Source organism: Botrytis fragariae, assembly GCF_013461495.1.
Source record: "Botrytis fragariae strain BVB16 chromosome Unknown tig00000050, whole genome shotgun sequence".
NCBI classification, from domain to species: Eukaryota; Fungi; Ascomycota; class Leotiomycetes; order Helotiales; family Sclerotiniaceae; genus Botrytis; species Botrytis fragariae.
This window is the reverse complement of record NW_023500992.1, coordinates 1-124623: the sequence shown is the minus strand read 5'-3', so window position 1 is coordinate 124623 and position 124623 is coordinate 1. Positions and strand designations below refer to the sequence as shown.

General features: G+C 39.7%; 31 protein-coding genes across 31 annotated transcripts; 15 read left to right on the top strand and 16 right to left on the bottom strand.

Moving 5' to 3' along the window:
• Positions 1-3737: 3737 nt before the first annotated feature.
• Bfra_004061 (putative nuclear distribution protein) lies at positions 3738-5654 on the bottom strand (the record flags this gene model as incomplete). The annotated part of the gene is made up of 2 exons (XM_037334467.1): positions 3738-5366; positions 5436-5654. 2 exons carry the CDS (start codon positions 5652-5654, stop codon positions 3738-3740), a joined length of 1848 nt encoding a protein of 615 aa, XP_037193001.1.
• A 2687-nt stretch (positions 5655-8341) lies between these two features.
• Positions 8342-10680, bottom strand: Bfra_004060 (putative gaba permease protein; the record flags this gene model as incomplete). Its single annotated transcript, XM_037334466.1, has 6 exons — positions 8342-9198; positions 9308-9670; positions 9834-10008; positions 10253-10310; positions 10442-10502; positions 10596-10680. The coding sequence occupies 6 exons, from the start codon at positions 10678-10680 to the stop codon at positions 8342-8344; spliced, it is 1599 nt and encodes a 532-aa protein (XP_037193000.1).
• Positions 10681-11849: 1169 nt separating this feature from the next.
• On the bottom strand, positions 11850-12101 carry Bfra_004059 (uncharacterized protein; the record flags this gene model as incomplete). The annotated part of the gene is made up of 1 exon (XM_037334465.1): positions 11850-12101. One exon carries the CDS (start codon positions 12099-12101, stop codon positions 11850-11852), a length of 252 nt encoding a protein of 83 aa, XP_037192999.1.
• An 898-nt stretch (positions 12102-12999) lies between these two features.
• Bfra_004058 (putative isochorismatase family protein) lies at positions 13000-14725 on the top strand (the record flags this gene model as incomplete). Its single annotated transcript, XM_037334464.1, has 2 exons — positions 13000-13525; positions 13791-14725. The coding sequence occupies 2 exons, from the start codon at positions 13000-13002 to the stop codon at positions 14723-14725; spliced, it is 1461 nt and encodes a 486-aa protein (XP_037192998.1).
• A 1368-nt stretch (positions 14726-16093) lies between these two features.
• Positions 16094-17383, top strand: Bfra_004057 (putative kelch domain-containing protein; the record flags this gene model as incomplete). The annotated part of the gene is made up of 1 exon (XM_037334463.1): positions 16094-17383. The coding sequence occupies one exon, from the start codon at positions 16094-16096 to the stop codon at positions 17381-17383; it is 1290 nt and encodes a 429-aa protein (XP_037192997.1).
• Positions 17384-20869: 3486 nt separating this feature from the next.
• On the top strand, positions 20870-21486 carry Bfra_004056 (uncharacterized protein; the record flags this gene model as incomplete). The annotated part of the gene is made up of 2 exons (XM_037334462.1): positions 20870-21173; positions 21232-21486. Exons 1-2 carry the CDS (start codon positions 20952-20954, stop codon positions 21484-21486), a joined length of 477 nt encoding a protein of 158 aa, XP_037192996.1. The 5' UTR covers positions 20870-20951.
• Positions 21487-22674: 1188 nt separating this feature from the next.
• Positions 22675-23184, bottom strand: Bfra_004055 (uncharacterized protein; the record flags this gene model as incomplete). Its single annotated transcript, XM_037334461.1, has 2 exons — positions 22675-22846; positions 22907-23184. The coding sequence occupies 2 exons, from the start codon at positions 23182-23184 to the stop codon at positions 22675-22677; spliced, it is 450 nt and encodes a 149-aa protein (XP_037192995.1).
• Positions 23185-24190: 1006 nt separating this feature from the next.
• Positions 24191-24602, top strand: Bfra_004054 (uncharacterized protein; the record flags this gene model as incomplete). Its single annotated transcript, XM_037334460.1, has 2 exons — positions 24191-24435; positions 24521-24602. The coding sequence occupies 2 exons, from the start codon at positions 24191-24193 to the stop codon at positions 24600-24602; spliced, it is 327 nt and encodes a 108-aa protein (XP_037192994.1).
• A 431-nt stretch (positions 24603-25033) lies between these two features.
• On the bottom strand, positions 25034-26101 carry Bfra_004053 (putative stress response protein rds1p protein; the record flags this gene model as incomplete). The annotated part of the gene is made up of 1 exon (XM_037334459.1): positions 25034-26101. One exon carries the CDS (start codon positions 26099-26101, stop codon positions 25034-25036), a length of 1068 nt encoding a protein of 355 aa, XP_037192993.1.
• A 1046-nt stretch (positions 26102-27147) lies between these two features.
• Bfra_004052 (uncharacterized protein) lies at positions 27148-31655 on the bottom strand (the record flags this gene model as incomplete). Its single annotated transcript, XM_037334458.1, has 4 exons — positions 27148-28927; positions 28983-30707; positions 30741-31445; positions 31504-31655. The coding sequence occupies 4 exons, from the start codon at positions 31653-31655 to the stop codon at positions 27148-27150; spliced, it is 4362 nt and encodes a 1453-aa protein (XP_037192992.1).
• A 2194-nt stretch (positions 31656-33849) lies between these two features.
• On the top strand, positions 33850-39145 carry Bfra_004051 (putative ring finger membrane protein; the record flags this gene model as incomplete). The annotated part of the gene is made up of 2 exons (XM_037334457.1): positions 33850-37540; positions 37593-39145. The coding sequence occupies 2 exons, from the start codon at positions 33850-33852 to the stop codon at positions 39143-39145; spliced, it is 5244 nt and encodes a 1747-aa protein (XP_037192991.1).
• Positions 39146-39986: 841 nt separating this feature from the next.
• Positions 39987-41699, top strand: Bfra_004050 (putative histidine acid phosphatase protein; the record flags this gene model as incomplete). Its single annotated transcript, XM_037334456.1, has 3 exons — positions 39987-40152; positions 40249-40761; positions 40849-41699. 3 exons carry the CDS (start codon positions 39987-39989, stop codon positions 41697-41699), a joined length of 1530 nt encoding a protein of 509 aa, XP_037192990.1.
• A 551-nt stretch (positions 41700-42250) lies between these two features.
• Bfra_004049 (putative lipoxygenase-like protein) lies at positions 42251-44471 on the bottom strand (the record flags this gene model as incomplete). Its single annotated transcript, XM_037334455.1, has 3 exons — positions 42251-43157; positions 43243-44178; positions 44233-44471. 3 exons carry the CDS (start codon positions 44469-44471, stop codon positions 42251-42253), a joined length of 2082 nt encoding a protein of 693 aa, XP_037192989.1.
• Positions 44472-47926: 3455 nt separating this feature from the next.
• On the top strand, positions 47927-49077 carry Bfra_004048 (uncharacterized protein; the record flags this gene model as incomplete). The annotated part of the gene is made up of 7 exons (XM_037334454.1): positions 47927-47936; positions 48008-48092; positions 48134-48263; positions 48336-48397; positions 48452-48704; positions 48769-48876; positions 48937-49077. 7 exons carry the CDS (start codon positions 47927-47929, stop codon positions 49075-49077), a joined length of 789 nt encoding a protein of 262 aa, XP_037192988.1.
• A 40-nt stretch (positions 49078-49117) lies between these two features.
• On the top strand, positions 49118-49343 carry Bfra_004047 (uncharacterized protein; the record flags this gene model as incomplete). The annotated part of the gene is made up of 2 exons (XM_037334453.1): positions 49118-49142; positions 49174-49343. 2 exons carry the CDS (start codon positions 49118-49120, stop codon positions 49341-49343), a joined length of 195 nt encoding a protein of 64 aa, XP_037192987.1.
• A 1074-nt stretch (positions 49344-50417) lies between these two features.
• Bfra_004046 (uncharacterized protein) lies at positions 50418-50657 on the bottom strand (the record flags this gene model as incomplete). Its single annotated transcript, XM_037334452.1, has 1 exon — positions 50418-50657. The coding sequence occupies one exon, from the start codon at positions 50655-50657 to the stop codon at positions 50418-50420; it is 240 nt and encodes a 79-aa protein (XP_037192986.1).
• Positions 50658-54816: 4159 nt separating this feature from the next.
• Bfra_004045 (putative quinate permease protein) lies at positions 54817-56561 on the top strand (the record flags this gene model as incomplete). Its single annotated transcript, XM_037334451.1, has 3 exons — positions 54817-55242; positions 55292-55765; positions 55830-56561. 3 exons carry the CDS (start codon positions 54817-54819, stop codon positions 56559-56561), a joined length of 1632 nt encoding a protein of 543 aa, XP_037192985.1.
• A 2387-nt stretch (positions 56562-58948) lies between these two features.
• Positions 58949-60467, bottom strand: Bfra_004044 (putative amino acid protein; the record flags this gene model as incomplete). The annotated part of the gene is made up of 2 exons (XM_037334450.1): positions 58949-59008; positions 59121-60467. 2 exons carry the CDS (start codon positions 60465-60467, stop codon positions 58949-58951), a joined length of 1407 nt encoding a protein of 468 aa, XP_037192984.1.
• Positions 60468-64220: 3753 nt separating this feature from the next.
• On the bottom strand, positions 64221-65875 carry Bfra_004043ia (putative 13 protein; the record flags this gene model as incomplete). Its single annotated transcript, XM_037334449.1, has 2 exons — positions 64221-65730; positions 65799-65875. 2 exons carry the CDS (start codon positions 65873-65875, stop codon positions 64221-64223), a joined length of 1587 nt encoding a protein of 528 aa, XP_037192983.1.
• Positions 65876-68110: 2235 nt separating this feature from the next.
• Positions 68111-71005, bottom strand: Bfra_004042 (putative trichothecene 3-o-acetyltransferase protein; the record flags this gene model as incomplete). The annotated part of the gene is made up of 2 exons (XM_037334448.1): positions 68111-68798; positions 69567-71005. The coding sequence occupies 2 exons, from the start codon at positions 71003-71005 to the stop codon at positions 68111-68113; spliced, it is 2127 nt and encodes a 708-aa protein (XP_037192982.1).
• Positions 71006-71343: 338 nt separating this feature from the next.
• Positions 71344-72438, top strand: Bfra_004041 (putative polyketide synthase protein; the record flags this gene model as incomplete). The annotated part of the gene is made up of 4 exons (XM_037334447.1): positions 71344-71596; positions 71647-71911; positions 71977-72163; positions 72286-72438. The coding sequence occupies 4 exons, from the start codon at positions 71344-71346 to the stop codon at positions 72436-72438; spliced, it is 858 nt and encodes a 285-aa protein (XP_037192981.1).
• A 513-nt stretch (positions 72439-72951) lies between these two features.
• Bfra_004040 (putative polyketide synthase protein) lies at positions 72952-80355 on the top strand (the record flags this gene model as incomplete). Its single annotated transcript, XM_037334446.1, has 9 exons — positions 72952-72988; positions 73047-73515; positions 73569-74091; positions 74140-74263; positions 74313-78169; positions 78219-78913; positions 78962-79124; positions 79176-79484; positions 79540-80355. 9 exons carry the CDS (start codon positions 72952-72954, stop codon positions 80353-80355), a joined length of 6993 nt encoding a protein of 2330 aa, XP_037192980.1.
• A 721-nt stretch (positions 80356-81076) lies between these two features.
• Bfra_004039 (uncharacterized protein) lies at positions 81077-81289 on the bottom strand (the record flags this gene model as incomplete). Its single annotated transcript, XM_037334445.1, has 1 exon — positions 81077-81289. The coding sequence occupies one exon, from the start codon at positions 81287-81289 to the stop codon at positions 81077-81079; it is 213 nt and encodes a 70-aa protein (XP_037192979.1).
• A 158-nt stretch (positions 81290-81447) lies between these two features.
• Positions 81448-86161, top strand: Bfra_004038 (putative cytochrome p450 monooxygenase protein; the record flags this gene model as incomplete). The annotated part of the gene is made up of 8 exons (XM_037334444.1): positions 81448-81746; positions 81815-82466; positions 82523-83133; positions 83188-83916; positions 84354-84609; positions 84661-85594; positions 85656-85913; positions 85974-86161. 8 exons carry the CDS (start codon positions 81448-81450, stop codon positions 86159-86161), a joined length of 3927 nt encoding a protein of 1308 aa, XP_037192978.1.
• Positions 86162-94408: 8247 nt separating this feature from the next.
• Positions 94409-101974, bottom strand: Bfra_004037 (putative hybrid pks-nrps protein; the record flags this gene model as incomplete). Its single annotated transcript, XM_037334443.1, has 4 exons — positions 94409-95053; positions 95111-95462; positions 95531-101112; positions 101168-101974. The coding sequence occupies 4 exons, from the start codon at positions 101972-101974 to the stop codon at positions 94409-94411; spliced, it is 7386 nt and encodes a 2461-aa protein (XP_037192977.1).
• Positions 101975-102417: 443 nt separating this feature from the next.
• Positions 102418-103545, top strand: Bfra_004036 (putative alcohol dehydrogenase protein; the record flags this gene model as incomplete). Its single annotated transcript, XM_037334442.1, has 1 exon — positions 102418-103545. One exon carries the CDS (start codon positions 102418-102420, stop codon positions 103543-103545), a length of 1128 nt encoding a protein of 375 aa, XP_037192976.1.
• A 367-nt stretch (positions 103546-103912) lies between these two features.
• Bfra_004035 (putative cytochrome p450 protein) lies at positions 103913-105684 on the bottom strand (the record flags this gene model as incomplete). Its single annotated transcript, XM_037334441.1, has 6 exons — positions 103913-104328; positions 104388-104562; positions 104625-104675; positions 104775-104982; positions 105009-105445; positions 105499-105684. The coding sequence occupies 6 exons, from the start codon at positions 105682-105684 to the stop codon at positions 103913-103915; spliced, it is 1473 nt and encodes a 490-aa protein (XP_037192975.1).
• Positions 105685-106072: 388 nt separating this feature from the next.
• On the top strand, positions 106073-107883 carry Bfra_004034 (putative cytochrome p40 monooxygenase protein; the record flags this gene model as incomplete). Its single annotated transcript, XM_037334440.1, has 6 exons — positions 106073-106147; positions 106203-106315; positions 106380-106429; positions 106484-106824; positions 106886-106931; positions 106988-107883. The coding sequence occupies 6 exons, from the start codon at positions 106073-106075 to the stop codon at positions 107881-107883; spliced, it is 1521 nt and encodes a 506-aa protein (XP_037192974.1).
• A 1417-nt stretch (positions 107884-109300) lies between these two features.
• Positions 109301-111272, bottom strand: Bfra_004033 (putative flavin-containing monooxygenase protein; the record flags this gene model as incomplete). Its single annotated transcript, XM_037334439.1, has 7 exons — positions 109301-109441; positions 109500-109762; positions 109813-109911; positions 109968-110277; positions 110335-110661; positions 110715-110911; positions 111020-111272. 7 exons carry the CDS (start codon positions 111270-111272, stop codon positions 109301-109303), a joined length of 1590 nt encoding a protein of 529 aa, XP_037192973.1.
• Positions 111273-111645: 373 nt separating this feature from the next.
• Bfra_004032 (putative nmra-like family protein) lies at positions 111646-112821 on the bottom strand (the record flags this gene model as incomplete). Its single annotated transcript, XM_037334438.1, has 4 exons — positions 111646-111890; positions 111977-112323; positions 112415-112650; positions 112717-112821. The coding sequence occupies 4 exons, from the start codon at positions 112819-112821 to the stop codon at positions 111646-111648; spliced, it is 933 nt and encodes a 310-aa protein (XP_037192972.1).
• Positions 112822-114354: 1533 nt separating this feature from the next.
• Bfra_004031 (putative ubiquitin carboxyl-terminal hydrolase isozyme l3 protein) lies at positions 114355-115169 on the top strand (the record flags this gene model as incomplete). The annotated part of the gene is made up of 2 exons (XM_037334437.1): positions 114355-114406; positions 114466-115169. 2 exons carry the CDS (start codon positions 114355-114357, stop codon positions 115167-115169), a joined length of 756 nt encoding a protein of 251 aa, XP_037192971.1.
• Between the last annotated feature and the right edge of the window lie 9454 nt (positions 115170-124623).

The following is a 124623-nucleotide window of genomic DNA, read 5'->3' as shown; positions in this document are numbered from 1 at the left end:
CTTTGAGAGGTCCGTCAAAAGATCTGGCTGAAAGTGGAAGAAGGGCAACAACAGAGGACAATGTCATATTATATTAAATCACCACAAAACTACAAAATATTAGGACATGTCTGACAAGATAAACAATCAACACATCAATCCTCACACACAATCAAAACCCAAAAATTCATATCTCATTGATTTAATCTCGATTTATCAAATTCACCAAACAATCACAATCATCTAAGTACCTAGTGCCCTCTACCTTTTCCCAGGCTAGGGGTCGTGGCCATGCTTCTGGAATGAATATTACCCGGTCGATCAATTCCAACACTACTTAGCACCTGCGAGTACACACATACCCAAATCCATACCCAAATCCATACTTCCTACATACCTGAGTAACAGGGGTCAAGATTCCAAAGTATCAAGAATCCCATAGAACCTTTGGTTTGCTGTACCAATCCGAGCGAGATGAAAAAGACATCGAGAGGGAGAGTCATGAAAGACAAAATACTTCATTCCGTACATAATGCAATGTAATGTTGATATCGTCTCTTACTCGTCACTCTTACAACCAGAATGCATATACCTGGTCTGGGGATGCAGTTTCAAAACTACAGACATCCATACATGCATACATACATACATACATACATATCTATCTACAAAGTACATACATCGTACATATACCAAGAGAATATCTCCAGCTTTCCTAGCACCGGACTTTTACGTCGTATACTCACTCTATCTATACTCTCCAGCAGCACACACACACATACACACACGCGACTAACTCTCAGCTTTTCCAAAATATGGAACCCGTCGTTGATCCTTTTCCTATATAATCATTGACTCGGTATTGGTGGATGGGGGCAAGCCCCCAAACCCCCGTAGCTCGCTGCGCTCGATAATTCCCTTTCTGAGATAGTTCACGGCCAACAAAACATTATATCATCATGACCCTTGCTCTTCCCATCCGAAGCCATCAAACTAATCTTCCAAGCAAATATAAACATCCTCCGATAGCTTGGTCTCGCTCCAGCAAGCTATACGAGTGTGTACCTAGGTGGGTAGCTCCAACCCAAAATATTATTATCATCCACCTTTCACCCCCCTCCAATCAAATTCAATTCAATGGCAGCCCAAAATCCTGATATCTGCATCTGTCACCACGACAATAATTCCAGAACATCAGCAAAGTAGCTATCACCAAGCTGATCTAACCTATCAACCAAATATGCGTGCACATTCGAAGACTCTGAAACTTCAACACAGAAAATCACCCACCCATGTCGTATAGTATGCATTCTAGCTGACAACCAGCCATTAAATTATATAGTTTCGTTGATAACAATCGCGGTATGATTTTACAATTCTAGGCGTGTCTCACAAGTCCGCTTCTCTACTCTATAGCTGCGTGAGGCTGAACTACGGTAGCTACCAGATATTTCTCATCTCTCCCCCGATTCCCCACGGACATCCGATGAGCTAGCTACCTCCCCTCCCCTCACCTCCTCCGAGCTCCCCTCTCCTTTCTCTCGTCTCTCATGTACACATTTCCTCGCTAGACTGCCAGATAATAGATACTAGCCAATCTTCCCTCAGTACTTAATACTCAACAATAAATCAAGAATTAGATTTCCACCCACGAATTCAGATTCCAGATTCCATAGAATCCTGAATCATCATCGCCCCTCTCCCCCTACGCTTAGAACATCAAAGAAAAAAGATCCGTACACTCACAATCTCCCAACTCCAGCTCGAACTTCCACCCCAGCTACCGCAGTACCAATCCTGAACTGGGGTTTACGTATCGACGTGGATAATATATTCACACACCCGTCCATTTATTGCATCATTCATTGCATCATTCATTCCATTCTACTCACTCACCCGAAGTAGAAGAAGAAAGATTTAAAAAAGATTTACTTCTTTACTACCACTACCAGCATACCATCTCTCTTTCTCTCTCTACCTCTCTACCTCTTTACCTCTCTACCTCTCTACCTCTCTATCTCCCACCCAGTACTCAGTAAACCATTCAGTAACTCACCCCAAGAAATCCAAATTCTAAATTCCAAACTCCAAATTCTTATATAAATCTAATATTCTCAAATAAACTCTCCTTTTATATCTACATACAAATATACATACACATATACATACCTCATCATCTTCCCTATAAACTCCATCCATCCCTTCTAAGTTTTAAATACACATAAGTGCACCTACCTACCTTCCTCCCTTCCTCCCTCTTACCACCCCCAAACCAACCTCAAAAATCAAATCCTCAAAAATCACAAAATAAACCCTAATAACTACATCCTACCAATACCATACATCCATAAATCCGCACACACAATCTACTTTTTTCTCCCCAAACCCAAAGCCGAACCTCAACCCCTACCCGAATCCAAATCCAAAGCCAAATGAATAACCATTACAGATAGTTATACTGAACAACAACAAACAACGTAAAATAACCACATTTCTCTCCCTCCAGACTCAGACGACCTCTCACAGACTCACAAACTCATAACACCCACCTAATACCAACCAACCTACCTACCAATCAACCAACCAACCACCTAACACACACACAACCAAGCTAAATAAAATAAAAACAACACCAAAACTCCCACCCAAACCTACAAAGACCAACCAACCACCTATGAGTGATACAAGAAGCGTCAAGATAAAATCCTATAAATCATATAAATCCTATAAATGCTTCACAAATCACAAATCACAAATCACAAATAAATTTGATGAAAAATACTACATTGATTTCATTTCATTTCGCAATATCAAGTTACCTACCTAGTATTGTTAACTACTACTACTACTACTACTACTACTACTACTACTACTACCACTACTGACTCCTGGTGCTCTAAGAACGAGAGCCAAAGCTCAGGTCGCTGAGCAATGCCGGACCACGGAGGCCGAAAATTCTTCGGGGGTAAGGAACGTATGTGTTTATTGACCCGCAGGTACCTGTGTGGGTAGATGCTCCCGTTCTGATTTACCCCGTAGGTACCTACCTAGTTCGCTTTCCCGAGAGAGGGAGTATCTACCTACTAGGTAGGTAGGTAGTATTCCTTATCATCTACGATACTACCCTGCCGTAATTAGTGCATTCGTCTTATTTTATAGCAATTCTTTTCCAATTTCAAATCTCTCTCACATCATCACATATCAAAAAAACACCCAATTGAATCATAATCATTTCCTTCATTCTTATAGTTTGTCTGTGTCTGTAGCGCTCACTTCCAGCCATCTCATCCTATCCCATCACATTCCATCTCATCTATCCATTCATCCATCCATGCTCTTTCTCCATCCATATCTCCTTATCAGTCCAGTCCATTCCAATCTCTCCCGCACACCATCTCACCAACAAATGAAACCCCAAACCCGTCATCAACCATCCATCCCCTATGTACAAATGAAAACGAAAAACCCTCTCCTCTTGGAAAATAAAAAGGAACGAGCCAAGAGGAGCAGAGCAAATCAATAAAAAAGAGGTATAGCAGCAGTATCAATCCCAAACTGTTTCCCATACCATGTCCGCCTAGCTATGCACGCACGATGTTGAGAAAAACAAACAAACGCCTTAGCCAATGCACGCAACCCAAGTTAACACCCTTCTCCCACGTCCTTCCAAATATGATCCCAAATTCCCGGATTCTCCATAACGGTATACAGATGAAGTGAAGAGGATAAATTAGTTTCATCCCCCTCATCTAGTGAGCTTAATAACATTCCCCTACACCACTCAACTTCCTTTGTCTTCCTGTTGGTGCCGTTGGAGTTCTATTGAGTCCCGCAGGTTGTCTAGGATTAATAATCATCCTCTCTTCCTCCTCTCGAAATCCTTGACTTGTGCTTGTTCTCCTAGGCATAGGTAGGCCCGACATCGATAATGATTGTCCACCGCTTTTCCTTCGAGGGAGTGAAGATAGTGGTGTGCCACCCGAACTCTCATGTACAGTTCCTCTACGCACTGGTGTCTTATAGGTAGATTCCCGGTTCTCGTCCACGCCGTAGCCAATATATGAGACGCTCTGTGAATGCGCATGAGGTCTTCCATCTCCATGCCTATCCCCATAATTTCCACCCATACTACTTTTCGCCCTTCTCGAATCCACAATTTGCGACTGTGCGTAAGTTGATACTGGCGTCTTAGCGCCTGGGCGACTGAGGGTCGATCGACTTGGTGGGCGTTCATAGAGTGAACCACTGGCACGACTACCTGGTCGACTGGGTGGTCTACTACTATGTTGACTGCTATCGTTCCCATCTCTATTTGCAATTGGTCCAAAAGAAAGCCTGCTGATTCCAGATACAGAGACTCGAGGGAGGTGTTTTACTGGTTCATCTCCAGTCATGGATGATGTAGTGCTCGCGCTCGCAGTACTACCTGTAGTTCTCTTCCTACCTCTTATTGTACCACTTGGCGGCAAGTAATTTTGACCCATAGCTGATATTGTTCTCGGTGTAGTATGAGGTGGAGTAGTGACCGGCGCGGGTAGTTTTGATCTTGCAGACTGCACTCGTTGTTCTAATCTTTGCATTTGCGCCGTCAAACTTCTGATATGAGTTAGGGATGTTGAGTTCGGCAAACCGCGTGTAGGTGGAGCTTTTTGCCTTGTCTGGCGAATCACTGCTGGTGTCGCACTTCTTGCTTTTGAATTGCCGTTCGGTGTTGTGCCTCGTGAACTACGAACTGTGCCAGACACGTAACGAGATAGACCTTGTTTAGGCGTTGCGCTTGCATTCGCAGCTGGTAATTTTAGATTGCTTTGGGGTGGGTTCATTGATGTGTTCAGTCCGTGTCTTGCAGTCGCCGATGCTTCTGACATGGGCGGAGATGGAGGAGTAGGAGTTTCGGAAACGGTATCTGTCGTTGAGATGGACTTGGTATCTGGTGGAGTGTTGATGATCGGAGAAGAAGCTGTGGATCTTGGAGATGTTCCAAAGGGCTCAAATGAGGGAGTACTTGGCGCAGTATAATCTGTTGTGATTGATGGAAATTGTCGTTTTCGTAGCTTGTCTTGCATGATATCCGCCTCAACTTTCAGGTCCGACAACTCATCTCTCAAACGTTGTGTTTCGATCCGGAGCTGTTCTCTTTCCTTTTCGCCAATCTTGATTTCTTCTTCCATCATTACCCCTCGCTCAATAGACATGTTAAACTTTGATTCCATATCCTCTAAGGATGAGAAGGTATTTCGCGCTTGCCGCTCGATATCGTCATGTTGAACTTCAATGTCTCGAAGTTGGAGTTGCATAGTTCGATTCGCATCGCGGAGAGAAGTGATCTCCTTCTGTAAAGTGGTCTGCGCAGCATTCGCTTCATTCTTGGATTGTTTATATTTCTTCTACAAATAAATTCTGGTTAGCCAACTACGCTGCCAATCTACCACATTCACCTCTTCACGATGACATACCTTCCATTCTTCCACTTCGAATCCCAAACTCTCTACCTTTTCCTGCAATAACCTTTCCCTTCTTTCCGCAGCTTCAACATCCTTCTCCAACTCTGCTTCCAACTCCTGCGAACTCGCCTGAAATTCCGTCAATTCATTCTCCAATTGCTCGTACTGCAATTTGTAGTATGCGATCGCATCTACCGGATCCGAGGGTGGGGAGGATGGTAATTCCGACATCTGTGGTGATTATTACTCTTGTTGATTCTGTCCGGTCTTGAATTCGTATCGTTGTCGTATCTTCTCACTATCTTAAAGCCGTTCTGTTGCTTGGCGGTAACATCCGTTCCTTAGACTTGCGATCTTGCAAAACTAGTGACCAATCGCATATGCAGCTGTTGCGATTGTTGTTGTGGACCATAAACAAATAAAGAATGACCTCTTGCACACCCCTCACAATGATGTAAAACTTGTTTAGGCGTCCAAAGGTCAAGATGAAGATCTTATGATGTCGATGGTCGATAAATCAAAGTTGGTTATTTGGATGTTGATCGCAAAACAAATGATGAAGGCTGCAGGTTGTAAAGAAGACTAAAAGATTGGATTTCGTGTACAATAATGGTCGTTATAAGTCGTGAATCACCTTTATCCTTCCCGTCAAATAATATGAAACAATGATTAATGTAGTAGGAGTATTTGAAAAGGTGTATTGTAACACTGCTGAAGTTGTTGAGTTGAGAATGGAAATCCTTGGGTTCTCAATCTATGTATTCTCGTTGGGTATTCCTATGTCAAGTGGTGGTCGGGAGTTGATAATCGATAGTCCTGTGAATTGTTGAAGGTTGATGTCGAGTACGCTCAATCCATGGGTAGATATCGCGCAGTAGCCTTTGGCGGGTGGAATGCCAAGTCAAGTAGGAATCCTTAGGTCGATATCAAAATGTGAGTGAAAGTTTATGAAACGGAAGAAGTTGCGCTGGAGGTTGTTGTTGTCGTCGACGTTCGTTTGTCGTTCGTACGTCGCTAATGTTAGATTGAGTTCTGGACTCCCGGGAAAAAGAAAAAAAAGAAGGTATGTTGCGTCGGCAGATGTAGATTTGAAAATGAAATAAAATAACCAAATAGAGAAATAAGAAAAGAGACTTTTCTCGTATTGTCGATGATGATGTTGTCCCAGGATGTGCGATGTATGTTGGATGTGTAGTGCAAATGCTGGTCGGGCTGGACTGCACGACGGGAAACCTCCTGAAAGAGAGAAAGGTTCGAGAAAGAATCAGGAGTGAAGGGAAGAGACGTGAAGCCTGAGACTACCGAGAGAGAAAGAGAGAAGTCAGACACGAGAAGATCAGAATCTAAGGCATTTGATTGGTCAAAGTCTCAATATTGTTTGGTGTGAGAGGTGTACCTAGGTAGAATGGGAATTACAACCCTGTCCATAGAGATTAGTATGGTTTAAGTGGTGAAAGTGGTTAATGTGGTTAATGTGAAGTTTTGCTGATCCAGCAACCATGCTTTGAGCCATATACGATTGAATATTACCAGCCACATTTTTAAACAACTGGCAGTCACATGAACGGTGAGTCTTCAATTCATTCGACATCTTCTACACATTCTCCCCCCGAACATTCCATTCTTCTCTCTTTGATACGAAACACAGTCGACGTCTGTTTTCAAACGAGCTTCTATTGTGATGATGGGAATGATTACACATTTCCTTCCCCATGTGTGTGAATGCTTTCGGATGCTCATCAAGATCTATGTCTCTATCCCCAGCCCGCCGGTATCGATCCGTCTACCTGCCATCTAGTACGTCCGGTCCGTACCTTTCACCAAACCCCCTTGGTCATCACGCTCATGCAACTAAGTCGATAATTGTGGGAATATTCATCACTAGCATCAATGTATTGACGTGTTAAAACGATATCCCATGATAATTTTAGCTCCTCTCGCAGTTAAAGCTTCTCCTACTCCTGCACAATGTCATTCATGCCATTCATGTACGGTTATTCCTTGCATATCGTACACCTGATTGTCGACTTTACCATACGGGGTACAAGTAAGCTTGACTACCCAGATACACGAAAGCGAGGTGTCGTTCACGGTCATCCGGGATTCATCATATCGAGCTCCCTTTCTCAGTATGATGGAGCGGAAGGGTTTGATATGAAGGGTAATAGTATATACGAAATGCGCGGTTGAAAATATTGCTTCAACGAGTCTAATATCATTCGACAGCCAGGTGCGAGCCCGGCAAATTCTTCTTAGAAACATTGCACATATGTTTTGTTTGATATTCATTTCTTTTCCCTGCGTTTGTGTTTCCGTTTGCACTTCCGTTTGGCCATTTTTTGATCATTTCCATTTTACACGTGGATCGAGTCATGGGGGGGGGCATGTTAGGTGAGGCAAGGACCGCATCAAATTCCTCAAAATGCCTTCCAAAAATCACATCTCTACACTTCTTGTAGTTACCTAGGCTTGCTAGGTAGGTATATTACAAGATTGCGTCGATAACATTTGTTTTTCTCACAAAGAAATTTCCGATCTTTGATCCTATAATCTCAATCCCAGCCTTCACCCGGCAAATCCTCGCATTGACACGATATCCCACTTCTAAATTATCAGAGCCAATCATAATCTGGAGTTATATCTGATCGCATTAACGTTTCCAAATGTAAGATTTGTTTCTATTTTCAATGTACCCTGTGACAAGGTCACGAGTCAAGAGATGATGTAAATATTTTTGATGGCGCGAGGAGCCATCTCAAATGTTTAACTGTTGGGCATCAATAGCATTCAGGAATTAGTCTACGTCAATCAGACCTACAGGAAATCCTAAATGCGCCCAAAGGTGACTCGTGTATTTCCTATCATCTCCTCTCTGTGATCATCCATCAATATCATTACCGTATCTTTCCCCCTTCTACTCATCCACTCTTCTTCTCCTCCCTCTTTTCCCTTCTACTCATCTCATCCGAATCTGTCCTCTCCACTCCCGTCACCACATCTACAACCTCAATCTCTGGCCCGGAAAACCTCTTTCGAGCAGTCGTCCCCCAAGTTCCCGCCGCTACCATCATAATCACACCTATAGCCGCTGAAGTATAATTCATATTCTCGCTCGTAACCGGATACACCGATGGGAAATTAAAAGTAATACATGCGAAAAGCAAATACGCCAGGCCAACCCCATTAACCAGTAATGAGACGACTGGTCTCATTGCCCATGGACCTGTAAGTTGCCGATGCGATCCATTGATATGAGATATTATGCGCACGAGAAGAGGCATAGCGTATGAAAGATAAAACCCCTCTGTCGCAATGGCGATTACAGTATTAAACCCTGTTACTGTCCCAAAGTAAATGCTGTTAAATGCCATTTGCACTATGGTTCCAATAATGATAGCCACAACGGGAACTTGATGCTTGGCGCTCACTTTACTGATATGGCTCGAAAATGGAAGTCCATGATCTCTAGCGAATGCGTAAAGACTTCTACTTCCTTCCGCAAGCAGTGCGTTGGAAGATGCGACGTTGATGACTACGATCATGGATGCTAGGAAACATGCTGCGATGTGACTGTTGGTTGAATCGGCGTAGATTTGAATCAGAGGAACCAGAGTAGATGTGTTAGCAACAGCATCGATATCATCAACACAAAAACAAACAGCGATCAAGAAGATGAAACCTGTGATGGCTCCAATGTAGACGGAGAGAACCATCGCGCGAGGAGCTTCTTTGGAAGCATCTTTTAGTTCCTCGGTCATGTGAGATGGCGCATCATCTAGTTGGTCACCTCGTGTTAGCCTGGTGGTGAATCAAATGAAGTCGAAGCAATTTGCGGAGATAGTAGATGATGCCATGAGAAAGGCAGCGTGGTAAGAAACACTTACAACAACACATGCCGAACGCCGGCTGTAGTATTCCAATAATACCAGCCATAGCCGTTCCGAAGCCAGTAAAATTCTGAAAGTCTTGAAAGACAAAACTGGCACTTTGTTTATTGGTATTGCATGCCAAAATAGTGACAATCGTCACGATGAACGACGCAATGTTGAAGAAAAGCGCAACCGTAGATACTTTGTCAAGAATCTTCGATCCCCATAGATTGATGAACGTTGCAATGAGAGTCACTACCCAGGCTACCAAGACCGTGTGCCACCGCTCAATTACGTAGGATGGATTAACGAGATTCGCTTGGCCCAGGATAAAATTTGCGCCGATGAAACTGTTCGTTGCGCCCATGGCAAGAATACCTATACGTGTACCACAGAACGTCAGTCATGATCGTTGCCATGAATAACAGGGAACATGGGGTTAAGTTTCATGGAAGGTCATGAGATGCTTCTTTGGTATCACTTTTTATCTCAGGTACAACTAGGATTCAATGCTAATATGATGAGACAGAATATGACTGACCGATGATCATGAACCATCCCGTAAGATAGGAGAATTGTCTCCTCACCGATTTCGGTGAGAGAATGTAGACCCATGAGTATTGACCTCCGGCAACGGGGTACTCAGAGCACATTTCTGCCATGGAATAGACGACGCAGAGGGAGACAAGACTGATGCCTACCCAGCCCCAAATCATCTGCGTAAACAAATAATGTTAGTTCGAGTCGTATAGCAGATAAAATTTGTCATTCTTGACAACTTCACATGTCTCGGACGTCGTGGAACATGTTTGGGGCTATGTCGCAATACCAGCGCAGTGCAATGTATGAACATCCTCGAGAATCGACTAAGATTCTCAAAATCGACCCATAGATAGGAGAATTAAGCCTGGATTTGGAGGCATGGTAAGATCTGAATGAGAAATGTGAAAGGTTACTCACCACCGGTGGACCACCAGCATTGACACCTGTGACAAGCACACCACCGAGGGCACTCCAACTGCAAGAAGCCGTTAGCAAGCGTTAAGCGTCCCATCTTGCCACGTTTTTCTGCTCCAAGGTTGCAGCGCTGGTGCCGATCACCGGTGTTGGGATTTAGAGAATGCACAGCATAAGCAGAAGAACACTCACCTCGTAACAATGGAAAAGGAGAAGCCAATCATGCCCAAAAGACCGAATGATCGCTTGAGCTCTGAAATTATGCTTATCAGCAGATGATAAAAAATAACGCCATGTGTAGATAGTAGGCCAGCTAGATAATAAGGACATGAGGAAATCAACTTACCTGGACGATAACCCATATTTTCTAGGGCAGCATCTTCAGCTACACCAGGAGGGAAGACTTTTCCCACAACTCCTTCTTCTTTCATCTTGTTCCTCACAATGGAATGCAGATACTCGAGGTCAAGATATCCAATACCACAGCTTTGGAACAAGGCAGTGGCAATTTCCAAAATATGTTGTACTGTTGATTAAGGAGTGGAGAGACATATGTCCGAGGATACAACCCAAGGTATTTATAAACTCATCCAGAACATCTTGCAAGAAATCCATACCTTATCGGGATCATATTGACGGGTATGAGAAGCAGTTGGATGGGGGGGACGCAACTTTTGATGCAACATTACAACTGCCGGGGTGATTGCGAAATAGCCATGTTAGACTTTTCCCTCGTCGAATGATATTGACTTAGCTAACTAGGACTGTGGTGTGGGATGTCATTGAGATACAAAAGCTGAGAAAGATATGAATTTCTATCTTGTCATTTGTATCCGATAGCAATCTCTCTATCAATCTGCTATCAATATGTCATCTATCACGGTCACCTCCGGCAAACCCATGATGGTGCTTCGTTTATGCATGTTTGTATCTAGCACCTTGTCTTGAATCGCCGTATCGGAGAAAAGAATGAAGAATGAGGAATATTTTCCTCGATGAGCGTTGGATTATCTGGTTGATGGGGTCATGGTTGAGGAATGGATTGGTCCGGGGCAAACGATGCTAGGATAATTTTTTAGGCTTATCTGTGGCTTGCCCGCAATACTCTCCACAAGACGATCTTTTTCAAGCGTTTTATTCCGTTGTTCATCAACATAAACTTATTACGTTTCGTTATTTTCTCGTGATATAGTAATCTTACAAAAAAGACGGTACTACCACTGGCTTCGTCGGCCTCTAACCTGCTTGCTTTCTTGCATATAGATATATGAATGGAAATGTACTGCCCGGAATCTTGGTTATGATGTTACTCCTTTCGAATCGGAAAACCTCCTCGGTCGCCTCAATCTACAAGCAAGACACACCGCAGAAGCCATAACGTGGTTTAGCCTTGATGTACGACTTCAGGTCTATTCAATATCAATGAGAACTGCCTCCTTACCCTTGAAGTCCGACTTGCGAGGTTATTAGATACAAATTTGAAATGTGATAGAAATTCATCATCGTAACACGATTCAATTGCAGGGAAGTATTGATTGATTGTTTTCGAACAAATCGAGAGGGATGTTGCATACCTCTGACCGAAGATGGCCGAGTCTCATCATTTGCCCATCGGCATCAAGACAACGCGTTGTCTCTTGTGCTGAATATATTGAAAATGTACACGAAACATTCCTTTTGAGCCCGTCGCTCTTTGGGTTCGGGCGAGTGCCAACAATGTTGCCAGCGTCCAATATTGAGCTTCAATGTTGGAGCCTGTCCGCTCAAGCTGTTGAGCTGACCAATTCGTATGAAGAGCACCCTTCTCGACGCTCTGAATATTTGCTGTTCTTCTCGGCCCCACAAGATTCATCGCCGCGGGGAAAAAGGAAAAGGGAATTGCTTCAGCAGGCTTTTTCTTCCGTCGGATATCTACATGGGACCTACGCAAGGTCCAGCGCCATTCTTCTTTTCCATTATTCATTCTGGTGAAACGAGACGGCAACCTGCACACCGCCCAACAACTCATTCGATGATTATTTTTTCCCCCCCTTCTACACTAATCCGAAATTCTGGTTTGTACTACATGTACTGATCTACAATTTAGTAGGACCAAAGTATCGGCTGGGCTAGTACACCCATTCCAGAATCTGCAAGATTCCCGCATGTACTACCCCGGATTTTTGCACTGCAGGTAGGTAGCAGAGCAGGCTTGTGCAGAATCTGACCAAATAGACGACTGACTTGGATGAGTAAATGTCGTAATACAATTTCAAGGAAGGGAAGTTGGGACTCGTCAAATTCTTTTGATACTCCACGGAGATTCATTCTTAGTCAATTGAATCAATCAAAGCCAGCATGACTTTATGCCTGCAATGAGCCGTAAATGATGATTGCTTCACTTGAAGTTTTACGCCATGAACTTTGGTTATGTTCGTAGGTACCCGTGGCAGGAACAAGATCCAGCTGTACCTGCAGTCAGTGCATGATCGGACTTTTGACTTGGCCTATCAAATTGAAGAAGTTTGTCAGATCAAGATATGTATCAATCAATAAGTGAAATTGATATCGTATACATAACCCATCTCTTCTTCAACATCTTTATCCCCTACCATCTTTTTGTTTGTTGTTTTCAGCTTGATTATAAGATACTCTCTTGGTTCAGTCTGTGATTCCTTCCTCATCTGGCTGAATCCAACTTTGGTCGAATAAGCACCTATGCTTAGTAGGGCTTTGCTTAGTCGTTGACACCTACATAAGATATTTTCAAAATGGAAGGACCAAATGGACCAAATCTTTATCAACAAATCATCTCATCTTCACAAAACACTCCTTCGTCAATCAACATTCATACCAATTCTTCCGCCATTCTTCCAATTGTTGAACCTCCTCAAATTCTTTCCAAAGTATATACCAACGGTGATGCATCAGTAACCTCAGAGAAGATTTACGACGAAATCGATGAGTTAAAATTCGAAATCAAAACTCGAGCAGCGACAGCAGTATCTGCAGCAAATATCAAAGCTGTTAAATCCAAAAGATCTTCTTTCATATCAAAAATTCTCAATTTCCATCGAAACCCACCACATTCACTTTCAATACAAAATCACTGCCAAACTTTCAGAATGTCTCCCTCTGCATTACAAGAACGAGGAGCTACTGAAGGCGAACATCGTCCTGCTGTGGTGTGTCCGCAAAGACACACCAGGCTACAGGCCATACCTTACAAGTGGCCTCATGACGGTACACTTAAGAGATCCACCACGGCGCTAGTCATTATTGACATGCAGAAAGATTGTAAGTCTTGAATTCTTTTCTCTTCTTCTGTTGTTAGGCTTGCATGATCCATGTGAGGTATATCACAACACCCCCTTTACATACGCATGTACTACTTAGGGAGTATACCGATACCGAATCCTGCATAGTATTTGTTATTTGTGGAGGGGTTCGAAGAAAGAGCTCAAAGACTCCCAACTTCTCTCCTCAGATTTGACTCCAAATACTTTTACCATGGATACAAACTAAATTTACGTGTACTTACTAACTTTATTCCATTGTATAGTTGCTTCTGCTGAGGGATATCTGGCAAAGCAGAACATTGACAATAAACCAATCCTCGATATTGTTCCCAACATCCGAAAACTTCTCGACACTTGCAGAGCCAAAGGATATCCAATTTACCACACGCGTGAAGGCCATCGGCCTGATTTGTCCACCCTTTCCGAGCGTGAGAGGTACCGTTCAAAGAACAATTCATCTGGACTTGGTATCGGTGATCGCGGCCCACTGGGACGTCTTTTGATCCGTGGGGAGAAAGGTCATGAGATTATCGATGAATTGGCGCCTCGATCAAATGAGCCAATTATTGACAAGCCAGGTCGAAGCGCTTTCCAACACACAGAGTTCCGGCTTATGCTCAATATCAAAGGTATCAAGAATCTGATTATATGTGGTGTAACAACAGACGTTTGTGTAACGAGTACAATGAGGGATGCCAATGATAACAACTTTGATTGCGTCTTGGTGAAGGACGCATGTGCCGCCGGCGTCCTCGAAAATCATAAAAGTGCTGTCGCATCGATTACCGAAGAAGGAGGAATCTTTGGCGCTGTCACAACCGTAAGAGATGTTCTGAATGGCCTGGGGGCTGGGTCGGTTCTGAAGAAACACAAGGATGGATTCCAGGCTTCCAAACCAGAACCAAAATTGGCACAACACTTCAAAGCTGCCTCGAAGGATTTCATCAGTGACAATCCATCTTCCGATTTAGGAAGAGAAGACTCGGAAATGTCTGACTCTGAGTCAATCATGGAACATGGAAACGCGGTATCAGGGGAAGCTCATGTGCAGAATGAAAGGAATAAATATTCGCGACGTTCCACACGCACCCGTAACAAATCCAAGAAACGCAAAACTATTCTACTCGACTACGGAGACAACAGCAGTGAGGAAAGTGACGAGATGCCTAACTACTTAAGTGGCAAGCAAGTTACATGATATGACTTTCAGCGAAATCCTTTTCGAGTTACAGCGCTGATTATTGGTGTATTTCGATGTGCTTTGAGGTGTTTATTAATTTTGTAAGAAGGCCTTTAGAAGATCTTGTCAAACCAACGACTGGCGAGATGATTCGTACTAAGATATCGCAAATATAGACATGGAAATAAAGAAAACGAAGAAAGGAAGTGTCGGCAATGCAGCGGAAAGGGAATCGTTTTTGGAAACTGGGGCGTTGAGCTAGACCCGAGGTGAGGAAACTTTGCTTAACTTGGGGCTGCTAGCAATGGCATTTTGTAGGAGGCTCGAATTGTGGAGGTGGATGCTCTTTACCTTAGTTATTTTGCTTCTTTGACCCTCTTGTATAGCTTAGTGAGGTCGGTTTGGCCAGCGTTAGTATTGCTCGTGAAGGAGTGAAAGTTGGAATGTTCGTAGTAGTATAGCATTAAAATGAATCTCACACTACACAAAAATTTACCGGCCGCTTTTGAGATAGACACTCTGAATTTAAATTTGAAGAAATCTAGTCATTAGTATCGAGGAGTTACTATCATATTATCGTCAACTATTGAAATCATTCTCCAGGATAACCCGAAAGCCAGGGCAGTCCAGTCAGAAGTACTTTTACTTGCCAAACTATATATCTCAAGGAGGATCATATTTCAATCTCAACAACTCTCTTTTTGATTGAGTATTGGCAACGTAATAAATTAGCTTGTTGTAACATTATGACTATTTCATTCTTCTTTGGTGCTAGCACACGTTTTATCTTCCTTGAATTTTCGTCTAATCCTTCTCCATAATTGCCCAGTTGTCTAATTTTTCGAGCAGGGCGGAATAGTCAAAGGAGTTCAATATTGTTGGTACGATAGCACCGCGTACGATGACTGTTCATAGTTCTATCTGGCTACTCGTGTAATATAGTAAGTAAAGATCATGCCTTCATCTCTTTGTTCTTTGTCAAAACAAACTCTAGAAAGCTTGCCAAGAGATAGGACAATAGCTCGTGTTTATATTTCAAATTTCATCCGCTGTGTTTCTGTTTGGTCCACTTACACGCCAGAGTTCCATAAGCAAGGGATTCTCATATATGGTTGATTCTCATTCTTGATTTTTTCAAAGCCTAGATATATAGACCATATTCCTGAGGATATATAGGCACGTGATCAGCACTTTTGCCGCCTTGGCCATGAGGAAATGTGAGCCTAGGTAACGAAAGTGTGCTTTTAGCAAGTTAAGGGACGTTCCTGGCCCGCGACGATCATTACGTCATTTCCAGTGGCAAAACCTCCAACCACAACTTCAAGTCACAACACAACAAACTTTATTAATTCGAGTAGAACAAATATAATTTACTCTAAGATCATAATGGAACCAGCTATCGTAACTGCCGCCGCTTACGGTGTCGAAACAGCAGTTGAGGGAGGTGTCGCGGCATACTATCTGTCTAAATCAACACTACCCTTGAAAGGACATCTCGAACATGTGACGACCACCGATAGATTACCACGATATGGACATACATTGTCGGTGATTAGTGATAGAGCATATGTTTTTGGTGGTTCTGAGGATTCAAATTCCCAATCTTCGACTAATGATGTCCTTGAACTTCACGTCTCAACTGATGAGAATACCACGACTGCAGTTTTGCGATCCATACCAGCAGTCGGAGATGGAGAACAGAATACAGCACCTGTACCTTTAGCTCGCACATTTCATTCAGCAACCGTTGCTCGAAATCGTTTCTTCGTATTTGGCGGTAGTGAAAGTCCTTCTGATAATCTGAAGCCTTTGGAAGAAAATGGTCGATTGTGGGTATTCGACCCACTATCATCAAAATGGACATTTCTAGATCCTCCTCCGGACACCACATTTCCATTTGCGCGAACGAAACACGTCAGCACATCCAGTCCTGACGGGTCTGTCATTTTCATCTATGGAGGATTATCGTCTGATCAAGTGCGTCTGAATGATCTCTGGGCATTTTATTTGGATGAAGGGAAGTGGAGCAGACTACCAGATCCTCCAGGGTCACCAACATCTGGAATTAATCTCACATGCGGACAAGGAAAATTATGGAGATTGGGGTACAGTGGATATTCTGAAAAATCTACAGATGCGATGCCTCATGGACAAATCGACTTCCTGGAATACCCTACTGGTGGAACTCTGGATGACGTGAGTAAGGACTTGGCCCAAGGTCATATGAACGATCTCAAGAGTGATAGTCAATGGGAGACATTGGACTTCAGCACGAGCAATCCATCTGAAATTCCATCACCTCGCGATTCTGCAGTTTTGCATTTCATCACCACCGGAAATGGTAGGGATTATTTATTGTTGGCTTTGGGTTCTGATGACAAGGAACAATTCTCGGACATTTGGATCTATCAACTCCCGCCGGCGCAATACTCTGGCGCAAAGGTGAAAGACGTTGTACGAGAAAAGCTGCCTGGTGTGGATAGCCATAGAGGAGAATGGTCTCGTCTCCAAATCAGCGGAATAGAGGTGGGCGCAGATGAAGAGAAAGGTGGAGCTTGGACTAGTAGACGTTATTTTGGTAGCTCGATGACGGGCACGAAACAATTTATGATTTGGGGTGGACTTGGCCCTAGGAATGAGACGCTTGGTGATGGGTGGAGGATTATCATTGACTAGGTGTGAGGCTGAGATGGAAGATTTACGTGAAAAAATAGACGAGGACTGTCTTATCTTTACGCGGATTTTGTGCGAGAATCAGAGTAAGATGTGAGCTGGCTCTCAGGTCTGTATAATTTCTAAAGTTGTCATTGGGGAGCATTTGTAATACTTTCGCTTTATCACCACAGAATGCGATGCACGATTAGGGACAACAGAGACAACAAAGACAATCGAGATACAAATTGATACAACTTGGTACATCGGAGAGTGATATGGCTGTGATATATATTCGTGTGTTCGAAGTTTCGAGTACCACCGTGGCTACTATTTGCTTCTACATCGTGTATGTCCACTAATGCCATATCCTTTGAACTTACACTAGTATGCTGAGCTGGTCGAATATGAAATAGATGAACTTTCGTTACCTGGACAGCGTTTCAAAACTCCCACCCTATCCTATCATTGAATTAAGGATAGGTAGGATGGGGAAATTCTTTTGCCCAGAATATGGTGGGATTCTGGCGGCTCAGAATAGGATGGGAAGGATGAGAACAGTTGTAATATTCAATTAAAATTGCAATATAAAGCTATTCTTAATATTATTATAACCTTATTACTTGTTGGTTAAAATTGAAGCAAGAAAGACACTGCACAAGTACCCAATTTTATGAGGGATTTGTGTAGGGGAATAATATTTTTTATTTTGGAGTTTTGATTGGCTTCCAACCTTAAACAATCTGACTCGATTTAACAACTATTGGCTAACATATGTATTGAAGCGATATCTCTCATGTGGTATCATCTTTAAGAGTCTCCATCCTGGGGTTAGAATAGGATAGGAGAGGAGAAACATGGGAGTTTTGAAGCGCTGCTTTTGTAGATGCTGGTTAGCGTTGAAATGTTCATGATCATATAAGGGTTCGGAAGATGGCAGTCGCCAAATTGAAGGATATAGCATATAAAGATCGTAATAACATGGTTTTGAGAATTAGGCGTCTGGAAATATGATTGTTAATTGGAGTTTCACACGTAGGGCACGAGAGGGTCGGAAACGAAAAATGTTTAATTGAATAATGTGTGTAATGTTAAAATTGTAAGTAGGAAGAGTAGGAGAGGATTGACTTCTCTGGCTACTAGAGAGGAACTATGTCAAAAAAGTCTGGCGGGATGATGACGTTTCTTGAGGCCCTGCAAGCGGGGCATGAGACGGTATCCGGGTTTCCTTCTCGGAACCAGGGAAGGATGCAATCATGATGGAAAATATGAAGACCGCAGAAGACCCGACGAAGGCCTGTGAGCCCACCGACTCCCGGGACATGCAAGGATTGGCGACAGATTCCACAGATTTCGTCATCTGGGATATCCGCTGGGAGGACTGGTGCAAGAATTGCGGGGTTGGGATCCGTTTCATCGTACAAATGTTCAAGCTCAGCATCCGGGATGCCTCTTCTGATCTGTCCGAAGTGGTAAGTTTGTTGTGCGACGTACCAGCTTCGGGTTCTGTCAAGTCTGATGGAGTTCAAAGCCAATCTATCGAGTATCTCTTCGGTCAACTCATCTGCACCCTCGTTATGAAGCTGCAGTCCTACTTCGTAGGCTTCCTTGCCAGTCTCGGCATCGAGTTCGAAAATCTCCTGTCTTGCGAAAAGTGTTCTTTGCTCCTCAGTGTATCGTGCCCAAAACTCCCGACGAGATTGGATCTCGGCGGGTGTGATTGCTTCCGCGTCAGACCTCCATTCTTTAATAACAGCATCAGTCTCGGGATTCAAGCATGACTTACAGGATGAGTCGAGGACTGTGGCTTGATTGAAGTGATAGGCTCTACATTGGCAGTCAATATATTGACCTTCGACGTAAGGATTTCTATCGAAGTTTCGGCAATGTTCATGTTCATGCTTGATTCTGGTGATGACGTGGCCACATACTGTGTGGAATGTCTCGTCAATGACGCAGAGTTCTTGTGCAATGTCCATGTTTAGTTGTGTTATTGCAAGAGTCTGAGATTCTTGGGTTTTGAGACATGCAGATCACTGTACGATGATCCAGTATTTATAGTCAGGGCAAAAAGCATTGTTTCGAAGGGTAAGTTGAGTATATGGTCTATTTATACATCGTTCTCGACTTATTCTCAATTTGTTCCTGAACCGATGTGAACAGAGTCAAAACAACAACGAATTCAGATTCGTAGACTTGAGACTCCCGAAGTTTCTTTTTGACCTGACATTATCATAAGTCTCATCATGAGTCACTAGATGATCTTGAACATCTAGGGCTATGGTTTGGAGATCTGAATTAGGTAAATCGAGGAACGTTGTCCGCGTAATATGTCAGCGCAATTTGTTGGCTGCGACATCAAAAGCCAAAAACCACGAACATCGAGAACATCGTCTGAGTCCCATCGCATCTGAGGAAAAGCACCATTAAAATCGCGAGTTTCCGACACATGTTGACTCCAGCAAGAGTGTTTTGGTGGGTATGGTTGACTATACGCGTGTGGAGGAAGATTACAGCTTTGGGAAGCAATGCCACACTAATGACAATGCAAGATCTTTTTAACCTCATTGAGAAAATCAATTCTCAATCAATTATAATCTATACAATGCATAGAAGTGTAAGCACAACATGAGCTTTAAGGGACAGTCGTAACCCCGCCATCGTTGTTGAGAAGGAGAGAAAGGAAGTCGTCCAAAACTTATGTGGAGAATCTTTTACCCCGCCAAATACCCGCTCGCTAACCTAATGCGTCCAATCATCTCCTCGAAACAATTCTATTGAATCCAAACACATAAAAGTAACAATTGTGACGATATACGGATTGATTGTTCGATTGTTTCATTTCAACTGACAATTTAAGCTTTGATGTGTCCTGATATACCGATATCCTGACAGCCGCATGAGAAATTGACTTGCGAATGGTCAAACACTCCCAGCTCCGACGCCACGAATAACAGGTTGCTCACCCATCAAAGTGGCGTCGAAGTTCTCAACAATTCTGAAGTCACGATCGAATGCTCGATGAAAGTGTGCAGAATGAGTTGATCAGTGTCAATGTTCAATTTTTCAATCCCTTCCTCAGTGGCGTTGTTCAGTTTCTAGAACTGGCTATGTGACACAGCCGCGGCTACATACTTGATATGCATTGAAAAGCCCATTGGCTTCACATGATTTGATTTCACACTCACAGCACAATTATTGCAATCGGCGATGGGATCTGGAAAATCAGGTCATATACGCATGAAAACAGGTTGCTTTCAGCAGGTACAGCAAAAATTCACATGCTGTAAGCCCAGTGGTGTGATTTCCTTCAAACCCAGCCACGATGAAACTACCCGATAGGTCAATGAAACTATTCCGACCACGAATGTTGAAGTGGCTTCGCACTCTCGCGTCACATTGATAATAGCATCTAAGCATGACGCCTCACTCGATTTTCTAACTTGTTATATATATAAGTCTTTGATGCTAGGTGCAAAGATAATTTCATGCCCGCACCGAACAAGTATTATCGATTCACAAACTATCAAAACAATACAAACAATACACCTCAATACCACAATCTTCATATCGCATCGCAAATACAACCACAATGACACGCCCTGGACCTGGAATGCGAGGCTACTCGGATATTATGAATGCCAGTGATAAAGAGTTACATGGCAATGGACAAAAAGTCGACTTCCCCCATGAGAACATGGGAGCCCATACCCTCTGGAAGCAGAATTCCGAGGGAACAACTCCAATATGGCATCTAAGGGTAACAGTACTCAAGAATAGCGATGCTCGGGGCGATTGTCCAAATCGTATCTTTGTGAGTCTTCTCGTTGTCTCACTGATGAAGATATTCGTCTACTAATAGTTCTATTTAGGCATTCAAAACTTTAGAAGAAGTCACTCGTGCTATCAATCAAGTTGAAGCTGCTTTCGGAAATACGTTTGAGTTGAAGAAATGTGGAATCGATTCTCCAGATGCGATGGGTGGAAGAGTTAATGATGGGAGAAGTGAGAATATCACGATTGAATTCGACTCCAATGCGACAAGGGAATCATGGGCAGAGTTCTTAGCAAGGTTAAAGGAATTGGAGGATGAGTGGTCACATGCAACTGAAATTTCGAGTCTCTGAAGGGTGCTGTGGATGAAAGATACTTTAGAAAATAGAATGGTTGAAGGAGCGATGAGTTAGAGGAAGTGCTGGGAGGCAGTATCAATTTTGGAATAACGGGACAGTAGAATGTAATCGATCAACGAAAATTTCAGAAGTCGTAAGAATCAAACAAATTGAGAACAAAATCTGACCTGAGACACATGATGCATCAAAGATCAGTCAAGTCGCAACGCAAGAAATCTAATACCAACACTTCATCGTTGGGCTGGAACTATTCATACCCCAAAGCGACCTAGAAATTGCAATTGAATTATAGAAATGAGCTGACAATGCAAGAAGTGTATCTGACATCTAATCCTCAGCCGCCACCCCTCGTCTCTCGAGAGCCAAACCTCTCGACCTAATAACATTTCAAGGCGAAAGACAGAGGACATCATGTGTCGATATAGGTCTGTCTAATAAGCTCATCAACACCAGGGAACGACGAAAAAAAGGAATCACCAAGGGGGCAACCGAAAGGTCCAACAACACCATTTCTCGGCTCCTCACGGACCTCAACTGCCTTCAAAACAATGATAATAAACGAGAATCAAAGCAGATCAACTCAGAATGATCGGGGATTAGACGTGAAATTAGTGGAAAAGATGCGAGATCGATGAATATTTGAAACATAGAGGTTCACTTCTATCACTTTGCCTCGGCGAAGAGCATGAGAAACTCTGCTCTGCAACATCTGTCTAGTAGAAGTCTGTTCAGGGTAGTGATGGGAATCAGTGGGAAGTAAGTAGAAACGGCGAGGACCTAGGTAGTTTAAGACGATAATTTACTGGATGATTTCACATCTAGCTTTCGAAGAGTAGAGATCCCGAAGTGAGATTAAGAACGAATTCTTCAACGAAAGAGGAAACGTTGATAATAATGTGCTATTATTCATACGTTAAGTAAGAAATGAAGATTTTAGCAAGACCAAGCATTTTCTTATCCCAAGACAATTAGTGCTCCAAGCATATGCCCCCACCACAGACCCAACGCCGGAAAGTATATTTTACGCGGAAGACCCTGATTTCCGCCCTCATATCCCTGAAAAAGACCGTGTGCCCCGCTCTCCGAATTATGTACATCGACGTCTAGAAGATCTCTGGGTATCCAGTCGTGATTCCCACAGCACAACCACCATGCTATTCATGCAATGTTGATTGGACCTTTTCACAATCGTTTTTCCTTATCATCCCAGCTTTCTACCAGCACTACTTTCTCATCACTGAACGGGTTGTGGACATACACCTCTTTCTCGTCATAGTATATGGTATCGTTCCTAGGTTCCGACATTGCATTTCTCATGTTTTGATGGGATCTGCGACGAGACATATTGGGGGGTCTAATTGACATGAAATTAGCATGCTATTATCGAATCACTAATCCAAGTTGGTATACTTACAACGGAGGCAAAGGCTTCTGTTTCTGAACAAGAGCTTCCTGTGGCAGTGGTGGCAGTGGTTTATCGTAAATATAAAATACCGTCCCATCACATGGACCTGAATAGCTCAATCGCGATTCCCGGGCTCGAATTGTTGTGGGACATACTTCTGCAGCTAGAGTGGTGCCAGTGTAGGCGGAGAAAGTCGAATCACAAGAGTTGCGAGAATAAACTGAAGAGCTTCGGTTGTGTTTTGGGCCGGGTGAGTGAGGCACTTGTAGAAGTACTAAGTTCGACATTGCGATATATCATATGTTTCTCAGCCGTATTTTTAGGTCAGAAGAATTTCTTCACTTGGGTAGTTATTGAATGTGTGTTAAGTTATTGTGAACAATCGTCTACAACTCTGAGCTGGGAGGGCTTTCCATCTTATGTATATCCTGGAAGCTGAATACGTAATCTAACATGTCGTACGACGACGTTACAGTAGGATTCTCTCGCACGATCAAGCCGAAATTTGTATGATGTTTGGGGCGCAGAAACAGAATCCTTCATGATGAAATACTCACCATGAAATACTGAAATTCGCCTTGTGGATGAAGGGGTAGGATTTAAAGTTAAGCTTTGGCGAATGACCGATGACCCGACAACCCTGCATTCCGGGGCAGTCAAATCCTAAATCTCACCAAAACTTTTATATATAGAAAATGTTTAATTGTTTCTGTTATTTTGCAAGTTCATTCCATGAATTGAAACGTGGCGTAGATAATGAGTTTGTTTTGGAGAGGCAGATAAGACTGTTGACGAATAGGAATATCGTATTTAAGCCATTTCTTCTTGAATATCTTGAAATTGGTATTGCCACAGTATGAAGCCTAACACGGCTTGCAGTCAATGGCCATTTTTATCTACCTTCCAGAATCCGGGGTTCTACGACCATCCCCGAATTCGACTTATTATTAGCATGACAACAGCATAAAACGAGATTGGAAGTGATTCTCTCGTTGTTGCTGGGCTCTCGTCTCCTTTTATCCTCTCTTGCTGGCTCACATTTTACAATGGTAAAGAGTCGTAAGACCTCCGTGTGAAATTTCGCTCATCAAGTTAGTGGGTAGTAATCTGCTCTTGATGTCACCTCGTGGTTGATATTGTGTCCCGAAAATCTTTGTGTCTGTTCTTTGTGTACCAGATGGAGTTCCTCTGTATCTTCAGTTGTTGAGTTGATAACGACAACACATACTACCTATCGATGTGTCTTTCGACGATTATAGTCGTTGAATAAGGCTACTTCATTTTTCATTCACGATGGGTAATTGTCTCACTCGTCTGGAGGCCGAAATGGTTTCACCTCCTCCCATTCCTGGAAATTGGAAAGACCTTGGACCTCGAAAAGCTATTCTTCGCAGTCCACAGCATGCACAGGCTAGGAGAAGATTTAGGAGAGAGAGTGGAAGTGATAGATACGAAGAGGGGAGTAGACTGCTTTTAGCGAGAAGGGAAAAATCGAGTGGCATTGAGGGTCTAACTTTTGATTATGCGGGGAGACCTGTGTAAGTCTATAATGTTCCTGAAGATCTCATATCTACTAGTCAGTTGAATTTCTTGCGGTGGCTAATCATGACGCTTGCGTAATAGTTGGAGGGACCCAAGACTGCAGATGCACGACTCCGATGATAGTGAAGCTGCGAAGGCTGGGGATATTGAGGAGACACTATAGAGTTTCAAGACTTTAAACTAATCAACCAAGCCAGCAGAGACTTGCGACATGACTTCACAATTATGGTTCACCTCCCGCTGGGCATACAGCCTTATTTTGTTTCATCTATGTTATTTTGAACTTCGTTCTTATTGCTATTGCATATGTCGTCTTGATTTCTAACACCGCATAGAACTTTAATCTTAATTACATCTTTGTTTATCAATAGAGACAATAGAGTAGGCGATTTCAAATCACGTACAAACATCACTCCGATAGTGAGACCGCAGAAGCAGGCTGTATCATGAAATTATAATAGTTTACCAAGATATCGCTCTATTCTACAAAGCTCTATCGTCCAAAAGCGCCAAATGCTGCTTTAAATAGCATTCCATTCTAAAATTTGCCATCTTAACTCTAGCATTCAAACTTCGAGTATCATTGGCAAATTCCTATATCCCACTAGCAGCAAGTATCGCTGGTTGCTCCAAGATGAAAGCAGGCCCCGCAACAACAGATCCCTCCGTAGGTGCATCCAACTCATTCGCAATAACCGCTAAGATTATACCCTTAAGCTCTAGATCAGAAGGGAAAATCGTGCTATTAGTAGCAACATCATACGGAACCGATATTATCTCCAACCCGTGAAAGAAAACAGCATAATAATCTTTCCCCTCTTCAAAGACCGGCATCGCAGCCCCATTACTACCTTTCTCGTACACAAATGTTAAGTTCCCTCCAGCAGCAACATTCTCAGGGGTTTTCAATTGGGGCAAATGTTGACTGGGAGAGGGATACCCGGGATTTGCACTGGGACACGAACCATCGATAATAAATTGATTCGTCGAGTCTAGAATTTGATTCGCATACGGAAAACTCGTATCGATCGGTCCGGCAAACGGATCAGCTCCCCAAACAGAGATCAAAGCCCACGTAGTGTGCCGAGTCTCCGTCTCCCCAATTCCCATCAAGGCACCTTTCGTCACATTCAAGTTTGCTTGCTGCACGAGTCCAGCCGCAAAAGCCATACTCGAGACTTCAATCAATACTTGCAACTCTAAGAACTCGATGGCAGTGCTCCAGCCAAAATCGTATTTGCATGCGCCGGGTTTGATCGATGTGTTGGATATGGAGTTTTGGAATATTCGAAGATGACCAGCTTCGTTGTCGCGAATTTCTTGGATGCGATCGTAGGTGGTGTTTGGGAATCCGATGGATGTGAATGATGTAGTATTTAGAGCCTCCACGGCTTGCTGATAGAAGGAGAATACTGCCCATTCTGCTCCTAGAAGATTCTGAAAGAGAAGGTCATCGGGTCCGGGTGGACCACTTCCTGTTGGTAAGATCGGTGATGTAAAATTCCCTGGAAATGGAGCAGATTTACCGCGATATGAACTATAGTAGTCCGTTTCGCTGGGTATAGGACCAGTAGACGGGTCTGAGATGTTGAGAGATGCTGGAAGGGAAACTGATAGGCTTGTAGAGCCTAGGATAGACAACAAGACAAATTTGGAATGCATCATGAAAATCTGTCAGCTAAAAGCTTAGTGAATGAAGTAGTGATGTGAGTGATTAAGTTGAAACAACGAGAAAGGCTGAGATCCGGTCTTGATATCAGGCGAAGGAACCTTTCTTATATGCATTGTAATGCTCAAGCAATGACAGACCTCAAGTTCAAACATCATTCTTGTAATCGACAGATTACCAAAATCTCACCATCATCGTCAACTTGCTTACCTATGCTGACCTTCCCCCCACTCAACTTCGTAATGACAACCAACCACGAATTACAACTCCCGCAGTCTACGAAAAGACTTCCCATTTCACAATCCGTAACGCATGCCCCAAGAAAACAAGCATCGGCTCATTTTAACAATCCTACATAGAATCGCAATGTTGTTTGCACACTTAATCAATCACCTCTCACCACCAATAAATCTCTCCACATGGACTGCAATCGGGTTACCTCTTCAGGTAATGAATAAGTGGTTAGCAGCTCGTAGCGTCAAAGTCAGCCGCATCGCTTACAGTTAAAGTTCTGCACGGAGTGACATACATTTAGTTGTATACTGGGATGAGGCAAGGCGAGACTAAATTTGTGAATATAGAAAAAATCTATTCCATTTTTGAATAAGCACGTTTTGTCTTATGGGTATAACATAGGACCAACCAAGGCACGATGGAAAATCATACCATACAGCATAACTTGACAATTCGGATAAAAGGTGATTTATTGAACATAATGGTAGTGTGAAGGCTATGATATTCAAAAGTACTCGAAGTCTTGGGTCATTGGATTGTAGTCTGGTACATTGGAATTCGTGCGCTTAGTATATTGTATATCATTTATCTCGTATCATATCAATCAACTAAAAGAGTATCCGCTAGTAAACACATCACAGCAAAACAGAAAGGAAATTTAATACATCTCAGGTCCGTACCAAAATAATAACCTTTCCACGCATCATTTTTAGTATAAAGCCACCTACGCCCACCTACCAGCCGAACCCATCTCATTATTCATTAGACGATCTTCACTAAATCCTCCCAATCACGATCCATTCCATCACAATTCGTCCTTTTTTCCACCAACAGCTTGGGTGGCCTCTCCAACAACACTTCCCACACTACTAGCCATCTGCTCAACACCCTCACTCGCTTTACTGAGAGCCTCATTTCCACCTTCTCCAACCGATGATGCGAACTCTGTCAGCTTAGCTCGTGCTGACTCAACTGCTGCATTTAATCTTGATTGCGCACTCTCCACAGCACCTTGTTCATGGCCATAGATGGCTTCTGAAACTTTAGCTTGCGCAGCTGAATAGGATTCTGCAGCCGCAGAAGTTGCAGATGAAAAGTTCTCTGCTATAACCTGAGTTGCTGACTCATAAGTGCCAGTGGGTGTTCCGTAGATTGCTTCTGAAATCGCCTTTTGAGCGGAGGCAGCGGCGTTTGAAATCGAAATTTGAGCTTGATCTGCATATCCTGATTGTGTGCCATATATGCCCTCGCTCGCGGCGCTAGAGGCTGAAGCATAAGCAGAGGCAGCTGCTTCGGTAGCCTTTTCATAAGCACCCTTTTCGGTACCATAATACTGAGCACTAGCAGCTTCAACAGCCTCGTTGAGGTGAAGGGAAGCAGCATCAAGAATTTCCTCAATTGCAGGAGGAGGGGTGAAGATTGAGTTAGCAACGGAACTAGCCGATGCGTAAGCTTGACTTGCGTAAGATGACGCCGAAGAAACAGCATCACCTGCACCCGTGTAGTAAGCGGAGCTCAATCGACTATAAACGCTTTCGGTGAAATCGGGTTCTTTTCCAACAACCAGCTCATTGATAAGAGATTGCACAGCCGAATATTGAGACGCTGCACCGTCTGTAGCTTGTGCAGCATATTGTTGTACATTCGAGAGGAAATTGCCTGTGACAAAATATGGTGTGGGGGATCCATAGACTTGTTGACTAGCTTTCGTAATAAGAGCTTCCCAGTTTTCACTAGCGACAGAAGCAAGAGATTCAGGAAGTGGTGTTGCGCTGCTAGAAGTGACCGCATTCATTTTTTGAGATATTTCGGAAGAAAGACTAGCGTAGCTCGCAGAAGCTTGAGATGATGCCTCAGCAAAACGAGAAGATGCGAGATCAGTAAACTTTGCAGCGGGTACAGCATCACTAGCAACATTGGATAGTTTTTCAATGATTTGGTCAAGCCCTGCTTGGGCCTTTGCGACAGCACTAGAGTACTCTTGTGAAGCTTGAGATAGAGCTGCTTCGTATGCTGGTGTGGAAGTCCCGACAATACTGGCGCTGGCTTTATCATAAATACTGACATGAAATGGTGTCTGAGTTGGCATGACAGCTGAAGATGCCGCCTCAAGAAACTCGGAGTATCGGAGATGAGCTAGACCGATACCGGCGTAGTATTGATTTTGAGCTTGAGAGAATAGTTGTTGAGCCGCTGGGGTAGGTGTGGGGCCAATGTGTTTCTTCGCAGCATCATATTGAGAAGAAGCTGCTTTCAGGCCCTCTGAGAGTCTTGATGAGGCTACTGATTGTATTGATTCTATAGCACCGGTGGGAGCGCCATACACAGCGGTTGATGCGCCAGAAATCGCAACCTGAAGTCTGGAACTAGCTGCATTGACGGCATCGGTGTAAGCAGATTCGACAGAACTAAACATTTCCTGGTGAACTGGTTTTGCAGATCCCGAAACTTGAGCCGAGACAACAGATTTTGCTTGTAAATAGTGATCCGATGCTCTTGACAATGCATCGCTGTAGACTGACTTAGCCGAACTTGCGGCGGAGTCCAGCTTTGGTGCAGGTGTGCCATAAATGATGGAGCTTGCACTATTCAATGTCAGTGGATTTGAGAACGATAGTGAGTGATAATTGAACAACTTACGCAGCAACGGCATCAGCATATCGACTTGTGGCAACACTAGCAACACTTTCACCAGTTCCTTGTTGCGTTCCGTATAGAACCGAACTTGCGGCAGACAAAGCGCTAGAATATTGCTCAGCAGCGAGCTTAGTTACACTCTCCACCGATCCTTGTTTACTAGTTGGTCTCAACAATGCTTCGCTGACTGCTCTTGTCATGTCACTGAATTGATCCCCAGCCACGCTTGCCATACTTTGTATTTTCTCACTGTAAGTTTCTTCGTCAGAATCATCAATGACATCATCAAAAATGATTTGTCGTGCCTCAACGTGAGCAGCCATTGCTCCACCCCAGACTTTCTTGGATGCTGTACTCGAAGCGACCGAGGCAGATGAGCTCAGGGAGCTGGTAGCATCGGTTGCACTCTTTGATAACGAACTGGCAATAGACGATGATGCTGACTCAAGAGATTTGGATACCGTTGAAGCTTCATCGGAAATTACACTGCTGATGGATGATATCGATGAACTTGCGGCATCTGAAAGACTGGAAGCAGAACTAGAAATAGCAGAGCCTGCAGATTGGACACTGCTTGAAGCTTGGCTAACAACTCCCGGTTGCTCGCCAATGATAGATGATGATACTTGCTGCGAGACACTACCGACTCTTTCACCAACAACGGAGCTAACACTTTCAATACGTCCTTGGGGTGTGCCAATAACACTAGAAGAGATGGATGAAGCCGCCTGACTAGCTACTGACGAGACAGATTCTAGAGTTCCTTGTGTGGTGCCGGCCATAGCATCAGCGGCCTCATTGATCTTTTCTATGACCTTCTGGCCAGCGACTTCAACTGCGGGTGGCACATATTTAGTGCTGAAATCTTCGCTGGAATCGCCTGTTGATATCTTCCATTTACCAGTTTCCTTGATGCGAGATAATTCAGCTGCTGCATCTCCAGCAAGACCCATTGCTTTACTCTCCACGTCTTCCGAGGCTGCTCGAGCTTTCGCAAGACCAGGATGATCAGTGACGACTTTCTCAACATCAAGTCGCCATTCTTCAAATTTACTCTTCAACGCATGATATTTGGTCCAATCTTTATGGGTAATTCCATCGGTCCAGGCCCATCGCATTCCGATTTCTTGCAAACCCAAGTCCCTTATATGATCAATGATATCAAACGTATCTTTGACCGATTTTCCAATAAGTGAGTTGGTCTCTGAATCAAAGTTTTGTCGCCAAGTCCGGACGGCTTGGGCCTTTTCCTTAATTGCAACTCCTGCTTTTCGGACAGCAGTGTTGAGCGATTCTTCAGATTCTTCGGTATCTTTCTTGGCGTTGACGATCGAAATTATAGTAGACTTGAGCGACTCGAGATTCGACTTAATAGCCTCCTCCAATTCGATGAGTAGTGCAGATCCTACTTTGTTGGCTTGATTTTGAACCAATCTCTCGGTGATCTCAGTCACTCTCTCATCGATTTCGTCGGAACCTTCATCTGCGGCCTTGGAGAATTTTTCTTGCCAGGTTGTTAAATCTTTTGCAACAACGTTTCGAGCATGTTCTCTAATCTCATCTTCACTTAAAGGGGTCTTTTCTGGTGATTCGGTAGAGGAAGTGGAAACTGATGAAGGGATGGAGGTCGAGGATGCACTTGTAGCGTGCGCGGATGAGATGGACGAAGATATTGATGAAAATGTGGAAGAGGCAAAGGAAGCAGACGAGGAACTGAATCTGCGTAAGCTAAAATCTAATAGATACATCTAACTGACTCACGAATCAACGCTGTCTACCACAGCCTGTAATCTTTTGCCATCCCTATATCTACCTAGTCTCTCTCCAATTCGTACTAATTGTGGTTCTACGTTCTCACCATACAAGATTCTCAATTTGGGCCAGACCTTTCTATCCAAAAATACCCCAGTCGAAGTCAAGGCCCACTTTGTATATGGAACTCCAGTGCCTACAACAAACTCGTTTGCGTATCCATAGCCCTGAATGGCATATGGCTGTACAATATTGAAAGTCGGAACGATGTGTTCATGATATGTCTGCGCAGCATTTGTTTTGGCCAGATCAAGGTATGGTCCACTAGCAGCAGTGACTTTGTTCCAATGTGGAGCCAATGTTTGATCGTATTTGGCCTTCGCAAGACTCTGATATTTTGAAACCTCTGGTTGTAAAGTTCTGTCCCATTGAGCTTTACCATATGCTTGTGCCTGTGCCACTCTTGGTGCACCATATTTCATACCAAGAGCAGTTACAGGTGCAATGATTTTCTGGTCGACGGAATGATAATAAGGCTTTGCAGCATTCACATATGGTGCGGCATATGAATTGTAATATGGTTCGAGATGAGGAACCAATACAGATCGTAGTTGAAAATATGGTTTGCAGATTTGAGGAGTGGTATCTGTAACGAGGTCGAGGCTCGCAGGACATCGTAGAAAGATTGTAATTATCGAGTACCATGTTAAGATCCTGAAGCTTCATTAGTAATTGACAGTGGCATGGAAAACAATAGACGTGTATGGCATACCGTGTAATAGTACCGAAACTGAAGAATCCGGAGCTCTTCCTCTTGATCTTCTTTTCGCTCTTTGCTGCCGGCGAAGTGGGAACAGCCTTGGTGTGGCCATTTAAACCATTTTGTTTGGCTTCCACCACCTTTCCATTACTACCTGCTGCCATCTTCTTCTACAGCACGTAGATTTTGTCGAAAACCCTTCGTTACTATCAATGTGATATATTTTTTGTGATTGGTGAAGGGTTTTCTCAAGGTGGTAGAAATGTAACAATGATATAAGCAGTAAAGTGGGAGAGCTTGCCGAAAAAGAAATGGTGGTGGTGGTGATTTCCCTCTAGATTTAACTGGAACAAAAAAAGCACAAAGTAGGATTTCCAAGATCTGATGTATGCCAAGAATTGTTTCTATCGCTATCTGTGTCTGATTGATGACGACAAAACAAAGGTGGTGAAAGAAGGAAGATAGAAGAGAATCTTAAAGAGGCTGGATAAAATATATGGATTTTTTTTGGTGTAAGGAGTATTTGCAGAATAATACAAACGAACTAAATTTTATTGCACCTGTTGGTTGTTCGTTGTTCTGTTGGTAGAAGTTGGAATGATTATTTACATTTTCCTCTTTATTCGATTTCTCATCATAGGTTGCTACCAGGTACCTGTCCTGTGTAGGTAGCAGGTATATTGAAGCTTCCATCTGTCAAATGTCAAATTGGTCGTCTTGTTTCTAGTGAAGCTTTTTGGACCCTAAGCCCGTACCGAAGTCTAGTGCCCGAGACTGATGAGCGATACTCCATTCTGATTAGTTGGCCAGGTCAAGAGGAGGAGGAGGAGGAGGAGGTTGAAAACAATGAACTACTGCCTCCCTCCTTGGTATTCTGTCGTCATATGGTAAGCACGGCTAACTAGCTGATCAAGAAACTTTCAGTCCCAGTCCCAGTCCCAGTCCCAGTCTCCAAAGAATCGAGACTCGCTAACAAATCCAAGAAATCAAGAGAGTGAGCTACTGCTATCGATGATAGGCCGAAAAGCGGATTAGATGAGATAAAAGATTGATAAGAGCTAGCTACTTTAAAGTCATGTCATTGATCAAACGTATATGGAAGCAGAGCAGCGGAAGGTGTATGAATACCTAGGTAGCGAGTAGATCTTGATCAAAGACCAACCCCGCAATAAAATAAATAGATCATCCGCAGTATCTGTCAAGCCCGATTCGATGGGTGGGAACATCCACTCAATCTCGAAAGCTCGCACGTGACATATTTCCCTATTCGTAACACCTAGTGTCCGAGTTCATGATGAGTTAGGGCAACAAGGGCAACAAGGGCAAGAAGGGCAAGAAGGGCAAACAATTTGAATAACGCGCCGTGCTTGCAACATGGTATCTTCTCCGTAAATCTCTAGATAGTAGATACCTGCCCTGTACACAGGTACTTCACTCCCATATAGTCTGCCTCCACGGCAGTGGCTCCCAGAGGGCCAGCGGAGCGTCATTTAATTGATCAACGTTCATTTTATTTTATATTCCGATCTCGTGTTAAGGTTATCAATCCAGGACCAATAGGTGGCTCGGTACTTGCCTGGGTAGGTGTATATATATATATATATATATGGATATAGCAATCTGCTGGTAGGTGCATGGCATTGCACGATAATAAATCACAAACCATAGATCAACCCCCTTCTTCAAAACAGTTGTTTCTTTCTAGGAGCTCTATTCCTCTCTACTCGAGCACTCGAAAGATAAACCAGGAAAGACTCAATTCTAGAGTGCCTCGACTATACGGTTGTGTAGATACGATCTGGATAGTGTAGGGCTGGGCTGTATTTAGTCCTCTCCTAGTAATTCAAATGGAACTTGCTGATTAATCACTTCCGCACCCAATTTTATCTGTGAACCCGGGAACCTTCACTCATAATCCACGATACTCGAGAAAGTATCCAGGTACTCAGTACGTACTTGACGATTTTCACACCCACTATTTTATATTGATATCTTTTTTTCAACATCATCATAATAAATAGAGCCATTTGTAATACCATCTACTTCATTCCATTCCCCACCCCTCTGCTCTTTGATATCCCCTTTCACTACTCCCTCACTCCTTCAATTAAGTTGTGCATTAACTCCGACAATTATTACCATCAAACCGACCACCCACCGACAACTACATAGCGGCACGACGCCACACTTTGAGGGAACATCCGAATCTCCCATGCTACTTCGAACTTTCTAGCTTAAAGGCATTGACTGCTTTCCACGCATTTCACCCTTCGAGCTTTGGACTCTATCTGCCCTTCCAATAAATCTCTTCTCTTCTCGTCCTCCCGTTCTCCCGACCTTGTCCACGTTCCTTTCGATATGTCTACGCCGGGGGTCATCTCCACGCATAACGACCACCCCGCGCCAGATGTCATGAACGATCCTCAATATGCGACCAATACAACAAATGGGGTGGATGATAATGGCGATCCAGATACCTGCAGGATATGTAGAGCGGAGGCTACGGAGACAGAACCTCTGTTCTATCCTTGCAAATGTAGTGGGAGTATCAAGTTCGTTCATCAGGATTGCTTAATGGAGTGGCTATCGCATTCGCAGAAGAAACACTGCGAACTCTGCAAAACGCCTTTTCGATTCACGAAGCTATACTCGCCCAATATGCCACAGTCGTTACCGACTCGAGTTTTCCTAAAACACTTTGCCTTTTATGTCATCAAGAATATGGCTACATATTTAAGGTTTGGCCTGGTGATTCTGGTTTGGCTAATTAGTTTGCCATTCTTCATTCGACAAGTATGGCGATTTTTATTCTGGTTCAGTGATGGGGGTACACCAGCCCGAATTTTGATAACCAATTCCAGACAGAATGACACCGCTTCAGAAGGGTTGGGAATTTCGCGTGGGGTTGTAAACTCAACTTGGAGTGGGATAGCTTCAGAAAGAATTACACCTCTCAATGCTAGTCAAGCTTCATCTATTGGAATTGGGGGTTTCATGGAGAAGCTTATGGGTATCATGATGCCTGTTTCTCAAACACTCAATATTAGTGGTTCGGACCCTCTCACATCTGCTTTCTTCAGGTCTCTTTATTACGGATTTGGACTAACTCATGCGATACCTTCAGATGGCTCGACGAACAATACGGGAAGTATCACTACAGTGTCCCTATCCGGAAGTCAGGGACATTCGCTTCTCAGTAATGTCTCTTTTTTAAGCAATGGAACTAGGTTCCCGTGGCTGAATCAAGCCATTCTTGATACTGCCGAGGGCTTCATCATAATTCTGGTAATTGTGATTACATTCATTCTTGTCTTCTTGATACGGGAATGGGTGGTCCAGCAACAACCTGTCATAAATATGGGTGCAGCATTCAATGCGGATATAGCTGCCGCTGGTGCACCTCCTCAAGAAGACTTGCCAATTGACGTTCATGATCTTCAAGAACGAATGGAGGAACGAATTCGAATTATTCAGAGAGAGCGTCTAGTGGAAGCTCGAGGCCTCAATGCTGGACCCGTTGCTCAGCTGGATGTGCCTATGCCTGTGGAGATCCACAATCCAAATCGCCCTCGCCCTCTATTCGACTTCAATCGTGAACTGATCACAGCAGCCGAACTTGAAGATCTTGGAACTGCACCGGAAACCCTCGATCAGCAGCGTAATCTTGATGATCCAGAAGTTCAGCTCACTGATCAATTCTCGGTTATATGGCGACGAGCCGGAGGAGATCCTAGAGAGGTATTGAACATAATAGATCAAGAAAATCTCGGAGATCGAATGCAATATTGGGTTGATGCCATGAATTTGCGGTTGCAAAATGGAAATTTTCATTATGCCGAATTGGCCAGTGGAAGTAGGATTTCAAGGCCATCAGATCTACCTCAACCCGCCAACACGAACCATTCAGTTGACTCCAGCAAGGTTAATGGGGCGGACCAAAGCAGTACCAGCTCGGACAGTTGGGAGGAAGTACCGGAATCCCTCCAGCTTGAAAACAAAAACAATTCGACCTTCAATGGAGAATCTAGTCAGAGCTCGAAGCGGGTTGCAACCAATGGTGATATAAAGGACGAATCGTATATTGCATCGGAATTGTGCCTAAAGGAAAAGAGCTCCGACTCGGATAATTCGGACGAAACAGATAACAAATACCCCATGATTTCAGGTGGACGAACTCCCGCATTTCCCAATCGAGAACCACACCCCCTTCCGTTGTCTCAAAACCGACCCAGAGCTACCTCAGATGTCCCTCATTATCGAGACAAATCGCCGTTGGGTCGAAATAATTGGGCCTTCTCTGATCTTCCAGATGAGGACTTTTCCGACCCAAATCTCAGCTTGTTTCAGGAAAACAAAAACCCGAATGAAGAGAAAATGGTTTCTATGGCTCGAAAGGCAGCTGAAGATTTAGATTTGCACCACGGAGTGACCTCGGATTCAAGTGTTGGCCAAGACATTCCTCAATCATCTTTATACGCTGGGGATGTTCGTAACCGCGAGAGTGACGATGGGCCCCTCGAAATAGTCGGCGAGGATGGCGTAACTCGCACCGCAAACAACTGGGGAGAAGTCTTTGAAAACAATCCTATTTCAGAAGATGAAGACGAAAATGAAAACGCTTTTGACGAAACGGAGCAAAACCATTTTGCTCCAGATACGCCTCTGCCACCCCAACGCGCACCCATTCTCCCGCCTCGTCGACCAGCAGAACCCGAAGGTCTCGCTGGCAATGTCGCGAATTGGTTATGGGGCAGACCCGATGATGTTGCACAGGAGGAAGATCTCGGTGTGAATGATGAGCATATAGTTGAGGATATGGCTGCTGAAGCCCCATTTGTACCAGTCGCACAAGCTCGTCGCGATGCTTTTGATCACGGAGATGAGATTGATGAAGATGTTGAAGTACGCGAGGCTGCTATTGCCCCAGTCTTAGATCCTGAAGCAGATATTGAAGACGCTGAAGATTTTGATGGTATTATGGAGCTTGTTGGTATGCGAGGGCCATTGTTTGGTCTTGTACAGAACGCCATCTTTAGTGCTTTCCTTCTTGGAATTACCATAGGGATTGTTATCTGGATTCCATATAATATTGGCCGGATATCTATCCTCCTCTTGGCAAACCCGGGACCAGCATTTAAGCTTCCCCTTCGATTCATCTTTGGGGTTGCAGCTTTTGTGCAAGACACTGCCTTGGTAATATTGGGATTGTCATATTATTGTTTCGTTGCTGTCGCTCAAGTTCCTTTGCGGCTGTTGGCTTTTTCTAGCTCTCAAGGAGGAAATGATGGTCTTAAATTCTCTCGGGCCGCCTTCGAACGCGTTATGAACGGCACGGTTGATAGCATCATCCACCTCGCTGATTCTGAAATATTTACCTTCTCAGCTGCCTCACATGAAGCTCTGATGATGATCAAGTCCAGCTTGTTTGGAATAATCGCGACCATTGGAAATGGTCTCATATTTCTCTTATCGGGGAGTTATCAGCTCACCGTCGCTCATTTCAAAAGCCTTACAGACTCTCTCTTTAAAGCTATTGCATCCATTGTATTGGGGATCCCGACATTCTTGGCGCGGCCAGATTCTTGGGTTATTAGTTTAGAAGTTCCCAAGCGATTAGCACCACTGGATCCAGCCTTAAGCGTCTGGGGTGGTGTGGATCGAATGTGGGCTACCCTAGCAGGCTTTGCTACCCTTGCAATATTAGGCGGTCTTTACGTCAAGAGAGGCACACCATTTTCAACAGAGCCGGGGAGTGTACGAGATGTAGAAAACGGAGTAATTGATATGCTGAACCAAGCAGGCGGAGTGATGAAAGTGATTTTCATCATTAGTATTGAGATGCTCGTATTTCCCTTGTATTGTGGCTTGCTTCTCGATGCAGCTCTGCTGCCGTTGTTCGAAGGCGCAACTATTATGTCTCGTCTTAGTTTTACTGGCCGGTCACCTCTCACTTCCATCTTCATACATTGGTTTGTCGGCACTTGTTACATGTTTCATTTCGCCTTATTCGTGTCGATGTGTCGGAAAATAATGCGAAAGGGAGTTTTACGTAAGTTAATATACTCTTCTTTTCATCAATAAACCACTGCTAACACTATTAGACTTCATTCGTGACCCCGATGATCCGACATTTCATCCTGTTCGTGATGTACTAGAACGAAGTGTCACGACACAATTGCGCAAAATCCTATTTAGCGCATTAGTTTACGGTGCTCTGGTCGTTATTTGCTTGGGCGGAGTAGTCTGGGGACTTTCATTCTCATTCAAAGGCGTTCTTCCAATTCATTGGTCCTCAAACGAGCCGGTGTTGGAATTCCCTGTTGATCTCCTCTTTTACAACTTCTTGATGCCTTTGGCAGTCAGATTCTTCAAGCCTTCTGATGGTTTGCATTCGATGTATAGCTGGTGGTTCCGCCGGTGTGCTCGATTGCTGAGGCTAACGTGGTTCATGTTTGATGAAAGAAAACCAGACGAGGAGGGTCAAATTGTTCGAAGATCGTGGAAAGATTATTTCACGTCCTCGAAACCTCAACAGATGGAGGACATGAAAGACGATGATGTCAAGCTCATACACGATGGACGATATGTAAGAGCTCCCGCATCGGATCAAATCAAACTCCCAAAGGGTACTAGGACTTTCCTCGAGGTAGATCGTGATAATCGTCGTCTGGATGGTGTCAAGGACAGTTTTGATGGTGTTCATGGTCGCAACCCTGAGAATTACAAGCTGGTCTACGTACCGCCATGGTTCCGTCTAAGAATCTCTACATTTATTCTTTCCATCTGGCTCTTCGCTGCAGCAACAGGAGTATGCTTCACCATTGTCCCTCTGGTTTTCGGAAGGTATATTTTTGCAAAGGTTATTCCAGCGGATGTTCGTAAGAACGATGTCTATGCGTTTTCCATTGGAATATACATATTAGGAAGCGCACTTTATGCTCTTATACACCTCCCAACAGGTTTGGTAGCACTTCGGAACTCATTCTATATTGACGGAGACACACCAAGCATAATATTTAGCCGTGTAGGAAAGGTTGCTCTTCGCATAGCCCGCATTGTCTGGACATACACTGCTTTCATCCTTGTACTTCCTACCCTCTTCGCTTTCCTCGTGGAATTCTATTTCATCATCCCAATGCATACTTATTTCTCGGAGGACGAGAGACATGTGGTCCATTTTGTGCAAAGTTGGACATTAGGATTGTTGTACGTTAAATTGACCACAAGAATTATTTTGTGGCATGAGGGCAGCCGGCCAGCAGAAGCATTACGCGCAATCACGCGAAATGGTTATTGGGATCCGGATGCAAGGCTAGCTACGAGGTCTTTTATATTCCCAGCTACCCTTGTACTTTCCATAGCTCTTGCTCTTCCCTACATGCTTGCTCAATTTGCAACCAAAACTTTGTGGAGGAATTCTACAGAACTAGAATTGATATATGTGAATCGTTACGCATATCCCATGGTCCTGGTCATGTTGGGGATGGTTGGTGCCTTGTGGAAAGCGGCACAGATGGTCAAGGGATGGAAGCAGAAGATTAAGGATGAAGTCTATCTGATAGGGGAGAGATTACACAATTTTGGTGATAATAGAAAGGTAGTTGGAACTGCCACTGGTTTGGGGGGTATGGGAGTGAGAAGGATTGATACTTGAGCAGATATTTTCATCAGAGCTAAATAGAGCTCCATGCCAGTACAGATCATTTTGACCCCTTCGCGAATTGAAAACAATCCGAGATCCCGTTGGTCTTGACCAAACAATAGGATATTGACAGAAATGTATTCTTTTAAATGTACATAGTCATGTGGCTGGAATGGAGTTACGGAGGATACCTTGGGGCGTAAGGTGGAGTACGTCTAAATATGATATGACTTTTTTTCCAACCGTAGTATAAGTTTGCCTGATTTTCCTTTCGATTTCGTGAAACTTTAACAACGTCACCCAATTTTTTGTGCGCCTCTCGACATCCTTTTCGCTGATTGAATTTTGCGAAAGCAATGACCGTCAGGGGTGTGGACACCACCATCCCCGCTCAGTACCCCATTCTTGGTTATCATCTCCGGCGATATGAAAACAAATGCCAATGGATATTTTGCGTTTCCCACGTGTTTTTAGATACGATTAAAGAAATCCGGTATCAGGCTGATGAGGAAATTACTCCATTTTGAAATGTGAACATCCATGAATTTTCTGCTACTATGGATATATTCCCAGTGGAAAACCGTTGTTTGTTTGACCAGCCCCCTTCTTCGGGGTATCCTATGGGTTAATTATGGCACTTCTCATAGATCATCCAGTCGGATGAATTGCCAAGTTCTCCTGACTGAAAAAAAGTGTACTTATAAATATGTATATCAACTGCTCTGGCTGATGAACTCGTTTTTATTGTTTACTCAGTGATATCTTTGTCTGTGAGCTTTGTCTTTGCAGAACCCTACTTTACGCCTTCAACAATTTATTTCGCATATATTGATCCATTGGAGAGTAGCACATGATGAAGTTCATTCCTTCAAATACTCTTGCTAGCACAAGCTTTCTTCTCACTTCCTTTGCCCAAGCAACCATCTTTTTGGCGCCAGAGGACGATATTTTGCTTCCGCGAAGTTCAAGTGCCATCAATCCATTAACTAGTTTAGGGGCCAACAGTCCCTATTTCACTGGTAAGTTTTCGTGAGAAAACTCTCTGGTGATCGAAGTATCATTTCGATCGATATAAATTCCTTCAATACATTGGTTTATATGCTAAACAAAACTAGGACCAAATGTCAACGGCATTAGCAATTACGTGCCTGAAAACTGCTATGTTGATCAGGTAGCGTATAATGTTAGGCACGGAAGTCGATATCCGGATTCTGGAGCATATGCACAATGGACCTCCTTATATGCTGAGATACAAGCAGCGAATTTTACTTCCACTGGTTCTTTGGCTTTCCTAAAATCATGGAAGCCAGTTCTGACCAATCCTACCCTTCAAATAGCCCAAGAAAGCCCCACGGGATTCAAAGAAGCCTACGATCTTGGCTATCAATTGAGGACTCGTTACCCAGATCTTTATTCTTACGGCCAGCCATTCATAAGCTGGGCGAACCTGTATCCCCGCGTTGTCCAGACTGCGCAAAACTTTGTGAGGGGCTTTCTGGGGTCTACAGCAAGTAACCTTGGCATGGTAGTTACTATTAACTCAACGGGAAGCGAATCGGCACTTTTTGACAGCTTAAGTCCAAGTGATTTGTGTCCGTCATTTGTGGATGGTAATGGTGGGACAGAACGTAGGTCTCGGTTTTCTACATTCTTTTGATAGCATATTCTGTATGCGTGGTTCGGTCGCTTCGAATATAGCTGATGAACGACTCCAGAGGTAACATGGAATTCAATCTACCTTCCTCCCATTCACGCCCGCCTTCAGTCATTAATCAAGGGAAATCTGAATTTCTCAACCACGGATGTATCTATCATGCCTTATCTTTGTGGTTTCGAATCTCAAATCACAGGTACACTATCTCCGTGGTGTGGAGTGTTTACGGACGAAGAACTCAAACAATATGAGTATGCCCAAGATTTGAGATATTATTATGGCACCGGCCCAGGTGAAGATCTGCCTTCTAAGATGATGCTTCCATATCTCAATTCCCTTGTCGGACTCCTAGAACAAGGTCCAGGTACCAACGGAACATTTCTCAACGGGTCCAGTTATACATTACCCAGCATTCTCACTGCTTTCATGAACGACGGACAGATCACCGAGCTCGGAGCCGCAACTGGCGTATGGGACAACACCAAATCTCTGGGCGACGGAACGACAATTCCACACGATTACAAATACATCTCGAGTTATTTCGTTACCATGAGAGGCACAGTCGCATTCGAACGATTGAATTGCGCCATTTCTGGAAACTCAACCTTGACTAACTCAACACGCTCAGCACCATACTCGTACAAGAATGCGGGCTCGTCAGCCTCGACAAATGCAACATATGTTCGCATTCTTCTCAATGATGCTGTCTATCCAGTGCCTTCATGTCGATCTGGACCCGGTTCCAGCTGTCTTCTTAGCGATTACTCGAAACTGATTAAGAGTAAAGTCGACGCCGCAGGGGATCTTCCAACTCGATGCAATGTTACGGCTTCTAGTGCTCCTACTACCATTAAGGGAGCTAGTTTCTTTACAGATCTATCACTTCCATGGTTGGGAACTGTTATCCCATAGGTGGATGATCTGTAACTTGTAATGGCGGTCGATGTGGAAATTTCATATGGATAATTGCACACTATTTCGTTAAGTTTGTAGATAATAGTTAGTTCTCCTTGCAACTTAATGGGTCTCGTTTCCCTTTTCGCGCTTTTGAAATTACGTGTCTGATGTGCCATTGCAGACATATGGTGAATCACGACACAGAGCTAAATACAAGGGGAGAAATAATGTAAAATCGATGAAAAAATAGACTCAATTATAATTAAACTATCACTGGGACTATTGGAAATGCAGCCTAAAGAAACTAGAATTTCTCGCATGAAAAGAATCGCAACGCCACGCTCTTTCTAATCTTGAGGTATCACCTAAAGTAAACATTCCCACCAATCCTAACATGCAATCTGCCCAAATCCATTACTTTTTCAAACGAAAAACCCACGCCTGGATATAGATCAAAATTCAGCCCAGCAAAGAGTAAACGAACAGAACCGAAATAAGGAAAAGAATCCAAAGAAGAACAAACAAGAACGATGGATTTCAGTGAACTGTAATTTGCCGAGCCATTCTCATATCAGCACACTAACAGCCAATTCCCCAGGATTCATAACATAATACGGAGCAATCCCTTCACTCATCGCCTCGCTATTCTCCTCGAACTTTCTTGCCGCGACGTCGAGATCAAGCAACAACTTCTCGGCTGCGTTTTTTACTTTGTCTGTTCTCCTTCCCGTATCCCCTGGTCCGGCAAATCTTCCTCGCGGATTAATTGCGGCGTCTCTCAGTTCCCTGGCATAAGCGGATAGTGTTTGATCTTCTGCGACTCTGTAGCTGAGCAGGTAGGGGAGTTGCGATGCTTGAATCCAGACCGATGGATCATTGATGGGGAGAGCATTGATGACATCAGCTTCTCTGTATCTCTCAAGGGCACTGAGACTTCCAGGAAGAGCTTGTTGGAGAGAAGGCGGTTTGTTGGGTATGAAAGACATGTAGTAATTCTGGAGGTAGTTGATAGCATTATGCTGGGGTGAGGCGATGTGGATACACATGGTTATCGCATTTGTCAGTTCGTTGAGAGTTTTGATGCCAGGGAAAGTAGACATCTGGCCACCCATTGGAGATTGCATCTCATTACACCAAGTTGATACACATGTGTCTTTTGCGACGTCGGCGTCACCTGTGTAATATGTGGAAAGCATAGAAGAAACAAAGTCAAACAGGATGGGCCACAAGATAGCCATATTTTTCCCGTATGCGTAGTTGTGGAATCTGCGATCTTTCTTGTCATTGAGGGCCGATAGAGGGAAGCCACGGGTAATCAGAGAAGTTGGAACGTAGTTTCCAGTCCAGTTGAAGTTTTTGTAAGAGCTGAGGAGGAAGTCGTAGGTCTGCTGTTCAGTGAAGCCATTGATCCTGGTGACAACCTGTGGTACAAGAGTTTCACGTGCGGCGGCGTTCAGAGAAAGAGTTTTGAACCTGTTTTGTTATGCTTAATCAGCTATTGCCATTTGGAGTAACCCTGGATGTTCACGAGAATGAATGACAACTAGGAAACACATACCAATGAGGTTCCAAGATTTTGTAAACGATATGATCACTGGGAAAGCTTCTATAAGCAGCCACAGCACTGGCCTCCTCCACAAAATGACAATCATTGAGATGCAATGTCACCTCATGATGTGTCCAGTCAGAAACTAAACTACACATTTTGGCGTATCTCCATGGCCAATCCTCATGCTCATTTTCTTTTGGATCCTTTGGATTGATTCTCTTGTTGAAGATCGTGACCGAATGTTCCATACTGACTTTGTAGTCCAAGACAATGGCCAAGGGATGAAGATCGCCGTCTGCATTCAGATGAAACAATGTTACGGAGGCACACCCATATCTTTTACCGTTGTCAGATTTGAGAACAGTGTCGGGGGATGCGCCGGCCCATTCGCGGAAAAAACTACAATCTTGGATATAGAAGGATTCTGAATTGAAGGTCTCTAGGAGACTGTGCATTTCCTTATTGCCTTGATCGAAAGCAGATTTCTTGAACCTATCGAGCCAGGTTTGACCGGCCAGAGCAATAGATGAGGGATTAGGACCAGTAAAATATTGTTGAGCGAACACTGCATCACTATACCAATCCTTACGATATCCAATACTTGGTTCAGTTCCAATGTTTTTCTCTTCTGTTTGTAAAGCTTTCATTCTTTCTTCTAACATTATCATTGTGGTTCCATTATAAGGATCTCCAAATAGGAGATTTGAGATCTCTGGTGGAATTTTGGGGAGAAGCGACACGGAAACATCGACAAATCGTTTGAGGTTGAAGATTTTGAGTAGTCCTACCCGATCATCAAGAGGTATCCATTTGAGGTGAGGTGGGTATGAAGGAGTTGTGGTTCCCGGAAGCGCCCATTGATAAAGTGCTCGTTGTGTCTCGAATTTACGTGGTATGAATGGCCGATCTGCTTCAAATCCTTGAGCACGAAAACTATCCGCGTACCTAAAGATGTGAGTTCGTCTGATTTTATAACGCAAGACATAGATAATAACATACCTCTCCTCGAGCCTCGCGAACAATTTTGCTGTCGCTTCATTGATTTCGGCAGGTGTTGTAACGATTGTGCCTGCGGCTTTTGGATTGGTCTTCTTGGGTCTTCGAATTATCCTTCGGAAAATATTTGGCTTCTTCTCTTTTGTACCATTAACCATCTTTGCATCCTTGGCTATGGGCCCATTCACCGTCGTAGTTCCATTGGTGCCATTGACTGCATTCGTTGCCTGATGAGCGGACATGATTACATGTGAAAAGCAATTGCTGCAGATAACATCAAGTGGGTAAACAACATTTATGAATGAACGTTGGTGTGTCAATGTTTGTTTCTAGATGGAATGGGAAAGAAATGCAGGCTGGAATGAAGGACAGAATAGGAAGTTCAAAGGAATGAACTCGCAATGTACGAAATGAGGAATTTTCAAGCTCACTGTCTTTGGAATATTTGACCGAAAGGATACAATTTTTTACTGGTCTCCTGTAGAAAAAGTGAGAGGAGAATCATCCGACTGCAAACAACATGAATCCATCAACTGATTCACGCCAGGCTCTGACGATAAGAGGAAAGGCGTGGCGGGATTTGTTTTCGGATTTGACCTGTGGAATGTGTACTGTCGCACAATGAGTTTTATTGAGAACGATTGCAGGCACATTGCATATTTATGAAAATGAGTTTCACGCATTGAAATCTTCGCAATTGGCCAAGGGCTAGGAAATTTTGAGTTGAGAGCTATGGTAGATAATTTGACAGATGGTAAAGGTAAAGAAGGGGAAAAACTCGGTATAATTACCTTGAATATAGGCAATAAATCTACAATTTTGCTGTAACAAAATTGTTGCCATCGAAGGGGAATTGATTGAAAAGCGCCAAGATTTGCAAAGATAATGTACCATAAAATTCTTGGGATAGGAAGAATTGAGTCTTCAGATCTTGTTATTCGCATTGGCTTCATTCCCTGGATTGATCTGGAGTACTTCCAAGATCAGAAAGAGTACAGAGTACATCGCATGTCCAATTGCCGCATAACTTCCAAGAGGATACTACCTCAAGCCATATGCAAACTCTTATTACAAGTATCGCTGTCGGTAACTGCTGATGTGCTTCAATAGTATGCCGCATATATCCATGTGAGTCCCTTCTTTATCCCATCTCTTTATGTGTTTGCTCTTCAGAGTTTCGTACATTTGCATGGCGCGTTGATGAGACGAATTATCTCGCTCACTTCGCGTTCGACCAGTCTCGCACCTTCGTAATATAGATATATACGGCCAATCAATCGTCTCTCCTTCCTGTCGCAATTATTGCCTTCTATCAGCTTGAAATAGCTCTTCTTGTGGTCTGTCTGCAGGGAATCCAGAAGTGGTATCGCGTTTGTTTTCAATTCACCAGCGTCCTTCTCTTTGTCGTGATTTCAATCTCGATTTCGATACTGATCTGCCATAAACCTTGTATCAATTGATTATCAGAAATCTGCGAAGGGTTTCCATTGAATGAGTTCTTGATCATTGAATACCTGGCTTTTCGTTGCAATGAATCGAGGTTAATTGATTTGCTGTACGCAACATATCTCTCTGGCTTGGTGGGGCCAGCCTGACGCGATGTCTCATGTCTTCTGATCAACCTTAGGCCACAGCACAAGCCGAACCTTCCACTTACGAAGTACAGACATATATAGTACCTTCTTGTTTTTCGAAGCAATGAATCTCTCTTCTATGAAGTCGCCGGGCATTTGCGCAAAGCTGGGGAGCAATCTCATTGCAATTACTTAGGCTAACCCTTTGGATCTTTGGCAAGAAGCTGGTAAGATAACACTTGTCTGTCACCGGTAACCTTAACCCGTTTCTATGTAACAACCAATATCCATCAAACAATGGTCTTGTTGACGGAGAACGTTCAACGGAGTATCTAGGGACATGTTCCTTCATCTAACGATTCATCTACCATTCAGGTGTTCCCCTTCATGATATTACTACGGAGCTCGGAATATGCCATGGGTAAGATATTCTGACCACTTCCTCTAGTCACATCTCGGCTGATCACAAAAGTACGATATGATTAAAATCTAAATTCACCCCGCTTGGTAATCGATGCAAGTATGATGAGAAGGGAAGACTGGCTGGTATGTTTCTTCTGTCATTGTATTTACATTTTTCCCTCATCGCATTTCCGAGAGCTGTGCTGCCAAGTTGTGGGAAGGTTAAGGATCCTTCGTAGACGAGTCCCGCATTACATCCACAGTATGATTATGATGTTCACCAGATTTGACATCTTTTCTGATTTCAACCTTGTTTTGGAAGGTCTTTTTTTGTCCAGCGAAATCTCTTACAGTCAGAGGTAATCGTATGTTTGTTTTCAATCTAATGCAAGTGCATTAAGGATGTAATAACAATCACGAACAAGGTTCACGTTCTCATTTTGTTTACCCCTCATCTATCTAGCAGGGACAGCTGCGTTGACTCATGCTTTTAATAATCAAGAATAGGACATGCCGCCACCGTTTTGAGTGATGTTGCCGTTGGATTGTCTACGATTTGAGGCATCTTTGACACGGATATGCGAAGCTTTCTCATAACAATGATGAAGTAATTTGGTGTACGAGTAGTCGATGTATTTCAAATCTTGGTGGGACCAGCCATAATCGTCTTGGAGCAATTGAATTATCGGTGTTTGGATCAGAGATTTGAGCTGGCCCCTGTTGCAAGACGTTGTCCAATGCGCACCCCAGGTCTCGCAGCTGAGACATGCCACCAAGGGTGAAAGAATGATGCAATTGCTCTTTTTCCTTTTTGCTGGCAAACATTCGACATGAGATGAGGGGTTGAGAAAACTGATGCGGGTTATTAATACAAGCATCGGTGGTGGGAATCCAGGCTTTAATGATGATCCATCGAGTTTTCTTTGAAATTAGAGGGAAGCCGCTCCCCTAAGGAGAACACCTAAGCCTTTGAAGTTTATCTTGCATGTAAATCTACTCGATAATCTCTGAAGTGATGTCATCTCATCTGCAGGGGTAATACCCTACCTACCGCCAGCCAGTAGGAACCACCTCGCAAAGCCATACTGTTCTTCGCCTCCATCTCACGATGAAGCTCTATGCCTGAAGTGACCCGGAATCTGAGGTTCCGAACTTAATCTTGACAACAGAGCATAAGCTAGCAAGTCAGCTACATGCAAGCTCGAGATTTCTTACTGTCTATCACGAAAACCTTGAAAAACATCGAAACAGTAGAGTTAAAAGAAGCTGGCTTTGCACATTATGGCATCCACAAACAAGTCCCACATGCAGCCGAGAACTCTATTCGGGCAGGTAGATGCAGCATTTGACAAGTCGCTAATGCAGCAAATCACAAAAACGGCATTTCTGAAACGTGGCTGTCTGGGGACGATTCTTCAACGTTTATCCAGCCGAATCATGCATAGATCTCAGCTCGTTTCTCAAGATGACGATCTGTCGATTCGATCCTGACTACTTGCTTGAAGATTTGTAAGCGAGCTACATCATTGTTATTGTTCTTGACTTTACATTGCTTGATTATTTAAATGAGCGATACCCAGCGTTTTTTTCAACGCGGTCCAAGCTCTCATTAGACTGCTGAATAGCTACAAACGTTCTCTCGATATACCCATAAAGCTTGTTAACCCTATTTTGACACTGTTTTTATGAATACTAGAGATGTGTCTCTTGGCTTTCATGACATGGCTATCTGTAAGCCTTTTTGCAATTATCTACGCCAAACTTCCCAATGCCCTTCTTACTGATACTGAGAACACAGATAGTCAAAGCGGCTTACGACCCAAATGTTGTCGCATTATCCGCAACAGATACCGACTCTATCGCGTTTCTGAATGCGGGGGTGGACAGGTCATCGTAGTCGAGACCATTCTCGTTAATGATGCATATAGGATTGGTAGCCCCAATTTTGAAGCCGGAGGCTTTCGAGCTACATCGATTGCCCCTGTACTTGGCGAATTGATCCAAACATATATATTACTGACGCAAGCGGATAAGTTTGGAAGTACACCTATATTCCTGGTTATGGATGGATGAGTAATGATGGCTGGAAAACCAACTACGAAACGGGACAATCTCGTCTCTGTGGGACAGTGGCAAGACAGCCAGGGAATTGTGTACACTGTAACAAAATGGTCAGGGCCCGTATGTTATAGGTGAGTCTAATGTCTGTTTTATTTACATAATGCCGAGGCTGAACTCTGTAATAGTTACAGTAGCTCTTTCAGAGATACCCCGCCCTCATGTCGAAACTTCTTTACAAAGCATGCTTTCGCTTCCGATCTATCTCACATATCAACTGCGCAACCGACAAACAATGGAATTAGCTCGGCAGTCCATTACGTAGGGCTATACAGTGCAGGGGATCTACTTTACGCTAAGCAATGGTCAAAGAGCGAGGGGACCAGCTATTTTATACAACAAAAGCTTGGTGGAACATTAATATTTGCTGGAGAACCGCTTGTAAGCCATTTTCATCAATGATGGTACTAATATCACGTTAATGATAATTTGATTGTGTTTCTAGATCACTCGTAAATCACATACAGAGTTCGATATTTGGGCCATTTCCAATACCCAAAAATCATTCCACCGATCTTATACTGGTACTGTGGACATCGGTACTTGGACAGAGGTAAATTTTGCGAAAATCTGATAATTTGTAAGGTGCGCCTGACCATATCTCTTGTCCTAGTGGGAGGATCTCCGTGAATACAACAGTCTTGCCAAGCCCGCAGTAGCTTACGACGCAGAAAACAACACCTATATAATGACTCTCGATCCCAATAACAACAACAAATATAACTTTAAGCTCTATGATCCTCAAACCAGTTGATCGCCTGAAAACCGACCTGGATACCAACACTATACATACAATGGTTGGCCCAACCCACAACATCTGTCTATGAAAATGGTGCTACACGTGGTTCAGATGTCCATGTTCGGGAAATCAACAAGAATGGCAAACCATATTACCCCTATCTTCTAAATGGGCAGTGGTGGCCTAGATTTAACTACTATTATGAGGTGATGGATGTTCCTGGAATCGCATCCAGTGTCAATGCGGAAACAGGGGGCTCAACAGGTATTGGCTCAGGATGAGTTGAAATGAACAATTGGAGAATATAGAACCAACTATGGACCGGCATTCCGAAGATGAGATCAAATGCGGTGTAATGATGGATATTTCGGTAACATACTATCTGAATCTTATTTGGATCATGTATGATTGCTTTTGATATCTAAAAAGGCTCAGTACCCCCGCCAATTATTCCCACGTTTAAACATGGATTTCTCATATTACTTTATCAGAACTATTCTGTTACTACGATAATCTTCCAAATTACCTCTGAAATTCGATCACTCGCATGTATTAGTTTTACATGGAGAAAGAGACACCACGGTCCGTGGAGTTATCCTTCCATTTAAATGATCATTACTCTCCTCAGTGATCCCACAGATACAATTCATAAATTTATTCTGGACTCGATGACCTTTCTGAGACTCAAAACTTTGTACATCAGCTTTATTATTTTTTCGCTGAAAACTCAAGCCCATTGATGTCGACGACCTTTGTTACAAAGATACCTTCACATTTCCTCTTGAGCTCATCTAGCACTGGCAACTTTCTTACCAGTAATAGAGTTCCTCAAGCACAACTATCCAACGATTTTCAAGACGCCATACAGTTTTTTGCCATTCGAAAAGAATCGCTTCAGGGCGAAATGGGCATGCTTCATTCATCATGGCCAGGCATTAATATTCTGTTAGTAACAAAAGACAAAATAAAACACACTAGTTTTTGAACACGTATTAATAATCAATCACCGAGGACACTTCTAATTTTCAAGGAGATTTGATAGAGGTGTGCATTTCCCGACACGTGCGGTATAAAGGTGGAACCGGCTAGGATAGCCATACCTTATGAAAAGAACAAACTCTGTAGTACTGAGATTTTGTACATTAATTGCCCTATCCAGAACTATTCCTCCAATAACACATGAGCCCCCTCAAACCGTCAGTCACCACTGATCCTCCATTACTGAGCCTCAAATTCTGCTTTATAAACTCCGCGTAGTCTACGACCATACGAACTACCTCTCGTAACTTCAGCCTTGGCAACAGTTTCCCCCTGTTGATCAAACATGTGGGAAGTCATGGCCCATCTCTGAAAGTTCAGTCCATGGACAAAGGCGGGGCTAGCTTCATCTGGTAGGAGTAATCATCATTGAGCCCGATGATAACCTTCAATTTCTTGATGTTGAAATTGTTGAGAGCTTCAATCATCTTCTTCAGATTTGCGACTCGATTCTTGTAAATAGCACGTGATCTATGTTGTGTGGGCGCATAGAGTCGAATCTTAATGTCAAAGATGAATGTAGCATACACAGGTAATGCCTTGAGAAGCGATGGCATATCGACAATGAATCCTGTGCTTAGTGTCACCAACCTGTTCAATGGCCATCGAATCGTGTTGATGAATAGTTTGAATGAGCTGCTCAGCCTTTTCTTTCTCGAGCTCCAAATTCTCTACTCGTTGCTTTTCCGCTAATACCTTATTCTAACTTTAGACTGCTGCAGCCCGAGGAGCTTCGACTCTTCCGCGATTGTTCTTGCAACCCATGATGTCGAGTGATCTGATAGTGGGTTGAGAATAGTAATTGACGAGATGTTGAATGAAAAGAAGAGGACTTTTGTTTCCCTTCGAGTTGTCGGTGTCGAGTATGTCGAGATTGATGAAGTCTTTAATTATATTGTTAATAGAAACGTAAGTCGTATTCTATAGTCTGAAGATGCTCTTATAGCTCAAGCTTGATGTAGCATTCATCTTGATGAGTTAATCGCAGAATGTGCAGCTGTATCAAGAACGGTTCCATCACTCAATTGCGCTGTACGCCTGTATTGAATGACAGTCAGGTACAGCATCGCGTGGTCTTGATATGGCACATTGAAAAATGAATTTCAAGCTACGAGGGAAACTTGATTTTAGAATTGTGTTGTTTCGTTTTCTTGCTTTTTTTTTGCATCTATCGTCATGCATGTGAGATATTTAAAATGAACTAATTCATTTCAGTAGTAATAGTCTAGCTATTGTTTTATTTTTTCTACCAGGATGAATCTTTCATCTTTCCGGAAAATCGGCAAGGTGTATCAATGAGGAGTATTAAAGGGTTAATTTGGGTCATTAGATTTTCCTGTGTGCAGCAGTGGAAAAACTTCCATGTCTCAATAGGTTGCTAACATTCCAGCCTGATATCTTAGCAGGACACATGATTATTCTATTTTATTATGAGCTTACACTCAAATAACCTTCAGCCTTTTGGAAACTCATGAGAAGCTTTACAGATTCGAGTGTAAATTTTGCATCAGGCTGATTTGATTTAAAAAACACGTTTCTCTACGTCTTCTGCTGTGATAATATGAAGCGATATGCTAAATTGCCTTGAGGCTTTCAGATGACTTCTTAAGTCTTTTACGCGACTGTTTTTGGTATCCTTTCCAAGTAAATGCGAGCATATCGATTTTCTTTTACCTTCCGTAGAATAGTAAGCAAGCACGCTCACTTTCCCTTCAATTTATTTTATTCTCTGCGACCAGCTCACTCACCGGTGAGGAGTTTGACCATAGAAAGACAGCCAGAGATGCGAAAATGATGTTTCTTGATCTGACACAGATACTGAAGGATCCTCCGAGTCAAAACCTGACTTGCTGATATCAGTCCTTCTCAAGCTTCTCTTCTAGACGGGGATATCCTTACTTAGTTAAATTTACCATTGGGAAGAAATTGGACAACTCAATTGCCCGGAAGCCTTCGTCAATAGACACTAGCTCTATGAGACTGCTTATATAGTCTCTCTGCACATCAGACTTGATAGTGCGACTCACGGGATCCTGGTGTCTTCGTCTCTCTGTAATTTATATGCTAGCCAGCTCAGAGTTTGTTAAGGCTTGTGCAACCAGAGGGTTGGAAGCGTGATCTCGCAAGTGCCATCAGACTGTTTGACTGTATTCACCTCAGATGCCGAATTGCTCCAGCTAGAGTCTCACTTGTACATTTCTTCGGTCACAGCACCACTTTCCAATCCATCCAAGTCGGGGTTTTCATGTTTTTGTCTGCGCTCGGGCCGCCCTAAATTTTTTCAATACAAAATGCTTGGAAAGTTTCAAGCTGATTTGGTGGCATGTATGCTGTTCAGTGTGCCCAGGACCCATGCAAGCCCTGGTAGAGCGCTTGCGGCTCAATGCTTGTGAATCTCTAATCGACGTTCACAGCAGGCGAATTTGTGTGCTTGCTGAGATAAATGTTGCATGGCCCTCCCAATCGGCCCCGTGTGCTTGCTCATCATGGGAAATTCAAACGGGGAAACCACAATAACACTGAAATAAGAAACACCCAAGCACAGCATATATCTATACTTCCAATTAAATGCTTGGTTTTGATCGAGAGAAATATTCTATAGGGAATCACAGCAACGAGATGGTTGTGCTCATGGAAAAGCGCCGCAACACATATGGTACCAAACCAAGAACGATGAGGATAGATATAAGGCGGCTGAGATGGAGGAGCGGTGCGGATGCGAACCAGAATATGTTTCATACCTGTGGAAATAATTTTTCAAGATGTACGTCGGTAGTACCACTATATCTTCTACGTTGCATTATATAATCCTATCGTGTTGTATCTGATCCACCCGATAACACAACCATAAGCAATAAATATCTTGGAACCAGTTTCTGGCTGGTGTACAAATGTATTAAGTCTGTGGTATAGATGAAAGTAATGGTGACATTCAAAAGTCAACCACTGGTGAAAAGAAAGGAGTCGGAAAAGATAATAGTCGCTTCTGTGGGGAACTCTGGAGCTGAGAGAATTCTTGGGGATTGATTGATATGGAGAAGGTGTTAATGGCTTGATTTGGACTCCGGTATATGTGGAGGAGCATGTAATAAGTTATGTATATGTAATGGTAATAATCAATAGGAGGCTGGGAGTCTAAACTATAAAGAAAAGAAAAACATAGGGGGAGGCCCGTGGGATAATTATATATAAAATCATGTAATTGTGCAGTAATAACAGATATCAAGGTAGATCGCTATCGTTATTATATGCTCATATGTATTATCTCATGCAAAGTCATGTTAATTCTAAAAAGGATATCCGACTCATCCATACGAGTATCGGATTAACATTTAACAACTTCCATGATAAGAAAATATGGGGCAGCGAGGCGACCACGTTTGACGAATGTAAGCCATTTCCCGTAAGTTGTACTGCACTGTACTTCAAGCCTCGCATCCTTTAACAGTATACGTCATCTTCATGTCTATCACGGATTCACGGTACATACTCCAATCCGCTTACATGTCGTGTAACAATAGAGTTCGGAAACTTCAGTGTTGAATTCTAGAAGAAAGATCTAGTCATAGGTTCGAGTCTAACCGGTCGATTTGCTGGAACAGAATATCCAGTAGTTCATATAACGTGGGGCCCCAGGTTGAATTCTAGAATTGGCAATGTTTTACTTTTCCGTTCCCAGTTCTCCCCTCCTGTTCCTCTCCTAGTTCTTTTCTATTGCGAACTTCGTAAGAGTTTCACAAAACTGCTTTTACTTTCATGTCTTCAATAATTGCAAGTAAACTATCTCGTCCAGACTATGGGATGAGGAAACAAGAGGTAAATGGGGGTTGTGAAAAATCACGTGAAAACTCTACACGTGATTTTGGCTGAATGACTACCTTGAACCAGAACCGTTGTTCCGGTCCCTTCCAAGCTTTGTTACTCCTTTCCATTTCCGAGTTCAATTTGGACATTCCCTCTCCACTCCCATCCTGAAAAAAATCTTGTACACTGTTCCTGCTCCTGATGGCGAGCGCCAGCAAGCCTCACCCGTCCCGGACCCCCAAAGGAGGATAGGTGAGACTTGGAGAAGGTCAACATGAAAGCTTTGTGGCCAATCACCAACTGTACATTATGTATGTCCATACAATTGACAGATGGATCTGCAGCACCCTGCCTGTTTCTTGGCTCGGCACTTGACACATGTAACTAACCGCAGATAAACCGACCCCCGGAAACATACTATCGGAAATGACGGCGAATGAAGATCCACAGTAAACCAACGAAACTGAGGAATTTAAGCGAGACTCAACCGAGATTCACAATCTTTTGAGAAAAAAAGGATAAATCTTCTTCCCATCTCGTATCCACACTTTTGACGCAACGCATAACCACCTGCGAGATTTGCGATATCTCCGCGCGGAGTAAGGTTACTCCACACGCAAAAATGCATAACCCTTATTCCCCAGAATATACTCATGTCTGTATAAAGAACACTTTCCTGGGGATCATCTCCATTTTTAATACCAATACAAAAATGTAAGCATACTAGGTGATGTGGTACAGACGTAGGTATGGAGCCCTCGGAGCGGAAATCTCTGGACCCACTCATTAAGTATGAAAAGACTTTCCTCCGCCTCTTTTTTCGATCAATATCATTTTGCGTCTCGTTTTCTTGAATTGTTCTTTGTCTCCCCGTCGCTATCTCTCACATACACATCAAACGATCGAGCGAAGATGGGTATCCTCACTATGGTCGAGGATCGGCCTACGCCAAAAAGCGTTTACAATTGGCGCGTCTATGTATCGGCTATGACAGCTTCATTTGCCGCGTGTATGATTGGATACACAACATCTTTCATCGGAACAACCGTCAATCTTGATTCTTTCAAGGCAGAATTTGGACTTGATAAGTTGAGCGATTCGGGTGCCAGCTTAATCCAGGCGAATATTGTATCGTTGTTCCAAGCTGGTGCCTTTTTTGGTTCTATATTTGCTTATGGTACTGCATACTATGCTGGAAGACGAATCACTTTATGGACGTTTGTCAGTGTATTTATTGTTGGTGTTTGTATTACGTTTGCTTCGATTGGTGGTCATATCGGCCCGATGTATGCTGGAAGAGTCATCTCGGGTTTCGGTGTGGGGGGGTGTACCATGATTGTAGGTCAACTCTAATCTCCTATCCGGGGTCCATGCTTACCCATCAAAGGTTCCCATATACATTTCCGAAATCGCACCTCCCGCTATCCGTGGTCGTCTTGTCGGCACCTACGAACTCGGCTGGCAGATTGGCGGTCTTGTGGGGTTTTGGATCAATTTCGGAATGTCTCAAAGTGTGCCATATGGTCGTAACCAGTGGCTCATTCCATTCGCTGTTCAATTAATTCCCGCCGGTATCGTTCTTATCGGTAGTCTCATATTCTTGAAAGAAACTCCACGTTGGTTGTGGACTCGAGGGCGTCGAGAACAGGGTGTTGAGAATCTGTGCTATATCCGACAACTCAACCCCGATGACACTTATGTTTTGGAGGAGATTGAGATGATGGATCTTCAAATCAATGATTTACCTACAGGATTCATCAAACCACTTCGCATGGCATTTTCTGATAACAAAGTATTATGGAGATTATTCCTTGGACACATGCTATTCGTTCTCCAAAATTTCGCCGGTATCAACGCTATCGTAAGTAAAACATACTACATTACTCCACCCTAGACACAAACACTTCATACTGACCTGTGCCCAGAACTACTACTCTCCAACTATCTTCAAAACCATGGGAGTAACTAGTACCGAAACTGTCGAACTAATGACAGGCCTCTTCGGCGTGGTGAAATGTATCATGACCATCCTCTGGCTCACAATCTTGATCGATAAACTTGGCCGCCGCACCCTCTTCATCTCCGGCGGTATCGTCGGCGCAATCCTCATGTTCGTAATCGGTGCCTTGATCGCAACCGCCAAAGACAATACCGGTGGAGGACTCGATTCCCAAGGCATCGCCACGATCTTTATGATTTATCTCTGGACCTGCATTTATATCACTTCCTGGAACGGTACCCCCTGGGTTGTAAATGCAGAAATGTTCAGCCAAGCTACACGTAACGTTGGACAGGTCGGAGCCTCCATGGCAAACTGGCTTTGGACTTTCGTCATTGCACGTGTTACTCCTAACATGGTAGCAAGCATGGGAAAGAATGGTTTCGGAATGTATTTTTTCTTCGGCTCAATCACCGCCTTGGCAGTCGTCTTCACCTGGTTCTTAATCCCCGAAACAAAATCCGTTCCGCTTGATCGAATGGATGATTTGTTCGCGGCAAGACCAGTTCGTGCCGCGCAAAAGATTGTTATGGAAGAATTGGCAAGAAATACGTTAGAATTTTCGAAGATTAATAGAAAGGAGGAAAGTTCGCTGGCGCAGATCGAGAGAGCTAAAGAGATGGAAGAGGCAAGCCAAAGCGAGAGGCAGAGTGATTAGATTAATGGGAAATTGGAGTACTTGAATGATTCACGACTTTGTATGATATGATGTTAGATTTTATTGCTACCTTTCAGCGTACAATATCCATAGAGTAGACAGCGTTTTAGGTTAGATATAGAATATTTGTTGGTATTATGTTAAAATCACATTCACATTGAAAATCGCTAATTTGACCGGTTGATTTCACCAATTTTAGCCTTATTTGATCGAACTCGACTAAAATGTTCTCCATATAGTCATGGATGAACACAGAAGCTTTTTGGTTCTCGAGACTCTTTTTATTGAGCAGAGGATTGAGATAACCCAAGCTACTTCGTAGAATGCAAAGATTGAACAGTTCAATCGAGGTTGGAAATCACAAAAAGAAAACAATTAGCTATAAATGGAAATGATTACCCATTGTACCGAAGAAAGTGAAAGTGGCCACTGTCATTAGTCGAGTCGAGACTTGATATTTTTAATGGTTTTCCCAGAATGCGAGTATGATTTTAATTCGGCCCGAATCTTGATTCTGAAATCAAATTGGAAGAAAGTCGATATGCTCTTTTAGGGTATTATTCACCAAGCAAGAGTAATTCTCGTCAACGCAATACATCTGGAGCTACATACTAGCTCTAGCAGCTTAATTATAGATCGGCTATTTGGAAACTGCTATAATCATTAAAATTCCGATAAATAGCCTCTCGACTGTCGATGAGATTCTCGCGGATCTAGGAATAGGACAAATTCCTGGTATCGGATCGTCTCCTCTGAAAATGGACCAACAAGAGGTGTCAGAAGTACAAGAAAACATAAAGGTCCAAGCAATAAAGCAAGCCGGAGATGTCCAAAAGCGTGAGAAAGGTTGAAAATCATTGGAAGAACAAGAAATCTCAAGTCACAAGCGTAGGCATCCAAGAAGCCCGCAATTTTACCTTCCCTAGCTTTTGGCAATGCATTACTAGTTCCCGAGAACATTGCACCAAGTTTCTTAATTGCGGAAAGCGATACCATTTTCACACAGAAGACTGTTAAATCTGTTTCGCCAGACCCGAATCAAAAGTGGCTAGATTCTAGTGAGATCTGCAAACGATCGCAAACTGGCTATTGAGTCTGCATAGCTGCAAAAGGTACCGCGGCTGTGACATAGTCCACCAAGTAGGATTCCACACACTTTGACTGTGCCCGGCCTGGTACAATCCAAACTCTAAAGAGGCATACAAAATGCCGATATCCATTTAATTGTAGTGATTGAATATTTTATTGGGAACTGGAATTGACATATTTATATAGGTCGGTGTAGTATTAGCTACAAATACATGCGAAAGTTATCCAACTCTTCGAATACAATACGATACGAGTTGAGACCGTAATACAATGGTCTTTTCACATAGTTCCCTTGTCGAGTGAATGGATAGGAGGTAGAGAATGCAGAGCTTAGTTCTTGAGGAATTTACACATCTCATCAGGAACTGCTGGGATAGTGACTAGTGAAATTTCGCAATTACATTAAAACATATGAATCAATGTGATATGAGATGCTTATAATTCCAAAAGCCCTAAACCGCATCAGGCAGGAGGGCAAGTTCACAACATAGAATACATTGCCATGAAATGAAGAGGTAAATAGTAAGGATGGGACGAAGAGAACGTTGGAGTTTTGAAGATGTGAAGATTTGAGTATGAAATTAGTGCGCAAGTGGCTGGGTGAATTATGAGAGTTGGAATGGGTAGAGTGAGTGATATGAACGAATAGACAAACAAGTGGGCGACTGAGAGACTTTGTGAGATGGATTTCGAGGAGAATAGAAGAGGAGTGAGAAAAGTGATGCGGGCCGCGCAAAAAAATGTCTCAGGGATCGAATATTTGTAAATTGTATATTCCGCCGTAGATCCGTCGGAGGTTTTACCCGCTCCATTAATGACTCGTGGAAGAATTTTAATTATCCGCTCCGCCAACGTGTCATCTGCGAATTACCCGGCAGGGCCATTGTCCGCTCCTCCTATACTCCTTGCGCAGCCTAGTACGATTCAATCCCTTCAACATCCAACGAACCATTCATTCATCCATTCAACCATCCACCCACCCAATTCCTAATCTCAATATCGTCACCCAACACCAACATCTCACCCACCGAGCAATTTGCTCCACAAACGCCAAAGAAATTCACACTGGCAGTGGTAGAAGGATCTCTCTCGGGTTTCGAAAGATACAATGCACAATACGTTGGAGCTCACAGAACTGACGAATTTGACGTGAATCTTCATTAATTTCATTAAGGTCGTGTTATTTCCATCCTTCTAATTCTTTCTTCATCTCAAATCTTGCAGGGAAAGGAGAGGGATATAAATGCGTTTCCATCCCATATTGTTTGAGAGAAACTTATGCAACCCTACCTCACCCCCTATGATATTGGTGCGCATGTAAACGCTCCTCGGACTGTTCCTTCAGCGTATTGGTTTTTCTGTTGCAAATTTTGTATTAGCAAACCATACATCTTCTCAAGAGAACCAACGCAACCAAAAGATCGACTTCAGCCTCCGCTCCTCTGTAAGGATCAAAAGAAAAGAACTTACAATGTCTTCCACTGCTGCATACGTCCCACCCACCAAAACCACAATCCCAATGACGAATACCGCCCCATTCACAACACTCAGGAACAAGTTCTCGCGAGCATACCACTTCCCTTTCTTAATCAACATAAACCACATCATAGCCGGGAAGTAGAATGTAAAGCCGGAGACAAACAGCGCCGACATAATGGACAGCAGATCCGAGAAGAAGGGAATCGCTTCGGCAATGACCCATGCAATAATTGTGAGGAAGCTTATGAGACCCAACCATGTCAACCAACCTTTCTTAGTATTGATAAAGCGCACCACCGAGTCCTTGTATACGCGTCCGTGAATGTAGCGCGCGACCACAGTGCCGTTAATGGATCCCGAAATGAAAATGACAGGTAGCGCGACGCCGAATGCTACTTTGGCCATGAGATTGCCGGCCGAGAGAAGTGCAGGGGATTGCACATCCTGTCCAACAAAGGCATATATTAACGCTCCTGTGAGCGTGTAAATGACGATCTCGATTAAGCCGAGTGCCCAGATCGATTTGATGTAATCGCGCGGTGTGTGCATCTCATCCATGAAGGAAAATTGACACACGGCAAATGAGTAAGCGAAGACAATGTTGGTGATGGCGATAAATGCATCCGAGAAAGAGAGATCCTCCTTAGGCCACGCAGACCAATCCACTTGGGTCAATCCTCCAGCTGAGGAACCAGATACCACAGCGGTAGACACAATAGTAATGCCAATCGCGAGCATAATTGACACAAAATCGATATAACCCAAGATGGCTACGTCTGCAAACGAAGGGGGAATTGCCAAAACCAGCAAAATGATAGCCGACACAATACCAAACACCACTGAACACGCCCCATTGTTCGATAAGTTGAGAAATGCAATTGTTCCCGTCAGACAATGCGATCCCACCAAGAACGTCAGCTCCAACGCAAACATCGCCCCGACCAGCTCGTACCCAAACCGTCCCATCAGCAACCTCCCCGCATCCGCATAATGCGCCACATGTGGAAACGCCAGTTTGACCTGCCCTATGATATGACTGGTGTAGATGGCAATCAATCCAACCCCAACGGTGAGAATCACCCCAGCTACCATACCCAGCGTAGCAAAGGCTCCAGGGATAGATAGAGCACCGAGCGCAATAGCTTCCACAAGTAGAATAACAGTAAGCCGCTTCCAGCCGAGTCGACTGAAATTCGCACGCCCGTGCGCCTCTAGCGCGGCAGTCTCTCCCATAATTCCTTCTTTGTCTTGCGTGTGGTGCGAACCTGAGTCCGGCGTGTACTGTTTGCTCGCATCACCTGATTCGATCTTGTTCTGGTCATCTTGGATTGCACTCATGGCTTTTGATATTTATGAGGAATGGAGATTGAATATTGGAGGCGGAGGGTCCCTTTGGTGCTGGGCGAAAGAAAGCACGGTAAGGATAAATTATAGAGTATTGTATGTACAAGAAGTGGGCCAGAAGAAAAAAGTGAAAATATGTCGAATAGAGGAGGGGGTAATGCAGAATTATAAACAGGTATGGGAGGAGTGCATGGTCACTAACCCAGTATGCCCGAGAAAGATACGGGAGAAAAGAATTACATTTGCTTTTTATACAGCAGAATTGAGAGATGCGTGGATGAGGAAAGCACGATGGACCTTCGCAAAACTATTACGAGAGATCTTCGCTTGCCCTCCGCAGTTTATGAAGTGATTTGAGCATCTCTCCGGGCGATATCCCCGTTGCTGTCTGCTCGGGACTCGGGTGGCACCATGGAGGGAATTGTGGGATGTGTGTGGGAGTGGATCTCCTTCAATGACTCCTGTCACCATCTCAACATTTTCAAGGATTGCTTAACACCTTGGATGTGTAATGAGAACCCTTAAATATGCTCGAGCAATGAAATCACAATAGATCATTCATTCAAAACTATTCTGAAGAATCAAGATAGTATAGTAACAAATAGAATCAACGGCATTTAAAAGTAATTGAAAAATCAAGATTGTAGTTAGGGATGGATTTGCATATTGAAAACCACTATTACGGTCAGTGGGTGGATCTTTTTATGTCATCGAAACTGACTCTGCCAGCATTATGTGTATTGACGACTCTAGCGAATTTAAATCGGACGAAGATGGCGGATTGGATCTGGTCCTCGAGATTGCAAAAGCCAATTATTGAACATGTGTCGGGTCGACGATACAGCACAACGGAGTGTAGAGCGGCAAAGTTGAGCATTGGTGAGTTGCGGATGAGTGTCGAAACTCGTCAAAGCAGAACCGAAGTGAAGATTTTTTTTTCTTCAAGTCCGTCATGCACATGACATGGCTCAGGGGTAGCCCTTGCCTTGAAGCGTTAGACCCCGACTTTTGCCCGATACTATGCGACGATAACCTTACTGCACGTGCCTTTCTGGTACAACAAAGCCAAAAGCCACTCTGCTCTCTCCAAAAAAGCCTTTTACATAAGAATACTACCTAGGTATTCACTCTCGAAGATAACCTTTTGAAACCCTATGTCAAAAGAAGGGTCTGTATATCCGCATGTGTCTAGAACAAAGAAAGTACTATAAATAACCGTTAGACTTTTCTAGAAGTTAGCTAAAGAACGTAGCTCACAACACTAATAAAAACAACCTGATTGTGATTGAAATCACATAAATTGGATAACTAAAGCTCCCGAGGTCAGTCATCAACGGTCGATGTATACATAGACTTTTGGAATCATGATGAAGTTTAATTACAATTTGCATGAATTGCTTTTGATAATTCTATAAATTTTCTGAGATACTACTGTGTAATGAGATTTAATACCTCGATTGACCTAAGCAACTAAGCTCCTAGCTTTGTACATTTCTCATGAATACCCAGTGTCTAATCAGAAGAGGTTTTGTACTCGATATTATCAAAATTGTATGATTATAGAAAATTTTGTTTAAACAATGTAATATAAATTGACTTGATTTCAAATCTTTAAAGATTGTAACGAATCGAATATATCTAAAGAGCTTCTCAATACGTACACTTCATATAACTTCTACTATTTTATAAGATATCATTTATTCTATTTGTAAATCAAAGTATAATACTCAGTAGTAAAGAAATTGTTTTCAATGTCTTATTATTAAGTCGAGTACTCTATTTTCTGGCCACCCCTGTTTTAGGCCACCTTTTATCATTAAAATTGAAAAAAAAACTTTTTATTTCTTAATAGAATTTAATGAAAATTTATATATATATATTTCAAATCATTTCAAGCTTATTTTGAAAATTTCAGATTTTTAGGATCTTTTTGAATAGAGATTTGAAGCTTTAAAATATCGATGTTCAAATTTGTATAGGAATTACATACAAATTTTACTTTTTTTTTAAAATCTTCAATAATCTTTTAATAAAAATTAATAAAAATTAATAAAAATAAATTATAAATTTTTATTATAAATTTATATCTTTTGTAATACAGAAAACTCAAAGAAATTAGAAAAACTTCAATATATGAGTATTTATAAAGGTACTTTCGAAATTGCAGGGATTATTTTTTCCTACCTAAATTATATCTTTATAATTATTCTTTTTTTTTTGAATCTTTATGTTGGTTTGAGAAGGATACAGAAGACGTAGTACCTACGAATTTAGATCCTAAATATCTATATTGTATTCTGTTTAAAGAGCTAGCTATATACAGGAAGTAGTAGGTCTTATATAGACCTACTAAAAGAACTAGTCTCTTTCGCTTTCGCTTAGAGCTTATAATACAGTAGCTAATGAATTGAAACTATTCACTATATGATCATCGTTCATATACTTTATATAGATTCAAGTTTAAAACCTTCAAAAAAGTAAACAGTTTCTTTTTATTAATTGTAGTTGAAAAGTTATTAAAGATTTAAAATAAGTTTCAAATTTGTATATAATTCCTATACAAATTTCAAAATCGATATTTTGAGACTTCAGTTTTCCATCCAGAAAAATCCTAAAAATCTGAAATCTTCAGAATAAGCTTAAAATGATCTGAATTTTATTTATATAAGTTTTCAATAAATTACATTGTGTTTTGAGAGAGATATTAATAAGCCAGGAATGCGATTTTTGGTGTAAATGGGTGGCCCAAAACAGGGGTGGCCAGAAAAAAGGGTACTCGACTTACTTATTGAGTTGAGGAAAGTACTTTTTTTAAAAGAGGCTTTCTATTTTACTAATTAAGTATATATCAAAGTATCGGAATATAAGTGTAAATAAAAGACATATTGAAACTATTTCACTTAGCTTCCTCATGTAGAAGTTCTGTACAACTAACGAAACATTTCTTATAGAAAGACCTCTGTCTTTATAAGATTTGGATGTAGTATTGTATAGTTCAGCGCCCTCTCTTTCCTTTCGAACAGCGCAGATAAACTAAACTAATCAGAAGTATGCCTCACTGCGTTTTCTATCTACATCTCGAGGAGTTGTCCTTAACGAAAGGCTTATAATAGTAAATTTAGAATAAGGATATTGGAAATAATATTATATAATTACTATACCCCATGTAGTGATTACTCGTTCTCATCTCTGAACAGTTCATCGATAGTTATGAATAATATCATGAATGATACAGCTTCTGCATTTTTGTAGTTGGAAAATATTAAAATTGAGGGTTTGGACTATGTTTTAACCAGTACTGTGTTGATTTCAAATTACTACCTTGAGTTGTTGATAATATAGTCCGTTGTAGCTCAGAGATCGCTTGTCAACTCTGATCGTGTACGGAACGAGGCTGATAGAACTAATCAAGGGCCAGAATCAATAATATCGAGAAAAATATGAAAGGTAGATGATAGGTTTATCTTGTAATCATGAAATACCATAGATGCTTCTGTTGATATGCAATGTCAGATATGACTGATTAGGCTAATTTATGACACCCGATAAACTCATTCCATAGCCCAATTTGTAATAGTATATCATAAAGTACTATGTAGACTTTCTACGGACACAAGGAAAGGAAGTGTCTGAACTTGATTCTAATCATCCCGCGCCTAGACTGAGATTTAAAATGCAAAACTGAAACAAAAAACGCCACATTAAAATCATGTTACCACCTTAACTCCCTTGGTCAATTCTCGTAGATCATATCTTGACTTGCTTTATCATCGTCTGCAACCCCTCCTCGATACCCAGAAAGGTCTCTTCCATCAACCCTGTCGAAGCACTTATATCACCGGGCTGCATCAAGAAACAACTCCTTAGTCTCGTACAAGCACTCAGGCAATTTCCAAGCTCTCTGGCTATGATCTCCGAGAATAGTCTCCTTTGATCAGCAATGTCGATTTTGAATGTGCCAAAATCGAGTTGTGGAAGGCCGAAAGGATTTGAGGGTGGCGAACTAGAGCTGGAGGGTGTGTTTCGGGGTGATGGGATAGAGGGTGAGCGCCTTCGATGGTCGTCTTGAGTAAATATGAAGCAGGCTTGTGAGTAGAGATCGTGGATATGTTTTAGCGCGATCACATAGATCATTAAAGGGGTGGAATCCATCAATTGTGGCGGATTACAGCTATTGCTTGGTTGAATCCCAGAGTGAATAGAGAAAAAATCTTCCGGGCTTGTACTTCTTGCTGTGTTTGAAGCTAGTGTGCTGTCAAATATTTGAGCCAGCTCAGATACTGCACTTTTGTTGGTAGCAAGGATTACATCAAGAGATAGAGACGATGGATCTCGAAGTAATTTCTGGAGTTTGCTGATTATAATAAAGCATTTTGACGTGAAGCGCCAAGAAGCTTCATATTGTGTGACCGAGGAAAGTACAGGAGAGGTTATGTAATGAGATTGGGCTGCAAATGAGATTTTGTTATTATGTGTAGTCTGTGGCATTCGATTCATACTTTGGTGATTCACATTCGTTTGACTCGTGGTAGAGTGGGAGGTGAAACCTCGATCAAAACCACAATCTGCATCGAAGGAAGCACTACTCTCCGGATACTCATACATCTCACGGGAGAAGCCATGATTATGATGCTGTATTGAAATTGCGGGACGCGTATATGATTGGGATTGAGATCTCCATCGCAAATCGTTTTGGGCGTGTTGAGCATGTTTTTCTGACGAGTCTGAATGAGTCCTTTTCCGAGAAGGATGGAATGTAGGAATTGGTGAAATCGGTATTGGACCAGTAGTCTGCCTCTTGGGACTCCTACTATCATCTCGGGAGCTGGTAGTCGTAGGAACTTCATGAATTGAGAAGTCATATTCGAAGTCTCCGTATTCCGGATTTTTCATGCTATCTACATTCGAGGAATTATCAAGAGCAAGCGAGTTGAGGGCATCAGCTCTTTCGTCAGAACTAAAATCCCATGGGAATTCGTGTTCAATCATTGGAGTCTCCAGGGATGATGTATCTATGCTTTCCAAACTCGTCGAGAAATTCTCTGGTGCCGAGTTTGAGATAATTTTGTCGTTATTTTCCCCCGGAAGAATGCTGCAATGCGCAGGTGAAGAAATTATGTCCTCACTACTTTCCACAGGTACACTGTTTTGCTTGCTGTTCAAATTATTGCCGTTGGCCTCATCATGAATGACGTCCGCGCTTGCCACGGATGTAATATCTGTTGAAGTGTTGATATTTAATGACTGGCTACCGGGTCTAATGCAGAACTTGTTAGCCCTTTATTTTCGCTCTTGAATGGGTAATAATCGTCTGGATTAACATACATAGGAGCTGTTCCTGTCACTGCTGTATTTTTAAGGACTGATGCCCGCCTACGATGGCCTTGCACTTTTCCCACCATGGAGACACTATAGGTGCATTTTTGTTGATTATATACACACCGTCGACATCCTGTACGTTCTCCGCTGCATCTGACCTACTTCAAATGAATACTTCAAACGGTTCTAGGAGGGTATTAATAATTTCTGACCTTAGATGCATGACATTCATTACAAGCATGTCGTAGCTTTGGAGGTTTTTGTGGTCTGTTGTTTGAAGCCATAATTAACATGATTTTCAGCACAAAGTTGGAGATAGACAGAAAGAAAGTGACCTACGGAGACATGAGAAGTGATTTGAGTGGTTTGACTGATTTAGATGCAGAAGAGGTAGAATTGATGTATGGATTAAGTTATGAATTAAGGTATGCTTGAATGCTTTCTTGATAATCGGTCCTCGGAGAATATAATCAAGTTGAAATCCGTATCATGACTATCGTTATCTTTTCTGATTCCTCTTTGCAAATGTCTTAAGTGGCTCACCCGCATAACCCACTTGCATGCCGAAAGTCCACGCCTGCGGGACGTCACGGTCAATCTGATTAACTTTCGCATCTACTGTAGTCATTTACAACCTGGTGGACGGTCCGCAAAATGATATGGAAAAGCCTTCCTACCAACTGAACCGTAGATCTCATTGCCTGCATGATGCTGATTTCCTGATACGTATAGTCTAGGTTTAATTGAATAGGGTTAGTTAAGATAGGGGACACCCTATTCACGCTTTACCAGCCAATATAGGCACTAATACGTGTTGAATAAAAATCCCGGGCATAGTATGGTAATTCGCTTGCAGCATGCCCCCCTTGTAAATCTGTGGTTTCAATCATACCTGTCAAGCATAATCATGTTTCCCCAGAATTTAGGGTTACCGAGCTCATACCGGCATGCATGGTGACACGCACATGGATGATTCGCCAATTCAGTCTTTAAAACAACGCGTATGCTATCTAGAACAACAACGGACGGCCGGCCAAAACCCTCAAGTAAAGTCAAGGGTCTTGAATGGTATTTGGATCTACAAAGTACTATTTCGCGACTGCATTAATAATGCGCACGTCACTTACTCACTTATTACAAACAATAAGGTTTTCGCCTGTGATAAATGCCCAAGTAGCCTTAAAAGAAAGCCTCCACGAAAGTATATGTAAAAAGTTTACTACACCGCTTTTCTCCTGCCACCAAGAGAGTCATTCTGCCCAAACAAACTGATCCTGGCTGGCATGGCTAACGAAGGCGGTATAACATAACTTAATTCATGTATCTTCGTGATGCCCCTCAGTTATAGACGCAGTCACATACATATTCTATTTAAGGATTGACAGACAGATCTGAAACCAAGACCCCATTTGACAATTATGTTTCCTAAAATCCTCGTCTGTATAACATTTCACGAAAATGATACTTAAACAATCGCCATGATTCAAAAAAATGGTTCAGTTGTCTTGAAATCTGATCGTCAAACAGGCGCTAATCTCGTATTTCGTGCGTATTCCAGATCCTGACAGTTACACATATGTCGAATGAAATTAGATACAGACAGCCAAGCATTGCCAGGCTGACCGTTATTCAAAGAATTGGGGTGGTTATCTGTTGTAAGTGCATGGATCGGTGTTTCGGTTTTCCGTGATTTCCCATAAGGTTTAAGCCCAATTAGCGTGTCGCCATTTCAATCGCTCCCGGTAGATACCGGTAGTTCACAACCTTAATCAGTCCTCGGAAATCTAGCTCTAAAAACTGTGACACAATCTGACAGCGTGAGGATTCATCTTATTTAAACTTCACACCAGAGTGTTAAGGGGGTGAATGATTTCCGTTTTTGGACTTTTCCCTTCAAAAATACATGCATATCGGAGGGTCCCTCCCAACTGATCTCAAACAAGCAAACATTATCCTCCCGATCTTAAAACAGGCTGTAATCATTGCATTTAACAGGAAGCCCCCCGTTTTCACGCAGATTGTTTTCCACTTTATATTTTCAAGTCAAACTCTACTTCATTGTTACACATTACGGATTTTGTTTCCCCTTGTCTTGTTAGTAGTAAAGGTGGCATATTGGTTTCCCGGAGTTAGCCCTAAACTTTATTTTGAGTGCTACAATATGTAAGTGGAACAAGACGAAGGGGCGGAGCACGGGGTGGCGCAGATCTCCTTCATCACCACATCCACGAAATATCATTTTGATGTTCTGTGAATGGGTAATGGACCTTGTTGGCAATTTTATTTTACACTTTTCCGTTATCTGTGTTGTAGATATATCAAAATCTAGTCAAAGAATCTACATTTTGTACCACGTGGTATTCACAGGTCGGCCGTCCACTTTCGAGATCTTCTTGCAACAAAGGCCGCAAATTATCCACCAGCTTGGCTAACTCTGAATTCCCCGCGGCGCAAAGACCTTCTTTGATTGCTTCCACCGTCATATCGTCCGGACCGAAACGTTTACGACTCATAATCGCAACTTGTGCAGGAAGACCCACTGTAGCTCCCGGCAGTGGAGTTGAATACAGCACGACCCAGTCCACATTCTGCGAGTCGGCACCCCAGGCCAGAAATGCAACGTGGTCTGATATATGGCTCAGATGTCCTGTGCATTGGCACAGCCAAGCATCATCGAGCCCAGCAATGGGGGAGTCGATTCCAAAGGCGGTGTAAATACGTTCTGGCTGGCTGAGGGGAGTAAGAGATACCAGCTCTTGGTTTGTACAGGGCCAGACTCCATTCATGACGGGTGCATATTGAATGACAAAGTTCTTCGTGCGCTCCCAATAATATTGTTGAGAAGTATGGGTCATGTACCACGATCCATAGAGCCAGTTCTCTGGAGTAGGAGTCCATGATTTGTCTTGCAATCCCCCGATGAATGATGGAGGTGGTCGGACTTTGACCGTTGCTTTCGATTCAGATCTGTGGCTTGTCATCGTATACTCGATCCAATACAAACGTCTTAGAGTGAGATTTATGTAAATTTGAGATATTGAGTTGTGAGGTGTTCGAGATGATTTTGAGGTCGAGTGCACCTCAGCTTTTATCTTATGGCCGGTGTTCTCAGTATGTTATCGGCCACCGCTGTTATACTCGCACGTATCCTCTTATGTCTCGGTTTGCATACAGTTAAGGTTTTTCACTCCGAGCTTTGAGTCAATCGTACAATTCATCGCTCTGTTTCACTCAGTATTATCTTCGTGCCACTACTCAAGTGGGATGTTTCTTTCCGTAAACTGTATGGTAGTCACAAGCTATCTGGATCGCATTCATTTGGTGCATATGCTCTTGTACAATGTGTTGTCCTAACTTCTAGAGTGGGATAGTACCGTTTCTGATAGATTACCAACACAAGGACTCAAAAAGATGCATATCGATTCAACTATAACTGCGTGAAACCGGGGAATTGTGATAGAACAAGACTTTGCAGTGATATGCAGCTATATTTTGAGGCTCTACAAAGATATGCTAAATCTTATCAAGTTCAGTTTTCCGTGCCCTGCAGATTCTCGTTACACTTACGACCGGAGAAGTCGACCAGCTTGTAAGCCAACACTTCTACATCGCAACCCGCAAATATTGAAATATCTGCAGTATTTGCAGAGAAATTTTTTTGTGAAAATCTAAACGTAAACTCGAACATGCCGAAGAATCACAGCAATTCTCATGCTCTCGATTTTCACAACCCTTCAAAATATCCATTGTCGATTTTTGGCTTCCATTACTTACTCGGTTACAGGCGTGATCCATTTGTTCCAAGTTTCATCCTCCCTCAATCGCTTGGCCGCTGACTTCTCGATCCAAACAACCAAATCTACATTCCCATTCCGCTGTGCCGGCATCGGCACTACTCTAGGAATGCAGTCTAAGAAAGGATTGGCCATCCTCAAAGCATCCTGAAATCCCAAACTTCCACCCCAGTCCTGCTCATAAAACCCCATATCTTTCAAGTTACTAATGACCAAAATGGGATTTAGAGTCTTGGCATATGATACACGTTCCTCTGTAATGTCGTCCAAGCCATCTAAGAACCCGATAATGTCTCTTATATGCTTATCGTTGAAATCGTTTCGTGACTCGGAGATAGCAAGTGCTGCTTCAAAAATGGACCTTGGATGAATATCAAGGGTAATGGGGAATCCCAAAGAGGAATTTCCCATGAATTTCTTGGGCAGTGGTGGATCAAGAATTGTACGACCATCATATGCAACAGATAAATTTCCCCGTAAAAGTTTTTGACTCCCGTTCGATATCCTAGCACGGTTGACGCAGCACCACATTAATGCAGCCAGTGCGTCGTTCACTGTTAACCAGGATGCTGCTGAACCTTCTATTGAAATAGAATCTCTGAGCTCCCCCAATTTTGAGTTGGAAATGCAGAAGAGGGCATTTTCCATCTCAGTGATTGACTTTGGGGGAGGGTCGATAAGATGATTTCTGGGATCTTCGAGCTTTGAATTGGCAAGTTGTAGCCTGTATTCTCGAACATCCATTCGCTCAACGTTGAGATTTCCACGCATGAGTGGAGATCTATCAAGAAAGCTAGGTAAGACCTTGTAGTCCTGCAAGTCGTCATCAAGGGTCACTTCGGCTTCGGTGGGCCAAGAAGCTTTCACGTTCTTCGATAGAATGAAGAGGATGTTATTCCAGGCAAGTACATCACATGCTGTATGGAGGACACTCAGATGAAGAATCAATCCTCCATCAATGAAGTTTGCCTGAGCAGCTATAACCGGTAGTCTTTCCTGAGTCATATACCCCTTCACTGGACTGAGGCGGTCGTCTGCGAAGAGAGTACTCGGGAACCTTGCCTTTCTTAAACTTTTGTAGGAATGTGGCCATGAATTTCCACTTCCGGTACGGAGATCATTAAAAATCAATTGATTTCCTTCTAAATCTTCAGGTAAAGTTTCGATACAGAACTTTCCAGGAGAACCCGTGGGAATGACAGACCCGCCAAGAAAAGGGATTTCCTTTATGGTCTGCTTCAAACCTAGCTTCAAGTGTTTATGAATATCTTCAACGTTACTGCGGCGAGAGATTGGCCAGCTGCAATTCGAACTGATCACATATGTTTGAGGCATGAGGTGATCTAGTGGCGTCAACTCAGTTATTAAAGTTTCGGTCGCGGAAGGCGTCGCCTGATTGAGAGGAGTGATGCTAGACATTTTTCGAGAAAAGGGGTAGAAAATTGATTCTCATTGAACATCAAAGACCACAGAGCTTTTGAAATGTGCAATTTCTGACGGGGCTGTGTTCTCTGTATTCTGTGATGTAAATGAACTGAGAGCCACTTTTCAAGGTCCGCGGGATATCCACAACCTGTCTGGGTTTCCGGCCACCGGTCATTAAACCCGAATATTCACCTTACTGGTGAACAAAATTTCCCATCTTCTTTCTAGTTGGTATTTTGTCTTGTTTCGTCCCCGAATCGAAAGCATCAAGAGTTCCTGGAGTTTTCTTATCACCCATTCAAAGTATTTTCAAATATAGTCTATTATAAATTATGGAGAACCCGGTTTTAATCCAGAAAGCCCCTCGGCGACACAAATCTGCAATTCCATTATTCCTGTTTCATGATGGTGGTGGAACAGTTTTACCCTATTACTTCCTCGAAAGCTTAAACCGCAATGTATGGGGAATATCATATCCACATCTTAATGACGGTGGTACTTTTGAACGTGGTATTAAAGGAATGGGCGAATTATATGCTGGATACATCCGAGGAAAAGTCTCCAGAGGCAAAGTCCTACTTGGTGGTTAGTTTCCCACTTTCTTACCTACATAACATTACTCAAATTTGCTACAGGTTGGTCTGCAGGCGGTTCAATAGCAATTCAAGTTGCAAAGTGCTTGGAGAATATTCCAGAACTTTGTGTCGCTGGAATAGTCTTGTTAGATACACCATTTCCTGATTTTCCGGACTGGCGACCAAAGAATTCACCACCAGTTCAGTTCCATATCCCAGTGGCGCCGGATCAAACAGCAAAGAGTAGATTGGCACAACAGCAAGCTGTGAATGATATTATCCATGCGCTTTCAGTCTGGGAGTTGCCAACTTGGGAAAACGGAAGGTACAGTCTCTTTATTCTTTTCACTTTTAAACGTACATAAAAGTTAACGATGGATCGAGTTTCAGACGACCGCCACCCGCTGTTTTCATAAGGGCACTCAAGGTAGTACCGACAGAGAAGGTTGTAGAGGTTGTAGAGGTCGACTGGTTTCGCGAGGAATATGCTTTAGGTTGGCAAAGGTATCCGTACAACTTTATAATTGAAGAGCTTCGAGTTGATGGTGATCATTTTAGCATCTTCACTCCTTCATATGTGAGTTGCTACCACTAGAGCCTCCGTTTTCTGATTGACTGACGTGAATATTCGTAGCTACCGGAGTTGAGTACGAAATTGAGGGGGGCTCTGGAGCTGCTAGATTCCAAACCAGAGACTAGCATATTACTGGATTCCAAGCAGAACAGCAGCATAGTAATCTCGGCTTTATGAAGAGGCATCATCAAAACACCAGGATAAACGTTCTTCACGTCGAAGTCGGCACAGTTTTGAATTTCAATCTTGAGGAGGCTTGGCAATTAGTCATGCCATGAGAGCAGCTGGAAACGTTGAGGAAAATTCATATGCAGACGCGAATGCTTGTATTTTTATTATATTGCCCATAGATGACAGAATCCTAAGTTTAAAAATATTGCATGAGACTGCAAAAATCAAGCAAGAATTGAATATCTTGTTCGATTCAAACGTGTCCATTTGTGTTCAGTTGCTTTGTTTCCTCCAAAGCTGCACGTGCTCTCGAACAATCGGAATCCGATGTAACATTGCACCTGGAAGAACGGAGACCGAGGACCCACACCACCGCTGGAAGGACACACGAAACAGCAAACATGAAGAAAGGTGAATAAGCTTTATGTAGAGACAACGCTTCCCCACAAGGAGCTAATGGTTCCTGCCACAGATCTGCATCTATTCAACACGATTGTTAGATTTCATCGAATTTAGATATTTTATCACAAATTGATTTCCAGTATTCTCTACTTTCTATCAATCGTTATGTTCATTTGTTGATTTTTTTTTACGTGCATTACTCTTACATTATCATAACCATGTCTTCTCCAGAGCCAGTTGCGATCATTGGCATGGGTAAGTTATCATATGTGTTTTCTTTTTTAAAGAGATGAAGTAGCTAACCGTTGTTCAGGATGTCGCTTCCCAGGCGACTCGGATTCTCCAGATGAGTTCTGGCAGATGCTTGCCGAGGAACGTTCTGGACTTTCGAGGCCGCCGTTATCGCGCTGGAACATTGATGGTTTTCATGCAAACAAGGCTCGACCTGGTTCTATAACTCCAGAAGGTGGTTACTTTATTAATGAGGATATTTGGAAATTTGACCCGGCGTTTTTCGGTATTGTACAAGAGGAGGCGAAGGCAATGGATCCTCAACAGAGAAAGTTGCTGGAGTGTGTTTACGAGTCTTTTGAGTCCGGTGGGATCACGCTGAGCCAATTGTCGGGCTCCAATACAGGCTGTTATATTGGAAATTTCACTTCCGACTACTACCTTCAAGGTCATCGAGATCACAACAATCCGAGGCCTTATAGTTTATTAGGTTCTGGTTACACTATAATTAGCAATCGAGTTAGTTATCTTTTTGATCTTTGTGGTCCGAGGTAAGCTCCCTGTCAACTCATTTCAAGGTGCACAACTGAGAGTGTGCTATTAGTCTCACAATCGACACGGCTTGCTCTTCCTCTCTCTACTCTCTGCATATCGCATGCAGAGCGTTACAGACGAAAGAAATTGATGCTGCAGTAGTTGGTGGTACAAATCTGATGCTCGCCATAGAAACCCAGATGAGTACAGATAAAGTTGGTGTTTTATCAGCTACATCTACTTGTCATACTTTCGACGAGTCAGCTGATGGATATGGCCGTGCTGAAGGTGTTGGTGCAATCTTTCTGAAGCGTTTGTCTGATGCCATTCGGGACAATGATCCTATACGCGGTGTAATCAGAGGCACAGCTACGAATGCGAATGGAAAAACCAGTGGCATCACTCAGCCAAGTGCGAAGGGTCATGAGACTGTAATGCGTACGGCCTATGAATTCGCCGGTCTGGACCCAAAAGATACCTCATATTTTGAGACGCATGGCACTGGTACCCAAGTTGGAGATCCAATAGAGATTAAGGGAGTTGGAAATGTTTTCGTTAACGGCACGGACAGGCAGAAACTTCTTGTTGGATCGGTATGTTACATTGTCTGCGTATATCATTTATAATACTTAATCTTCTAGGTGAAAACCAACGTCGGACATAGCGAAGCAGCTAGTGCCTTGGCAAGTATAATAAAAGTATGCTTAGCTATGGAAAAACAAACAATACCAGCAACAATCGGTATAAAGAAATTGAATCCCAAAAGTAAGTTGTACAGTGCCGCTACTAAGATCATGTACTGACTGTTCAATAGTCGATTTCAAGGGTGGGAGGATAGAGGTCGTTCAGAAAATGACACCTTGGCCAAAAGGCTTTTCTACTTGTCGCGCAAGTATAAACTCATTCGGTTATGGAGGAGCTAATGCCCATGCAATCGTCGAAGCCGCCGACTCGATCCTACCTGGAAAATTAACGTACACCCGACGGGGCCAGGATGAGAGGGATCTGGAAGCTGGCAGTGAAGATTCCGAGTCAGTCGAAATGGTGGGCACGAATTCTGCCTCGCAAGCGCGAGCTGTATCCCGTTCAGAATTTCTTCTTATCTTTTCTGCTCATGATATCTCTACGTTGAAAAGTAACATTGAAAGGTGTCGTGACGTGGCAGAAGATTATAACATACTGGACCTTGCATACACTCTTGGCTGTCGGAGATCGAATTTCTTTAATTGCGCATACACGGTAGCACGAGAAGAAGATGTGGAGGAGGATCTTTTGGAACATGAGATTACGTTCGGAAAGAGGGGAAAGGGTGGAAACATTGGTTTCATCTTTACAGGACAAGGAGCTCAGAATGCACAGATGGGTCGAGAACTCATGTTGACATTCCCATCATATATCGACACTATAAGGAAGCTCGACCGTTCACTGCAGTCTCTAGGGGATGATTCTCCCGATTGGAATATTGAGGATATCCTGATGGAGCCCGCAGTAACCAGTAAGATTAACGATGTCGAGATTTCACAGCCTGTTTGCACAGCCGTTCAAATAGCTCTTGTTGAGCTTCTTCGACTTTGGAATGTAACGCCAGTTGCATGTATCGGTCATTCGTCTGGTGAAATTGCATCTTCATATGCCGCACACCTCATAACAGCTGAGGAAGCTATCATCTCCGCATTTTACCGAGGACGAGGGGTTGGTACTCTCAAAGTGAAAGGTACTATGTTGGCTGTTGGCGCCGGCCCTGAAGAAATACAACCTTATCTTACCGACGGACTGCGTATTGCATGCTATAACTCACCTAACAGTGTTACATTGAGTGGTGATATTGAGCCTGCTACCATAGTCCAGAAGAAGTTAGAATCCGACAGGGTATTCGTTCGTGAGCTAAAGACTGGTGGTAGAGCTTATCACTCACATCACATGCTGAATATTGGCAATGACTACGAAAGTCGCTTGTCAGAAGCACTTTCTAGATTCGGCGCATCTCAAACCACCAATCAAGCTGAAGGGCAGAACCCAGTATTTTTCTCCTCCGTAACCGCTCAACAAATGCCATCCAATTTCAAACCAGGACCTAGCTATTGGCGTAAGAATTTGGAATCTCCAGTACGATTCACTGAAGCGGTCGAAGCTGCATTGGCAGCAGATCTTGGAATTTCACAATTTGTCGAAATTGGCCCTCACTCTGCTCTTGCCGGTCCTTTGAGGCAGATTAGAGATAACCTGGGGATAACACCCAAAGACTTGGACTATGCTTCCACCTTAGTACGTGGACAGAGCTCTGTGACTCGTCTTCTGGACCTTGCTGGAACTCTTACTATGAGAGGGTTTCCGGTGAATATCGAGCGCGTCAACGCCATTGAAAAACGAGAGGGCGACGCCATAATTACAAAAACTGGCTTGCCGATTGTTGATCTTCCTAGGTTCTCATGGAACTACTCTGCCGGTGAGATAAGAAACAAAAATAGACCAAGTGAAGAACATCGCTTACGGGAATTCAAATACCACGACCTACTGGGTGCCATTCTTCCAGGGTCTTCAGTGGAACAAAGACAATGGAGGAATATGCTTGACTCTAAGAATTTCCCGTGGTTAGAGGAACATAAACTAGGACCGCAACCTGTGCTGCCTGGAACTGGCTATCTAGCCATTGCAACCGAGGCTGCACGTCAATTTTTCCACGACAAGCTGACGGTCAATGGGGCGTTCCGATATTTCTTTCCTAACATTAGCATCACATCTGCATTAAACATCCCACCTTCTGGATCCCAAGTGGAGATTGTTACCACAATGAAGTTCGCCACTATAACTGCTTCGATTACGTCCAAAACGATTGCGGAGTTCACAATATCGTCTATTCAAGCTGGCAATTGGACAAATCATTGTGTTGGAACTGTCACAAAGAAGAAGGCTGTTGCCATGGTCCCAAGATTCGATGAAAGTAAATTACAAGAACCAAAGGCTGCTCGAACTTGGTACCGTGGTTTCCAAAAGGTTTCGCTGAATTACGGACCAGCTTTCAATGGGTTAAGTAATATCCGTACCAATCCAGCTCTGGAAGAAGCCGTTGCGGACACTGAGCTCTGTCCTGAAGGTGTCTCTGAGCATGATTCCGCATATATCGTACACCCCGCAGCGATGGACACCTGCATTCAAGTTGCACTGATTGGAGCACACAAAGGCTCCTTATCCGGCTTAAAAAGATCATTTGTTCCAACGTCAATGACTAATGTCTCCTTATGGTCCTGGGGCGATGATGATCACATCACTCAATTGACCCATGGGAAAGGCAAGGTCCTTGCACACGCAGAGTTTTTCAGTCTACGTGCCATGAACGGGTGGTGTCAGCTTTACTCACCTGAAGGCAAGCCACTGTTTGAGATTGAAGAACTATCATGTACTCAATACTCGGAAGCCCTTGATGACCTTGGAACGGTAGATCGTCACCCATACCTTCGCACTGTATGGAAGCCAGATGTCGATAAGATGATCTCCAACTTGACTGATAATTCTCTTCTCGATCTTATTGTCCACAAACGTCCTGGATTCAACATTTGTGAGATTTTAAATACAGAATCAATGATTTCCGACAATCTTCACAAAGTTCTTGAAAGTGGTTCATCGCTTCGTCGGTACAAGACTTATACTATTATGACTCTCGGCGACGTTGATATAGAGCCCATAAAAAGCAAGTATGAAGCTTTCCCCGGTGTTGTAGTGCAGAAGTTGGTTCTAGACGATGTCCTAGAGACTTTCTTTGATATGGTCATTGTGCCTCAATTTTCTAGCGACGAGATTGATTTGACCAAACTCAAAGGTCTATTAACACCAGATGGAAACATGCTGCTTTATAATTCAGATTTCAAGGATGGCAATACAATCAAAACAGATCTTCAATCGGCTGGACTCTATACAATTCTTGAAGATCAAGAGTCTTTGCTAATCAGTCCCCATCAAAGGACCAGTTCTGTCCTGCCAGCAGGAGAGGTTGTACTTGTCACAAGAACTTCTCCAACAGTATTCGACTCTCATATATACTCTGGATTGTCAAAGAGTGGAAGGTCAATCACATCAATGTCTCTACAAGACTTCAAATCCCACGCCCATACAAAAGCAACCTACGTTTTTATTGTGGAGTCCGAGTCTAGTCTATTCCATGAATCCTTGACGAGTCAAGAGCTAGCAACAATACAGTCAATTGCAAGTGAAGCGACAAATATGCTATGGGTTACTCATGGCAGTCTTCTAGAGGGAGGCGATCCTAATGCCGGAATAGTTATTGGACTAGGCCGCTGTCTTCAGACAGAGCATCCAACTCTTACTTTCAAAACTTTGGACCTGGATCACCGAGATCCTATAAAGACTATCTCCAACATAACAACCATTCTGGATGCAGCTGACAGTGGAGATGATGATAAAGAGTATATGGTCAAAAATGATATTTTCTATATCAGCAGACTTTCTCAAGACCCTCTACTGGATCAACAATTTGTTGCTGGGGTTGAAACAGAGCCAAGAATGATCCCGTATGAGCCAGAAAAATGTGTCAGGTTGGGCATCGAGCGCGTCGGTATTTTTGACACGATACACTTTAAGGATGATGAGTGGGAAGCTTCACTTAAACCTGGAGAGGTCGAGGTAGATGTGAAAGCAGTCGGTTTGAACATGAAGGTAAAAGACTCCGAGACTTTTCTGGTTTCTCAAAGCTAAACTACTACAGGATTTCGCAACGCTACAAGGAACTTATAATTCGGAAATACTGGGTCTTGAGGGTTCTGGTGTAGTCAGAAGCATCGGTTCTGGGGTCACAAATGTTGCCATTGGCGATCGAGTAAGCTGGGCTGGCTTTGGAAACTTCCGTAACATCGAAAGATATGACTCTAGGTTCCTCCAGAAACTTCAACCAGAGGAGAAATTCGATCAGATGTCAAGCATTATGATGCCATTCTTAACAGCTATATATGGATTGATATATCTTGCCAAGCTTCAACCGGGAGAATCGGTACTTATCAACTCTGCTACTGGAGGTGTTGGACTGGCGGCAATTCAGATCGCAAAAATGATTGGTGCTGAGATTTTTGCCACTGTTGGAACTCCAGAAAAGAAGAAATTCTTAATGCAAGAATATGGTCTCCGAGATGATCATATCTTATCATCAAAGGACGCAAGCTTTGCAGCTGAGATTATGCAGACCACAGGTGGCCGTGGAGTTGATGTATCACTGAACTCGCTTGTTCGTGAACAGTTGAGAGCTACCTGGAACTGTATAGGACACCACGGCCGTCATATTGAGCTCGGACAGACCGATATCCTAGATCAAGGTATATTGGACATGAGTCCTTTCAAGAGAGGCGCTTCTTTTATTGCCATGGACTTGGTTCTCGTTTTCGAACACAAGCCGGATCTTGTTTCTCAGTAAGTTGCTACATTCACGACAGGATCTATTAACACTGACATCAACAGGATCTTGGGTGAAATTATGCAATACTATCGAGATTGTAAGATTCAAATCCTTCCAAATCTATCGGTCTTCCCTGCTTCTGCAATTGGCCAGGCTTTTGAAGAATTTGGCAAAAACAGTAGAATTGGAAGGGTTGTTGTCAGCTTTGACACTGAGAAGATTAATGTAAGTTATTTCGCGGTATATCCAAAATGGTGCTAATCAGACGCATCACAGTTTGCGAAGAAGAAGAAGTCGATTGCTTTCAAGTCAAATGGTTCATACCTACTTGTTGGGTGTCTTGGGGGCCTTGGTCGATGTTTGGCTCGTCACATGGTTGAAAAGGGCGCCCGTCACCTGATTTTCCTTGGTCGCTCTGGTGAAGACCGACCTGAAGCCGCATCCATGATCAAAGATTTTAGAAATGATGGAATCACTGTGGATGTAGTGAAAGGGGATGTCACTAGGATTTCTGACGTCCAAAAGGCAGTTGACTTGGCTGCCGGTCCGATATTCGGTGTTGTGCAAGGTGTAATGGCTTTAGATGTAAGTTGACTGAAATGTGGGATTTTATGAGTGAAACACTAAAATTATGAAACAGGATCGACTTTTTACAAGCCATGACCTTAATAGCTGGGAATACGCCGTTCGTCCTAAAGTCACAGGAACTTGGAATCTTCACAATGCCGTTGCAAGCCACTCTCTAGACTTCTTCGTCATGCTCGGATCATCATCTGCTTTATCTGGTTTCCCAACACAAAGTAATTATTGCGCAGGAAATTCTTTCCTCGAATTCTTTGCGAGATACCGTCAAAGTAAAGGTCTACCAGCAACCACAATCTCACTTACCGTCGTCACCGAAGTTGGATTTGTGAGTCAAAATGAGAGAATCGAGGATGGTCTAGCTAGAACAGGAGTTCATACCATCAACGAAGCTGGTGTCATTGATCTCATCGATACTGCCATGATGAAAGCCCCCTCATCATCCTGGAACTTGGATCCACTCGCCAACAACTTCATTGTAACCGGCGTCGAGCCCCTCCAATTGAGTACAAATCTCGACATTGATAGTATACCATTTTGGAGACAGCCACGCATTGGACCTGTTTTTAACGCGGTTCTGGCCAAGAAGTCAGGAAACGAAAGTGGTCCTGGGCAAAATAAACGCAGACTTTTGTTACCCGATATCTTGGAGATGATAACAGAGAAATTTTCCCAGACATTCAATGTGGCTGTTGAAGATATTGATCCCGGAACTGAAGTAGTGAGGTTTGGTATGGACAGTATGATTGGAACGAGCTTAAGAACGTGGTGTTATAAGACTCTGGGGGCTGATATTGCAGCATCGGAGTTCATGAGTTTAAATTTGACGGCGGATTCATTGGCAAAGAGGATTTATGATATAAGAAAGGGGTGATAGAGGAAGTAAACGCGGCTCAGATATTGATTGAAATTCTTATTGGTTTAGTATTTGGTTGATGTTATATAGTTTATCTTGTTGGCCCAACTCATTTTGCATTCAATTTCGTAGATATTCAATTCATTTAAATGAGTCTGTGGTGTATTTAGTGTGTTGAATTAGGCCAACAAATATAGATGAACCTGAAAGTAAGGCTCTTTGATTTTCCAAAACTAAGTAATGAAAGCATGATACTATCTTTCTATTCCAGCATATCACATTGGTCTAGTTGTAGAGTAGTGGGTGGGGGGGGGGATCATGTATTTATTTAAAAACTTTACTTTCTTCACAGTAGCCAATTTTTGTTGAATCCTTTAATTTTCGATGTCAAGTGTGTCAAGACTTATAAACTTTACATCAAATACCCAGGAGGTACAGGGATAGTTGTCCGGACAAGAAATGCTTTTGTAGTTGTCGCATGATTAACTTAGCTGGCAGGAAATTTGCAAAAATAGGAAAATAAAGCAAGCAATTGCTATAGGATATCCACCCCCTGCCATGAAAACTACACTACATGGTTCAACATCCATGACCGTCATTTTGTACTTTCACAATCACGTAACACAAAAGTACCCAGTTCACCTTGAATGCCGGTGTAAGCCGGTGTAGCCAGAATTATGAAAATCATACTTTTAAACACCCTATGCTTAGAAACTTGTATCAGCCACCCTCAAGCATTTTAAACATCTCCGACTCGGTGACCGTGTCCTAAAAGCAAACCTTCGGTCTCCGAATGAGTCTCCACGGTTAATCTTCGGATTCCATGTTCAATTCCACCACGAATGTTGACCCACATCTCAGAATTTGAGAGTGTATGCATCAATGCAAACAAAGCCGGTCTATCTGCAAGACTCGATCTTGAGTTACCTTTGATTAATGGCGGGGATCTCATGGTTTAAGTAAGTACCGGCAGAGGAAGGAGGTGCGAATAGTAGTCATCATTTCTTACGCACGTATGTAATCAACATGCCCTTCGTAGACCATAGCATAAATGACGGAAAAAAACAAGAAACAATACTCAGACCCTATACTTCGATTAACACTGCCATCATGACTCAAGCTTCCCAAATGAAAGTTGTAATAGTAGGCGGATCAATCGCAGGCCTAACCCTCGCACACTGTCTATCACGCTATGGAATCGACTACATCATTCTCGAGCGCCGCCACGACATAGCGCCACAAGTAGGTGCTTCAGTAAGTTTGATGCCTAATGGATCACGAATTCTAGATCAATTGGGAATGTTTGATGCGGTTTCGGAAAACATTGAACCGTGTGTTTTTATGCAAACATGGGATGAGAATGGAAGGTTGCTTTCTGAAACTGATGCGCCGATTTTGACAGGAAAGCGGTATGTGAATTTTAGTTTGAGAAGATGGATTGCAGTGGAATTGGATTAAAGGACTGACTTGAAAATAGATTGGGCTATACGATTACGTTCTTGGAAAGGGAGAAACTTTTGGAAATTTTGTATCGACACCTTCCCGATAAATCGAAAGTTCTAACTGGCAAATATGTCAGGTCAATTGAGCAGGATAGTAAAGAAGCGGTTGTAGTTTGCGAAGATGGATCAAGGTATTCTGGGGATGTGATTGCAGGTGCAGATGGCATCCATAGTACTATAAGATCAGAAATGCGACGACAAATCGCAAAGGAGGGAACATCAAAAGATCTTGAAGCTTTGAAAAGAGATGAAATTGCTCTTTCCGCAGAATACAGTTGTTTGTTCGGTATTTCCAAACCAATTCCAGGATTGGAAATCGGGCATACGCATCGCAGTTCAGGAAAGGGCGCTTCGACTCTGTTGTTTGGTGGCGTGGATGGAAAATTATATTGGTTTCTGTTCACCAAGAATGAAGAAAGGACGTTTGGTGATGGCATTCCGCGGTATAAAAAGGGAGATGAAACTAATCATGTAGCGAAATACATGCATCATCACGTATCCGGTAACATTCTCCTTTCCGAAGTGTGGAAAAATCGTATCGTTGCAAATTTCGTCACCATCGAGGAAATGGAGAATGAACATTGGAATTGGAATCGCGTTGCATGTCTTGGAGACTCTATACACAAGGTTTGTATCCAATTCTTCGATATGTCAATTTCTCCGTGCTGATGAAAACTCATTAGATGACACCAAATCTTGGCCAAGGGGCAAATTGTGCAATTGAAAGTGCAGCAGAAATGGCTAACAGTCTATCGAAAGCACTGAGAGACGACGGCAGTAAACCTGCTATTGAGGATATCAGAAACGTTCTATCGCTTTATTATCAGAAACGTAACGTAAGAGCAAACTTGATCGTGAAAGCAGCGAATAAATTCACTCGTGTAGAAGCACTTGCTACAACGGGTGATTGGGTCGCATCCATGTTTGTAATTCCACGCTTGGGAGATATTCTTGCAGACCGAGGTGCAAAGGTTCAAGTTGGGGCTACGAGATTGGACTGTCTCCCGATTCCAAAAAGAGCATTGGAAGGGACAATGCCTTGGAGTACAAACTCTGGTATTGGGAAGGAGGAGAATCGAAAGCGAAGAGCTCAGCTTGCATTGCCATTGATTCTCATAGCTTTTTACTTCTTCTGGAATAAAACACCAGCACCAAAGGGATTTACAGTCACAAAATCCTTCTCCGAGGTAAAGTTGGAAATGTTGAGCTCTATTGCCAATACCATACCACTGGTAACCATCTGGACAATTGAAAGTTACCGCCGCGGAAATGCTCTCACCTTAGCAAATATCTTGTAAGTCACCTTCAGTTCCTAGCATATTTTTCCCTGCTAAGAGAATTAAAATAGCCCTACTGCATTCCTTTTGCTGGCCCAAAGGTTTGGGATCGAATTTATCGCTCCAATCTATTTCTTTTTTCACTATGTTCAATCACCACAGGAAAATTTTGCGGCCCTTGATAACCGACTGACAAACATGGCTTTTGCAAAAATAATGCCTCTGGCAATACTTTTGTTCTCCTTGGGTCCCTCCTATGCCATATGGAGTTCTATAGAGCCTGAGTCTGCGCAATGGATATACGGCAACGCTTGGTATTGGTATCCAGTCTACTTGACCATTTTTTTGAGAATTCTGAGGTTTATCGTGAAGGACACTACTCGACTGAACAGGATATACAAGCCTACAGCAGATCTGACTTATCTACGGGTTTCATACGGCATTTCAATCGTTATTTGTGCAGCGTTCCATCTATATGGAAGCCTCAATAATTCAACGTTAACAGCTTTTCTTACTCAAGAACCACAATCTCCATTCCAATCAATTCAGCCAATCCAGGCTATTCTAAATGCTGTTCCGGAGTTTTGGACGTCGAAGCAGACCTCGTTATACAGTGCTGCATTTTATTGGACAATTCTTCATTTCGCCGATTTAAAATTCGTCGGAAAGTTAAAGGAAAGCTGGCTGTTGATTTTGACAATATCTCTCTTTTCAAACCTTTTCGCGGGACCAGGTGTAGGCTTAATAGTAATGTGGGCGTGGAGAGAGGAGATAATGGCGAAAAAACATATAACCATCGAGTAAATTGGATGTTGGGTAGTAAGCACGACAAATAGGAAACATTCGTGTCAGCGACAACTATAGACTTGCTTGAATGCCTCCATGTATCAAACTGATTGTAAAAAGGTGATACAAAAAGAACGGACGGATCTTTGATTGAGTGAATCGATATCTGTGTTGTTTTGATGAGAAATAGATGGACCTTGAATATAGAAGTGCCAATTTGAAAAAAGATGCATCATTAGCTCGCCAATTCAGAGCTCACGGGACTCCAATTTTTAATTATGAGATTCGGTGACATTCGTTGCATGGGTCCCAACAGTCCTGGAAAATTTCCCCAAAGTTAATCCCCACCTGCTTCGGAGATCTATAATGAACACCGAAGGCAACCGACAGAAGGTACAGCGGTACGAGCTCCACACATATGTATCGATGAATTCCAAATAATGCGTCACAGAACCTCCAATTCCAAACAAATCTGGAAAATGTCTCAAAGATTGAAGGGAATCAATTTTCGAAACTCTCTGGAGTTAGGATGGAACAGCATCTTTTTGATCGTAGGATTCCTTATTCTAGCTGCCATCTTAATTGCATGGACTCAGAAGCCCGATGAAGAGTTGCTGCTCGAGAGGTTAAAAGATCTCGATTTACCGATTGTAGGAGTGGGGCCAAATGTTAACGTTGGTGAGTCGCTAGAAATCGGCACTCAAACTGTAAGCTTTGAAAATCCAGAATAACATGCGGTCAATGCTAATCGTACATAGTACCCAAATTCGCCATACGTTGTACCGGCCGATCGCGTTCCCATTGTCATTCTGCCAAACTCAGCCATCAACATCATAAAGTCTCTCCCAGAAGCAAAGATATCATTTGAAAAAGAAGTATACGCTCGACATCTGGCTCATCTCTTACTCAAAAAAGACCAGAAAATTTTCTCCGAACCGATTCTTAATTCAATCAAGCAGGACCTTACTCGAAATATTTCGAAAACCCTTGATACGTTATGGGATGAGGTAGACTACGCATTCGAAAAGAACATCGGAACTTTGCCAGATGACGACGAAGGATGGAAAAACGTGTCGGTGTATGGAAAGGTACTGAATGTGGTTGCATTATTATCTGGAAGAGTATTTGTTGGTGCGCCGTTGTGCCGCGAGGAAGAGTGGATCAAAGCGACGATTGCATACACGATAATCCTCGGAGTAACAGTTGGAATGCTCTGGAAACGCCCTTGGTGGCAGCGTAGAATTCTGGCACCTCTATATTTCCGAACTTTAGTTGGCGTGCACAAGAAAGCCGAAGAACTATTAAAACCACTCCTCGAACGCGAAGCCGCACTCGATCCCTCGGAGTTGGAAAAGAAAGCCGAAGAACAAAACGATGGACAGCTTATCAGATGGTTACTATCACATACCCCGCAAAAGGGTGGAAAGATTGATGTGAAGCAATTAGCCCATGATCAATTGACGGTGAGCTTAGCTGCTATTCACACCACCAGCATTACAATATCCCATCTCTTATATGACCTGGCAACCTATCCCGAACATGTAGCTCCGCTCCGAAAAGAATTGGAATCAGTCATTGCCGACCACAAAACAGCTGGGGGAAATGGAAAATTGAGTAAGGTGGAATTGACCAAATTGTGGAAAATGGATAGTTTTATCAAAGAGTCGCAGAGACTCAACCCACCAATTCTTGGTAAAAAATCCACCCCATGGGAGAAGTTTCGAGACTAATTCATGATTGTCCCGATGAACAGTTCAGATGCGTCGATATCTCACCTCTCCACTGGCTCTACCCTCGGGTCATATCCTTCCATCAGGAACATTTTGTGGAGTCGATGCACAAATGACAAATCGCACAGTTCCATACTATGAGGCTTCTCCAATAACGCACCAACAAGCACCGTTCGACGCATTTGATGGATTCCGCTTCAGCAAACTTCGATCTGTACCAGGAAATGAAAATCGTTATCAATTTGTTACGTCCAGCACAGAGAGTTTGAACTTTGGGCACGGTACGTTCTTCATACATCTCGACACATCCTTTGATTTATGCTTATCGAATAATGAATTAGGAACCCATGCGTGCCCTGGGCGCTTCTTTGCAAGCAATGAGATCAAGATTGCTTTTGCAGAGGTGTTGTTGAAATGGGACGTGAGACTTAAACCGGGAGAAGGAAGGCCAGCAAATTTGTATACTGACACAAACGTGATGCCGAACATGAAAGGAGAGGTGCAGATGAGAAGAAGAGAGTTATTTTGAGAATCCATGAATAAGAATTGATTGAATTATGTTTCCATGTCAAGCAGAGATTAGATGTGCGCTTGCTATGAAATCATGATTCCCTTGTGTTGTACAGTAAAACCTCTCTATAAGGATGCCGGTTCTTGTAGTATTTCTTAAGGACACACAGCTTGTAAAGAGGTTACCGACCAGTCCCGACCCACGAGCAGTCTAAGTTCGACTAGTCTCAATCGGGTTATATTTTCGTGATAGTTTCATTATTTTCCATTTCAACTAAAACACTGATATATCTATTACATAATAAATGAATGCTAATGATTTTATTGGTTTAGTAAGAATATATATAATGTTATAAAAGCTGCCTCTAGAGTTATATAGAAATGATTAAAGATTTCTCAAAATAATTTAGATTAAACTTCAAATAAGAATTTAATAAGATTATAACTAATTGTAATTCTTATAACTATAATATCAAAATTAATAATTATTTTTAAATATAAAGCTTTATATTATACTAAAACCTATTCCTTTATATAAATCTTTATCTTATTTAAATAATTAGAATAAATAATTACTTCTAAAGCTATCACGGCGTCAACTATATGATCTATAGTTGCCTTTGTGCCTCAGGCATAGTATACTAGTACACCCTATTTCTTATAAATAGGGCCTTATTCTTTCATAGCTCTTTTATCTTTATAATATAATATAAGTTTTTATCTATATTTTGATAATTTGTATTATTAATAAGAAAACTATTACAGCTTTATTTAAATAATTCTATTAAAGTCATTTCTGATTATATCAATTATTCTTATTATTAATCTTTTATACAATCCTACTACTATTATTTAAAAACTCTATAAGATTGTTTTATAATTATAAAAATATTCTAAAAATAAATAATCAAATATCTATACCCAATCTATTCCTATAGTTCCTTTTCTTAAATTACATTCTTAACTCTACTAAAATTAATATTTCTTTATTTATAGATCTATTTAATAATCCAAATACTATACACTTTACTACTATTCAAATAGTATTTAAATCAATCAAATCGATTACTAGTTTATTATAAGCTTAAGCTACTATAATATAAGCCCAAGCTATTAATACTCAATTGAAAATTATCGATTTAAAAAATATAATTGAAACATTAAAAATTACTATTTATAATAACCTATAAATATTATTTTATTATAAATATTTTATTACTCCTGAAAAGTTTAATAGTAATAAATAGGATATTATAAAATATCAAAATTAATATATAGCTTTTTGTAATACAATTAATTATTACTTAATTACAGATTATAAGAATAAATTAGAATTTCAAAAGATTATATTTCTTATTAATCTACTCTTCAGCTTAGTCTATACAAATAATCAAATCTACTTTAATATAATTACTAATAATCTATATAACTTTAATCTTTAGTCTTTAGAATAATATATTATAATAAGTATCTAATATAAATTGAATAAACAATATTAGATCCTAGATTTTTCTTATAAAGTTTCTATAAATTATAACAAATATAAAATAAAAAAGATATCATTTAATAACTTTATTATTGAATTCAAATAACTTATTATTAAATACAAGAAAATCACTAAATAATAAATTACTAATCTCAAATTTAAGGTTTTATAAAAACTAATTAATATTTTGGTTAATTATTCTAATAAACTTTTAATAGCTGATATTGATATATAAATAATCTAGTAGTAAGGAATCTATAACAATTTAGAAGAAAAAATCTATTTCAATAATTAGTATAAGAATTAAGGTATTAACTTTAATTATAATTAATTTAAATTTAATGAAAAAAAGCCTATTACTATTTCTATAATTATTATACTTAATTCTTTTAATGATTTTATATAGTTAAATACTGTTTGTCAAAGTCAGCAAACTCTATTATATTATATTCGAGATTAATACCTTAACTTTAGCCTATATCTTTACTACAAGAAGTCTAATTATATCAAAACCAATTATAAAGAAAAGCAACTCAATAATATAAAATATAATATCAATTCAGAAATTATACTATACTCCAATTGTTTTTCTACTATTAATCAATATACTTTAAATACTCATTATTTCCTTATTACAAATTATTATCACAATCCCAAATCTTATTATAATACCTATATTCTTTTTTACCAAAATACATTCCTAATTATTATAATATTATTCCAATATACTTCTTTAGTTTTTATTAGTAATATAAATCTAAATGGATTTATTAAAGACTTTATATATTCAAATAATAATAGAAATTCAATTCCTTAATTAGATATATTAAAAGAGTAATCTTGATTTATAATTGCAAATCAAGATTCTTTATGAAAAACTTACTTTTATAAATTAAGAAATCAATTATATCTAAAGATCCTTTATATCTTAAAACAATAAATAATAAATCTCTTAAAATCTTAATAAAAATTTTCCTTATATCTAATATAATTATTTTGTTTATTGGCTTAATAGATAGTAGCACTACAGGATATAGGTTTATTAATAGAACTCTTATTTTCAAGCTTTATATCTTTATACACCCTCTTCTTATCACTCGAAATCTATTACTTATAAATAAAAGAATCTCTAATATTCTTTTTCAATATATATTATTAGATATATGAATTAATAATTATAAGGAAACTAATTTACATTATATCACTAACCTTTTCAATACAGATTCTATAATCCTTAGCTTTCTATAGCTTTAATATTATAATTCTATTATTAATTGGATAATAATAATCCTCAAATTTATATTTATATATTATTTTAGATATTATTATTTAATTAATTCTATTGTAATTGTTATTCTTAATTGTAATGATATATCGATTTTAGTAGATATTATATTTAATTTAATATTATATATATTTATTAAAAAATCAATTTTAAAGAAAACTATTTCTTTAATTCTATATCAAGCTTTTATTAAAAAAGTTATTAATAAAAATCTCAAAACTTTTTTTTTTTTTTCAAAATCAATTAGTACTTTTAGAATCTATCACTTTGATTTCAGTATTTATAAAAAGAAACCCAAAAGATATAAATCTTATTCATTTTGTATTACTTAACAAAAACTATAATTATATTTATTTAATTAATAGAAAAATTAAGACTCATATCAAAATAATATTAAATCAATTAATCCTAAAACTAATCTTAATATAGATTATTATTAGCTTTAGAATATATAAAAGATTACTATAAAATCAAAACATTTTATTATTACTAAATATTTTATTATTATTAGATTTATCAAAAGAATCAATTAATATTTTACAAAATATCTAATAGAAAATAAATAATATAAAGTTTCTTATAATTAATAGCTTTATTCAATTCTATAAAGATTAGAAAGTTTATATTACAAAAATAATCTAAAACAAATTAAATAGAGTTTATAAATTATATTATATAATAATAAATAATTCTATTTAATTATATTGTAGTATTATAAAAAATGATATTAAGAAATTTATGGAAAAGATTAATCAATTTATATTATTTATAATAAAAATTCAAAGTAAACTATTATTCTAGTTTTATAATCTATTTATTAATTTCCTTCCCTTCTTTGCTAACAAATTCTTATTATAATACTTTTGGGATTATAAAATTAAAATAATATTAGGCAAAGAATTTTCTTATAATAAAGACTACCCAATATCCCTAGCTGAGCTTTAAATCATTTATAAATAACTCAATAATAATCTAAATAAAGGATTTATTTATAAATCCTGTTTTCGATTGACTACTCTATTCCTCCTAACCACAAAACTAAAAAGGAACATTCGAATTTGCTAAGATTATTGTAAACTTAATAATATTATTATTAAAAACTATTATCCACTACTATTAATTAAAGAAATCCTTAATACCCTATACTACACTAAGGTTTATATTAAATTGAATATTATTATTATATTTAATAAATTATGAATTACAAAAGGTTACAAATAAAAAATTGTTTTTATAATTCGCTTTAATTTATTTAAATCCCTAATAATACCCTTCAGTTTTTGTAATACTTTTGTTTTGTTTCAGAATTATATTAATTATATTCTTTTTGATTTCTTAAATAAAAACTATATAATATATTTAAACAATATTTTGATTTATTTTAAGAATATTATAGATTATTGAAAACAAGTTTGCAAAATTGTTTAGAGGTTTATTAATATTAGATTACAAATCGATATTAATAAATATAAATTCGAAACAAAGAGAATAAAATATTTCAATCTAATTATTACTTTTAACAATATAGAAATAAATTTTAATAAAATTAAGATTATTCTTGAATAGAAGTTGTTAATTAAATTAAAAGATTTTTAACATTTTCTAGAGTTTATTAATTTTTATTAATACTTTATCAAAAACTTCTTTAAAATTATAAAACCTTTAAATTGTTTATTGAAAAAAGAGAATATATAGAATTAAATTATTAACTAAAAGAATATCTTCAAAATATTGAAATATATTTTTATCTTTATTCTAGTTTTTATAATATTTGATTATTATTATTATATAATTATCAAAATGAATATTTCAAATTAAGCTATAGGTAATATACTTTTATAATATAATAACAAAGATTGCCTATACCTAATAGCTTATTTCTTTTTGAAATATAGTATTATTAAATATAATTACAAAATCTATAATAAGGAATTACTTATTATTATTAAGTTATTAAAGAAATAGAAATTTGAATTATATAGTATTCAAGAATTATTCGAGATTATTATTAATTATAAAAACCTAGAATATTTTATATTAATAAAAATACTAAATCAAAGATAAATAAGATAAATAGAGTTTCTATTTGATTTCAATTTCCAAATTATTTATTAATTTAATTATAAAGTAGTTTGTTTTAATATATTGAGCTGAAAAGCAAAAAGTCGCCCTATTTATATTGATTCTAATAATAATTGAATCAAGAATTGCTTATAAATATTACTCCTAAAAAAAGTATTCAATATTATTATATTCAAAGATCTCATTTAATAAACGAATAATAATATCAACCTTATTATAGCTTCTATAAATATAATTATTTCTAATACTAAAAAACTAATCAACAATCTTATTAATAAAATATATAAATTATTTGAATTGATTATTATTATATATAATATACTTCAAAATCTAATCACTTATTATTAGTTATTATTAATCCAAAAAGATCTTCGAATTATTCTTCAAAACTATAAATTAATTAATAAAAAAATCTTTTATTACAAATACCTCTTTATTTCTTTCTTTACTAAACTTTATACTCAAATTATATACCAAACTTATTTTACTAATTCTATTAAGTATTCTGATTGAATCAAAACTATTGATTTTGTTTTCTATATATACTAATAATTTAATATATCAAGAAAAATCAAAACCTTTATGTAAATCTATTAACTCTATTTTCAAATCAAAGTCTCTTATTTTATTATATTTGGATTTCTCGAATCTCTATTAATATTATTTCATCTTTAATTCAATATTTCTATTAATTATATTATATTATTACTAATTAATAAATATTATAAAAAAAAACATTAATATATTATTATAATTATTTATTATTTAACAAAAATATATTATTTCATATTAATTATAGAATTATTTATAAAAGAATTTACTAATCAATTTATTAAGAAAGTCTATTATTTATATAGAATACCTGATAATATTGTATTCAATAAAAATTTATAATTCATTTTGGAATTCTGGAAATATTTATTTGAGTATTTATTGATTATTCTGAAATGATTTTCTTTATTCTATTTTGAGTTTGATAATTAAATAAAGAGGATTAATGTTATGATAAAACAATATCTTAGAGTTTTTATAAACTTTTATTAGAATAATTAATATGATTAGTTTTTATTCATAAAGATTGTATTTAATAATACTATTTCCAAAATCATTAATATATTCTTATTTTTTACTAACTATAGTTTTCATTTATATCTTAATATCAAGCTTTTTTTATCTATACTTTTTAATTTATTATATTAAAGAAAACAGAAGTTTCTAAAAGTCAATGAAATTATAAATCAATTTAATCTTATTTTAACAAAATTAAAGGCTCTCATTATTTAATCTATTCAAAAGTATAAGAATTATATTAATTAAATTTATATCAATATTTTTTATATAAAGAAAATAATAAGATATAAATTAATATTAAAAATATAAAAACTAATTATTTAATAAAAAAGAGTAATAATAAATAAAATAATTCTTATAAGATTCTAAAAGTTTATAAATAAGTTTATTTATTTCAATTCTCTATTAGTTTTAAGATTTTTCTGGTATTCTATAACTCTTTATTCCAATTATTTTATTGATTATTTGGATTAACTAATTAAGAAATAATAAACAAAATCGAATCTCATTGGAATTAAGAATATATTCTAAAAAGAAATAACAAAATAAATAAAGAAATTGAGTAGTAGAAATTCAATGAATTATTTGATTATTATAATAAGAATGGATTTTATTATTAGATTAAATAGAAATATTATTTAGCATTTTGGTAACCCGCCGAAAACCTTTGTAATTAAGAAAACATAATTATCACTTTCTATTTAGCAAATCTAAATAAACTAAAACTATTTATTTAAATAGATTTCAAAAGATCTATTACTTCTAATTCCTTATTAATACTTATATTAAATGCATTTCTAAATCAAAATTAAGATAAACCTAAAAAGCTCTATCAATTAATTACTATTTTCAAAAAAGTTCATTTTAATTCAATAATAGAAATTAGAGTATTTTAATATTATTTTGTTTTTTAAAAAGAATTAATTAATATTGTGATTGTAAATCAATTACCTTAAATAAGGAGTATTATTATAATACCAATTATATAATCTATAATTGCCTTTATATTTTAGATATAATATATTAGTATACCCTATTTCCTATAAGTAGGGCTTCACTCTTCCATAGCCCTTTTATCTCTATGGTACAATATAAGTCTTTACCCGCACCTTAACAAAAGCATTATCATTTTTGAATTATTTATTATAGAATATTAATCCTATAATTTTTACTATTTTAGTTTATTCTTTTATTCTAGAATTAATTCTCTAAAACATTATTAATTCTAATAAGGTTTTTTTATTTACTATATTTTGTCTTTCCTAAAATCTATTATTCTAAAAACTATATTCTATATTTCTAGAGTATTCTATAACTAATATTATATATATACCTGAAATTCTCCTAAATACCTAGTATTCCCTAATATACTACAATTAAATTACTAAGGCCTATAGTATTATTATAATCTATATATTAGTAATTCTATAGCCTGTTATTAATCTATTATAATATTATTGATTTATAAAGTATAAAGATCTATATAAAGAAAAGATTTTCATTATAATATAGAACTTTATATTTAAAAATAATTATTAGTTTTATTATTATAGTTATAAGAATTATAATTAGTTATAATCTTATTAAATTCCTATTTAAAGTTTAATCTAAATCATCTTAAGAGATCTTTAGTTATTTCTATGTGATCCTAGAGGTAGCTTTTATAATAATTATATTATTAAACAAATAACTCAATTTATATACAAAATTCGTCTATATATAACTATATACTTTCTTTATTTATTAATATAATTGCATTTTTCTCTAAATATTATCATTATCTATATAAATAATATAAATTTCTAATTAATTATTAGAAATTAGATTTTATATAATAGTTATTATAAAAATAGTGTTTTTATAATGAAAATCGTAAAAATTTCAATTGTTTTTAGAATATAATTAAAATATTTACAACTTCTAATTATATAAACTTTTCTTATTTTTAAGTATTATTTCTTTTTCAAAAAATATTAATTAATTATTAAATATAAATATTAAGAAAAAGTTAATTTTGGTATGATTTTGAAGTGATTCATTTGGTGATATGATTTACTCGGTGATGAATCACGTTAATATTAAATGTTAGAATGCACGGAGAGATTCCGAAGTGGGCCGACCATAATTCCGCGCTGTCCGTTCAGTACCTTCAAAGATCCGTAAGTGGTATGTTAAGCTATTAGAGAGTCAGTCTTGAGTTACTTTGGCTTGACATTATTCGATAAAAATCCGATAAGCAACAAATCTCACAATTTTCATCACTCGTATAATTTCAACAAAATAATTAAACAAGTGCCAGTATTAATAAAGAATCAATCTATCTACAAAGTATGCCTGCCAATCTATTCAGTAACCTTAAACTCCTCACAGGCCAGTTCGCATAAATCTTTAGCCGCAGCACCACCCAATATCTTCAAAACAGGAAGAGATACGCCCACCTCCTTCAAGAACCAACTTCGAATCTCGACTGCAATCAAAGAATCAATACCCAACTGCGTCAAGGGTGCATTCTCATCGATTGACCCTGAATCTGCCTGCAGGATAAGCTCCAACTGCTTCGCGAAGCATTTTTGCATAACACCTAATACCTCATCCTTTGTTTGCGCTTTTGCAAGTTGTTCCTTGGTCGGCACTTCAACCTCACCTTTAGCATCACTCTCCTCATTGGTGAAATCATTCATAACGAATGCGAATCGAGGATTAGAATGCCATCGAGGTTTATCGCGTTCTTCACCCGTTAGGGGCGCGACCATACCAATAATGATTTCAGGACAACGATTGCTGGCTGGGTGTCCTGATTGCACTGCTTCGGATAATACTTGGAGGAATTCATGTTCGGGAATTGTGAGATAATTATAACTGCGTAAAGCAGACTCAGTGAATCGACCTGAGCGTTCAACATATCCAACTCCGAGAATCATACCAATATGAATGACCGATGCGACACCCCCACGCCTGCGACGTTGCTCTGCGAGTGAGGCCATATACTACAAATTGTTAGTCGAAGAACGTTGTAGAAGATGAGAAAAACAATGACCACGTACCATATTTGCGGCGGCGTAATTCGATTGTCCAGGAATTCCGTTGACGGCAGCCAAACTGGAGAATAACACGAAGAAGTCGAGTTCTAATCCGAATACAGCATCAATATTGATAGTACTGAGTACTTTAGGACGAATGACCCGCTCGAGTGTTTCAAAAGGCATATCTGAGAATGGTTTATCATCCAAGACCATACATCCATTCATCACTCCTGCGATTGGCGGCATGGTCTTGATCGCCTCTTCACGCAATCTTGTGACTGCTGCCTTGTCGGTAAAATCAATGGTATAGACGAGAACAGTCGCACCCATTCTTTGCAATTCTTGTTGCCATAGAGTGCCAGATTTGACGGATCTGCCAAGCGTTAGTACTTATTGTTGAAGCAGTATATCCCAAGGAGTTTATGAGAGCCTCAAACCTACCGACTACCAATAATGATATATCTAGCCCCGGCTCCAACCATCCATCTACAGATTGATTGTCCCAAATCTCCAGTCAAACCTGCTAGTAAGTAACTCTTGTTGTTTTCAAAAATTTGGTTTTGGGAGAATGGCTTGATATCAACTGTCAGAGTTGTGTTCCTCGTCCAATCTACGATGGAAAGTCGAGAGAATGAAGAAACACGACCATGTTTCAAGCTTCCGGCATCCAGCAAAAATCTTCCTTCAATATCCTTGGTTTCAGTTGAATCTGCATAAGATACAACATCAGCAAGAATTGTTGATGGGTTAACAAGAGATGGAGACTTTGCTGGCATGACACTTAGGAAACTATCAATTTCGATTATGCTGGTGAATTTTGTCAACGCCTCTTTGACATGTTTGCCGGTACCACTAATGTCGATGAATGATTGAGGTGAGGCTGGTAGTAAGTCTCGAATGGCACGTTTAGACAAAGTGGGATGAACCTTTATACAATTTTGAATCGATGTGGTAGACGACTTGGTGCTTGCAATATTTGAGATGGACTTTCCACCCGCTTTAGCTATTGACTCCACGGCTTGACTTAATGCAAAACTTGGTTCGTGAAGCAAAACGCTCGAGGCACCTTTGTTTAATATCTGTTTTGCTAAGAGGTAAGCCATAGCACTTTCGAGATACTCAGGAGTAACTTGACTGGCTGGAATGGCCCAGTCTTTGTGAACAGTGACGAGTGACTGGTTCGACGTTGAGAGGGCGAGCATTGATGATCCGGATCTTGTCTTTCCTAGGATGATGTAAAGGAAATCACCGTCGATGTTCAGGGTATACAAAGACGAGAATGAGACAGAAATTTCCAACTCATTTTCGCTATCCAGACGGTCCATGACTGCCTCTTGAACTTCAAGGTTGAAGCGATTGCCGACAGAAGGAGGTGTGATTGACACTTTCTTTGATGCCAGAAGAACCTCTTCCGTGACGACACGACGCGTGGAGTTTAATACGTCATTCAATTTCTTAATCGGCTTCACTCTCGGAAGATATAATTGCCCGTTTTCATGAATCATCTCTGGCTCAATTGACCACAACAAGTTCTCTTTGCGTGAATCTATCAGGTCGGTTGCAACCTCAAGTCGAACTAGTGTCTCCCCAATTATCTTAGCAGCATTTCCCTTCAAGTCGACATCTAAAAATTGCAAGTTCAAGTGAGGCATTTCAGAAATGATAGATCGACCTAATCCTATTGCCATGTTGGCGTATGGTTCATCAGCTTTACATCCTGTGGTTACCCAGAGAACGGATTCGGCGGAGTTGATCACAGTCTGGATACCTTTCAAACGTTCTGCATTCATTGATTTGAAGATGGGTTCGTCGAGATCCGCAACACTCAAAATTGTGGTTCCAAATGGAATTGTGAGCTGTGATGCCTCTTCCCAGGTGGCAAGAACAGTTGTCTTACGTGTCTCCCAGGATGGAATGTCTTGTTTTATTGTCTCAACAAGTGACTGGGTGGCAACACTTGATCCTCCGATAACAATGAGGTCCTTTCCTGTAGATTCCGGATGATATTGAAGCGGTTCTCGAAGTTTTTGGACATCATCGTCAAGGGCCTGGCTAAGAATTACAGAGACTGTGTAACGCGATTTGTCTTTGAAATCATTGACAATAGCATCAACACCTGAGAATCCAGTCTTTTTCAGAACTGCATCCCATTCTGGTGGTGAGATAGTGGGACGATATGGTCGCCCATCTGCACCTCCGAGCCACCAACCAGGTAAACCAGCCATGAGGAATCCGGTTCGTTCGAGATGACCAGTACATTCTAAAAGACAGAGATATCCACCAGGCTTCAGGAGTGTCCTGACGTTTCTCATGGTCTTCTCAAGAAACTCGGTTGCATGAAGAACATTTGATGCAACGATGACGTCAAAAGAGTGAGCTTCGTACCCCTGCTCCAAGGGATCTTTCTCGCAGTTGAGGAGACTGAATGTCATGCGGTTTGCATAGTCACTGAAAACTTCTCTAGCTTTCATAAAAAAGCCAGTCGATATATCCGTGAAAGTATAATGTGAAAATGCGTCCCCAATTCCTGTGAAAATACCTTTAGTAGCCCCTCCAGTTCCCGCACCAATCTCCAAGACACGCATTTTTGGGTAGCGATGCCCGATCTTCTTCATTGCCGCTGTAACGAATTTATTTGACGTGGCCATCCCAATACCTTCAGTGTACAATCTGTCGAGCAGTCCATTTGGTAACATATGTTCCAACATCGTCGTTGTACCTCTTACAACATCAGGGAGATTATTACCTACAGCTTGCATTAATTCGAGATCGACACATTCTGGATATTTGGAAGCCATAGTAATCAATTCTTGGAGATCATCGTTGTTCCACTCCGGCTTTATTGATGGATGTGTTCCTTTGGAAACAAGATCCGTGACGTGGTTGATCCAGTTAAACAAAGGACGGTGATGGTCTGGGATATTCTCAGGCTTAATCTCAGACATCAGGTGACGCATGTAAGCATAAGAAAGTCTTTCGCCCAAATCGATCAAGTGAAGTGCTTTTGGATCATCATCTTCAATATCAACTTCAGAAATGATGCCTCCCGAGATATCAGCCGCCCACAACGTTTCAAGATATAGTTGTCGATCTTGAGATGGTCTTGCTGCCGTGAACGATTGCATTTGCAATCCTTCTATTTGAATCTCGATTTCGTTGGTCACTGGATCAAAAACATCAACGTCGCCAACATAAGTGGCTGCATCATTAGCAGTGGTGGGTGTGACTTCGGTAATATATCCATCCATTCCGGCCAGGGATGTCTCCTTCTCGAATGCTGCTTCGCAAAGCGCAATGTTGAAGCTCATCTTGGCGATCCTTCTTGGCAAGTATGGTGTCCAGAAGCGCTCGTCACCAGGACTTGCAAATGCCGCTAATGTTGCATGTAATGTCATGTCCAAAAATGCCGGATGTACCAATAATCCTGTATCAGATAAACATCTTCTACCTTCGAGCGAAGAGATATGCATTCGGCGTTGGCCTTTTTCAATACCTCGGAAGATTCCAGTGAACTCAAGACCAACATTAGCCAAGCTGTCATAAAATCGATCCACGTTAAGTGTGCCAAGCACTGGTCGTACGGGCGAGCGAATAGACATCGCGTCAGGAGATGGAGTTCCAAGCGTCATCTCAATGCGACCCGAGAAAATCATTGACATTGGTTTGCCACTTGGGGCAGCAGTACACCAGAATTCTGCGCAAACAATCTCATCACTACCACTAGCGCTTGAAGATATAGGTTTGAGTGCAAACATAACCTCGACTGCTGCATTGTTCTCCTCGAGATTGATGGCTCTTTCAATGTCAACTTGATGAAGCTCAACCAGACGGATTGGCTTGCCATTAGCAAGCGCCTTTGATGATTCTAGAGCCATTGAGCAGTAAAACGCAGCAGGAACCAAGGTTTGACGTTGGAATTTGTGTCCAGAAACCCATGGCAGCTCGTCGAGTTTGAAGATGTTTCGCCAGCGATACTCCATATCTGTGTCATCAGCGCACCTGACACCCAAGAGTTCATGGGGTGGGTCGACTCTGTTACGATAATTGCGAGAAATTCGAGACTCGAACCAGAAAGTACGGCTATGGTCCCATGAATAGGTTGGTAAGCCCTTCAAAAGCTTGGGAGTTGTCACCACACCGCCTGAAATAGTATCAAGGTATTTTTTGAAACTCATTCTCTTCCCATTGATGTGATTCAACAAGAACCCTAGTGCGTTGGCAAATGCGATCGAATCATTCTCTCCACGAGATAGCACTCCAGAATATGGCACAACCACATTGACGGCATGCTTAAATGTTTGTGCCACTGGTCCCTTAAGTGCGGGATGCGGCCCCACTTCAACTGCAGCATCGAATGGACCAAATTCTTTTGCAGCTATGCTGACGGCCTCGAAAAATCTGACTGGTGAGACGAGGTTGTCTAGCCAGTATTGTGTCTCAAGTTCGGAAGATTCACTGGACATGTTTTTCAAGTTTACACTTGAAATCCACATGCAATCTGGTGAGCTGGGCTTGGGAGATATCTTGCAGGTAGCAAGAGATCTTGTGTATGGTTCTGAGCAGGGTAACATGTGATCGGAATGATACGCAGTATCAACTTTGAGAACCCGGGCAAAGACACCTCTGTCGTCAAGTGTCGTCTTTGCTTTTTCGAGGACATCTTTGTTGCCACTGAGAGTGACTGTCTTTGGAGCATTGCTGGCCGCAATGGAAATTTTGCCTTGGTATTCTTCACCAGCGCAGAATTCGAGAGCCTCGTCAAAGCTCAGTCCTGCCGCCATCATCGACCCTTCTTCTCCCCCTTTACCCTTTGCAAGGTGTGCATGAAGGCCACGATAGTAAGCGATACGAATGGCATCATCGGCCGTTAACCTACCTGCAGCATAAGCAGCACCAATTTCTCCGGATGAGTGCCCAACTACAGCAGAGAATGTGACTCCAATCAGCTTCAACAAATCTACGAGAGCAATCTGTAGGGCTGTGCAAAGAGGTTGCGAAAACTCGGCTTTTTCAATGGAGGATTTCCCGACTGCCGCGACAATTTCCTCTTTCAATGACCATTTTGGAGCATCTGGAAGCTCACGAAGTGATTTCTCAAGGGAATCGATTGTCTGAGAAAATGAGGGTATGTTGGCGATCAGCTCTTTTCCCATTGCCGGCCATTGTGCACCTTGACCCGTGAAAACACCCAGAATCTTCCTAGATGATTTGTCATTTACATTTGTCGACCGAGTGCCAATAGCTAGATTTGAGTTCTCTTCTTTTGCTATTATGACTTTCTCAAGTTGATCTAACAAATCTTCGGTGTTCGATGCTACAAATGTAGCTTTAGTTGGGAAGTTACCTCGGCCCAGTAGGGAATACCCCAAGTCTATTAGATTGACTCCTTCGTGCTCTTCGATATAATCGCTAAAGTTTGTGATGTTCTGAATTAAAGAATCCTCGGAAATAGCAGATATCGTGAATGGAATGACTGCTGTTGATTCCAAGCCCGGTGTAGATGAACAAAGCTCGTAGCTTTCAAGAATAGCATGTGCATTGGTACCACCGAAACCAAATGAATTAACGCTGGCACGGAGAGGTCCCTCAACCGCTGGCCATGGTAATGGAGCCGTGGGGACATTCAAATTTCCGTAGAAAGGTTCGATTGCTGAGTTAAGACTTTGGAAATGCAGATTGGGTGGGATAGTTTTCTCTTTCATTGCCAATCCGGCTTTTATGATACCTGCTAGTCCTGCTGCGCCTTCTAGATGGCCAATTACCGTTTTTATGGAGCCAACGTGAAGGGGCTCTGAATTGGGGGTGTCTGATCTCTGTGGGAAGAAAGCACTGCTGATTGCCTCCGCTTCAACTGGATCTCCTGCTGGTGTTCCGGTGCCATGAGCTTCGAAATATTGACATCTTTCCGAAGGCTTTGTACAGTCGAGTCCAGCTCGAGCATATGTCTGACGAATCAAGTCGGCTTGAGATGCAGCAAGTGGCATGGTAATGCCTTTCGACCTACCATCCGAATTCACACCAGTCTATTTATAAAGAATTAGCTATCGAGACATTAAAAACGGATACAAAATTATACACCTCGCGAATTATGTACTCAATGTCATCCCCATCTTCCAAAGCATTTTTCAAAGTCTTCAAAACAATTGCCGCGGTCCCCTCGCCACGTGCATATCCATCAGCTTTGGAATCCCACATCTGAGATTTCCCTGTCGGTGAAAGCATATGGAGATTTGACTCTCCAATATACATTTCTGGACCAAAGATTAAATTTGCACCAGCGGCTATAGCAGTTCGACTTTGTCCACTTCTAAGTGTCGAAATGGCATTATGAACGGCAACTAAACTTGATGAGCAAGCAGTGTCAATTGTCATCGAAGGTCCTTTCCAATCAAAGAAATAAGAAATCCTATTTGACATGATACTGCGTGCCGTTCCTGTTGCTAGATATTGCGGGATATCTTCGATGTCTCGCATTAGAACATCGAAATAGTCGGCGCACATGAGTCCTACGTATACGGCAGTAGAAGTGCCTTGCATTTCTTCGATCGACAATCCTGCAGCTTCTAGAGCCTCATAGACGGTCTCCAAAAGTAGTCGTTGTTGTGGATCAAGGGCTTCTGCTTCTCTTGGATTGATATTAAAGAATGGAGCATCAAATGTCGTTGGGTCTTCATTAAGAAAATATGATTTGGTTGCGTTGGTGGTTCCATGGTGTTCACCATTAGGATGATAGAAGGCCTTGATGTTGAATCGTGAGGATGGAACCTTTTGAGTCAAATCGTATGGATGATGGAGAAGGTTCCATAATTTAGAGGGTGAAGAGGCGCCACCTGGGAAACGACAGCCTGTGCCTATGACGGCTATAGGTTCGTTTGGTACGGCCATGATGCAACGATTAAACACAACGCTGAAGGGGAAAAGAAGGGAAGTCTGGATATTGGTGAATGAAAATGGTTGTCGAGGATGTAGTTGATACGATTGCAGTTGAAACGATTGCAGATGAAAGATGTAATGTTTTGAAAATCTGGTGTTTCAGTGGTTGATATGATATGCTTCATTGATGAGGCTTTACAATACATAACACGTGGGATCGGGGGCACATTGTCATGTGTTCTGACTTGACTACTCCACTCACGGGATCCGAGTGTGCCACGGTGCGGCTCCCATGGAATCACTACCGACTTACAGCTCAAGCAAACTCAAAAGCAGCTGCTGCACCATTTCTTCTTGTTTAATGAGAGAGTCAAAGTATATCGACAACGTTGAGAATTTTTGCTTCGTTTACTGCAGAGAGAATTTTCAAGCTTACTCATTTTACATATTCAATTATGCAAGCAGTAATTCAAACCGGACCTGGAATACTCCAGCTGACTGAGAATGTACCAAAGCCATCAATAGAGCCAGGATCGAGGAAAGTTTTGGTTAAGGTACACGCTGTAGCTCTCAATCACAGTGACTGGAAAATGGTTGATTTCTCGGCCAAACCTGGAGCTATCAGTGGATACGACATGGCTGGTGTTCTGGAAGCTATCGACGATTCCATGAACTCGGATCTAGTTGTTGGAGATCGAGTACTAGGCGTCACGAGTATACACGGAGGCGCATTTGCGGAGTACGTCGTTACAGACGGAGACCTGCTAGTCAAAATCCCCGAAAATATGGACTTCCAACATGCAGCAAGCTACGGTGTGGGAATAGTCACAACTGGTTTGGCATTATACGGAAACGAGTGTTTGGCATTGAATTGGCCAAATACAGAAGGGCTGGGCAGTGGAGCGCCTCAGAAAACTCGCGTCGGACCCCGAGGGTGGAGCGGTGGAGAAGCGCTAACAGATAACGATAACGAAACACCGCGCATTCCGGTACTTGTCTACGGGGCATCGACTTCCACCGGGACTTTGGCTATCCAATTGTTGCAGCTGTCTGGGTATGAACCGATCGCTGTGTGTTCGCCTCATAATTTTGGACTTGTGCAATCAAGAGGAGCATCGAAATGCTTTGATTATCATTCGCAGGGGTGCGGGGCTTTGATTAAACAGTATACCCACAACAGATTGGAGTACGCACTTGATTGTATTACTACGGCATCTTCAATGCGTCTTTGCTACGAGGCGATAGGTGCTACTGGTGGAAAGTACGTATCGTTAGATCCATTCAACGCAAGGGTACAACGGTCGCGTGCGGATGTCAAGCCATTTTTTTGCTACGCGCTCACGATATTTGGTATGCCTATTGAACTCAGTGGAGAATTTGCTCGAGATGCAAAACCCGAAGATAGAAAGCTGGCGGAAAAATTTGTGAAGATTGCTGAAAAGTTGATCGAGAAGGGAAGGTTGAAGGCCCATCCTACGATGCTAAAATCGGGGGGCTTAGGCGGAATTGCGGGTTCAATAGATCTCTTGAGGAAAGGAAAAGTATCTGGGAGCAAATTGGTGTTTAATGTTGTTGATAATTGAAATGTTTTGAATTTAGGCTTAATTTTTCAAAGAGTCTACCATTGGAAGGTTTTCTAGCCCAGAGCTGTACGTGCTATTCAGAGATCTCGTGTTGATATTTTCCCATTTGACTTTTGAAGCTAAAGATACCGATACATCTAAGGTGCGAATAGATCCTACCCGATTTCGCGGGCAAATGCCAGAGTTATTTCTGACATGACCACAAGATTTTCACTCAATCACGGCAAACTGTCCTTTACTGTTCCGTTTGCCAGTACTTTTGGACCAACCTTATTAAAGCAAGACTCCAATTTGCATTGTCGCTTCATCATAAAATTCACGGAACCAATCGAATTGAATCAGTTCTTCTATTAGACTATTCAGAATACTATCTACGACGCTCTCTGATTTGAATCTGTGCCGTTGGGTCTACAACGAGACTCATATCACTTTTTAAATTATTTGGCCTTCCAGTCCCAGGGAGCAACTGAAAATCATAATTCCGCAGAAGCTCGATCAGCATCGTCTTAATCTCATTGCTGGCAAAAAAGCGGCCTGGACAACTGTGAGTTCCGTGGCCAAAGGCCAGACTATCCTTTCCTGTAGTCACTAGTTGGAATTTGTTTTCGGCGCCTTCTTGCTGTCTGAGCTTCTCGAATCGAAAACCGTCGAATTCGTCGGGATTTTCGAAGATTCTGGGATCAAAACCGATGGAGCCGGCTGCCATCCCAATAAATGATCCCTTTGGTAAGATGGTACCATCGGATAGCTGCACTGTGTCCATCATCTTTCTGTTCATGGTGACTACCATTTAGAGTGTTAGTCATTCATCCGCGAGAGAAAAGTCAAATTGGACTTCATACCTAGATTCAATGGGTTCACTCTCTGACTTTCTTTCAAGAACGAATCCATTTTACGAAGTTTTGTGAGTATTTGTTTGGTGATTTGAGTATTTACGGGAAGATTAGCGGCTATTTCTTCGCGGAGAGCTTCGATATATTTTGGTCGTGCTGCAAGGTCAAGAATTGCATTACCTAACTGTTCGAGAGTTTAGTTTAGACTCATGACATCCGTCTAGATTTGCGAAAGTATTTACTCACCAACCCCGATGTAGTGTGCAAGGCTGCAAATGCTGTTTCAAAATGGTAAGTCTTTCGTCATAAATTGTGGGAGAGTTGTAGAGGATACCCACATATCAACTGGAGTGCGGTTAGTACGTCTTTTTCACAGTTTTGTAACAATCAACTCACGAGTTGGCATCGACCTTGAAAGGTCGCATCTTTAGCATTGTTTCCCGAGTTATCGATCATCCATTGAATCATATCTTGTGGTTTCTCAAAATCATCCCGTTCCATCTCCTTGAATCTTTGGTTGAAGATTGGCCGCAAAAACTCTGCCGCATCGGTATAGTGTTGGCGAACTTTCTTCAATTCTGGCGAATAAAGAGCATATATTGGTCTAAAAAGTGGGTGTCGTGCCCAGACCGCTCGTCCCCCAAGAAGGTGTCACGAGTATATGTAGTCGATATTTGAATCCATTTTTCATTCCTGCATAGCGGCTCGCCTACCATCACTCGTCCACTGACCTTTGCCACCATTCTTAATATGATGGGATATAATGTCACTGACATCCAGTCCTTGGGTTTCGGTAATTCAGTTGCAAAAGCGAGCTCTGTCTCAGCTTGCATGTTCTCCAATGCCCGCGCAATGCTCTGTGTGAGATCAACCTTGACACTTGTTGTAACTGCATCTCCTTCGGTATTGTTTGCAAACGCCGTGTAATGCCCAAAGTATCTATCCCTAAATTCCTCGAGAAATGAGATCTTGTCTGGGGGTAAAGATTTAATTTCATCGATGTATTTGATGGGCAAGATTATCGTAGGATGAGCCGCTGTTGGTAGCAAAAATGGCGTATTTGGGCACTATCTATGTCAGTCATTTTTTGTCTTCGCTAATTTTCATGAACAGTTCATACCTGGTTGTACCCGCTGATCAGAGCAGAGCGAAGATCACTCGCATCGCCTATAATTGGGGCATCGAAATTCAATTTCTTTGAATTGAAGAACTGGAATAGATAGTACAATGCGAAGACAATGCAACCCGCAATCACAGTATTAAAGTTTGCCAATGATATTGCACCCAGATCTGCAAAGTGTATCATTTTGGACAGACTCTTGCATCAAGTTCGGGAGATGAAAAACAATAGAACAAAAAGAACTGTCAGTCAATTCAATTGCACATTGGCTACAAGTGTATACATCTGGATTTCCAAGCAAGCTCAAGCCATAGAAGAAGAAAGAGCTGGACTATGCCGCCTTTCGCGATTTGTGGTCACACATACCGAAGTTCTGGCGGAATGTGTCGGCACCCGGATGAGGTTCGTTATTAGCCCCATAATTTTATTGTCCAATGATATGTATCCCATTTCTTTTCGGAGGCCGTTGATGAACATATCCAGAACACTAAATTGAATCGTTTAACCTTTACAACATCATCCATGAGCAGACACCCAATTCAGACTTGTGGTGAATCGTGCCAAACATTTCAAGATGTTTGCAGTTGAATTGCTCGAGCGACTCGGTTTGCCAACTATCTATCTTTGGATTGGATTTATCTTGGTAGTTGTAAGAAACCCGTATATGTTCTCTTTAAACTTTATGCTAACAACTTCGTCTTTAGCTTCTAGCATATCCTACATATTTTGCAATCTACAACCTATACTTTCACCCATTGAGAAAGTTTCCCGGGCCGCTCATAGCCAGATCCTCGTACATCTGGTACGCTAAGAACTGGTAAGCGATATAACACTTGCAGGCTCGAAAATCACAAGGAAACCATCTAATCAACCAAATGCAGGATTGGAGGGAGATGGCCTCACGCATTATCTGATCTTCATGAGAAGTATGGTTAGTTTACATTCTCACACTCACAACATAAGATCCATAACTCACAAGCCTCAGGTCAAGTTGTTCGAATAGCCCCCGATGAGCTTGCATTTAGCTCAGCTCAGTCTTGGAGAGACATTTATGGTCATTCGGTGAAGGGTAAGAAGTACTTCAGGAAAACCGACTGGTATGCAGGTGTTGGTGATCTACCCAGCTCCATCTCGACAGAGCCAGATCCACAAAAGCACAGTGCTATGCGCAGAGTATTAGCCAACGCTTTTAGTAATTCCGTTCTGAAGGGTCAGGCTGATGTCATCAATAAATATTTGGATATGTTTGTCAGTCAGATCAAAAAACATGATAACCCAGATGGTATACCAGTTGAAGAATGGTTTAATTGGCTTACTTTCGATATTGTAAGCATCCCTATGAAATGGCGGTATTGGAATACCGATGTTAATGAGAACTATTCAATAGATCGGGGATTTGACTTTTCATGAATCCTTTGGTGCAGTCGAAAACGGTAAATTATCAAACATTTCCCTCCTTCATGAATCCATCATGCTAATAGCCACCTAGCCCGAACACATTTTTGGATTCATTTGATCATCAATGGCAACTTTATTCGAAGTCTCTATCCAATTTTCCAGAAGATCCCTATCAGTAGACTCTTCATGAAATGGATCATTCCAAACATGGATGAGATTCGTGAGCAACGTCGGGAGCACATTGCTCATACGAAATCCAAAGCCATGAAACGGGTCAATCGTGATGATATTGTCCAGAAAGATTTTTTCAGCTTTTTACTTGGTAAAGAGGGAGCGGATACTTCGGAGATGTTCTTGACTGCGCAGGCTCACACTCTCATTATTGCTGGATCGGAGACTACGGCTGTTACACTGACGGCTATGGTCTCATTTTTACTTCGTTATCCGGATAAAATGAAAATTCTCATTGATGAAGTGCGTGGCGCATTTACTGACAGGTCTCAAATCAACGTCGAAGAAACTCTGCCCCTAGAATACCTCTTCGCCGTAATTGAGGAAACACTACGCATCCTCCCTCCAGTACCATTTGGCCTTCCTCGCACGTGCCCTGGAGCGGTCATCGACGGACATGTGGTTCCAGAAGGGACCATCGTTTCGGTCTCTCCATATACAGCATCTCACGATGTAAGATATTGGCATGATCCTGAGGGCTGGCATCCTGAGCGTTGGCTTTCTTCTGACCACCCTCTTTATAATCCGGTATTCGATCAAGACAACAAAGAGGCAAGCAAGCCATTCAGTACTGGGCCTCGAGTCTGCTTGGGTGTTAATTTAGCATATATCGAGCTGAGGATGACGCTGGCGAGGTTACTGTTTGAATTTGATATGGAGTTACTTAGTAAACCAGTTGATTGGAATACGGAATTGGATTTCTTCCAATTCTGGAAGAAGGTGGAGACGAGAGTAAAGTTCACGAGTCTTCACTGAAAGATGTGCCTGAAGCAGAATGTGGAAAAAAGAAATGTCGATTAAAATTGATAGTTGAAATCATCACAATTGAATCAGAAATTTTGCTTACAATTTTGGTGGACTCTTGTGAATTGCCGCATTTTGATAATTCTTAGATAGAATTGGCATAAATCACAAAGATACACCTTGCTACAATCCACAGCCCGTCGGTTAAAATTAAAAATTATTTCGAAAAACTCGGTTAGATCAAATTCTTGGTCACTTGTTTCTTAATTTTGAGAGTCGTCAGGTACAAATAAATAGTCTTCACTGCGCGAAGCTGCAAAGACTTCGTCTCTTTGCGAATCTTTAAGTCACAAAGCTCAGCTAGCAGGATTGCGCACTAAGGTGATGTCAACATCAATGATCTTTGAATTTTCAATTCATAATCTGTTCCGTTGGGTTGCGATACAAGTAAATATGCATACGTGAGCGCGCTAGTACACTAGCGCACGAACGTATTGTATGTAGCTCTCGTAGCTCTGAACCTAGAATAAGATAGACACTATATGAATGAATGCAGTAAACCTACCATGAACACATCACAATCCCCACCGAGGTGATACCAAGACATTTGAATCCATTCGATCAGAACTTGTCGCAATAATATGTTTACAACTTCAAGAAAATTTGTAAGAAGATGATGAAGTTATAGCAAGTCAAAAAAGTGTACAATGAGGCTGATGTAAGACTGCCTATCAAAAGGATCATCCATCAACCTCCGGATTCGATATCATGCAATATGGTGGCTATGGATTTCAATTAAGGGGAGTAAAGGGCAGGGTAACTAGGATTGAGGATAGAGGGCCTACGATGGCTCGAGATGATGTTCCAGGCGGCGATGGCATAGAAGTATATAAAAAGAGTTACGAATTATATGAAAAGGCGGGGGCGGGGGTGAAACTTTTATTGCTATTCATTATTTCAAAGAAAGATACTGAAAAATATGGATAAAGATGGAAACTAGAACCAAGGGGAATTCCAAAATAGGACAGCATCATCCTCAACTTCTCCGTATGTTTATCTGTGTGTCTTGATGACTTGAAGTGATTGAGTTTAATTAACATGAAGATTCAGAGACCACAGGACATGTGATTACCTGTTACGTAGCTAGCCAACTTGCAAGCTCACTACTATCTGCAAATCTAGATATTATAGACTGTTATCTAATCTCAACACTAGTCTGGGAAATCCAGATGAGATTTTGATTGTCACAAGTCATCTTGAGGCATTTATGTGATCTTTTGCATTGGGAAATGAAAAATATATCCTCTTGTCTAAAAAAAATCAAGCAACCGACAGTACCCCTTTGAACGCAATACGCCCGGTTCCTGAATAAAAGCTACACAATTCTGTTCCTCCGTCTTTAGTGCTCACTATACATAAATTTTTGCGATCAAAACTCTAGGACTTTGACCTCTTTCTGTCCTATCCTCTGTTGGAAAAGTACCCAATCACGCTTGAAGTCAAGCTTGGCAATTAATGCCTTGTACTGCCAATATGGGTATGGATATCGATAGACGTGTCCTATTTTTGACTAAAGAAAACTAAAATCAGCCACTAAGATACACACGTCAGACCAAGGATTTTCTCACTCTATAATAACTCTTGCAATTTGGATTCGCAGGAGGTAACTTTGCTTGCCCTGGTCTCAATGATAATGTCCAGGATCTTACGCGTTCTTCCTTTGGCATAATAGCATAACGAAAAGTGCCAACGTTCTTCTGAAAGAGATATTTTGTTGCGATAGAATTGTGATGAGCTTGAAGCTCAAAGAGCTCCATGACGCTGGTTTCGAAAGATGAGCTATTCGGACCAAGAAAGTTGAAGTAATTTGGAAAATCATCGACGGCGACACCTCGTGAAAGTTAGTAATTGGATGAGAATATATTGCTCAATATCTCTTACCGTATAAGGAAAACAGTTCTGGTTGGTATTTGTCGCATAGTAGTTGTCCTGATCGTCCTCTTGTTGGGACAGGAAGTCCAAAATCGACAGGATTGTAACCTAGTCGTATATCAATTAATTTTGTCTCTTCCGATCGCAATATTCCTATCTCTTACCAGTACCCCAAATCAGTACATCAGTTTCACGTTCTGATTCCTCGCCTGTTTCAGAATTCCTTGATATAATCCCATTCTCGGTGAGTTCGGTCACACCTTCAGTTACAAGCTCCACGTTGTCGTTGTTGAATATCGGATAATAGTCACTGAGCATCAATGGACGCTTGCATCCAAAAACATCTTTTGACTCGAGTTTCCGTCTTAAAGTGTCATCCTTGATCTGTTTGTATAGATGGTTCTTCGTCATCGAGAGGACTATTCTTTGGAGCCATGATCCTACAGTAAATAGACGCGGACGTAAGATTTCATCCTGTTCGTGAGTTTAATACGGGACACAAAAATTTGCAAATTTGATCCAGTAGCATACCTTTTTCATCCAGAGCCACCGATTACCCCGCATGAGGAATGGAATATGAGCAAACATCCATTTTGTTAACGACCCGACAACAACATCATTACGAGGCAAGACATGTCCTGGGCTTCTTTGATAGACTATCAAAGACTTTACCTCCGGATAGATGTTTGGAATGAATTGACAGGCAGATGGTCCTGTTCCAATGACAGCAACTGTCTTTCCCTTGAGATTGGCATGTTTTGGCCAGTCCACACTATGCCATTCCTCCCCTTTGAAGGCATCGATGTTCTTCACAGGTGCCTTCTTTGGTACTGTAAATGCTCCTAAAGCGCCGATAAGCTAATTTTTGAATCAGAAGATATACCAAAAAATATGAGGGGCTCACTACATACTACATGGCAGCTCCAGACTTTTGTGTTGCCCGTGATAAGATCGGTAGTCTCGACAAGCCACAACAAACGCGAGTCATCCCACTTGGCCTCTACAATCTCTGTGTTGAAAGTTGTGGATTTATCTAATTCATATTGTAATGCTACATCCTCAAAATATTTTTGTATCTCGGGCTGAGGTGCAAAAGTTCTACTCCAGTCTATCTAGAGTTAGTACTGTAAACTTTTAGAATAGGCCAATAGAAGAGATTTGATCCATCATTGTCTTCTTCTGTTAGAGATACAGTCACATATATGAAAATACTGACAAGGATTAAGAGCAAAACTTATTTGATACTCGTGACTTGGAATATCACACGCAGCTCCGGGATAAGTATTCTTCCACCAGACTCCACCAAACGCACTTTGTCTCTCTAATATCTGAAATTCTTCAAGAGGAAGCGTTTTTTCACGTACGAATGTACAACCTTGAATAATTCCTGCAGCACCTGCTCCAAGAATAATTGCAAATCGATGTTCGTCTGCTTGTAGAGTCTCGATTGGCATTTTTTCGCTTGACATTTTGATTTTGAATAGAATAAATGATAATACAAACCCATATTTGCTTTAGCATATACATATCGAGTTTCCTGTAGTATCAGACTGGAGTCTTGACAAGGTCCGTGTACTTCGGATGCCGAGAATCTATTCCGTGGAAACGATTACGAGACCGAAAGCTGGGATCATCACACGATCAAGCCCTTGTCATTCTGATTCATAAACTACCTGACTAAAATGTTTAGACTGATGTCTAGACTGCACAATTGATACCCGCGGCGGGCAATATTCCTCAGGGAGAACTCGCGGAGCGGATTATTTGTAGATTATCCATAAGTGAGAAAAATTCTTGGGTAGTTCATAATGCTAACTTTAAGTTCCCATCTTGACCTTGGCTCTAGCTAGAGGAAGCACTAATCAAAGTCCTGAGGCCATCTTCTACCGTAAGAGGAGTTATCTCTGGGAATAATTCATTAAGATACACGGAATCCGAAACTTTGGGGTCGAAACTAAATGTTCCTGATTCAAACCAGTCTCCATGCTCTTTCAGCGATGCCGAGTATGCAGACCTATGAGCTGGTGCTTCGATGACCTGCCCACTAAGAATTGTGGAGGGTTCATCAGTGATTGTCCATTTTTCACCTGTACATGCGGTCTCAAGTTAGCAACGGTTCGATTCAGCAACACATGTTGGAAAGGTTCAAAGCCAAGTAAAATCGTAATCATACCAGTGATTTTCCCTGCTATATCTATCACATCATGCCAGGACCGCCGGTCCCCAACAATGAAACTTCTCTTCTCCCACTTCGGTAAGGAAAGACTAGCAACGACAAAGCGGCCCACGTCTCTTGTATGGGTCATAACCAAAGGTACTGTCCCTGATCCAATACCCACCGAGGTTCTGGTGGGAATGTCGAAGAATCTTATTCCAGCTGCAAGATGACTTGGCACCGCGGGCATGCACAAATAATCTAAGAAAAGACCATTGACGAATGAAGTATATTCGAGGTGTGTGTCGGCGAGCTCCTTCACGGCAACTGCTTTGAGGCCGGTGCTTGGGCGAGCAAGCGCATGTCTAATGAAGTCGTTAGATCCGACGATCTGTCAAATCCCTAAACTACGAAGGAAGTATTGAACCGAATGGAACACATAGGATTCTTACTCACTTTTCTTCATAAGCACTTCCATACTCACTAGGAACGAATCGCTTCACAGACTGGGAGCCAGCAGCACCTCGTACAAGGTTCAACTGTGAGTCGCTGTGCTCTTTCGAAACAATACACAAAGCCGAAATAACCGTGTGGATATGATGTTCATCGAGTATCTTTGAGATTTGTGAGACATCGGAATAATCAATCAAAACAACCTTTACATTGTTTTTCGCTGCATAATCGGGCGATTCCTATGCTCAAACGTTATTTTGTTATTCATTCAATCAATGTTCCAGAGAAAAGTTGGGATTAATTACTGTTCTACTTAAAACAATGAATTCGTGTTCCGTTTGTGCTTTGAGAGCGTCAACGATAGCGTAACCAACGCCACCAGTTCCGCCTGCGACTGCCACTCTGACCATGATGTGGAATTTGAGCTTTTATATAGATGTGATAGATACTTTAGTGACAAAGTAATAATTAAACAGGTATCTCACTTGGTTGGCAATATTCACAGAATAAACAATTTTAGTGGTGACAATTCAAAAGATAGTCTCAGTCTATCGAAACATAAATACTTCAATCCATCCTTCTAGGTATTGACATCCATGACTCCTTTTCTTTTCCATTTGTGTCACTTCCTTCATCCATTGTTACTCTCCGGAAACGTCTGTAAATTATGTCTTCTGTCTTTCGGTAGCCGAGCCGACCCTCCGAAAGTCCGTAAATCTCCATGGATATGCTTCTTGATATTTTACATCGGGTTTGATGTCATTACTAACAAATCATCGTATAGTTATTCTCTTATAGACAAAGCATAGGGATTCATTTACATCGGGAATAATATTAAATCGATATAGTATAACGTTGTTTACCAGTAGATCGGCTTTATTAATAGATTGACTGCGAGTTACCCATGAAAAAAAGGTGGTGAAGTTGGTTACGATTCCTAGTATGGCCCCCATAAAGATCGCATAAAAATGGCCTATTCAGTCCATGAGATATTTTCCAAAATGCGATCGCGGCTGTCGTGATCGTCATATCCAAGGTTCGGCTCAAGACACGCCGATAGCTGTATCTTGCCCCCGACAGAAATGTATGAATATGGTAGTCGTCGACGACAAAAGCGTAGATGGCTCTACGAATTCAACAGGCATCGTCATTAGCCTGCTCTCACGCTGTGGATTATAGTCCTCGGTCATACTTTCTGGATGATCTGGAGAGATGCAAGTTTTGGCAAAAGAATCCAGAGATTTGAGAGTAGATGATTTAAACAGTACCCCATGAACTTTAGAATTAACTTTATAACTATCAACAACCAAAAACCAGGTCTTTTAATAAAGCAAACGGAGTATTACCAGCGGCGGCATGGGAATTCCTGCAGAAATGTGGTAACCTCTTTACATCATCGTTTTTGTGCCTTTTCTGAAGTATGGGGTCTTTTGAGAAGTATAAAAGGGCTTTGAGGGGGAACTAAAGTGTATGCCTCCCTTATCACTAAAAAATGATTAGAAATTTTTTGACCAATTTTTGCTTGATCAGCAATTCCAGAAAATACCACAAGTTGAAGAAATTTGCCCTTTTGCCCTTTGGAAGATGCCTTTGTTGTGTGTGTTAGTAAACCGCACTAGTTTTTATATCAAGCACTCGTATACTAGAGTAACACTCGTATAAACTTATACTTTTAACGCGACGGCGGGGTGAAGCTACTGAAGTGCGGGGTTAGCGGGGTTCCTGCTTTCTGAACTGCTTAGTAATCCCCGCAAAGGAGCAAAACAGTGCCCGTGCATGTCTTCGAAAACTGCCATTAGGCATCAAGATGACGATTCTCTGCAAAGAAAGTATGTACCGTTCCACAGTATGAAGCTTAAGCCAAAAATAATTCAAAAATCAATTTTGAATAACACATCCACTTTCGATCCATCACATCTAAATTCCGCCTTGTCACCACCATTATGCCTATACCCGCCACCTTCCATAATGGCAAGAAGACATTCACGGTTCTAGGTAAGATTGAATTGCATCTCACGAGCCACAAAACTCACTTGCTTATTCTTCCATTGTAGAGAATAATCCCGAGGTCATGAATGCGCTAGCTAAGAAGCTTGGTCTTTCCCCTGATCTCGCATTCTACGATGTCTACTCTCTCACCGACTCAGGTCTTTTGTCCATAATTCCCCGTCCAGTCCATGCCCTCCTGGTCATTCTCCCGCTCACCCCTTCCTGGAACACATCTCGTCTAGTTGAAGACACCCCGCTATCTGTCTACGAAGGGTCTGGTAGCGATGAGCCCGTGATCTGGTTTAAGCAAACGATTGGACACGCCTGCGGTTCTATCGGGCTTCTTCACTGTCTTATTAACGGGCCAACGAAACCGTTCATTTTACCAGATACAACGTTGTCTCGACTAAGAGAGCAGGCTATTCCACTGAAGATGGAAGAACGGGCGAAGATACTTTATGATGATAAGGAGTTCGAGGATGCGCACCAAAGTGTTGCAGAAATGGGCGACACGGCTGCACCCAGTGCTTCAGAGGGGGACAGATTGGGACAGCATTTTGTGGCGTTTGTGAAAGGGGACGATGGTCATCTGTGGGAGTTGGAAGGTAGCAGAAAAGGGCCGCTCGATCGAGGCTTGTTGCCCCACGACGAGGATGCATTGAGCGAGAATGCGATCGCAAAGGGTATAGGCAGAGTGATCAGGATGGAAGAAGAAGCTGGTGGGGGAGATTTGAGATTTAGTTGTATTGCGCTTGCAAAAGTAGACTGACGAAGTATGAGGAAATTGGGATATATTCGTGGGAGGAAGCCTATCGCAGCGCCCGCGATTTTATTCCCAGAACGAACAAGGCAAAGGAAAAGCCCCCGGCTGCATCATGCCCCTTGATTTTTCAGTCTTGAATCTCGACTTCATGAGAACAATCTAGAGCTTGACCCCAATTACCGCAACTTCTTTCGAAATTTTGCTGGACGAAATCATCTCACTTGAGGGTTTGAGGGCACTCCCGGATAATTAACCTCAATCAATATTCATGCTACTAGATCTGCAAGCGCCTTAAAGCCATAATGGTTATTGACCCCTTCATATGCCGAACCAATCAAATGCAAGTGTCATCTAAAAGTTGATACCAAACCAATCTCAACCGACTAAATGCATCGAGACTGTAATGTGTTTTTTCGGATGAACACCACTATGTCACCAAGCACGACACGCAGACGTCTCACAGCACCCCGCAATTTAAGGGAAGTTCAATTCACGATAGAAACCATCCGGGGTAAGGAAATACGTCATTTTCGGACACCTATGTACTCGGTGATGATATACAATCAACTTACTTAAAAGTGTGAGCAGAACACATCAGCCGATCAGCACAAGTGGCCAGCATTGTAGCTTACGAGGGCAAACAACTCATACTGTAGCTTGGTGTCGAGTATTGATGCGGATAATAAACTTTCAACTACTATTCTAAGGATTCTTCTAATGTGTGTTACCGGTGACGATATTGTTTGATAGGGGGGTGGTATTAGTCAAAATTGCTATTTAATAATAAAAACATTTTTAAAATTCAGTATTTCAAAAACTACATAGCACAAGTATAGACATAGGTTCCAAATAGTATTAAAAATAACTATAAAGAGCATTAGTAAGGCTGTTATTATTTTTAGCCACAAAGGGCCGAGAAAAAGCTTATTATATAAGATTGAAAACAAATTCGAAAATGTGATTCAAACCTTTTCTAAAGCTCGGCTGGAAAATTGATATCAATAGCACTCTATCTTAAAACAATAATTATCAGAATTTATATACTACACTTACCCCTCTCCCAAGATTTTGAGCCTCGATTACTTCAAAGTGGTGTGAACACTTTGATGTTTTTCATGGTATCAAAAACAAAACAAACAACATCTTCCTCTCCATTCTCCCTCGCATTGACACAGTTTCTACACTCTTTATCTGGATTTCCCCACTCCTCACTTAAGTCTTGAATTTGTGAGTGCCAACAATACACAGGCCTATCGCTGTTGAGTCTCTGACTCTTCTTTCTGTGTGATGTAGCTGCAGTTTGTGTTTTGTTCTTCTCTACAACCAAATCCTTCACTGACTGTGGTAAGTTTCCTGGTATTGATTTCGGCTTCGCTTTTCCAGATTTGCTGTTCCATGCATATTCGATATCAATGATAAATGGCAGCAGTTGCTCCAACTCAACCGAATGCCTCGGTGAATGCAGTGGAGCTTCCGGAATATTCTCATCCTCCAAGGCCAATTCTATGTCATCCTGGTCCATCTCTCTATCTCCATCTCTTCCTCCCTGAAGTACACCTTCATCATCACGGCTCATACCTCCACTTCCAGCTGATAGTGCTTCATTTTTCTGATGTGTCTCTTTCTCAGAGGTGCATACCTAACATACTTCTCAACAATGTTTGTAAAACACCTAGAGGGTAGGTGTCATACAAAAAAAAGCTTGGCAATACCTGGATAGCACTCTATACGAAAATTGTATTTTTTTTTAATTTCTTTTTTGAAACTCTTAAAAATTGCTTTTTCCTAAAAACTTATATATCAATTTATAGCTTTTGAAGCTAGCAATTCAAATCTTTAATTCGATTTAAATAGGAAATAGATTAAAAGTAGAGTTGAGAAATCTCAGAACATATAGATATTATCATTAAGACTAAACTAGCTTTTAATGAATTTCCAATAAATTTATAAATAATCTTTTTAATAACATTATTTTAAAAATTATATATATAATAAAAAGAATAAATTGAAAATAAGATTATTAAAAAAATCGAAAAATTAGTTAATAAAATTAAATTTAAAATATTATTATAATATAATAATATAATATAAAGTTAAAATTTTATAAATAATTATTTTATTTTTAATAATAAAATAATATATATATTATACCCTAACTATTATTCTAAGGAATTTCTTACTGGGTATTAATTTTAGTAATCATTTTTGATAGAGGGCTAATAATTAGTTAAAAAGTTTCTAATTAGTTATTAATCTTATAGGATTCAATTTTATTAGAAATAGACAGCAAGTTATACATAGAAAATGATATATTAAATATATATATAAAGTCTATATATCCAGAAAGTCTGAAAAAAGAGTTTTATAGTAGTATACATATATTATACATATACTACACATATGATTTCTAATATTCCCCCCTATAATAAAAATTTATTATCTAAATTATATAAATTTTATATATATATATATATTTATAAAGAGTTTTATTAATTTCTATAATAATATCAATATTTTAATATTACTTATAGTATTTATATCTTTAATAAAGTTTAATAACTCTATAATCTAATATTATATTATAATATAAAAGTATTTTTTTATTTGAATTCTATTCTCTTTACTTATATCAGATGAAATCTAATTTATTATTATCGTAGGTCATAGGCTAATAATATATAATATGAAAGCTGGCTCTGATTAACAACTAAAATGGATTATATAAGCAGTATAACACATGATATTAAAGAATCTATATTAAATAATAATCTCTCTTATTTTACATTCAAAAGGAAAAAAACCTCTTTTTTATACTTTTTCCTACTAATTTAGCTTTTCCGTTTTCGTTAATCTCTTATAGATCTCTTCCTAATCCGTCCATTCTTTTGAAATAAAGCCCCTTTTTGTTTTCTTTATTTTATAGCCGTTTTCATATTTTATAACCATTTTCATATTTTATAACCGTTTTCGAATTTTATAGCCATTTTCGAATTGATAATTGTTTTCGGATTAATGATTGCTTTCGTAAGCTTATAAACAACGATCATATAATCTGATTATATAATAAGCTAATATTAGATTGAATACCTTTAAAAAGATATATATATTATATTATTTTTTAATTAAAACAATAGTCCCCTTTAATATATATCATCTTTTTTTTATATATATATATATATATATAAAAATATATATATATTAGTCTCATTAAAAACCTTCTTATTTTTAAAGGGAAAAAGAGTACTAATTTTTTATATATATTTTTATTTTAATAATAATAATTATTAAAATTTTGAATCATATCAATAAATCTTGATAATTTGATTCTTTCTAATGGCTTAGTTAATCCATCAGCTAATTGATTTTCTATAGAAATCCATATTAGATCTAAATATCCTTTATTTATAAGATCTCTTATATAATAATATTTAGTATCAATATGCTTACTCCTATCGTAATATATAGGATTATCCGATATAGCTTTTGCCGATATATTATCCGTATATAATAGGAATTTATTTTGATTAAATTGATTTAATTCCTATAATATATATCTTAAATATATAGCCTCTCTAGCGGCTAAATTTATAGTAATTAGCTCGGATTCTACTATATTTTATACTATAACAGATTACAATTTAGTTCTCTAACTGATTGAATTATTAGTATATATAAATATATAGCCACTAGTGGATTTAATAGAGCTTTTATTTCCCATATAATCTGTATTACAAAATCCTTTAATATATTTATTATTATCTTTTTTATATATAGTTTTAAATGTTTTAGTCCCTTTTAAATATCAAAATATTTTTTTCATAGTTATTATATAGTCTTTACTAGGATTAGATATATATCTTACTAATTTTAATATAGAATAAGTAATATCCTATTTAATTCCTAATACTAAATATAGTAATTTCCTTATTACTTTTTGAGCCCATTTTATTTTATTTAAATTAACTTTATTGGAATTTATTTTTATATTATTTTTAGTAACTATAAATGTAGCTACAAAGATGCAATCTTTTAGTTTTAAATTTTTTAGATATTTATTTATATATTCTTTTTGATATAATTTAATATAGTTTTTATTTAAATTGATTTGAATATCTAAATAGTTTTTTATTGGATCTAAATCCTTTAGATCTAAATGGTTTTTAAGATTTTTAATAAAATCTTTGATTAGAATCTTGTTAAAGCCTATAATAGTAATATTATCAATAAATATATTTAATATTAATTTCGAATATTTATTTATAAATATATACTCATCTGATTTTATATTAATAAAATTTAATTTATTTAATATACTTTTTAATATAGTATATCAAATTTTAGTAGACTATTTTAATTCATATAAAGCTTTATTTAGCTTTAATATTATATTATTATTATAATATATTTCAGGGGCTTTAATATATATATTTTTATTAATATTTTCTTATACAAAAGCTAAAACCATATTTATTTTGTATATATATTACCCTTTATTTATTGTTAGTATAAATATCAATTTCCAGACTATTTATTTTATTACATTAGCAAAAGTATTTAAATAATCTAATCCATATAATTGTTTAAACTCTTTAACTACATATCTAATTTTAAATTCAATATTATTATCAAATAAATATTTAATTTTATAAATCTATTTTGTTTTTAGGATATTTAACTCTTTTATATTATTATTATTCTTTTTAATAATAATATCCTAGATTTTATTCTTTTTAAAAATCTTTATTTTATATTCCATAGCTTTTTCCCAATATTCTTTTTAATCAGAATTTATAGCTTATAAATATATTTCAGAAGTTATTAGATTTTTATTATAAGATCTTTTTATTATTATTTTTTCGTTAATTTTTATATTGAAATATAATAATAATATATTCTTTTTATATTGATTATTATCAATATTATTTAATTTAAATTTATAATTTTGATTTTTTGATTTAATATATAATATATAAACAAGATGATATATATCTAATTACAGTTCTACTTCTCATATACACTTAAATTACTTAATAAAAATAAGCAAATTAGAATTAAATAATATTTCAATTATTAATCTACTTTTATTAATATTAAAATCTTTAGAATTAATATTTTTATTTAAATCTTTATATATATTATTATATATATCTACCTCTTCTTCTTAATCATCAATATCAGAGTTTTCTTTTAACTTTTCTAATAGATTCTTTTTAATAAGATTATTTTTAATATTATTATTATAATATAGTATATCTTTTTTAATAATAAAATCACTAGAACTTATTATCTTATTTCTATTTGGAATATAAAATAATAAATTCTTTGAAGATTAAAATCCTATTAAAATTCCTTTTTCTGATTTATAATCAAATTTATTATCTCTTTTTTCTTTATATTTTAATATATATACAAGAAATCCTAAAATCCTAATATATTTTATATTAGATTTTTTATTATATAATAACTTAAAGAATAAGCTTTTTATAATTCTATTATAATATCTATTCTTAATATAAACTATTCCTTTTAATATATTAGGCCATAAGAATATAAATAGATTTTTATTTCTTATAAATACTAATATTCTTTCTACTAAATATCTATTTAATTTTTCGGCTATTCCATTTTAGGAATAATAATAAGGATTAATATATTCTAATATAATTCCTTTAGATTTAGTGAATAAATTTTATTAATTAGAATTAAATTCTTTAGTATTATCTAATCTGATTGTTTTTATTTTAATATTAAATTAATTATATATCAAATAAAATATTTCTTTTAATATATTAAAAGTATTTAATTTAAATTTTATAGAATACACTCATATACCTCGTATAATCTAATCTATAAAAATAATAAAATATTTTTCTTCTTTTAATTCTAATATTTTAAATAGTTTATAAATATTAGTACTAATTTTATCAAATTTGTTTAATTTCAAATTTGATAAGGATTTATTAATATTTTGAGTTATTTTATTGTATATACAGACTTCACAATAACTTAAATTCATTTTAGAATCTTTTAAATTTAGTGTTTTTATAATATAATCTTTATTTATATAATTTAAACACTTATACCATAGATTTAAATCTTTTAGATTCATATTATTAAATTCTTTTTTAGATTCTGATTCTTCTTTAGATTCATTTATTTGATCTATTTTAGAATCTTTATTATTATTATAAATAATATTCTTATTTTGATTTAATAAATCATAATTTATATCATATTCTAAATAGAAAGCATTATCAATCCATTTAACATTTATCTTTATATTTAAAAATTTATTCGAAAATTTATAAATATTATCAAAAAATAGTATTTCATTAGCCCAACCCTTTTTAATAACTTATTTGATACTAATTAGAATTGATTTTAATAATAAAATATGTTTTATTATTCGAATAAATATTTTCTTATTATTTATAATAATAGAAATATCCCCTTATTCTAATACTAATATAAATTCTCTATTAACTATATTTACACATTTTAAAACTTTATATTCTTTATAATTTATAAACCAATCTTTATTTAAACAATAATACTCTATAGCTTTTGAATCTATTATAATATTATTTTTAAATCTACTAATATAATTAGTTAGCATAAATATAGTCATAATATTATTTTCCTATTTAGAACTAAATACTAAATCATAATCTATTTAAAAAACCTGATTTATTTCATTATCAAAGTTTTCTTTATAATTTTTATTATTTTTATTATAATTTTTATTATTTTTCTTTTATTTTTGATTAGAATTTTTATTATTTTTATTATTTTTATAAATCCTATTGAATTTTTTAAGATTATTTAACTCTTTAATAACTTTATAAAATTGTTTTTTGGAATTATTCTTATTATTTGAGTTTTTAAACCTTTTATAATTCTTATTATATAATTCTGAATACTTTTTGAAATACTTCTCTTCTAAATACCCCTTTTTATTATAAAATATACAATTTGGAATAATATTTAATAATTTTATAACCCTATTAGATTTTATAAAGCCTTTCATTTTTGATTTTTTGAATATTAATTCGAATATAAGCTTATCCAAATTAATATTATTATTATTATTTAAATCTTTTGATAATTCTTCTGTTTTTCATAATTTAAATAAATCAAATAAATCATTTAGGTTATTAAATATAATCTATATTATATAAGCTTTTTGTAATTCGAATTTTAATTCTTTTAAATATATATATAATAATAATATATAGTTTGTATATTCATCCATATTATTAAAATCATTATAATTTGATTCTATTAATTTATTAAAATATCAGCCTATTATATCGAATAAAGTTTTACTATAAATCTTATTTATAATATCCCAGAACTCTTTTGGATTTGTTTTTTCCTTAAATCTTTCTACTAAATCTATTAATATTATTAATTTTAGTATTACTAAAACTCTTTTAGATTTATTTTTGTATTTCTTCACTTTTTCACTATATTTGAAATAAATTTCTTTTGAAATAAATATATTATTTTCTTTAAAATATAAGAATCGATTGGGCCTTTTTCTGAATTGTCTATATAGAGTATAAAATCATTAGTTTCTAAAAAGAGCTTAGATTTATTATATTATTCTATATAATTAGAACAATCATTTAATTTAGAACCTATAAACTTGATTCTTTGATTTATATTCATTTTTTATATATTTTTATTTGATATATATAAATATTTTATTATAATATAATAAATACTATATAATCAGAATTTTAATATAGCTTTTATAAAACTTTATTTCAAAAAGTAATTAGATTTTAATTATCACCTCTTAATATAAATCTATATAAATCCTTATATATAGATTTATTTAAACTAAAACACTTTTGTATAAAATATAATACTATACAATTCATTATAAATGATATATATATATATATATAACTTCTAGAAACCTAGTTTTATTTTTCAATTAGATTTAATCTTAAGGATATAGATTATTATATAGTGAAATATAGAATAATAGTAATATATTTATATCTAAAAAAAGCTAATAATAATTTATATCTAATATTATAAAGAATAATAATAATTAAGTATATACAAAAATAATATTCGATTTCTTTTAAAAGCTATTAAGAATTTATTATTTACTTATATTATATATATTATTCTTTTTTAACAAATCTTTTTATAACAAGAAAATCCAACAATTTTAATATTCCTAACTATTATTCTAAGGAATTTTTTGCTAATCATCAACCCTAGTAATCATTTTTGACAGAAGACTAGTAACTAGCCAAAAAGTCCCCAATTAATTATCAACTCTATAGAATACAATTTGAATCTTTTCGAAAATTTGAAAAGAGAAATAAATAAAGATTTAATTGAATTATATTTATTCGAAAATTGAATTAAATTATCTTCTAAATTGATTGATTTATAATATTAACCCTAAAAATCGAATCTAAATAATATCAAAAAACACTTGAATAATTTTATAAAAATAAAAATAATGACTAGCGAAAAGTTATTAATTGATTACTAACCTTATAAAATATAATTTGAATCTTTTCGAAAATCTAAAAAAGAGTATAAATTAGAAATTAATTGAATTATATTTATTTAAAGATTGAATTGAATTATTTTTCAAATTAATTGATTTATACTATTAATCTTAAAAATCGAATTTAAATAATATTAAGAAATATTAAAAAACACTTAGATAATTTTGTAAAAATGAGAATAGTGATTAGCGAAAAGTCATCAATTGGTTACCAATCTTACAAAACACAATTTGAATTTTTTCAAAAATCTGAAAAAGAAAATGAATTAGAAATCAATTGAATTATATTAATATGAAAACTAAATTAAATTATCTTTTAAATTGATTGATTTATATTATTAACTCTAAAGATCGAATTTAAATAATATTAAAAGATACTTAGATAATTTTGTAAAAATGAGAATAATAATTAGTAAAAAGTTATTAATTGGTTATTAACCTTACAAAATATAATTTGAATCTTTTCGAAAATCTGAAAAGAAGAATAGATAAAGATTCAATTGAATTATATTTTTTTGAAATCCAAATTAAATTATCTTTCAAATTGATTGATAAATATTTCTTTTTAGATATAGTCTTATTCTGAAATTCAATATAGAATTCATTTAAAGCTTAGATTTTTTTATAAGGATTTCTTAGAGTTATTATTATAGCAACTAATAATAAATAATAAGATTTATTTATATCAAAGCTTTCTTTTTATTTTAACTCTTTAGAATTCAATTCTAAATCGAATCTTTAAAACCCTTAAATCTTTATAGTCCTTAAACCTTCACAATCCTCAAACTTTTATAATCTTTAAACCTTTATAATCCTCAAACCTTTAAAGCCCTCAAATCTTAGGGTTAGGGTTAGGGTTAGGGTTAGGGTTAGGGTTAGGGTTAGGGTTAGGGTTAGGGTTAGGGTTAGGGTTAGGGTTAGGTT